Raw genomic sequence first — 144,179 nt, forward strand, 5'->3', positions numbered from 1 at the left:
ATATTGAGATGCCCAATGATGTACACATGACCATATTATTTTATAATAATAGACAATCATGGTCTTGATCTAAGGAAACTATATTTGATGCATTGTCTGTCTCCCCGGTCAGAAAAACATTCTTTTCTCTTCCTGACTTCTGGGTTTGTCTTTCTCTTATGACTGCGCAATAATATTACTCAATAAATTTGACAACATCACTTACTCACATCATCTTCATTTCCTATATCTAAAAAAAAGTGGGCCTACATTTTTCCAAGTGCATTGATGGAGAAATAATTTCCAGTTCTTATAAGCATTTTCATAAATAAGGACTGATGGCCAGTCTAAAAAAAGACTAGGCTCTCTTGTAAGTACAGTGAATGTGACCATTTACAGATTACAGATAAAACACAAAATACAGAGTGCAACTGGAGGACGTGTTATAATTCTCAGCAGTAGATAGATTGGCGTTAAGGACGAATGGTTCCCAGCGGGTTTGACAAATGTCCCTACAAGAAAACAGTCATGCCACAGTCAGACTGAAGCATTTTTGGTGAAAAAGTGGAGGAGGTGATTGTAAATGTGTTAATGACATTTTGTGACTGTGACGACTGCACGGCAATGGGCCTCTGCGGTACTGTGGTAATAGCTGCAGTTTAAGGTCATTTCGTGGGTAAATGACTAGGTCAGGTTTTTGCTGCAGTGTGTTGGGACAGTATCAGAATGATGACGTTGTAAATGGTGGTGAGAGAGAGAGAGAGAGAGAGAGAGAGAGAGAGAGAGAGAGAGAGAGAGAGAGAGAGAGAGGGAAAGTGAAGATAAACATAGATCATTGTCCTGCGTCACTAGTGATGTGGAGGACATGACAGCATTTACCCTGCTACTGGGACTGTTCAAGACCTCCCATCTCCAGTAATCTCAGTAGGGCATACAGTATACACACTCAGTGCATTGTATACAGCTGAACTAACTGCAAATAACACTTTTCTTTTACTTTTTCACTTTCACTTTTGTAAACAGTGTTGTAAAATGGACTCTAGCTTGAATGGATCATGTACAGGTCATTGGATAACTAATCTACAGAAACGGACAGTTGTTTCTGTAAAGTCTTTAAACCAGTGAAACAGTTTCACCCTACTAGCTAATTGCTTTCACTTATTTTAGACAAATACAGCTCAATGATGAACCGCATGGATGTTTTTGCAGTGAGTGTATTTTGAGAATTCTGCAACATAAAGTGGATTAAGAGGTTCAGTGGATATATTATATTATTGTAATATAAAACTCACTCAAAATTGGATTGGAAATGTTAGTGTAATCACTTGGTGCCCAGTCCCAGCCTGTGAATATATCAGGGAATGGAGTTAGAGGTGATGGCCAACACATTCATTTAGCCGGTTTGACATATATATGAGATATATCCTGGGTAACAAACAGCAGCCAGCATGGATGTGTGTGTGAGAAACCTCAGTCACTTCTCCTTGAATACTTCTATCATTTGTTTTTGTCACTTTTTGGTGCCAAAGGAAACTAGACCCAGTGAGCATTAGTGACAGATGGGGTTTTATGGGAATCCTGACAGGCCTGGGACCTGGGCCAGAGTAGACCACTGCCATAGGTGCCACTCATCTGTCCTTGTATGCACAAGCCAAGGGGCACTGTCAAAACAACCCATACCAAAAGAGAAGCAGAGGAAGGTCTAGAAAGGTTGTAGATAGATAACCAGCTTAAAACACAGGTATTACCTAAATTATTTACAAGGAACAAATAAAGCATCCTAATATGAGACACTCTCTTTAACACAGCCTCAATCTTACAGCTTCTAATATGAAGTGTATTCTTTCCTCTAACCAGATCTGTAGGAATGTGTCTAAACCTCTGGCCTATGTACTCTAGTTTCAGCCTGTCTGACTCAATTTGTCCCATGGAATAATCCTAGGGTTGCATAACCCTGACTCCAGAGCCCACCACCACCACCACAGTAGTAAATCCCAGAGATCAAGAGAGGGATGGGACAAAAGAAGGGCAGAATGAACAATGAAGAGACAGGATGAAATAGAAGGGGTCGTGGCCAGAAAGAATTATGTCAACACAAACTTCCAATGTACAGTACAGTCCGTTTGCTTTGTGCTGTCATTAATTATGCCAGCAGGAGCTGTACTGGTTTAAGATAATGAAGTGAGATAGATGAGAAGTCAGGCGATTTTCTAACCTAATCCGTATTTCCCACCTATTCTTGTCGATAGGTCTTCAGTCTTCACAAATAAGTTCTGCCAAAAAAAGAGCTGGGAACTGGGACAGGCCTCCCTGGGCAAAAGGTTAAGTATCTGAGAAAGTTAGAAAAGGAAAAAAGCAAAAGGAGCCACCCAGAAATCTTCTAAGTTCTTGCAAGATGGAGGGAGGGATGGTGGAAGTAACCTTCAGAGACAATGCTAAAAACAGCTCAGCCATTTAGTAGGAGAGAAAGAGAGGTAAATTACAGCCTGTGCCAGAGGATAAGAGGACACATTTGTTCTTAACGAGAACAGCTTAAATATAGGCCGGAAGGAAGGGGGAGTTGAGACAGAACCCTTAAGAGTTTGCAATCACTTCTCTCCATACATCTCTTGGAGCATTTTCCACCCTTGCTCCTGAGTAAGATACCTCATATCTAGTGTCAGTGAACTTACACATATAGCCTACCCTGGTGGAAACACTGTGAACCATACTGTGAATGCATGACATGATCCTTGTGGACTAAGATCCACTAGGACAGAAATCTTCAACAGGGGGTCCGTGAACCCTAGACGGTCCTCAGAGTTACTGCAGGGAGGGCGCCAAATTATTGTTTGATATTTATTTAAAGATTTCTTTTTCAAAAGTTAAAACATACATAGGACTCACTGTGCCTTCCATGTGTATGTTTAACATTACAACATGCTGTGTAAATAATACATTAATATTGATCCATCCATTTTCATCCATTCGGCCAAGTTTAATAATGTAACTGAATTTCATACAATATATGTAGTAGGGGGTCCCTGCTCTGTCTCTCTTTCAGTTGAGCAGCCCTTGGCCTAAAAAACATTGAAGACCTCTGCACTAAGATATATTGGATTTGTACAGATATTAACTAGAATTACTGCCTCACAGTTGTATGCCTCCGCCAACCAGTGATGTTGCAGTTTACAATCATGTCTGTCCAGACTCATATATTCAATATCAGTTTCAAGGTAGGCACCCAAGATTAGTGTCACCCATTCAGTATCCGACCAAATGTCTCCCCTTTGGAGTTATGGCCAGAACAGCGTTTTTGCAGAACATTATGATGTCACAGTGAAGTTAATCTTTGATCTTTTGGATATAAAATGTCATCAATTCATCACTTTATCCTATTAGACATTTGTGTGAAATGTCATAATTAGTGTAGGAATTCTTAAGTTATGGCCAAAAAGCATTTTGTGAGGTCAACTTGACCTTTGACTTCTAAAATCTCACTAGTTCATCTTTTGTTTGACGTTTGTGCCAAATGTGAAGAAATTCCCTCAAGGCGTTACTGAGATATGGTGTTCACGTGAATGGGACAGACATGAGGTCACATTGACCTTGACTTTTGACCTTTGCATAAAACAATCCAGTGGGCCACCTTATAGCAGTATGTGTTCACAGTATAAACGTGCCTGTATACTCTGACATTAGTGCTTTTCGAATGGTCGAACTACATCTAACCCAAGGCCGACAGCAGCTAGGGGCAGGGGTGAGCTCAGCCCAAGCAAAGGTTCAGAAAATGATTTCAGCCAATGAAAAAAGAGTTGTGGGCTCCGTGTCTGTCAGATGGTCTGAATGAGATACTACCATTTCAGCAGAGCAATAATAATGCTTAGCAGACTATTAGGGCAGGTGGTTTTTTTCTTGAAATATTACGACTTTATTTTGTATTACTTTTTTAGTTTTATGCCCACCGACAGGCTTGGACAACACGTCGTGCCCCGGCCTTCACGTTGGGGTATTTACACATACATGACTCCATCTCCTCTTTAAGTCAGTGTATCTTCCTCTTTCATTCTCTCCATGCCACGCCTTCCTCCCAATGAGCATGCTCAGACCCACAGAGAGTTCCTTCAAGTCTCTCTTGCATATGATGAAGGTGAAAAGGGAGATGTCAGATATCCTGTCACCAGCCAAAGCCAGCATTCAACTTCTCCTTACTTTAGAAGACAATAAAAACACAGTGTGTGTGTGTGTGTGTGTGTGTGTGTGTGTGTGTGTGTGTGTGTGCGTGTGCGTGTGCGTGTGCGTGTGCGTGTGCGTGTGTGTGTGTGTGTGTGTGTGTGCATGAACAGCTCTATCAGCCATTTATCTATCTCTCTTTGGCGAGCCGGTGTGTCAGCAGAGCTTAGCTGACCCAGCAAGCACCGCCACAAGGAAGCAAACATAGGAACAGAAACATAAGCACAAGCGAAGGGTCAGCGACACTGTTGACATGTGCCACACAGAGATCTTCTGCTTACATAAGATTCAGGAAAACCGATCTACGTCTGCACGATAGAGCTGCACAGCTCCAGCCAAACACACTAAGGGAAACCATCAACTCTTTACAGACTTGGCTTAAGTGAGAAGAATAAAAACAGAGCTGCTGCAGTGGCTGAGTTATATTTATTCTCTCGACTACAGTGGAGGGTGAGAGGTTCTTTGAATGGGATCAGGATGGTCAGAAAGGTTGTCTAATGCTGAAATGCTTGAAGATAATGATTATGAACTGGGCTAATAAACCTATTGTACTACACTGGCATGAACAGACAATAACTTTTTAGTCCATCACATTATACACCTGTGATATACTGGGTTTGAGTTCAGCTTGGGACCCCTGTCATATATCATCTCCATTCTCATTGTCCTCACTGTGAGCTCTCTAACAAAGGCAGGTGGGTTCAGAGACCTGTTCCACAGGAGTTTTTTTTTCTCCCTATTATGTAAAACTCATTTCTTCTGTGCCAGCATATTCTTCAAGGGACATAAGCATTATAATAGTGCTTCTAAGTAAGATATTCTAACCTAAAACATATAAAATGAAACAATTTTTTTTTTGTTGCAATGCATTTCCGAGTAGCTCCAAATGTGTTTATATGTTTATATCACAACTGGTCAAATGGACAAAGGCTTTTTAGACTGGCAGTAGTAGCTGTGGTGCTGCAGGTGTTACATGATAATGTGTGTCTCTGTAACAGGGCTCCTCAGGGCCTGAGTGCTTCACTTATTCAACCTAACCCCTTTCACCTTGTGTTCTGATACGCAGGGATGTGGTAATCTTACACTAGGCAAACTCTGATGTGTGATGGCTCAATGGATCCAGCAGGCCACTTAACACCACAGAGCACCCTGCACGATCAATATGCCTGTGTACTACTATGTGTGTGTGTGCGCCAGTGAGAGAAAGATGGAATAAGTTCACAGAGATAATATTACTGACCCAATGGACTCTTTTTGAGGCTCCCGAGAGAAACATAATAGATTTTTTATAGATTAAAATGATCTAATCTCACACCAACATGTTCCGACACGTGCAAAAAGACGAAAAGACCTCGAGGGTCTGACAATTATCCTGATAATTGGGGCATCACTGCTGTCAATTAGTGATCTTAGGAGAGGATACTTATTTCAAAAGAGATGGATCAACATCTAGTCCAGAGTCAAAATGTTAATAGAAGCAAATAGAGCCGGAATTTCACTGGCTAGAGTTTTGCCAGTTAAAAATAGGAGCATAAAATCTAACAATGTTTGCAGGGGGACTGAGATATTAACAAACTAATATAACAACTTATTAACTATTGCAGTCTAGTGCCTGTCGCTGTGTTTCATTGCAGACATTACTACTACTGCAGCAGTGCAGTCAAGTACATTATTCCAAACATAACTGAGCCAACTCTCTCCTTCTTTCCCTGGCTCAAGAAACTGTCTTATCTGTGGGCAGGGCAGATGAATACACAACATTAGGTCTACATAAACACACACAGGGAGGAGGATGATTGGTAGGCTTGCAAAGATCACCTGGTGTTTATAAAACCTCATATCTGCTGAGCTGACAGTCCAACCACACTTAATGTCACCTGACAAAGGCGATGCCAAACATGACTCCCTGCTGGCCACAGGTGTTTAACAGATGACACCCCTGTGAGTCTCATAGGGCTTTAGCTGGACCAGGTTCCCTATCATCAGAGGACTTAGAGGAATCATCAACCATGTATCTGTGTGCTGTCAGTTGATGTGCAGTACTGTGAGGGCTTGGAAAATAATTTAGCTGGAGTCAGTGCTGAGTAAGACTCTTTCTGTGACTGTCTCATGAAGATGTGCACATGCACAATTGGAACCTCATAACACTACCAACACCCTGTGCCCTCCTGATCTGAGCAACAGGAAACAAGAGAAACACGTCGTTCCAGGGCTCACAGCAACAGTTAATAGTGCGTTCCATTTACCTCGGAACTCGGAACTTTTCATTGTTTTCATTCGCTCTAACCAGGTTAGCCATTGTTAGCAATGCCAGTTTATAACAACGCATTATGCTGTGCATACAAACAGCGTAACAAAATTGTCCACAGATAGAATATGGACAGAGCTGCGTGTACGACTGATTTAGAGAGACACAAATAACACAGAAGTGTTTATAACTGTATGTTACTACAACTTTCACAACTGTTAATGCACGGAGCAGTCATGTTATATTTTGACCTCGGGGTACCCGGTGGTTGGTTACCCAAGTTCCGAGCTCGGAAATCCGACGTCAGGGGGCGTGTTTCCGACTTTGACCTTGGAAAAACTGAGTTCAGAGTACAAATGGAACGTGCTATAACCCCAAGACACATTGCACTAACCCCTCATGCCAGCACTCTTTGAAGGTTCATTCCCATGCTATAAATAGAGACTTTCCAATGAGCTGGTCAATGGGAATTCTTACCCTCATATAGAAGGCCTCGTACTGCAATCCCTTCTCAGTGAAGAGTCCACTTCAAATGTGACATGTGTCTCCCTGGATCGCATTACACTGCTGTACATCAACAACTGGAAAGAGAAGAGATGAGCTAAGATTAAAACAAAAATAAGACAAGAAACATTATTGCCATTATATTGCTGTGCAAGACAACAATACAACAAAACTGCGATGGCACACCCTGATATTAAAAACATAACATTAAAAAATATATAAAAGATATTTGTTTGTCAAAATAAAGCAGTACTCAATGTACAAGAGAGGAGATGATAGGAGAGACAACCCGTTAAATGCTTTCTACCAAAGGACATCTTTATGCACTCACATTTCCAAGTGCGCAACATTAGCTGACTAGACTTGCTGACAAACATACAAGAGAAGGCTTAGACCAAATGTCCTGGCATCTTCACATGGAAGAATAGGAGCTACTGCAAACAGAACGTGACTATAGCTTTCACTTCATTGTTTTTTGCTGAGAGGAAATATTTGAGCTAATCTGTAATTGCAATTCTGAATACAATGAACTTCCTGCTGGTCCACATCCATTACGTAGCTTGGAAATCTTGGGTATGTTTCCAAATGATACAGGTCAAACACTCAAATAATGGCAAGAACTGCACTCTACTAATAACTAGACTGAAATTAGTTCCTTCAAGGGAAATTCAAGGGAAAGCAAAATTAAAAGGGAAATTTATAAACCTGATGGGAAACAGAGTTCTGCATACAGACAACAGATTTTTATATTTACTTTTGTGGCTGTCTGGGATGAGTAGAATACAACAGACAATAATGGTTGGAAGAACCCCAAGATCTCCCATACCTTCCCCTGCCTTGTTATCTAACACATATGAGAAAGAAACAAGTATTTTAACAATGGACCAAATGTACCCACTGTTAAATTCCACAGACCTGAAGGACCTCATAATATTTTCCTGTGGTTTGTAAAATAAACCAAATTGCTTTTTTCGCCATCATGTAAGACAGGATTTGGGTCATAACTACACAGTAAGATATGGCAAACCACATAAATACATGCTTTTCCAAGATGAAGTGTGGATTAAAATCTGTGAAGAACATCTCTATAGATTTGAAGTCAGTTATGTTTGAAAAATAATGGGGGACACTTTCTTAAATGAGTCAGTAATAACACAGGAATATGTAGGGGAGCTGTTGAATGCAGAAAAGCAGGAGCTGATTATAAGCTGTCTGGGACAGGTGGGACTGGAACAGGTAGAGGCCTTATTGCTTTCTGACATCAAGGAATCAGACTGTTTTTGTGTATTTGGCACCAGGCCTGTAACTAATAAAGAGACCACAGTTTGCACTTTTGAAAGCAACAATATCTTGTGTGCCCGTCTCTCACTTTTTCCTCACTTCAGTTCATAAGTTCCTCTGGGGCACCAGTCATTCTGTTTCCTACCCAAGTTAAATGGCCAAATGACATCTTTAGGGCAGCACACTAAAGGCTACAGAAGCGCAATCTGAGGTTTGAAAAGAGGAAGTGCACTTGGGAGGGGACTGGATAAATACAGGAAGTGGGCCTCTTTTGAGTATCTGTACAGCGAAACAAAGGCGCTCATCCTGTTCTCTCTCTGCAGTGCTGACATACAAACTCAACATAATTGCTTAGTCTACAACATCTGAGTCTTCTTATCGTTGTATAAATCACATGACTGGACAAACAGGTGTCAAACAGGACTCATCAGGTGAAACAAGTTAGTCTTGCTCCACAACAGATACATTCCAGGATAGGAGAAAAAAAACATTTTGGGTTGTTTGCATTTTTTTTTAACCAACTGTAATCGTCACCAAAGAAAATGCCACATAAAATATTAAATTAACTGTTCACACAATACAGTAATGTGAGCTATTCAAATTAGCTGGATACATGGATTTGCTCTTACCAGTGTACCGCCACTTCATCCACAGCAATCCCCCCAAAACGTCCCGGATAGATAGTAAATGCCATAAACATATTCTTTGTAAATCTTTATAATGTTTCACCGAAAACACCGAGCAGGCCTGCCTTGTTGCACGATCCAAATGTTCTTCAAAACTTGTCATGTTCAGCATGTAGCTTGCTAGCTTGAAGTTTGTTGTTTCTCGAAGCGGAAGCGGAAGCGGAAGGCTCACACGCAGGCAATGTCAGGCAATTATCCTGGAAATGTACTTCTGTTTATCCAGACTAGAAACAAGTGAGCACATAAGGCCTTTTGCACAGCAGGTGCAATTGATAACATTATTTAACAATCGCCTGGATTAAATTTAGGTGTTCCAGTTGCAAGCGACAACTGCTTACTGGGACACTTACATAAATGGAGGTAAGCTGGAGCATCATTAATATGTTAATTGCACCTGTGCTTAACCTGCTATGACATGTCTGCTGTGAAAACGCCGTCTGAAGTTATTACTCCATTCACTACTCCCTGTATAATAAATACTCAGTTTACTCTATAGTGTGAAGTACATTTAGACTTATCAATCATTATCATCTTGTGTCATTACTGACAGGTATAGTATCGCAATTTTGGCAAATATAAAATGCGGTGCATTGCATTATGGGATTATTAGTGGGAATAAGTAGTGTGCACACAATGGAATCTACTTTTTTGTAGTTTTTGTAGTAAATAAATAGTGGAGTATTTCGGACACAGCCCCATCTCCATGTTGTTTAGACATACACTATGACAAAAAATCACAAAATCACACACGCACACACGCGCATGCACGTGCACGCACGCACATACGCACGCACACTCTCTTAAATCTCTGCCTGACCACGAAGACTCAAAATTATGTTAAACAGGTGAGGTGTATCTGAATCATGAATCCCACAGTGTCATTTGTCATTAAACTCACAAATGATTTTTAAAACAACATTACCACTAAATCCAAGTGATGCAGTTACCAAAGACCAGATCACATGACTTTATCCTTAATTGTCAATACAACAGTCAAATAATTATGGGTTACAGTACCACAAAACATGCATTTTGTTTTCAGGTTTTGCTGGGTTCTTAAAGAACATCATGGTTTGGGATAATTGCAAGACTTTCGCAATCACTGATTCATACTATGGTCACAGTCTGTTACATAATAAACCATATAGTTAAATCTGAGGAGTTAATACTTTGACGAATAGCAAAAATGTTTTGAACAATCTAGTCCTTCAACTTTTTTTGTACTCTTTTTCTGCTGAACGCCTGCATGTTAGCTAATTATTAACACTGAACTGGATATGCTAGTCAACATTTAATCTGAATAATACAAAGAACATTACACTTCTTTTTGCAGCATACTCCTTCAGAATCAGAATCAGAATACTTTATTGATCACCACAGGGAAATTATTTAGTCAGTTGCTCACATTCAAGGTAAAATAAGAGTAAGAAGAGAGCAAGTCAATAAGTGTATAAAGTAAATAAAGTAACATATCTACAATAAGAAGTAAATAAAAACGTTAAGTAAGTGAGATTAGGTTAAAAAGATTGTTTCAATGGATTGTACAAATTATATTGTAGTGCAGTGTACAGTACGGACATAAATAAGTACAGTGTGAATATAAGTTGCAGCAGTGAATAAATAATGTAATAATAATAATAATAATAATAATTATTATTTCTTTAATTTATTTAATTAATCCCGCAAGGGGAAATTACAATGTTTTCACTCTGTTGTTATTACACACATTACACACAGGCCTGAATTACACACACATGCTCAGTACCTATACATGCTGCAATGGAGAGATGTCAGAGTGAGGGAGCTGCCCATGGAAAGGCGCCCCGAGCAGTTGGGGGTTCGGTGCCTTGCTCAAGAGCACCTTGGCAGTGCCCAGGAGGTGAACTGGCACCTCTCCAGCTACCAGTCCCAACTCCTTACAAACTGAGCTACTGCCACCCCCCAATAAATAACACCTTTGTTCATGTAGCTGATAATTATTGCAGTAATTGTTGTACATAATTGTCCAAGAATATTGAGATGCGATGTGGAGATGCGTGCTGTGAGACCAGTTTTAACTCTAAGCGTGTGACACTCAGAGGGAGGAGTTATATAGTTTGATGACCACAGGCAGGAACAACCTCCTATGGCGCTCTGTGGTGCATCGTGGGTGTCTCAGTCTGTCGCTGAAGGTGCTCCTCAGTCTGACCAGTGTATTGTGGAGTGGGTGGGAGGAGTTGTCTAGGATGGAGTGTATTTTGGACAGCATCCTCCTCTCTGACACTGTCTTTAAGGAGTCCAGCTCCACACCAACAACATCACAGCCTTCAGTATTAGTTTGTTGAGTCTGCTGGTGTCTGCCACTCTTAGCCTGCTGCCCCAGCATGCAACAGCATACAGGAGAGCACTAGCCACCACAGACTCATAAAACATCCTCAGCATCTTCTGACAGATGTTGAAGGACCTTAGCCTCCTGTAAAGTAATCCAGAGTTCTAATCCATTCCAGTTTATTGTCTTTGTGTACTCCCAGGTATTTGTAGTCCGCCACTATTTCCACACTGACACCTTGGATGGAAACAGGGGTCACCGGTGCCTTCCACCTTCTCAATCCACTACCAGCTCCTTTGTTTTTGTCACATTGAGCTGCAAATAATTGTCCTCGCACCATGTGACAAAGTTCTCCACCACAGCCCTGTACTCAGCCTCCTCACCATCACTGATACATCCCACTACCGCAGAGTCATCAGAAAACTTCTGAAGATGGCAGAACTCTGACTGGTTTGACATATTTTCTGATACATAACAACTGTGTTGCATTACGAATTAGACATTTTTCATGGAAAAACAAGAAACAAGAAACAAAATCCTGTTTATGAAGGTTGCATAACTTTTCATCCTCTGAGAAACAAATCCTGTAGTGTTAAATATAAAACAATAGATGTAAACAATTTCTGCAAATCAAAGACAAGTTCAAACACAGCCTCTCCTTCTATCTGTTTTACAAACACAACGACACATACACAAAACTAACACGCCACGTTTCATGTTAGGAGTGCACCAGATTCATTCTTCCCTGCAAAAGGTTTGTATGAACAACTAAGGAGTGGCACCTTAACTGGGGGACTGTCACATGCAAAGAAACAGCTCTGGGAAGAATTAAAATACAGAAAGATAAGTGATGGTGAATGGACAGAGATAGATAACATTTACTGTGTTCAAAGTTCAAAATACACAGGCACATGCGGTAGATGGAGAGCAGGCCGTACAAGAGTGAGGAGGTCCTGGAATAGCATACTGAAACTAATGTTTAGATTGTGATTAAAGTTGTTTTGTGAAAGGTAGACAAATGATCTTAACGAGACCAAGATTTGACTACTTATAAAACCAGTCATGGTGTAAAAACACCTCCCTTGTTTAAGGAAGTAATGAGAGAGAGAGGGAGGAAGAGAGAGAGAGAGCGTAAAGGGTTAAATAGAGAGAGAGAGTTATTGCACAATGGAATGAATAATGTGAAATATGGAAATGATAGCAAGCTATATTATACAGTTTGGTCTTGGTTATTGTGCAGCTGTTTTGGAAATATGTTTGCCTTCATTTGGGCTTTGTACGTACACACACACACACACACACACACACACACACACACACACACACACACACACACACACACACACACACACACTGTCCAAAAAAACCTAACTTCAAACACGTGTTGCTAGGTTGCTACTTACAGTAACTATTTATTGAGAAGTAGTGAGTGGTGGAGAATTCCCAGCATTTACCATTTCAGTTAGTCACACTATGACGTCATACTCTTTGAGTATCTATAAAACTGTCGGGATGACGTTGCCTTTAAACCAACAAGACAATGGGGATAACTAAGCAAGGCGTGGGCATGTCACTACAGAGTAGAAGATAAAATACAAACCAGAGCGTCCAGTTTGAAGTCTTATTAAACACTGACACAGCACAGGGTTTTCTAGTCTTTAGAGGCGGGATTGTACAGCCCTGGAAAGTTATCACAGAAGAAATAATTGTTCACAAGGTAAATGGTAAATTAGCACCATGCCACATACAACAACATACATGCTACAAGATAATTCTACCTGTTGCAAGTGCAACAACTTGATTGGTCGAAGGAGTTGTTCCCCTTATACTGTACTTAATACACTTTACTGTAAATAATACTCCACTACATTTCCCGGATGGGGTTGAGGATGAGATTTACGTGACAACAACCCCCCATTCTCCCAGTGCATGGGTCTCAATCAATTAAATGAGGAACGTTGTGGATCTAAAAAAATGCCATCTCTCTCAGGTTGAATTCGAGCTGATGTCTGATGTCTGAGATAAAGCTATAGTAGTACTGATATTAACTTTATATCTGTCTTGTGTAAAGTAATTTGAATCGTCTTGTTGTTAAAAGGTGCTATACAAATAAACTTGCCAACAAACATTATAGGACAGTATGTAGCAGACAAGTGATTTATTTATTTAATGCCTATTTGTATAGGAACAATAGCATGAAGCAATTCCAAATACCACAGCATTTTTAGCTAATTTGCCTACAGGGCGGGCCTTTAAAATATAATAAAAACTCAAAAATAAAATTATACACACAGAACAGCACAATACACATGATGCCACAGTCCCCATCTTGACTTTCAATCATATGATGTTCAAAATGTGTTTTAAATTCAAAGTATACCAGTATTTAAAAATAGCTCCGGGAACTAAACTTACAAGGACAATTCCGGCGCAAAATGAACCTAGGGGTTAATAACATATGTGTACCGAGTCAAACGTTGTCTGGGATATGTTTTCATGCTAATCGAATGTGTCTCTAGCTTTAAACAAGCTACCGCAAACGGGTGGTTAGACGAACGCCGTGCAACCAGTAACCAGTGTCACTGCCCGATGTGAGTCGAGTGCAGATGTAAGTCGCGCATGCGTCACTTTGCGACAAGTAGCCTACAAGATGCTAACGGCTTTTTGAGGTAACGCACAGTCTATGAGCTAACGTTAGCAATCAAACAATCATAGATAGCTAAAACGTTTTTGAAATGACTGCTGCTGCTGGCTACAAGTTAGCAATCAAACACAATAAAGGCTGTCACTTAATGGCATTTTGAGCTAACGTTAGCAATCAGTCATAGATAGCTAAAACGTTTTTGAAATGACTGCTAGCTAAAAGTTAGCAATCAAACACAACAAAGGCTGTCACTTGAATGGCATTTTGAGCTAACGTTAGCAACCAAACAGTCATAGATAGCTACAACGTTTTTGAAATGATTACCATCTTCTGTTATTGTATGTAAAGAGAAACGTTTATTATTTTATAGATTTCACAAATTTCAGTATGACACGTTATGCCGTAAACAGTTTAAATCTGAGCATGCGCGACTCGCATCTGCACTCGACTCACATCGGGCAGTGACAACCAGTAACATAGCTCAAACACAGCTTTCGTGATTCGACTGCTCATGACTGTTTTCCAAGATGGCGCCCGCATGTAAACATGAACGCTACTGTCTTTATAAACTATCTTTTTAATAAACTGTCTGTACACTTACACAGTTCTCAATTCTTTGGTTTACATGTAGGGACCCTCATTATGTTACCATTGAAATGTGGTGCTATTTGGAGCCTTGTCAGTGGTATAAAATAGATAGATAGATTTACCATCTGCCCCGAAAGCTAGCGTTAGCAGCTAACCACCCGTTTGCGGTAGCTTGTTTAAAGCTATAGACACATTCAATTAGCATGAAAACATGTCCCAGAGAACGTTTGACTCGGTACAGGTTATTAACCCCTAGGTTCATTTTGCGCTGGAATTGTCCTTTAAACTATATTTCTTTAGCACATTTGTGCTTGTGTTACTACTCCACTATATCTCAAGAACAGACATGTTTTGTTCTGTACAGGTATCAATTTGTATATTGTGGACAAGGATATCCTGGAACAGTTAAAAGGCCTGAGATGAACTGCAGACTGTACTTGTTTTTAAACTTTAATGGAGCCCTCCAGTTTTATGATTTATTGAACAACACCACCTCCTGGTGTAAATTCATGTGAACTGTTTTTGTCCTCTTGTGAACTGTTTTCTTTTACTATAGCTGTTGTAGGGACATCTGTTGTAATGTTGGTGCCCTTATATTGTTTGTGTTGTACTTGTCTTTTGTTCTTTTAACCTTTTATCTTTTGTAAAGCACTTTGTAACCTAGGTTTTGAAAGGTGTTATAGAAATAAAACTATTTACTTAGCCTACTTACATCCCTTTATACAATCTATGGCACATCTATGTTCTGTAAATGGCTGTATTCTAACTGTATTTGTCAGGCCAACTATAATACACTGCCCACAAGAAACAGTGAGCAGTAAATTTGACAGAGGCAAGTAACAAGGTAAATTTGAATATTTAAGTAGGTCAGCATGAGGTAGTCTACATTTACCCTAACCCTCAATTACGTTTTAGATGGAAATGCTGTAAGCCTACTTTTCATTCCACTATTTCTGTTATAGTTTTGTTTGCTTAGTTTCTTCACAGATTCAAATTTTGCATGCAAAACATGTACAATGTGATGCAATTAAAAAAATCATAATATCACCTAACCAAAATTTAAAAACACCTTTGTTAACATTATCTTTAAATATTTTGTTTATGCAACACCATAGCAAGTGGCCTAGTATGCATGTTTTCTTTACACCCAGCGGATCAGTGGTTAGGGTGAGTGTTTTACTGTAACGTATTACTATCAGTTGTGTATTGCAATGGTGTTTGAAAAAAGAAAATACCGACACTTGCTGCCGAAACCCGGGATCGAACCAGGGACCTTTAGATCTTCAGTCTAACGCTCTCCCAACTGAGCTATTTCGGCACACTTACAGAACACGTTTCGATAAAATCATATATAAATACTTGAAAAGATAGCTGTATGCCGAAATTTCTATATATATGTTTTCTCCCAAGAGCTTTCTCGCCAACCTAGTCGGACCTAGCTAGCTAACGTTAGCTACAGAGCTGTGTAACGATCCTTTTGAACTGAGTGTGGACACCGTTCTCTCAATACATCCATGGTGGAAACCGAGAAAGGTTTCTTTTCCAACAGGACTGGCTTTCGAAGAAAAAGCGATACCACAAAGATAAAAAAAAAAAAAAACATATCTGCAACGAAGCAGCAACGCCAGTGGAGAATACCAGCTGAGAAATACAAACTCCTACATTTAGCAGTGTTCAGCTAGAGTATAGCTAAGTTTGGACACAAGATGGCGCCATTTGGTCACCATGTTACGCTGGTTGTGTTAAAATGGTTTGCCATACTGGTTGACAATGGCATATTATTCACTGTGGACCTCTGAAAATAACTAGTGCAGTTTACCGATTGCTTGGCCTCCTGTATTGCTTGCTTGCAGCTTTCTCTTGAACCATTTACCCCGAAATAACTTACAGAAAGCCCCCAAAGCACCCATTGAGGAAAACACTACTACATTTAGCCTACCTGACAGAGAAATGTTAAGTGGTTAATTACATTGCAGAATCAGATTTTACTTTATATCACAATTAAAATATGATGCATAATTATTCATTATACTATCCAGCATTATTAGAGTTGAAAGCTGCTTGAACAGGTATTTAGTCAATGTAATTCAATTGTGCTGATTATGCCTCTCTTCACTTTAAGTAATTTGAATGTCGGACTTGTACTTTACCAAAGGGTCTCGTGAATTTGTAGTTTTTTTGCACGCTGCAGAGACCAAGAGCTTGGGCATGCATCTACCATGTGTTTGTGTAATGTTATTTGCATGCACAGCAGCCTTAGATCTGGAGTTGCCAGTTGTTGGTCTTATACATCTAACGAAAAACTACTTCTGTAATTGTCATTACTGAGCTCAGGCTCAGTAGGCTACTGGTTGAATGTTTTGTCATAAATCACAAAAGAGGGGGGAGACTATTAATACTTACTTGTTGGCTATTCAGTGTGTTTTTTGGACGACACCCAAACGTGAAGACATTTTCACAGTACGTAGGGCAGGAGCAAAATTGCAAGACTCTTCTGGGCCAACAGTGGTAGAAAACAGTAGAGCTTGCTAATCTTATCATCCTGCACTGTTTTTCTCTTGTTTCTAATGGGACTCTGCAGTGATGCAGTGCTGTCCCTTTATTAGTCATATAGCTATGATGTCCTGATGCCAGCTTCTATGCCTTCCTTCTCATCTCTCCTTCCCCCCTAATCTCCCCTCAATACCTCTCTCTCTCTCTCTCTCTCTCTCTCTCTCTCTCTCTCTCCCTCTCTCTCTCTCTCTCTCTCTCTCTCTCTCTCTCTCTCTCATTTTTGTTCCTCTGTCATCCCCAAGGTGACTTTCCTTCCTTCACAGACACTGCAGCTGTTCCTCGCTTTGTTCTGAAAGGCCTGAGTGGGGATAAGAGATGACAGAGATGCAGGCCGGCAGAATAAAGAGAAGTAGAATCAAGGGAGGAAATGAGGGTGTGAAAGAGGAGGGGACTGATGATGAGATTATCAAGCAGAATGTAGGAATCTAAGGTGTTGTTGACTCACTGCATAAATCAGTAAGGCATCAAAGACACACACACACACACACACACACACACACACACACACACACACACACACGCACGCGCACACACAGATTTTTTTCTGGTGAAATAAAAAAGGATGTGTTGACATCAAGAGGTTAAACTGCCTTGACAGATGCTTACCTGACTAACAAGTTTCATCTTCATTAGGACTTGCGATTAGCACAGTTGACACAACACAGCAAGGGTTCACTACAGTCAGCCTTAAATACTGGATGTATCTGGGACAGAGTTCTAAATTTAGGGATCAGAGAGACGGGGAATGGAAACAGGAGATGAAGAAAGGGAAGGGTAGCTGGAAAAAGGAGTGACAGATTTGGAAGAGGGATGGTGGACTTCCCAAGTTACACTGAGCAGGATGAATTTAGGCATTTCCTGTTAAGACGGTAGAAATAAATCTGTGATGGAAGCCCATTGTCAAACTGTCAATTTATGTAAAAGGGTTCTTATAATGTAAGCATAACAAAATGGTCATATTTCATTCTTCCATTTACAGATTGGATTCATGTGAATTCTTCAATAGTCAAATGATCAGAGACGTCATATACAAAAAGGTGATTTTTTTGTTTTTTGTTATTTAGTCTGTAATTATTACATGTTGGAAAAAAGCCATTTCTTCAAAGTCTACATAATTTCTTCCTCTGTATTACTTTTGTTCTCTTTTTCATCTCCATTCTGTTAAGTGTCTAAAAGCTCATGAAAAAAAGAAGACATTTACAAATTTTTCTTTCTTTCTAGTATTTTAGCAGAGACAATGCATCCACGCAGACATAGTATAAAATACAATTTCCAGTGTAATTCAATTTCCTGACAAGTAAAATAGACAACAAACAATACATTGAACATAAATCTTGTATGAACTGACACTGAGATGGATCAATTCTTAGATAGATCATCTTTTTAATACAGATTCTTCTCTGTTCTATACAATAACACATAATATAAATCTTGTACAATACTATGTATTTCTCTATACACATGGTCATAAATGTACAGTACAGTGTACACACATACAGTATTAACACAAATACACTCATATGTATCTTCTCTTTACAGTTACTTTCCAACTCACAATGGCTGATTTTCTGTCCGGCAGATGATTGTGATCAAAAGAAACTAACTGACTAAAACACAAAACATACACTTCAATATTTACATCCCTGAAAAATGTACATGAATACACAAGTAATTGTCTTCTGTCTGGCTCACATATAGTGTAAAAGGGGTGAGGATGAAGGAGATAGCCCAAATCCCAAAGACACTCTCCAAGAGCCCATATAAAGTTTAAAGTGTACTCTATCTATTTACTGACATACATTTTTACCTACTGTAACACCCATAATACAACAGCTGATTGGGGGCTGGTTTATTGTTTTATATCCAGCATGTTGGGAAATGAGACATGAAGCCCTGAGGAGAAAGAGCGACGCAGATATAGTCTAACATGTCCAGGACTCAGTCCAGAAGCTGACAGAGGGCTTTCTGCCTCCGCAGTCATTCAAAGTGCTGTCCAAAAGCAGTGACACTGCCCTCCAGAGCAACAAACAGCTTTTTTTTGGCCACATGTTGGGATTTCTCCGGTAGAAGATGCTAGTTTACCTGCAGTGACTACAGACAGTTTTACTTAAGTTTCCACAAAATGTTGCCCTTTGACTTCCACTTTAAAACCGAAGTGATACAATTTCAGTAGTATTACAGTGGCCTGTGTAGTTACAATTGCTCCAAGTACTCTGCTTTTATATTACGCCCAGTGGCCTCTTGCTGTTATTTAGAAGATTAAATCCCCTTTCTTCTCTGTTTCCCCAGTAATGTAAACCATAAATAGAAAACCAACAATTCTTTGTTCACATTCTCTTTGTTGACATCCCAGGGGTCATTGCTTTTCTCATAATTTATTGCACATAATCACATACACGCTTGTCGTTTATTCATTTGCGCAACCGCACACGCACACAAACACACATGCATACATGCACACATGCAAACATATGAACACAATCACACATCCTCGCATACGTCATCATGACTGTTACTCTTAAAGTTTATTTAAAAAAAATTAAATAAAATCATGCCTTTTAGCTTTAACTTGAAAATTATATTAGAATCAGTTTTTTTGCAGTTTCCTGATAGTTTCACATGAGCCTGTAAACTTTAAATCTGAATGCTTGTATTTATTTGCCATTAGAGTAATTTGCTATACCATATAGAGTATGTGCAAACACTTTTGCTCTGATACATTGTCTGTAAACATACAGCAGGACATTCAGCACCACGAGAATACATTAATAACTCAATTAAGGCATGAACTAATGAGAGAAAGAGAAATTATTAATTAATATTTTTACTCACTGAGAATATCTGTGCAGGTAGATATTGGTGTGCTTTCACAGATAACGACTAAATATAGATCAGTGTGCATTTTACGGGGGTGTGTGAGTGTGTGTGTGTGTGTGTGTGTGTGTGTGTGTGTGTGTGTGTGTGTGTGTGTGTGTGTGCATATGTACATGCACATGCAAGTTGAAACTGCACACAGGAGCAGTAATGTATGGATGTCTGTTGTCTAACCCTTATCCTACAAGTGGGGTGCACAGTATTTCCAGTATCCATGGGATGTTGTCATAATGCTTGGCCAGTGTTGTCATGGAGACTCAGTGGCCACCTTGTCAGTCAGAAAGTGGACTAATGGGGGCCTGTGTAAGGAGAGCAGAAAGCAGGCTCTAATTAGAGCTCAGGACTCACCTGCCTCCACATTTGCATCGAACCAGTGGTCATGGGATTTGTCCTGACCTTTGTAGACTTACTGGTATTCTCACACCTGTGCACGAATATACACATGATCCACCTCTAGCAAGTTGGTAAGATACATACAATTCTTCAAATTCACACCCATACACTCACAGATGCAAACACACCAGACCAGCCTCATTCCCTCACTGCCTCTGTGAGGCATCGATCAGTGCCATCACTGGCCTCCACCCGTGGCTTGCGACTCTTCCTCTGGCCTCCTCCTTCCACCCAGGAGTTATGAATAACTGTCCCCCCGCTGGGAGCCGGGTCCACCTGCAGAAGGGTAACTACCCTTTTTTTGACACGTGTTTTGAGGGCACGCCGCAGCTTCTGCCTGGTGAAAGCGTAGAGCAGAGGATGAAAAATAGTGGTTCCATAAGCCATCGCCAAGAAGCAGAGGCGCAGCCTCACCAGGCTGTCGCTGGGACCCATACACAGGATCAGAACATTGACTGCAGACAGAGGGGCCCAGCAGCCCAGGAAGGTGGATATGATGAGTAGGGACATTTTTAGGACCCGACGTTGACGTTCTCGACGGTCCCTGTGCCTGCGCACTGCCCGCCTCAAGGCAATGATGGCAGAAACCGAGGCCTGTACACCCATGGTGGAGGCAGGCAGTGGTGAGGTGGCGTGGGTCTTGGTTGATGCTGAAGCTGGGGTTGGAGAAGCAGGGGTGGCCGGTGTGGTGGCTATGGGGGTGGTGGCAGCAGTGCTGACAGTAGTGACTGTTGCTCCACTGTCAGACATCACCTGGGACATGGAGGGGAGTGGTGGGGGCGATGTTGGTGTAGGGGTGGGGGAGGGGATGAGAGGAGGGTGGTTGAGGTTCTGGGTCTGGTTGGAGGACACTACCTCTGTGGGCAGGCTCAGGTCCTTCTTCCTCTTCCTTCTGCAGCGTATCCTGCAAGTGGAGTCCTTTGCACGTTTACCCCTCATCATGTGGGAGCCTATGCGAATGTTGAGGGCCTGCAGGATCCTGGAGTAGGTGAACAACATGACGGCCACAGCGATGAAGAAGCATGGCACTTGGAGTAACAAGTGGTAATACATAGCCAAGCCTGTGTAATACCCCTGCCCCCCAACGCACAACAGTGTCCTGTTCTGCCATACTGGAGTCAGGTGGTGTGAAGGCGAGGAAAGGTGAGTTGAGGGTAAAGAGGAAGGAGAGATAGATGAAAAAATAGGGGTCCGTCCAGTGGTGAGCTCAGAGACATTGTTATGCACTTCCAGCTCCTCATCCTCACTGTCCTCAACCCTCGAAGAGAAGAAATCCCCCTCAAGGAAGGGCAGGAAGAAGACAGCCAAAGACACGGCCCACACTGCGGCTAGGAGCAGTGCTGCACGCCTGGGGGTCAGTAGACGACTGGCCGGACGCACTGAAATGTCGTATCGGTCCAAACTGATCACCAGAACATTGACTGCTGTGGCCACACTGGTGAATGTGACACAGGCTTCATGAAAGCAGCACAGCGTGGCCAGGCTGCCAACTCCACTTTCATTAGCTGGTAGCAGGATCACAGCCACAGTCAGTGGCAGACACAGCAGACAGACCAGTATGTCCAGCACATGGAGGTTGACTGTGACCAGGTTGCTGACTGAATCCACCAGGTTGGACTGAGCACAGTAGAGCACAAGTACGGTCAGGTTGCTGCTGAAGCCCAAAACCAGTTCTAGCATCAGCACAGTGGTCAAAGACACCTGGAAGCCCAGGGGGTAGGGTGTGCTCCAGCCCTCCTCCACCCCCACCTCACCCCCTACATCCAGCAAGCCTACCCCCTGACCATCGCTGGTCTCCAGGAGGTCACGATAGCCTTCGGTCTCCATTGACGCCACAGCACTCCCTCACACATAGCAACAGCGGCCGCCACGCCAGACCATGCTCTGTCTTTCCTCTGGCTCAAACGAGACAGTGATGAGGATGATGGCCAGATCTGTTCCTTGATTCTGTGAAAACAAAATAGAAAAGAGACATAGAAAAGCGAAGAGGAGTAGAAAGACAGACAGAGGACAGATAAAGATCAAGCAGTTATCAGTCAGCTTGTCTCATCTTTACTCAAAAATAACAGTGTAAAGCAAGTACAAGTCAAACTTGTCGGATTTCACAAGTCAAGAGAAGCTATGAGTTGACACAACGAGGTAAAAGTGATCTTGTCAGGCGATTAGAGTCATGGGGTGCAGTTCAACCTGCTGCTGATGACCCATTATATATCGGGCAGTTAAACAACATGCTTTTCATAGACAATGGTAACAGTTCAGACAGGAATTGGAGCAGGAAGTCTCTTGGGGGAAATTTGCAAGTATGAGTGCTTTAAGCAGGGACTCAGTGGAGGATCCCCGAACAGTCTACACATTTTAACAAACCAATAGGGATTTATTTTCTGACGGTGCTTACAATTCATATACTGTGCTAGATTCTGTTACAAAGATATAAGCATGCTTCTCATGAGTGGGTGGATGTTTGGTTCATTATTATGCAACATACATTATATGGGTCAGAAACAAAGCTTGCAGAATAAGGTATGTGGAAACATATATAAACCAACTACACCTGTACTGTTAAGATGGCAGTGACTACATGTTGTCTATAGTAAGATACGGACCTGTTCCTCCATCGACAACCCACCTTGTGAAGATTAATTAATGCCTGTGCAAATCCAATAAATGCTAATTTAAAAAAAATAAATCCTTTTGTTAATTCTGTTTTGTTTCCACAAGCAGTCAGCCTCTACCTCCAAGAGAAGAGGTGGCAGGGACATTGGTGGGCTGGTAGAGAGACCGTGCAGTGCACGTCAACATAGCAGTCCCCCAACTGAGGGTGGTAGCAGTTAATAGCAGGGAGACGTAATAAAGATAAATGGATCAATGATCCACAGACAGTGGCACATAAACAATGCTATCAGAGAAAGACCAGCTCCCCTTGCATCTTCTCTCCACACCCCCTCAGTCTCATCTGCTCTACATCCCTCACATCCCTTCCTACACTGTTACCATTTCGTTTAACGGCTTTGACAGACTACTTTGCATGTAGATCATGTTATTCATGGCAGACTGGATGCTCTCCTGTGCTTGGGAAGGAATCATATAAAGTGTTGGTTGATTAGATATAAGATACCTGTTTGATATACCGTAAGAAAAAAATATTCCCCGCGTCTCTGAACGAGGAACTATGGTGTGTCCTGACTGGCATCGTTGGCCTCCTTTGCTGTCAACCTTTCCTCTGCCACACCTTTTGTTCTCACCCTCTCGTTTGCCCTTTTTCCTTTGTTTCATTTCACAGTTACGACCATTTGTCATGTGAAAAGGACCTGCAGGCAGAACAGGACTCTGTGTGGAACAGTGGTCTATCTTAATCCACTAATGGGTTTCATGGGGTTTGTGGTGTTGCTGGAACATTGATTTAAAGCATCATCGATCTGCCAATTTAACAAGCCTGGGGCAAGAGAGCACAGAACCACACTCCCTGTCTCCACCTCTCATTGGACCTGAGGTCTCATTTTGAGCACTGCATGAAATAGTTGTGAGCAAATTTGTTTTATTCTCTCTGTCCCTATTCATTCGTAACCCTTACCATTCCACCTGCAGTTAAAGAATTGTTTTATTAATTTACCTGAACACAGGTCACAGTATTTGTATGAACAAAGGTTATGTGTTTTAAATGTTGGATGTAACTTCCGTATTTGCAGCATTTCCCCTATCCCAAAACAGTCCAAAAAAGTATTGAACTGACAATATAAATTTGGCCTGCATAGTGAAATTACAGCATAATCACAGACATTGCCCTACAAGTCAAAAAATATACTAGGTATTTAGATGCACCCTCTGTTTGAGACTGTTCACACTGAGTGTCTACCACTTAATATTCAGTGTGCTATGACCTTATGATGTCATCAACATCAATTGTGTTTATAGTCTTTGTTCAATATGGTGGACACCAAGGTAATAAGGAGCAAACAAATGAACACTTTATGTTTGACAGTCAATCACTTAACACCAATCAAAGAGGCAACATACATCTCTTGGCATGTGTTTGAAGCACTACAGTAAATAAATGTCAGGAGAAGAACTCAATTGTGTGCTACCATAGAAGTTAAACCTAATAAATAATTTTGTAAATGTAAGCATACCATGATTGACAAAGAATGGGATGATACAATGATACAAAAAATCAACTGTTATCTGAATTTTAATATAGTCACAGATGGAAGGAATGGAGGAATTTGTTCTTTTTGACAAGAGTAAAATGGTATTCTGCAGTCACTGATGTGATCAGTCTCATCAAACATCAGCCCATTATCCGTTTCTCTCAACAGTCCTGCCAATAAATACAAGGGGATGATTGTGTACAGGTGAAATGAGCAGGCTGAATGGCTTTCAACAAGAGTCATTTATGTTACTCTATGACTAAGATAAACATTAAGCCATTATCAATCCTGTGATGCATGGGTTGTGTGATAATGAATATTCAGTACTGTGGGATGAACTGTTAAGAGATACAAAGAGCCACAAACAAAAGAGTAGAAAAAGAAGACTGTGTAAGCATGCGGTTTGGGGGAAAGACAAAATGTCATAAGCCCTGAATATGTCCAGCTGTGACTCTGACCCGCGGGCAGGTAGTCACACTATTCTAGAATTCACAGGGAGAGGGGGAAGAAGAAAATTAAGATGTGTAGGCAGGGTGGTGAACTTTCTAATGATCCCTAGTGTTGGTGTCTTTCAGTGGGAATTGTAAATACTTAGGTTCATTTGAGGCAGCACATCAGTCTTATACAATTTATGGTCCTAGTAACTGAAAAAACAAACTGCAGTGAACTCATTGCAGTTTGCTGTAATAATAATGATTTGGTTCTAAAAAGTGCATCCATCATTTACAATCATGTTTCATGTTTAAAATCATTTGTCTGGTTGGTTTAGTGCGGATTCTAATGACAATTGTCATCTACAGATTTTACTTTGGCTTTGCAGAATATGTAATCAAATTTGGTGTCTTAATTACTGTGTGATTCTGTGCTTTGCTCCAAAACAACAACAAAAAACTGACAGTGTCCTAGACTGCACACATTCCTGGAGCCTGCTGTCAGGGTTATTATAGGTGTTGGGTAGTAGGCTAGATGACAGGTTGTCAAGCCTCTTTCCACAATATCAGAGGGTAAATGCTCAAGCAGATCCTGTGAAAAGAGTGAAAAGTTCAGTTTCTCTCTCTTATTTTCACCAATGAATATATATATATATATATATATATATATATATATATATATATATGTGAAAATAACACACAACATAACTACATTGAGAGAATATATGTCAGAAGAAGAGGATGGACAACGTTCAACAGTGTGTATACTATAGGTCAGCTCCTGTTTTCCTAAAAAAAAAATCTAATTCATGTCCAGTCCTATTTTATTAACACACCTGCACAAAACTGCACATTCCACACACTACTCTAACAAACAACATGGACTCGTAAATATACTATAATGTCACTTGTGTAATCCTACCTCAATGGGTAGAGACACACTTCACGTAATTCACACAAGATTCACCTCAGATGACAACTGCACTTCCAGGCCAGCACACACACACACGTTTCCTGGGCCGTCTGAAATGAGGCAGAAAAGGTTTATGAAATCTGTCCCTTTGTGTCATGACTGCTGTCCGTTCTGTTGCTGTAGGCTGGGTGCACTCGCCTATTCTCACCTCAGTCCTCGGCAATCTTGATGCGACAATGGTGGCGGCTACACGTGAGAACTCAGTTTGCTAATTATTTAAGTAAGCACCACTCGTGCCCTCTATAAAACTTTATGTGGTCAGTTTGCATATTTCTGAGGCTGTAACAACTTTCCACAGAAGACATCTCTGTCTGTTATAAATTATTTGTGTGGTGATTTCTAAGTGTTAGTATAGTGTGTTAGGTAGTGTAGGTATAGCTAGTTAGTTGTTTTAAGACTCTGTGACCATTTTAGTATGGCTGTAGGCATTGGCGATTTTTGACCCTTTCCCTTAAATTTCATCTCAGCTCCCCTAAAAATTATAATAATAAAAACATAATATTATTATTATTATTATTATAAAATTATTTTTTTTAAATCAATTTTAGTGCTTTAAGTTAGAGTTTGCGAACTTGTCTGTTAGTGACATAGGACAAACAATTACAGGTTAAAAGAGCTTGAAACAGGTTTAATATCCTGTGTGTCTGTCGCCAATGCTATGCACCTGTAACCCAGTCAAGAAAAGGGTTAAGAGAAACCTAGTGTTGGCCAATCAGAGGTGGTTGTGCCAGACTCCCGCCTTTGGCTGAGTCTTGCTGAGTATCTAATCTTTCAGAGGGAGAGCGGGAGTGTGGTTGTGAAGTTTAACGTTGGTAGTCCCCAGAGAAGAAGTTGATAATTTTATGGCTCAGATTAGAACCCAAATTGAAATGTAAGCAACTAAAATTGCTGAATGTTAGAACATTGTGTCAAATTGGTTGTTATTACTGTGACTTATTAAGTGTCAGGTTTAGTTCCATCATAGTGTCATAAAATGTTAGCTGATGTTGTTGTTCAGTAGCTCAGAGATGATCGGCTAATGAAATTACTGATTTAGCAGGGGGGTTAACACTTTTGCAAGGCACTGTATCCGTGTCACATTCTTATTAGGGGCTGAGCCCCCCTAAAGGTCTGATCCTAGAATCGCCCCTGGCTGTAGGTAAGACAAAATAAGTATAATAGCTTGAAAAGGAAGCAGGACCGATTTAGAATGACAGATAAGCAGCTCAGAATTCCATAAGCTGATGTTTAAGGCCATCTAATGTTATCTGAAAAGTCTTTTTTAGTAGAGCACACTGGATTGCTTTGAGTCTAGTTATTCTGCCCTGTTGGCAGGAGTTCTTATTTTTACCATTTGCCATGCTGCTGTGGGTTATATTCAGCAGTTGGAAATATTCCAGCTCTTCCGTGAGGCTCTGCATCCACCTCAGGGACGGTGATTAGCAGTGCTGTTTACATCAGGACAACAATCAAAGTAGATATGTGTCACTTTTTTTCTCTCCAAAAATGAGATTGGAAAAATGCAGTGGTAGTAAGCAGTGCCTGGTTGTTCAGATAAGAAAAAAAGACGTTTACAAGAGGGCATTGTATCTGACTACAGATCCACAAAGCTGTAAGTGTATAGCTGCATTGTATTGTGGTTTGTTTAGACTAATAACTGTAGAATTCTTTTTATGTTTCTTCTTTGATGGATTTTTCCTTTAAAACAGGAAAATGTCAGTACAAAACGGTGAAACTAGAAAGGAGCATTTGCTCCTTGACATTTAGGGAAAAAAGAGAAATTTAGAGGAGAGAGACAGGAAAGATGAATGAAGGAGAAAAAGAGGGAAACGAGAGAAAGCAAACAGGATGATGGCGCATGCAGCCCGCTGACTCATGGCTGTCTTAGGTATTCCTAATGTCCGCAGTGAGACAATCGATCAAAGGCTTCATTGTCCCACTCAATTCATCCAGCAGGTCTAACAGCGAGCAACCTTCAGCTGGGCAGCAGCATCCCTAGCAGGCTCCCATCAAACCAGCCTGGACAGATAAACAACACAACCCGCTCAGTTAGAGCAACAACATCCCACCCTATCTGATATGTTTCTGATCAGGACAGTGTTAGGAACTTCAGGTGAAATGCTGTTTGAATGTGCAACAAACTCAATACTGTAAAATAAAAAAATGGGTTTTCATAATTCCTGCCAAGCTCGCTGAAGACACACAAGCACACCATGTATTCCACAATGTAACTGCCATCCTCCCACACAGCCACCCACTGCCAGCCCGCATCTCTGCACGCGCTCCCTGCTCGCATGCTTCCTACAGATACATTGGAAGATGGATTGCCATCTGAGGTGAATGACATCCTGTGTACTTAAGAAACTGCTGAATCCCATCCGCACTTATGCCTGAGACAAGTTAGGGAGAAAGGGACGGTCGTAACAGGAGGTAAGATGAAAACGGGAGGTATGTGCAGTGAGGTAGTGATGGATGGGAGGGAGGCTTAGGGGTGTGTAGATGGATGCTGATTTGTGTGCTCGCTTGAGGGGAATGTTTGTTCCCTGCTCACTACCTCTATCCATCTCTCTTTTGAAAAGTCCCAGTTGCGCTGCCTCAACTCCCCTCACCATCCATCTTACAACCAGCACATGGCTCTTTGCTTTTACACTGTGCAATATCTCTGTGTAGTCCCGCCAGATCATCTGGACAGACTATTCTGTGATTTTGAATATTAAAATGCAAGTATACCGCTTACAGATTGCTGTCACCACATCAGAGATAAAGACTCAAATGTTCAGTCACTATCATCCCACAATACTGACAGGCTGCTACCAGAACATCAATAAAAAAGCTATAGTAGGCAGGTTAATTATTGCAGCCTGTTCCATCTATAGGAACAGCTCTGTACAGAAAGAAGACCTTGGACTCTACAGCTCTGGACCACAGGGTGTGAGTCATCATTATTACCTGACAGCATGTCACTGGATTTCATTTGGCTCCACACATTCATTAAAGACACTCCTTGGTATCCTATATACTGTACGCTCCAAGCCTGTAATTTTGCTATTACAAGCACCACCTCAATAAGCACTAATCAAGGCTACTGTGCAATCAAAGTTCTTTGAAACAAGAATAAATCAAAATCAAGTGCAAAATCTGGCAAAATGAAGTAAAATTGAGTCAGAGCAAGTGGAGACTGTTACGTAAATCAGCACTTTGGAAGGCTGTTTACTGGCCCATCCAACAGAATAGCAATGATTAGTTATAATGATGGTAAGAAAATAAAAGGATAAATTGAAGAGACATAACAGTGTCCATCATGTTTCTATTGTATCAGTAATTACTCGTACATTCCTTATGTGTTCTGAAGTGATTGGATGTGATTAGCAATGTCTCCCTCCATCTCTCCATTTCAACAGCTCTTGTCATTAGGAGTTAATGGATTGTCTGAATGCAGTCAAGTAGCGAGTACGCTGATTTGTGTTGTAGTGTTGTGAATAAATCGTCAAGTCACAGTGGAAGGTCTGTGGTGGCTTTAATGCTGCTCTGGTGACAAGGCACCAAACCAACAGCTGAATATGTGATGAAAGGCCTGACTCTGATCTTCATGAGTTGACTCATAATGGTGGACGGTTCATTTTATTTTACAATTAAAGGTGCACTCCCAACAATCTAACGTGAAGATCAGTTTACGTTATAAGGAGTATTACTCAGTGTGTAAAATCACTTTTATTATGTCTACTGTCAGTGGCTCTGAAGAAAGCTTTACAACATTTGAGAAAAAAGCCCTAATGATGTAATCACATTTGCCTCAAATTGGGCTTTTTTTGTGAGATTATTTTTTGGGCTTTTCCGCCTTTAATTTTGACAGGACAGCTAGGTGAGAGAGAGAGAGAGAGAGAGAGAGAGAGAGAGAGAAGACATGCAGGAAATTGTCACAGGTCAGATTTGAACCCTGGACCTCTGTGTCGAGGCATAAACCTCTCAGTATACATGAGCCTGCTCTACCCACTGAGCCAACCCGGCCACCAGGCCACAGCGGCTTGAGACTTTTAACAGGAAGCCTTCGCTATAACCTTGGGGCGTGGAGTTTGAAAGACATGGGAAGGTGAACCCAATAAAGGCTATTGAGTTGCAATATGGGAAGTGTAGGATCCAGGTAGGTGTTATAACTATATGGAAAGACCATTTCCAGAATAACCACACACTAAACAAGTCTAAAAGCTGCAGAATGTAAAAAAGTCTAAATGAAAAGATATCAAAATGATTACAATTATATAAAATTATTATATTATTACATGCACTCAATTTATTGTCAAAGCCCTCAGTTTAAGATGCTCCGACAACAGGGGCAGAGCCAGATGTTGTAAACATTAGGGGCTGAGCCCAGACCTGGAGGGAGAGATTTTATTTCCATTAACAACAGTTATATGCACTGTTTTTCAAGATGTTTGATAAAAAGCTGTACAACATTTAGGAAAACATAATAGTTGCCAAGGAAAACAATCATCCTGTAGAGCCTACATCCTGCATTTGTTATCTAATTGTTCTCCAACCATCTCCATCGTTCTGAAACCACAACACAGCAAATGTTGAGGATGACTCATTTTCACTCCTGACACCTAAAAAGAGGCAGAAATTGTCTGATGTTACTATTTTTAAGTTAGGCTACATAACATAGGTATGGTAGGAATTTGGGGTAAACTACTACTAATCTTGAAACCTATTTGTGTTACACTATGCTGGAGTAGAGTTCACAGAATAAAAGGTGATATTTCCCCAGTAATAGAACTTTTTCTCCATTAATTTGCCGGTCCAGTCAGAGAGTTTAGAGGAAATGACACAATAGTTATTTTAAAACCCTAAAAGATTTGGAGAAAAATGTGCAGTTGCTTTGATATTTTCCTTCACCAGATGGAAAGATGAAAACATTTCATTCTTAAAAGGTGCCCTGTGGACTTTTCTTGTAACCAAATTAGTGAAATGCATTGTGTGTATGCTTGAGGCCTAACAAATGTGTAGAATTAATTTCCTTCCTCATAGAACATTTGCAAATTTAAAATCTGAGTTGTTAACATCCATGTTTACTTGCCAGCAGTCTTCTTCCCTGCCTTTGTTGTTGCATTGCTATGTTTCTTGGCACATTACATCCACTTGCAGATCAGCAGAATAGTGTGAGGCCATTGGCAGGACTGTGTATTGTGTTGTACCCCTACATATCCGTGTGCACAAAAGGAAACAAAACGGGGATCATCTCATAAAAACATTGCTCCATAGCGCTACTAGTGGTCAAAAACTCCAAAGCTTAACACAACACACCCTTATACCTAAACAGCATTATAGGTTGATATCCAAAGACTCCCAAAAAGACACATATGACCGTTCTATTTAATCATGTGACCGTCGTTCTATTTAAAGTAACGGCCTCAGTTTTTAAACTCCTAGTAAACGTGAAACGGAACTTGTTAAGTTTAGGCAATAAAAAAATACTTTAGGGTTAGTAAAACATCAGGGATTGGCTTCAAATGTTTCACGTAAAACCACTAAAATTATGTAACGTGACGTCACAGACGTTATTGCGTCAGAGACTAAGGTCCGTAAAACTTGGTTAATTTCAAAATGATAGTTGACTTTTAGTTTCACAAGGGACACAAACCCCTGTCTCCTGAGTGAAATCCTGTGCTTTTGATAATTACTACAGACACAAGAGTTCACCGCCTAATGAGAAACATAATTGTCGGACGTTATGAGCTGCTTGAACAATCAACCCATATGGTCGTTTTCTGGGTGAGGACGGGCTGCTTTAACAAGACAGTGAAACAGCGAATCAGGAATTTTGCATTCTTGTAGTGTTCACCTTCAGCTTGAATTCAATCAAACCTTTCTTCAGCAGATAAGTGCCTGCAGAGACAGGAATCTCTCTATGTACCATTTTTTTACAGGTATCTGAAACAGACTCATGCTCAGATCGGTCTTTAGAGAAGTGGAGAGCAGTTGAAGAGGTCAGAAAAATAGAAAAATGTATTTGAAGGAAATGGAAGAAGAGCAAAGGAGTAAGTAAAACTGATGGGGTAGTAGAAAAAAAGACTGAATTTGTCTGCAACAGGTTAATGTGATTAAGCTATTTCACTCCAGAAGGCAATAAGAGCTCAATTAATGCCATTTATCTCCTGCAGACAGGTAATCATTGGCCAATAGGGGAGAGCATCACTGCAGGCATCTGTGCTCTCACACCATAATGACAGACAGAGATCTAACCTGAGGGAGGGAAGAGTCAGGGATTTATTTTCTATTCCCGTTTGAAGAGGTTAAACCAGAAGGGCCAAAGTACATGAGACGCACACTCAATACGCACAGGTGTCAAATAAACCTAATTTACACATTCACCTAATGTCAGTCAGTTTCCAACTTATGTATGGAAATGTACATGTCATTATGTAAAACATACCAAAATATCCAATAAATATGCAAGAAAGCAGCTATATTCCTGTATCTATGGGTGGCAACACTGAGTCTGTAAGTCTTTGCGTGGGGATCTTCTCTTCCATGTTGCCTTTGTCTCCCACCTCTTGATAGTCTATTTTCACTCCACTCTGCTCTTATAATGATTTAATGTTGCCTCTCTTCTCTCTATTTGCTCTTCATGTGTCTCATTTTTTCCACCAACATCCTTCTGCCTTTTTCCTGTCTGGTGCTGAGATCTGCCCCCCTTCTATGTTTCCCTGCAGTCACACACTTCGAGGAACATTGTTATTTACTGTTATTAGGTTAGGGAATTAAGTGCAGTGTGCTTTTAATTTCACACGGTGAACATAAGCAGTATGTACCAGTATACAATTTGTGTAAGGCATCTTTATCGTGTTTTGACTTCAATTCTGTTGTTAGTTCAGAGACTGGGTTTGACAACTTGTTTCTATGGCTTGGGTCAACTAGGATTAAAAAGAGGATGTGGCCAATCCAGTCAAAATATTGTTCTTAATACGTAAAATGCAAATATAGTCCTTAAATACAGTTGTCCTTTAATACTGCTGCTATGAAAGCCTTTTGCTGGAGGATTTTACAGCAGTAAATGGGATTGTTTGTAGTAACTGCAGTGACATTTTGCACAAGCTCATTCAACATCTGCCATACTTACAGTCTATATATAGAAGATACAATAAAAATAAATCAACAGTTGAATTGTCAGTAAAGAAAATAAACTTTTGGGACTATCTGTTACAACATAACTGTTCTCATTTCTTCAAAAGGTGTGGAAATCAGCAATGTAGGTGTGTTTATATATAAACCTAAAGATTCCTTAAGCCATCAAAGGTTATTCAAAACAAATCCAACTGGGACAGAAGCTTTATTGGAGCCTTTTAATGACAATAGAGCAGCTCTTACATAAATCTTATGTGCTTTTCCCACACTGTTGTTGTCCCATAATAACCCCGGACCATCTCCTCTCCAGCTCTGTTATGTAAAAGGTAAAAAAAGACTCATCAGATAAGAGAATACAGTACTTCTATGTCATCACGCTGAAACAAAATATGACAGCTTCCCTCAACTACGCTGCGGCATCTAGCAAGAGAGTGACATGTGTGGTGAAATGTTTCCCAACCAGCAGCATCAAAGCTTCTCTATAAATACACGCACAGACGCAAACACGCAATGAACCACATGCAATGCAAGCACACGGGCTGCTACCATGAGAGTGAATGGAAATGGGAATATGTTAAATTATCCCTCTGGGATTCTACATGGAAAAGAGAGGGAAACACAAACACACACACACACACACACACACACACGCATCAAGAAAACATCACAGAGAAGGTGCAGGGCTTTAACTTACTATTTTTCATTTTTAATCTTTTTAATCTTCTGCATGTTTGCAGTCTCATCAAAAAAGTTCATTAATTACCTTAAGTTAAAAAGACTGATTGTTTGATAAGATTAAGAAGAGAATAAAATGGTCTTTTTTTGTGAAATATGGTTGTGTTATCGTGCAATGCCATCCTCCTTTCAAGGTGCATTGTCAACATTTAATTGAGTTTTAATTTGACCAACTAGGCTACATCCTGCAGATTATACCGGTAGTATTTTTTTATTTTGAGAAAGCATCCATAAGCATTAAGCAGGGAGAAACCCATCACCACTCAACCACCACCTTCAAATCAAACATGTTCCCATTTCACATCTCATCAACAAGAGAGCAGACGGCTCCATATTCAAACACATGGCAAGACAGGGCTGGATTACAAATAATTCAGTGGCCTAGAATTTGTAGATTTTAAAACCATACATTAGGCCTACTATGATTATATTGGAGGAAACAATGTGTAAAAAGAGAGTTTTACCAACACTTTGCTACTGTGTGACCAATTATATTTCAGATTTTAAATTCACATAAAAGCAGAAGTAAAAGTAAGTAAGATTTTTTTTTTTTCGATTTTTGACTGTTTTGCCTCTTTCTAATGAAGGTGGACAAATGCAGAGGCTAAAACAATCCTTTGAAATCATGGTCTCGTGGGGCTATGGCAGTTCAAGATCAACAAATAATGTGCACTATGGAATCATGTTATCTTATTTAAGCATTAAATGCAGTTGGTGAACTGAGCCATTGCTATTAAAAACGATCAAACGGGTCACCTTCATGTCAAGCGTGGCGCATTGTCACTGAAACAAATCAACAATCACTATGGGTCCATAGAAAATGGGACACATGGAGCAACACAATTACTATAAGCCCACTTGAATCAAATCAAATCACTACAGGTCTATTTTTCTAGCCAACATATTAGATGTTCTGTCCCTCTCTGTGACAAGTGTTGTCTGATTGTTGCAGCACAGAACAAAAAAAAAAAAGCCCAAATAGCCAGAAGGATTTTTTTTGTCCCACAGGTAATCACTTCATGTCCGAAAATGCAAAGAAGCGATTAAAACCAGCCTGTGACATGTCCCGAGGCAGTTTTCATATCCCTCATAAGTGCTGCTCTGATAATGAGGTGATTTGTTATTGTCGCCTCCGGTCCGGAATCAAAACAGGTTTGGACTGTCTTGTCCCTCCACTAGACAACCCACCATTTGTTTCATTTTTGAAGAAGACTGTCCCTTTGGATCCCTTATAAATCCAACTGTCTCATTTTAAATTAATTCTCACATACTGTATTTGTGAAGACATCAAAATCATGATTTCACTTATTAGGCCTAAAGATAAACATTTGAGTCTTACTAGAAGAAGCGCTGTAGTCGAGTGTTAAACTTACCAGTTTGGTGAGTGGGAAATCCCTTTACATCGTACTGCAGGTGTCGGTGCGCTGCGCAATCGCCAACACTGGACCCCGATTCACTCCCGAACTCTCCAGGACAGCCGGCTGTCAGCCAAAAACGTGACCAGAATAATTTGCCTCCGTTTTGTCATAAATATTACAGCGGGAGGGGGGGGGGCACCCTCCAAGGCTGCAGATGCAGCGCGCAGCAGTGGCTCACAAATCAGGTAATATAACAGTGTTTGGGCTTTTTATTTTTGTATTCCCTACTTAACACGACGCGCTACACCTGTCCACTTTCAAACTTGTACAGCATCCCACTCACGGACCGGCCAAACGCATGATTAAGCGCAGTTGCTCCATTCCAGCGACCAATACGGTGATCTGCAAGCGCAGGAGGGAGGGAGGGAGGGAGGGAGAGGGAGGGAGGGGGTGTTGGAAGGGGGAGGAGACAGGGATGCGTGAGGGAGGAGTGGGGGGCTGGTGTGTGTGTGTGTGTGTGTGTGTGTGTGTGTGTGTGTGAGATGGGTAGCCTTCTTCCACAAGGACGACCTGAGATTCCTCAAGGGTGAACGCTCCTCTGTAGTAATAGTCTTACTTGCTTCTCTCTCCCTATCTCTCGCTCTCTCTCAAAACATATTACACACACTTCACCTCTCTCTCAAAGGAAAATGACTGGATTCCAGTTTGACTCGATAATATTATCGTGTAAGCCCCCCCCATTCCCCCATGGAGAGGGCTTGTGAAGGCTTCTGTCTATGCTTTGCTGCACACTTGGGGCTGTACAGTGAGTGTCTGCCCTCATATCAAGCTCTAAATGTCCATGTGGCAACTTCATTGCCATATTTCACCTGAGATCATCATTTCATTGTATAGAGGCATCCTTCCATCTGCTGTACTGCCATCCCTCTGTGATCTCTCTGTCACTATGAGCTGTGTGCAGGGATCAAGGTCACGGACTGTTACATTTGTGACCTTGGGCACACGATAAATATGAGGTCCCCGTCACTGCAACTCTCATGCTGATTCACAGACGGTTGTTTTTAGTGAGCAGTGTAAATTACTGTGCTAGTGAACATGTGAGATAAACGCAGAGGGAGATTTAGATAAAAGGTGTGAACACCTGAGGTCTCTGAGGAGAGTCCTGGCAGCTGATGTTAGCTGCTCACTGTTCAGAAATTCCCATAGTTGGATGTGTGCTAACATTTAAAAAAAATAGATTATAGATCTACATTAGAACTTTTTTTTTTTTACGTTTTTTTTTCCCAAATGCATGTATAAAAAAAAAAACTCTGAATATTAAACTTATTTTGAATTGGTAAATGGTTCCTAAAACCTGTTACACCTGCATCTGAAATTTCATGTTTGACCCCTTTTATGCTAATAAACAGATGGTGGAAGAAATGCTGTTTATATAACCTTGAACATGAAACATAATACCTCTAAAACTAAATAAAAACAATGTAGGCCCTCATGCACCTGTACCCATCACCCACTGCATAGGTTTTGATATTCCATCCTTTTCTTGTTGGTATCAGTATCATCATCATCATTTATATATAGTTATATGTCCTTTAGTTTTTATCTATAGATTTTTTTTTATGTTCAAAGCAATAGTTTTAAAATTTGGGGAATACACTTTTCCGCTTTCTTGCAGTTAGTAAGATGAAAAGAAAGATACCACTCTCATATCTGTCCGGTAAATACACTACTACAGTCAGCCCCGTTAGCTTAGCTTAGCTTAGCTTAGCATAGAGACTGTAAACAGGGGGAAACAGCTAGCCTGGCTATGTCTGAAGGTCCCTACCAGCACCTCTAAAGCTCACTAATTATTTATACCTAGTTTTTTTGTTTTTTTTTATCCCTATGAAAACTGTAAAAACAACAAATTGCCATTTTACAGGGGGTTATGTGCCAGACTATTTCTTGGCTGGGAGCAGTAACTTCCTGAAGTATCCCGAGAGAGATAATTAGTGAACTTTAGAAGCGATAGGCAAATGTTGTTAACTTTGGACAGGCTAGCTGTTTCCCCATGCTTCCAGTCATTATGCTAAGCTAGGCTAACTGGCTGCCATTTGTAGCCGTATATATACACACACCATGCAGACATGAGAGGGGTATCTATCTTCTCATCTAACTCGAAAATGTCGAACTATTCCATTAAATACAGAATATCATAACTACTGTATAATTTAACTATGAATTGTATCATCTATACCCATGTTTGGTTCAGGGTGGACTGACTTACTGCTGTGCTTCGTGTTTGTGTGTGTGTGTGTGTGTGTGTGTGTGTGTGTGTGTGTGTGTGAAACAAAGAAATGTGTGTAAAGGGACGGCAAGTACTTAGTTTTTAGGAGGAAAAGACAGTGGAACATAATGACTTTGTGTGATACTTCACAGATTGTACTGAACACCTCGTGGTATCAGTACAAAGATTTTAGCAGTTTTTCTCCACATTTGTCACCCCCCCCCAACCCAATTCACACCCCACCACCTCAGTCACCATATTTTTTCTGTAGCCCACCTTGTCCCTTTCACTGCGCACCGTGACCACGCAGCCACCTATTTTATTACAACAAACATTATATCACAGCAAATTGCCCTTGCTACTGATCTGAATCTCTTGTGAAAACATTCACATGCAAATGTAAAACTAGCCAGTGATTAGAAGCATCTGCCAAACACCCACATGCCATATGCCCGCATCACTTAGCCAAGGATAAATACAGAAAAAAACATGACATGCACACGCAATACTAGAAAGCAAATAAAACCACGCATTATGACTCATGTACAGGAAACACATATAAACATGCAAAATATTCATACACATACACTAAACATTTATGTGCTGAGACTTCAGCCTATACAGCAAGATGACAAAACTGCAGGACCCACATTCAAACACTAGTCACAGCAAGGGTATTTGCAACATAATGGAAAAGAATCTTCATTTTAATGCATAATTTGTAATTTTTCAGTTTATTCCAGCAGTTATCTTATGTAGATCCTGTATAAACCTTCTCTTACCTCGTGTACTCCATCACCTCATCTATTTTACTGATTTACTATATTTCCCAAAATGCCTTTCAGCAACACTAAGACAAGGGGTATGAACTTGTGGCAGCAACAGCAGAGCACAAGTTTTTCCAGTCAATAAAGACAAAATGCAACATTCTGAATCAGAATCAGAAAGGGCTTTATTAACACTTACAATTAATTTGCCTTGGTGGTTAGTGCATACATAAACATGTTAAACATTAATATGAAATAAACAATAAATACAGAAATAAATATGTACAATATACTGCCCTACAAAGGCAAAACGCCGTAACATCATGTTTGGTCAAAAATGAGTTAATGTCATTTTTTGGTTATTTGAGACCTCCTTTATCATGTGAATAAATATCGTGAGTCAATTTGATTGTTTTAACGAGAAAATAAAGGTCTATGACAACCGTAACATCCAATACGATACGAGAAACCACAGCAGAACGCCGTAACAGCCGTTACGGCTCTTTGCCTTTGTTCCGGCACGCTGAAGTTGAGTTACGGTATTCTGACTTTGTTTAGCCAGGCATCAAGAGAGATGTTACTGTTCCGCCGTGATGTTACTGTACTCTGGCTTTGTCATACTGTCAAAGTTTGCCGCTTTTAATTGTCACCAAACCACGTAACATGCAAACGACACATCTTTGAAATAAAGTGGCGATGGTTCAGATCTGTCAACGTCAGTGACAGCCCGGAGCTAGCTAAATTTAATCTGTGTCACGTAGCGCTAACGGTGATGCTGACACACCTCCTCGCTTGGCATCATGTCATCTGCTGTATCCACAACAATCCATATGTGTTTGTATTTCCTTCTTGCAGGTGTTCATGTCAGATCGTACACAAATCCATAATAGCAGCTAGTTATCACTAACGTCCGTACAAAGTAGGCTAACCTAAATGGTCGGTCAACTCTGTCTATGTTATCTCAGAATTAAAAAGTAGTAATCCAAGTTGAGTTTGTTGACTGTGCATCGTGAGCAGTTTGGTGGCCCTTAACCCTTAACCAGGGGCGGTTCTAGGACCAGACCTTTAGGGGGGCTCAGCCCCTAATGAGAATATGACACGGATACAGTGCCTTGCAAAAGTGTTAAACATAATATATTTATCGTTAAACAATAAATATACCTTTGTATTCAATTATAATTAAATTATCTTTATTGAGAAAATATTTATTGTATTTATTCATATTGTATACTGTACTGCAAAGTAACTTATCTGTCATACTGTTTAACTGTTAGTGTTGCTGCACTATCCTGATCATTATAGCACTAAATAGGAACAACCAAAGGTCTTGTATATAATTTAAAACTAATACCATGATGACTAGACCTTGGTTAGGTGTTCTTATAATGGATGGAAGTATGGTGAACAGCAAGCAAATATTGATTATATGTCAGTTACTGCCTTTTGCCTTTGCACGACTCCTTGTTTTTGACACATGATACAAAGGCAGAGTACAGTAACTGCCAAACAAGGGTCAAAGGTCAATTTTGAGCTCAAGATTTTTTTGCATACAAACATTTCTTCATTATAGCAACTAGTTGTCAAATTTTGGGAGTCCTACCTATAATACTTTTGTCTGGACAAAACAGAAACTTTAAAGTCATTTTTCTCAGTTTCACACTCTAGCGAGTTAAGGTCTTTTGCCTTTGTAGGGCAGTATAGCTGTTTAACATTAGGAAAAAGAGGCTGTGTGGATAAGTGCAGGATGTGCAAAAATGTTGAGGGATGTACAAAAGTTCAGGATACATAGTATGTGCAATTGGCAGGTATAGTCCAGGATGTAGGATTAAGAGTCAATGTCGGTGGGGGTCCGGGGCCTTGTTACTTAAGCTGACTGCAGAGGGTGGCATTAGGTTTTGGTCCTGATGGGCCGCAGCCTCCTTCCAGATGGGAGGGGTTCAAAGAGTTTGTGTCCGGGGTGAGAGGGATCGGCTACAATTTTTCCTGCCCGCCTCAGTGTCCAGGAGGCGTACAGGTCCTGGAGAGATGGCAGATTGCAGCCAATCACCTTCTCAGCAGAGCGGATGATATGCTGCACTCTGCCCTTGTCCTTGGCAGTGGTAGCAGCATATCGGATGGTGATGGAGCAGGTGAGGATGGACTCAATGATGGTAGTGTGAAGTGCACTATCATAGTCTTTGGCAGGTTGAACTTCTTCAGCTGCCACAGGAGTGGTATGAAAATGTGACCTTTTCTCTGATGTGTTAGAGCAGTGACATTTTCTGTTAAGCCTCGTTGGAGCTGCACTGGAAACAACATGAAACAAAAAAAAAAAAAACATACCACCAAACCACTTGTTAGTTTTTGTCTTTTTAGTATGTAAAGTAGAGGATCCCTACTTCTAGTTCTAAGGATGTTTTTCCTGTAGCCAACAAGGTACAGTACTGTGTACCACCCTGTATCATCCCTGGAGAGAGATTTTCCCTACAGGTGTCAATAAAGCATCAAATCAGTATTCTCCCTGTGGCTTTATTAGTTAAATGTTTTACAAGGTAGTGAATGTAATCAGTCATGTTTCCAGATCAATGTGGAAATGAAATATTTATTGGAGCGATAATGTGTATTTACTGTAGCCTCTGTGGTGTGGGTAATTGAGTGCATCCCTGTGTCCTGTCTCAAAGCATGCCTGACAGTGAGGGCATCTGTGTCCCCGTCTGTCCAGGGTGGCATTAAAGACCCCGTCATAACCTCTGGTAAACATGGACACATGTCAAGACCTGGGACCTGGTCTGGCTTCAGCCCCACTGAAAAAGAGACAGAGGGCCCGGTCGCCACTAACAAACTCACATGCTCTCAATGATAATGCTAGCATGTTTAGCAGGTATATTATTTACCATCTTACTTTAGCTTGTTTGCATGCTAAAATTGGTTGTTTAGCATTAAACACAAAGTACAGTACAGCTGAGGTGATGGGACTGTCATTAGTTTAGAAGGTATTTGGTCATAAAGCAAAGTTTTGTGTGTTTACAATGTATAGTCTGGGGACCATGAATATACAAAATGTTATTGTAATCCACCTGATAGTTGCTGAGATAATTAAATAAAAAACAAAAATGTCAACCTCATAGAAAAGTCAGAGTCACCAAAAGGGTACAAAATGTGGTGCCAATCCACCCTGTATATGTCGGGTCATGTACACACGTCATTTAAATCCTACATAGCCTATTTATTTTCCCTAGTATTCCCAATATTATCACCATTCTAAACTTCTAGTAAAGACCGGGGAGCTGCCAATAAAGCTTACAGTCATCTATCCCAAGGTCTAACCTCTTAAAACAGTTATTATGTTAATATGTTGAGAGTATAATTGGTATACGTTTATATTCAGACACGGCGTGCCCTGAATGTGACAGAAACATGCTGTGGACACATACATATAGATGGCCTTATTAAAGTCATACTGTATAGACAGCAAGATGGCCAGCTGGAGTGCCCCCATAAGTAAGAATGATCAGATAGACCTGAGGGGAGTGGAAGCAATAAGACAAACATGAACAAGGAGTTTGCATTCACTGAATTACAATTGATACAGAAGAGCGGACTGAAGTGCTTTGGTGCTGACAAGTTAAAAAATAAGCAAAGGAAGCTGACACAAGAGAAGAGAAAATTAACCATTAAACTGTGTGACCTGATAACTGTATGCATGAGATGGTATGAAAAAGAAGAAGGCAATGAAAGGGAGACAAACCCATTGTAGCTTGACAAAATGACCTTGAGCCAAGGTTTGAGGGAGGCAAACGCTGAGCCAGGGCACGGGGCAGACAGAGAGGATTATGGGTGAGGTGGAGTAAGAAAGACTGCCAATAAAGAGAACTGAAGAGAGAGAGAGAGAGAGAGAGAGAGAGAGAGAGAGAGAGAGAGAGAGAGAATAGACAAAGCTAGTGAGGGAAAAAAAGAAAGAAAGACAAGAAGATCTGCAGTAGCTGTTTGATCAGACTCCAACCAATTACAATCGTGCATCATGAATAAGGAGAGACACATTTACCTTTTCCCAGCATAAAGAAGGGGAAGCAGGGCACGCAGTGGCCGGTTCACTAAATGCCACCTCTGAAGTGTATTTGTATAAGCTCATGGTGTCCATGCCTAAGGAGGGGGTTGACTGCCAGCTTGGTTTACCCTCTCATTAGTGTACCCAGGAAGTAGCCATGGACCTGCACAGTTAGTCTAATATCAACTGTGTCACCATAACTGTGTGACCCACCACAGCTGGCCAGTCACCTTTAGCTGGTATTTTGTGGTGACTGTAAACTATAATTTCTTTTTGGCCCCACTGTGAGTCTAACGGCTGCTGCTTTTCAAATAAGTGTAATGGGCTGTGAAATTAGTTTTATCTCTGCACACAATATGGCTACAGAACAATTCAGGACTATCGAGTTTCCCTAAGGGCCGGTTTGGAAAATGCATTTTCACTCTAAATGACATAGCTACATTTTAGCCATTATACAAAAGCACTCTTATCCTCAATTTACATATATGTGCTTTAGTTAAAAAATAACACATTTGAACAATGTGTATAGGTTTCAATAAGGGAGAAACATGTCTTTTCATTTGAGTGGATGATATTTTCGTCTGGTACAGACAAGTGGGCACAGGTGTCTGCATGACTACACATTCACCAGTGCTCTTGCAGTCAAATTCAGTCACATTTCTGATTTGATTGAACCACAAAGGGACTGTGTGATTGATGGAAGATGAGACGCGCACTGACCTGTCACTTCACCCCCCCCCCCCCCTTGGCCCCTTCCTTCCTGACCCCTGCCTGTGCAGTCTGCTCTCCCTGCCGGCATCTGACATCCTCAGCCCTGTTTTCAGCTCAGCCCTCCTGTTCCTCGTCCACACGTACAGCCTGTCACTTCTCTCCCATCCCCACTCAGCTACACTTCACTTCTCCAGAAACAGCAGGGGCCCACCTGCTTGCACAAACTTGATGATGGCTTGAGGTCATCATCTTCAAACATTTTAAACAAGCCACTACAAACTGGTATCTGTTTTCTTTAGGGTGCCATTTGATTCAGGGTGAATATATTACTTGAAGCCTGTCAGAGATAATATTTTAAATAAGAGAGACAGAGACCTTGAGCCCAGTTATCCAAACTGAGACATTCTCACAGACACCTTGTATACATCCATCTACAGAGACGAGGGAGAAATAATCTTCAGTCTCACCTCACCAGTCTTTCTGCCATCTCCACTGAGCTACAATTTCTCTGCATCAGCTTCCCTTTCTCTATGGGTTTTAAAGTTGAGTTGTTGCAACATATTTAGTCAAAGGGAGCCTTACTTTACCTTAATGTTAATGAATCAATAAGCAATTACTTAGGGAAGATGTAGTGGTCACATGAGGTCAGTTAGAGAGCAGAGACCAGAAAAGTCATTCAGGTAATGGCTGCTCCCATGGGTCCACAGCAACAGCACTATTTGAGTCATTAAGGGAATGAATAGTTAGATCCAAGATTATAAGATTTCAAAAAAATTAACCCTGAATGGATATAGAAGTGAAGTAAAAGCTGAGGACAAACTTTACTTATCCAAAATCAAAACTGAAATATGAGCTGGAAGCTGCAAAAGGATCTTACTGACAAGGACGTCTGGCAGCTCACTGTACTGGCTAAGTGGGGTCAGAGGTCTACACACTGCGCTGCTAACCATGTCTGAGGGAGTAGGGTGACATTGCTGGTAACACAAACAAAATGAGAGGCTAAGGTTTGTGGAAGTATGAGTATCGTAAATGTGTCACAGTAACAGAGTCTACAGCCATGCTAGCAGCTCTGGGGGTCTGTACTCATCCACTTTGAGCTAATGGCTAACAATGCTGAAGTTTAGCATGTAACACTCTTAATTTAACGGTTTACGAGAGTTATGCCCTGTTTAGCTCAAATGTAACAAATTCATATCAACATGTACTCTGTATGAGCACAACATCAGTTGTGAGTTATAGGGTGCTATGTTTTAACCGGACCGTGGAGAGCCAACTGTATAACTGAGCAGTTTATATTCTGTTCCTATCCAGACAATGAATGCAGCACAGAAATAGAACCAGGCTCCCTGGCGATGGTTCGTCCACCCGACACAACACAGAGGCAAAGGGTTGCTTCACTAGCCACTTTCAGTGGTGTCTGCTTGATCTCCGCTACATCACATTATATTAGCATGCTAACATTACACAGTACAGCTGAGGCTGTCATTAGTTCTGTAGTTATTTGGTCACAAACCAAAGTGTTAAACAGAGAGAAATTTTGACCTCATGATGGCGCTCGATCAAAATTCAGAGGATCACAGATGTCATTAGCCTCTGGGCAGTGAGGACATCTGTACCAAGTCGTGATGGCAATCCATCCAATAGTTGTTAAAAAATGTCAACCTGCTGGAGAGGAAACATCAGGGAATGAACATGATCAGTGGGATTTATCTTTTGGGAACTATGACTGTCTGTGCAAAATGTCATAGCAATGCATCCAACAGATGTTGAGATATTTCAGTGTGGACCAAAGCAGTGGACCGACTGCCGCTGCACTATCAGGTCTAGGTCATGCACCAGTTCAGACGAGCAGGAAGTGCCTTACAGGATCCTATCTTCCTATCTCCCCCTCTCTTCCAATACCCACCAATTTCCACCACTCTCTGCTTCCTAGTCAGCTGCAAAATTACAGATAACAGATTTGTTTACAGTCAAGAGAGGGAAGTGTGGGGGGGGGAGATGAGAGGGAGAAAGTAATGGATAGGGAGAGCTGAGAAAACAAAAAAATCTCAGGCCATCAGTAGTTTTTAGCATACATTGAAATAGAGAATGGGCTGCTGAATGACAGCAGGGAGAGATGAAAAATGGCATATGCTAATTTAGGCTTATGCGCCTGAAATATCCCATGAGAGGCTTTTAATAATGCTGAGGCATTGTGACATTCAGGTGGCCCGTGCTCATCACTGCCATAATTAAGAGAATATGCTAATAGCTGACTCATCTGCTGGAGGAAGAATTAAACAAACACCTTCACCGCTCTCTGTTAGTTTATGGAGGAGATGGACAGGAGAGCAGACAAAGTGCAAAAGACTCATAGAGAAAGAGAGACGAATGGGATGGAGGGAGGAGCTCCTGACTGACATTGGCGATAAGTTGTTCCATGCAAAATCTCACAAATAGACACAGTTAATGTACAGCTAATGCATCTGTGAGATTCATTTTGCATTTTTAAAGGTCTCTTTAGATCTTGAAATTATTTTTGAAACACATCATTAAGCACAACTCTGCCATGCAGACTCAAAGTTAGTGAAATATGAGGTAAGCAGAGGCAGACTGGTGTGTGATACCTGTTTCTAATTGAAAACGCTTTGTGTAAAAATGTGAATAAATGCTTAGACTGGCACAAATCTGAGTCCTCAAGTGACTTACAGGACAGAAGAAACTTCTGATGCCCTGTACACACTCACAAACTCCAGGAGATAGAAAAAGAGAAAACATGGGGGTCAAAGCATTGAGGGAATCTGCTGTGAACAGCACACACAGGCTTTACAGTAATCCTTCAGTTTTTTTTCTTCATATTTCTCCTGACACTCACACTCATGCATATAGATGAAGTGAAGTGTATATGCACCCTAAAAGGACCCACACACAAATGGTTCCTATGTTTTGCTTAATGAGCAATATGTGTAAGCAAGTGTAAAGATAGAAGTTATAGTTAGATACAGATCATATGCTAATCTGGCTGAGGGTAAACGTGAGATTGAGCACATATCTAGCATGTTTCATTTCTATAGCAACAGCCTTTGTACTTGCGGAGGGAAGTGGGTGGCAGAAAAAGGAGCAAGAGTGAGTGGAGTGATGAGAGAGAGAGAAAGAGAGAGAAAGAGAGAGAGAGACTTTGGCTTGCTCCTCTCTCTTGCCGAGGTTCTGCCAATCCAGCTCTCTGCCAACCCAAGACCCTGGGGCTTTAAACAGTCAAGGTCACTGAAAAGGGAAAAATGAACAACTCCTAAACGTGTTTCTGCATACTCCACATCCGAGGGAGGCGATGGAGGAGCAGTTCAGGCTCAGACCGACAGGGGGAGCCACCATTGTACTCCCGGCATGTGCATGATTGTCCTCCACAAGACCCTACATACCCACAGAAGGATCATGGTGGCTGTGAAATACCCTTGAAGGGTCACAGATAATAATCCTTATTGTATCTTTTTTGAATGCCTCTATCTTGTAACATGTTTAAATGTAATAAAGAAAAACCACATAATATCCAGTTTTCTGTATTTGAAAAAAAATCATATACAAGCAGTCCTGAATTTGCTTCCTGTTTTATATGCAAAAGCTCATCATCTCAATAATGTTCCATTCTAAATTCAACTTTCATGGCAGCAGTACCGCTGCTGTGGTGTTACATCAACACAAATACCGCTCAGCACATAAATGCAGTGAGGCGGGAACTTAGTTTGTATTAAATTATAATTTAGTTGTAGCCAACATTCATCCACACATTAGCATTAGTCTGTGAAGGACAACTTTAAATCCCAAAATCAGTGTGTGTGTGTGTGTGTGTGTGTGTGTGTGTGTGTGTGTACTTGTGTTTAGACAGAGAGACCTTAGGAGCCCCAGAAGTAGGAGAGTGAATATCAAATTAGTTAAAGTGCCCATATTATGAAAAAATCACTTTTTCTGGGATTTGGGGTGTTATGTTGTGTCTCTGGTGCTTCCACACACATAGAAACTTTGAAAAAAATCCACCCATGCTGTTTAGAGTGAGATACAGTTTCTGAATGTGTCCTGCCTTCAGTCTCTGGGTGAGCTGTTCAAAATCAGCACGGCTTGTGACGTCACAAGCCGAAACGAGCAGGCTAACCGCAACCATTAGCTCGTAGCGTTAGCATGCTAACGCTATGGCTAACGCTATGGCTAACACTAGCATGCTAACGCTAGCATGCTACCTCGTTCTCAATAGCAAAGCACTGCTACAACACACACAAGTTCACCATAATCTACAAAAGAACTACTTACATGTGCGCCCTCATTTAGAAGTCTCCCAGCTAATCCTGCCTTGTAACTGACTGAAGTTGTAGAAACAGCCTTTCTTTTACTGTCTATGGAGCTAGCTAGCTGACATGATCTACATCTGAGCTACTGGGCATGTGCAGTGCAATCAAAGATAGTACAGAAGAAGAAGAAGAAAAGAGGTCTCACTCTGTAGCTAAAACAGAGACCAGCTGAAAAGAGGATCTGCAGCAGTGAGAGAGAGCACTGCAGTACAACACAAATATGGTGTTTTTTGAAAATTAAACCATGTAAACCTATTCTGGTACAACCTTAAAATACAATTATGAACCTGAAAATGAGCATAATATGGCTGCTTTAAGGTTATTGAAGTTCCCCTTGTTTCATAGAGACCTAAATTCACATGTCCTTTGAAAGACTTGCAGTTTTAAAGGGTTTTGGTGTCTTGTGTAAAGCTGACTAGTTACGGTTGCTGAAATCACTGGCGGCTACTATTTTTAGGATATGTGAAATATATCTCCAACACACACACACACACACACACACACACACACACACACACAAATCGAGAAGATTGAAGGAAAAGCAGGCAGCAGAGAAGTGTGAGAAACAAATTCATACATGTATGTTCGGATAGATAGATCCGTGTTTGATTAACTCTATCCACTACTGTCAGTGTTGGTAATATTATGTTTACGAGCTGATAAAAACAGTTCATTACATAAGTCAGCCTCGCTGATGAAGCTGCAGTGCTTTAGGCTCAGCACAGGTAACTGTTACTGAGAGAAGGCAGATCTCACGCTGTGGCATCATAGGGTGCTGTTGCTTTGAAATTTCACAGTGTTTAAGCACATTTGAAAGATAAGAAAACTGGGGAGGTGCTACATCCAGTGGTTGAAAGTCAGTAAGTTTAATGTAGTACTGTATGGTAGGTGCAATATATCTTCCATCACTGGCTGCAGCATAAGGATAATGTATATTTTAGACAACATTGTGCTTCTAGCTTTGTCTTTGGGGAAGGCCCTTTCCTGTCACAGCATGACAACAAATCTAAAATAAATGTTTTTCTAATATTGGTGTGGAAGAACTTGACTGGCCTGCACAGAATGGAGAGCCTAAACCCCATCCAACACTGACCAGGCCATATGGCCCAGCATCAGTGCCACACTAGATCAAATCTCTGCAGTCAGGTTCCAAAATCTTGTGGAAAACCTTCCCAGTAGAGTGGTGGCTGTCATAGCAGCATGTTAATGCCCACAGCAGTGGCCTGTCTTTGTCCATCACCTGAGCAATTTGAAGCCTTTTCCATCCATTATCTTTACATTCACAATCACTACCAGTGTGTTATGATCTTGTCCTTGCCACACTGTGCATAATTTGGTAAAGATGTCCCACAGTCTCTGCCAACACATGCAAGCCCACAGTGTGATAACATGCTGACTGAAATAACTTTAAAAATGAAGTCAGGTAAAGGAAGAGGACAAGGTGACGACGAAGCTGCGTGAGGTCTGTTGGAGTGTGATGAAGTGGATATGGAGTCACTGTGTTTTCCCCCAGGGAAAATCAAGTGAGGGCAGAGCATGGAAAAACCAAGGGGGGAGGAGACGTGGCCAACAAGCAGAAAATCCTCTCATTAATAAAATCTGCTGATGAAATTAGAACATCTTGCTCAGTCACACGCACAGACACACCTACACACATTTTTCTTCTCTTCTAATCTTCTCAATTGACGAATTATGTGGTAAATTTCCATGATTGGAAATATTAAATTTACATTAAGGCCTTATCATTTAGTTTTGCTAATGAAGAAGGTGACAGGTTCAAAAGCTATGTGTATTCAAAGTGTTGCTAAAGTATGTAAAGCTAAAATAGATAAACTCAGAGAACACAACAACATCGTTTTTACTCAAACATTTGGTTTATTAGAAATGCCTTTTAAAATGTTCCATTATTCTAAAAAAACAGAATGGTTTACAGCACCACACAAAAACACACGCTTCCATCTTCAATACACAGTATAAAAATACCTTTAAAAATAGCACCTTTTCTCTGGCAGGTAAACATGCAGTCGTGATAAGAAACACAACTTCCCTCAAACAATAAAATACATTATATACAACAGATTGGCAGAATATTGTCCTTGATTCTTCATATTTAATACAAATGATAAAACTATATCCATAATAACCCAATATACTGTATATGTACTTGCATGTAGTGTAAAGTTATTTCACGCACCTTGGGTTCTGGAAGTAAAAGTCTTGTTCATGATCGGCAGATTGTATTAGGTGACTTGCCGTTAGAGTATGCTTTAAGGCTTTGATGGGGATGGAAATCTCCTGGTTAAATCATTCTTTTCAAACAAAAATCTGCGTCTTGGATAAAAAGTCAAGATCAAGTACATAAAAACTTTAGAAGTCAATTTAAAAAAAAACAACAATTAATCACAGAGCGTTGTTAAGGGCTGCTGAAGCTAGTTGTTTATTCATTAGAGTTTCTTTTCTACTTTTGGTCTAGATTTACATACTTTCTGTACTTTGCAATGCAATGTTATTGTTGATAAGGATAAAAAAGGTATGTAAAAATAAAGTTTATGCTTTGTAGAAACCTGTTAATTCATTTAGCAGTTAGTCTGGGTTCATTTTTCAGTGGCTTTTGTCTTCTGCATAGCAATGTCTGTGGAGGCTGCTACTAAATACTACAGTATTCATTGCATTTGCTAACCAAACTGACCCAAAAGACAAAGCTGAAATACTAATCCAAAAGTTACTTTATCCTGATGACTACTATTCTTCTATGTTTAGGAACATTACAGTAATGTTACCATTTGAAGAAAACCTTTGAATGCTTGTTTACAATGTGAAAAATATTTCCAGAAACCACAACACTGCCCACTTTGCTACTTTACTAAGTAGTATGGACAGTTAAACAGTCTGCACATATAAGGAGTGAGCAAAATAATTAAAAAAAACCTTAAAACACAGCATCCTTGCCAACGTGACATCATGACTTCACGTGAACATACACGCCACTTTCTAAAGCCAAGTGGCGTGTTATCTGTACACATTTTGAGCTATGTCTACGCCATATACAGCGGACGGGTTGGGTTTAAGAAAAGAAGAAAGGGACGGTTAGGTTTAGGAAAACAATAACGGGACGCGGGAGAACAACGACGCGGTTGGGTTTAGGAAAAGAAGAACGGGATGGTTGGGTTCAGGAAACGTGACACGGGGGACACGATCCCCGGTCTCCTCGGTGAAAGTCCTGTGTTGTTTGACCCATCCACCACCCCAAACAACCTCCCTCTGCGGATTTTCAGGCTTTCATACTACTCGGTACTGTAGTCGCTCTTAACGCTACGCCATCTTCTTATTGAGAATCGTGCTGTGATCACGAAACATGCGTCCCATTGAAATACATTAGTTTAAAAAACGTGCGAAATTTCACTGGAAAAAAATCAAACAGAAGTTCTTTTCTCAGGAGAACTTGGCGTAAACTGACACGCAATCGCAAGGTAATGTAAGTCAATGGAGGCCAAACGACGTTGATAAATACGCTAAAAAGCGATTATGCGTCTTAATAACATGCCAAAATGGCATACGAATTGGCGTGTCATACATACGCCACTTATTGAGATCAGTCTGTCCTTGCAGTATATACCAGTTCGGTGAAGTTCATAAAGGGTGTAGTTTGTGCTATCTGTTAAAACATCATGAACTTCGCCATATTGGTATTTACTTGAAGCAATAACCTCGAAGATTTTAATTTCAATAAATGTCTGTTAAGTCACTAAATATTGCCGAATGAGGTAACACAGTGGCGATTGAGCCTATGGCCCATCAATCTCAGAACCCATCGGCTATCGGTCTGACGACGATTTATAGCTTCTGGGGGCAACGGCAAATATTTCGGGGGTTCCGGTGTAGCCAGTGGATATCCAAGCCAAGACTTCCTCTTCCGTGCGGTGGGTCTGAATAGCCACTTGAGAAACGAGAACAGAGTTGGAGTTGAGAATTGTCATTTCTATACAGTAATCTGCATAAGAATGCAGATTTATTTTTTTAAAAACTAGCCAATAGCTGAAGGGTTATGAGATTGCATTTCGGCCAATGCTTTCCGCCTCTTTTGCTCTCCACATGGACCGTTTACCTGCATGCAACCAAAGCACGCTCAAACGTGATTGGTCAATACTACTCTGACTAGAACTTGAAATCAGATTGCTTCCGATACCCAAATCTTGTCCCGTTGCCTAGAGACTGCATTCATATGCAGATATCTATTTATAGAGATGAATGCCCACTGATGAAAGCTGTTGTATTTGCAGTATTACCAACTGGGTGTCTGGGGCAACATTCCAAGGAAAATCCCAAGCGGTGGTTGGTCTGCCAGAGAGGGTAGGCGGAGCCAACGCGTGTGAAGCATGTTTTTTTCCGGTCTCTGCTAGTGTTGCGAGTAAACGACACAGGTAACACGGTTTGGATGTTTGGGAAGTGAGACAAAAACAAACAGAGGTCTTTGAGATTGTAACTTCAAGAATTATTGCATTACACTGTAAGGTGAGTCAGGCAATTTGTCCACTCCCTTTCTGTATGCAGTCCTAAGTGTTATTATCTGTGTGCAACATGAAATGGATAAAGGTACTGAAGTACCTCAATATTGTGGTAAAGTTAAACTGAGAAAATCAGGGTGAATGCAAAGACACTTCTTTAGTGTGCAAATGTACTAGTGCAGTGGTTCCCAACCTTTTTTCCTTAGTGTCCCCCCTACTTATGTCTAAGAAAAGCTGAGCACCCCCTCCGAAACCGAAGTTGCCCTTACTTTCTTTTTTGATACAGAGGAGTTATCAGCACTTTTACGTTTCTCCGCCATGTTTCGTTCATAAAATCGTGATGACGTGGCGGCAGGAAAAACGAGGATGACAGCAGCTAGCAGCTGACTTGATGACAGCAAGGGTCACACAAAAATATATAGTTTTTATACAGACTTTTGTATACATTATATATTCTAGTGCAGGGGTGGCGAACCTGTGGCTCTTGAGCCGTATGCGGCTCTTTGCCTGCTCCTGTGAGGCTCTTACTGTGTGGCTGGGGGCTGTGTCATTGGTTGATTGTTGTTTTTAACTTTTCTGAAACATACAGTATTTCAGAAAAGTAAAAAAAAAAAAACACATTTGAATACATCTGCCAATACTGCCAATACATTTGCCAATTATTTTAAAATGGAGAATAATGCAGCAGAGTTTTGAGGACAGATTCTGCAACCTGAGGAAAAACAGCGGCCACAGATCACCTTCCTCGTTAACCCTTTCACTGCTGAATCTGATTGTTTGAAAGCCCCTTTAGTGACAAATGAGTGAGAGAGTTGCTTCGAGTGGCCACAACCGAGTTCAAGCAAGACCTGAAAAGGACTGTGGATAACAAAGACTGTCAGGTTTCCCACTGAGTCAATCTAAGTGAGAAAAAAAAACTATGAAAACTGCTATGTATTATGACTGTCATCAGATCTGGAAGACACTGTTGCTGTTGTAGTGTGGACGTGCATGTGTTGTGTGGCTTTTTGCTATGGTGCGTTTTTTTTTGTGGCTCTTTATACCTAACTGGTTGGCCACCCCTGTTCTAGTGTATTATCATAATTTGTTTAACATGTGCAAATATTTTTTTTTTACCTCAACCTCAAACCAGATTAAGACTTGCGCCCCCCCTGTGATCTTTGCCGCCCCCCTTAGGGGTCCCCGGACCCCAGGTTGGGAACCACTGTACTAGTGCACCAAAAGAAAAGTATTTTTTAACCTAAAAAAACTATACTATAATTAACTATTTTGTTTTGCATGGTTTGGAGAACATAAAGCAATGAGGCACTCTTGTATCCCCTCTCAACCTGGGCTAAAGTTTGGTTGGGTTTAAAGAAACAATAAATAAACAAAAACAAATCTTGATCATTGACATTTGACAAAAAAAATGATCTATAAAATCTATATAAAGGCTAACATTCCAGTGGCTGAGGAGGATTTGGCCTCAATCATCGCGCTGTCTTCAAGGGACGAGGACCTGCACAACAGATGAGTCATTAGTCCGCATACATTCAATACCTGACATACCCTTGTGTGTGTGTGTGTGTGTGTGTGTGTATATATATATATATATATATATCTCAATCAGTGTACCTTCGGCCTCCCCAAGGCAGAGGTCCTCACACTCCTCCAGGTGGAGGAAGCGATTGTCGTTTCCTTCACAGCCGCTGTAGATAAAGGGCCTGCAGGCCTGAACCTGACTGTTAAAGTACCAGCGCATAGTGTATCGTCCACAGCTCCCCTCCTCCATGGGCAGCAAGCACAAGTCTGCTGGAGCTGCACAACACACACACACACACACACACACACACACACACACAACACACACAACACACACGTTAAGCGTGTGCATGCAGAGACACAAATAGGCGCACACAATGAGAAAAAGGGCAGACCAGGCAGAAAGGAGCAGAGGCAGAGCAGCAAGGGGACCCAAAACCAGCATTCATGACCACTGAATGACTCAAGCAACCTGTTTATTCCAATACATACAGATATATTATTCTTTGTTTTTGTATTTTATTGTACTGGATTCATTTATGGCTTTAATAATAATAAAAAATAAAAATGTATACTTTTATTAATCCCCAGTGGGGAAATTAGAATGTGTAAGTCAACAGTCAAACAGCCAATGCAGCCTGAGACATGCAGAGAGGGCCAGACACCAGGCAGGCAGGATGACGGAATTAACGCTTAATACTGTAAATCCCAAAAACAGAACAGCACACGAGCTGGTTTACCTTCCCCTTTGACTCTCCTCTTGGACCTGACTGATCTGGGCTTGACTGCTTTCAGAAGTGTAACTTTAGCTGTTGTCTTAACGTCAGCAGTGGATGATTTGTTTGGATCAACTTTGACTGTTTTGTCAGTTTCATCCTTGACAACCTCACCTGTCAACACACACACACACACACACACACACACACACACACACACACACACACAGTATAAATAGAAAAAGAAAGAGAAAGAAATACATTAATGTGAAAGTTCACAGACTCAGGATAGTGTGTGCTTGCAGCAGGCTTGTGTGAGAAAATATACAAGGCCAATGCGGTCTCGTAACGTCATGAAATTAGCACAAAGCGAAATGCACAAACATATAATGAGGAACGCTCCTCCAGCACAAATTTGTTTATGTGCTGATTGAATAAAGTGAATTATGGGAGATGAACACAAATTTTTCACGCCATCACAAATTTAGCACGCCATCTTCTGTTTATCACATGAAACATAAGTTTGAAGTATGTGAACGTATTTAGTTAATGTTGGGGTCATTATAATTTAGTTAAAGGGGATTCCCAGTATTTGACAAACTGGTTCTTGTATATTTGTCTATTGGGATCATAATACATTCTAATCGGTTGGGAGTTGAACAACGGTTGCTTAAGGTCAGATGTACAGTACATACCCTTCTGCCTCTCAAAACTACAAAACCCAAACTTCCACTGTGTTGTTAATGTTTGATTAAAAAGGTACCTTGTTGAGTTTTTGACCAGTGTTCTATTGATGGAGCAGTTATTTAATGTCTGTGTCTCCTGTACGTTTGCAGGGACACACATGCATGTAAGTTACTAGGGCCCTATGATTTCCGTGATGCGGAAAACACGGACGGAATCACAATTCTCTTATACATGCAGAATCGCACGGAATTTGCATATATTTTGTTGACATATTAAATAAACAATTTTTGTTTACTTCCTTCTCATTTTTCAGTTTAAAACAACAAGCGTAGAAAGGTCTCTACCTAAACCATGGCCAAATGGCATTGTTAAACATGTTGCCTAGTAACCATACGTCCTCACGTTCACACTGAGTTTGTTGCGTGGGGAAAAAAAATGTCGAAGCTCAATGTCAAAGTCAACGGTGGCGAAAAAATTAAGAAACTCTCAACTGACTGCTAAATACCGGGCTGAACAATACCCCAGCGACTACTATGAATCTGGACAACAACTGTTTTGTAAGTTTTGTCAAAATACTGGACCCGCAAAGACACATGTAACGACCATTTGAAATAAAAAGTTCATCTCAAGAACAAAGCTAAATCCACAGCGGGCAAATTCCTCCAGGTTACCAATGAGGCAACGACAAAATCAATAGATGCAAGATGTGAGTTTGTGGAAGATTTTGTTGCAATGTGTGCTGAAGCTGACATACCACTTGAGAAAATGAAGAGGATATGTCCGTTTCTTGTTGAACATTGCAAGCAGGGAGGCGCACTCCCAGAAAACACCAGCAGCCTCAGGCAGACCCACCTGCCGCGGGTCTTTGACCAGCACATGCAAAAAGTGCTGCAAGAGATCCGTGGAAAGAAAATCTTTGTTGTTGTCGACGAAACCTCTGACAACCGAGATCGCAGTGGGCTCAACATTGTTATAGGTGAGCATCCAATTACCTTTTATTTAGGTAATTTTTAATGTGCTTTGCTGAATATATTAACAGTTTAAATAAAAAAGCTGAATTGTGAGTTTGTGTCACTGAGTTTTTAAAGGTCAGTACTGCTTAGAAGTGAAAAGAAAACAAGCAAATCCGAAAAATCCGAAAGGGCTAAAAATGAATCAGAAAAAACGGAATTTGAAAAAAAATAAAACGGATTTCATAGGGCCCTATGTAAGCGTGCACACGGGCAACAAGCAAGCAAACATATAAACAATGTTGATTTCAAATCGAAGAATCAGCTTTAAAAAAATTTATTAAGAAGGAAAAACATTTAACCCCTTTGTTAGGCCATTAGATGCCAGTATGCTTCTTTAGAACTGCTTGTCAGAAAAACATCACAAGGTACCTAATGTCTTTTATTTTGGGAAAACTTTTTTAACTTTCAAGCATACACATGCAGGTTTTTCAGACAATGTGCTCATTTCACAAATTACACGCGAGACCAGGTTGGTTTGGGTGATGCTCAGTGTGTCGGAAACTCCTATTTCACTACATGATAGAATTGGAAACAGTATGAAACACAGTACCATCGCTCTGGTTGGCAGAGGGAGTGAAGTAGAGCAGCTCATCCAAGGGGTCGTCGTAGGTCTCGATGGAGTACACATGCTCGTAGTCCGGGTCGTTGGTGTTCACCACCACACGCAGCTCACGGCCTGAGAGAAATGCAACGTCACACAGGTCAGAGATCCTTCACCTCCGCCTGACAACCTCCACGTTTCAGATAGAGGGAAGGCTGTCAACCATATTAACTCAACTCAAGAAGCCTCTAAATACAGGTACAGAAATAGAGCATATACACTAATATTTGTATTTGTCTGGATATGCTATGCGAGATATAGAATACATTATGTGGAACTTAAACATAAATGGAGTCCTCGGTTTTCTTGATGAGAAAACCACTCAGTGTTCAGAGGTCTCCAGACGCAGATCCACCAAGTAAAACCTTTTTTTTTGTTAGGGACGGACACGCAGACAGACACACAGATCAAGGCCGACAGTCAGAGCGTTGGACTGACACACTCACCCTCCTCCCCCTTCAGGACCAGTTGTTGATCTGGTGAAGGCCGAGCCCTGACCGGGGGCTGGGACCGATTAATTGGGCCTGAACCTGAGAGAGCCAGATAGGACAGGGAGGAGCGATCAGGGACACACCGAGGAGGCAGAGACAGGATTCAGGGAGCGAGAGGGACCGGGTAAGTGTTACAGGAGGGAGAAAAGGAGGGCCAGAAAGGTAACATGATGAAAAAAAAAGGAAGGGCCGAACATTCTGGTAGTAAAACCTTCAGACACATGAGCCAACAACAACCCCAAAGCACCACAAAAATCATTCCACCGTTCAGCATACACACCAGCTAAAAGGATTTACATAGTTTTTGCAAGACTGGTCGAACATGAGGCAATCTTCCAAAGACTGGCTGTAATCCTTTAAGGACTCAAGTCGCTGCTTGTGTCGCACTCTAGTCAAACATTTTTTGACTTGAGTCAAAGTCAAAGTGCGGATTCAACTCAACACTGCAGACTCGAACCATTACTGATTTGTTCATTATGAAACACATACCTATTTCTTAGGTAATAATAAATACATTAAGCAGGAGTGAAATGTTTGTTTTGGACTCAATCTATTTCTCAGTAACACTGCATATTTTTTAAGGGGTCATTTCAGTATGTTTCAACCTGGACCCTATTTCCCATACATTTGTGTATAAATGACTAATTTGAACAAAATATCTTTGAAATTGGCCCAGTATTAAGCGCGAACGCTGTAACTGGCAGCGGCAAACCAGGCTGCAATGTAACCCTATAGGGAAAATGCGCACCGTCAATGTACGTCCACTAAAAGTGTGTGTTTTTGCCACTGACAGGCTCAGATTGTTATTGTAAGTGTCTGACTACATTACTAAAAGATAGTCAAGTCTCGTTCTGAAATCTTGCGAGGTGACTTGCCGGTGAGTTGGGAGAGAGGAGTTCAATATAGGGTCTACGTTGAAAAATACCAAAATGACCCTTTAACTGCTGCCTCACAACAAACCCATTAGTTCAAACTTTGGGAAAGTTAATCATTTGATTTTGAATTTAGATTTAAATATTTAATGCTATCTCTTCTCACTGATTGGAGAAAGTATGTTTGTTAAGTCTAGCATGTTTATATAATTACAACATAATCAAAGACCATTGCCTTGGTCAGAGCATTTTGTCTACTCAAAGGCGTTTAACATAAAGATGAATTTAATTTAAAAACTATGTATAAAGGCACTTCAGACTAAAAGAAAAGTGAATTAGGAATGTCAAAAAAGATAGTGTATTTTACACCACCTTGTTACTTTCTTCCAACAAATGCAACCAAACAGGTAATAAAACTGTATCCTGTTTGAGGTGAAATGATTATTTAAACCACACACAAATGCTTTATGTGGGCAAATGCCCTAAAGCATTATAATAAATATACAATATATGTGACTGACTGCTTTCACTAAAGATTGCAGCAGTATATGTGGTATAATATACTGCTGTGACTCATGCTAAATCACAGCCCTTCTGTCCACCCTCTTCTGCTGCAGTCGAATGGTTCACTCACCTCCACACGCTGAGGATCAGACAGATGGACAGGAAGGAAGCAGAAAGACAGAGGATAAAAAAGGTCAGCTTAAAGAGTCATGGCACGGTTGTAGTTCTCCGCAGCTTCTTTTCTATCATACTTTCATAGAGTTTAGCTGAGCTGTGACGCATATGCTGTGATTACCATCTGAAGTTCAACTGTTATAAAGCAATGCAGGCTGCATGAAAGACTCACCACAGTGCTGACTCATCTCTGAGCGAACATACTCTCTGACCTCATACTCCTGAATTCAAAATAAAGAGGGGGAACAGAGCAAAAAACAACAACTTACAAACACAACCCTAATATCAACTCTTTGTAAGTGTGTGTGTGTGTGTGTGTGTGTGTGTGTGTGTGTGTGTGTGTGTGTGTGTGTGTGTGTGTGTGTGTGTGTGTGTGTGTGTGTGTATGTGTGTGTATGTGTGTGCTGTTTTGTGTCAGCGTCTTCAGATTGAGCCCCGCGGTAAGGCTCAAGCACTGACCGTCATGCCTGGCTCTCCTCTGTCTCCCTTTGCTCCATCTGGGCCCAACTCTCCCTGCAACATGGACAAGTATGAGGACACACACGACCCACAGAGAGGCTTGCAGCACATTAATTCATTAGGCTGAGAGCAGGTGCAGCAAACAAATGCAAAGTCAAGGGAGAGGTTAAAATAAGCAATTGTGACTTATACAGATGTATAAAGAAATATAGTATATTTTGTTTCTCAGTCATGACGTCCTGTGTACGCGATCCTTTTGAGGAACCAAAATTAAGTAAAGCTGGGAAAAGCTTTAATAATATGTGGTTGTCATGTTCAAATAACCAGTTTTTGGTCCATACAAATTTAACTGTCAAAGTGATGAAGTCTGGCGCTGAGGAGCTCACTTGAACAAGGGAATTCAGTCGCCCTGAAACATTTTATGCATCTGGCACACCGTGGCATGTGTAATACTGAAGTTCAACAGGTGATTCAGTGCTGTGTGATGGTGATGTTTTTGATAAGGGTCTCAAGGATTTCCTGACCTAGTCAAACAGTTTGGCAAGAAAATAACACAGAGACAAGTATGACACTAACCGCTTCTCCTCGTTCCCCCGGGATCCCTGGAATACCGCGTGGACCAACCATGGTGGGACCGATTGGGCCTCTCTCTCCCTGACACACAAGCAAAACAACATTACAACATGCCTGCAGTAGTCAGATGTAGTATTAATCATTATAAAAAAAATCTTTTTAAATGTCCCACTGCCTCTATATACATAATCTCTGGACAGATGTGAATTGGCTGCATAGTTTCAGTAAAAACAAAGAAAGTGTTTATGTTGCACTGGCATCTTTTCTCCAAATAAGTTGCTACTGTATTTACTGTACTTATGCTGTTTCAACACACACACACACACACACACACACACACACACACACACACACACACACACACACACACACACACACACCGAGAAGATTGAAGGAAAGGCAGGCAGCAGAGAAGTGTGAGAAACAAATTCATACATGTATGTTCGGCACAAGCAGGGTTGTATTTCCATTTTATGTTAGATCCGTGTTTGATTAAATGTATCCACTACTATCAGTGTTGGTCATATTATGTTTACGAGCTGATAAAAACAGTTCATTACATAAGTCAGCATCGCTGATGAAGCTGCAGTGCTTTAGGCTCAGCACAGGTAACTGTTACTGAGAGAAGGCAGATCTCACGCTGTGGCATCGTAGGGTGTTTCTTTGAAATTTCACAGTGTTTAAGCACATTTGAAAGATAAGAAAACTGGGGAGGCGCTACTTCCAGTGGTTGAAAGTCAGTAAATTTAATGTAGTACTGTGTGGTAGGTGCAATATATCTTCCACCACTGGCTGCAGCATAAGGTTAATGTATATTTTAGACAACATTGTGCTTCTAGCTTTGTCTTTGGGGAAGTGCTTATGTTGCGCTAGCATCTTTCCTCTAAATAAGTTGCTACTGTATTTACTGTACTTATGCTGCTTCAATCTACACACACACACACACACACACACACACACACACACACACACACAGTATCTAAAAGTGATTTAACAATTATGCGGACATCACAGCTACAGAGAATACAACTGTAATACAAAAATATGTCATACTGTCATAACGCAGTTCTGTATCGGTATATCGTGTTATTATAAGTTTTACAGTGTTGATTGCTTTTCCATCCTATTAGCAGATCAGAGGCTGAGCTGTCCTTCAAAGTAAAAATACTGGTTTTGGGGGCGCCTGGTTAGCTCACCTGGTTGAGTGTGCGCCCCATGTACGGAGGCTCTGTCCTTGTCTTAGCGGCCGCAGGTTCACTTCTGACCTGCGGCCCTTTGCTGCATGTCATTCCCAATCTCTCTCCCACTTTCCTGTCTTAATCTGTCGTATCAATAAAGGCAATACAAGCCAAAAAAATAATAAATGAAAAAGAAAATTTAAAAAAATACTGGTTTTGGTAAACTCTAGGGAGTGTCAGTTTGAAACAAAAGGTGCACCCATCAAAGAGAATCCATATGGCCCTGCTCTCCTGTCACCAGCTTACTTTATTTACTAGATGATGCAGCAGACGAGCCAGTCAAACGCAGGGCCCATCAAACTGTCAATCATCATGAAGCAATACACAGCAATCACACGAAACTAGCAGTCAGGTGAAGAAGAAAGACAAGAACAAACTACGCAGAAATACAAAAATACTTTTCTTTTTATAGAAGTCTTGCATGATATTCTTGTCTAAAACAAAAGATGTATCTTTGTTGCCACTCACCTCTGACTGCTGCTATTTGTGCACTCACATAGTTACAGGCTAATTACCGTTTTCCTGCTATTTGTGCACTCACATAGTTACAGGCTAACTACCGGTTTCCCATGTTTTTGTGTCTGAAGTGATGGGAACAACTATCTTTGACATTGGTCCAGTATTAAGCAAGATCGCTGCAGTCGGCAGCAGTGAAACAAGCTACAATGTAAGTTAATAGGGCAATTGTCCAGCTTGTATTTAACTTCACAAAAGTGCTCGTTTTGTCACTGACAGACTCAGATTAATATTCTGAGTGTCTGACAACATGATGAAAAGGATCCCTTCGGAGATAGACCTTTAAAACCTCTTTGAGACCTTTCTGTTTAACCAGAAACAGATCTGAAGTCGCGCTCTGCGCTAAACCCACAAGACTCTGTCATTTAAAAAAACAATACAATACAATACAATACAATACTTCATATTCTAGTTCATATCTTTTAAAAGATCTCTGCCCCCATACATGTGACAAAAGTGTAGAATGAGCTACTATCAAGCCAAAGTAAGGATAGACACCTTTTGTCCTTGGAGGCCCTCCGGGCCTTTCGCACCAGCTGGTCCCTGAGGGCCAGTCAGGCCCTGGACCCCATCCGCTCCTCTGGGACCAGGAGGACCAGGTACGCCAGGCGTACCCTACATGAAGCACAGGGACAGTTAGTTACTGTCTTCTGAGTACATACATAAAATGGTGATTAAGTACAGCATGTATGCACACACTGTACTGCCGAAGTTAGAAACTCACCCTTTCACCTTTCTCTCCCTGAGCTCCTTTGGGTCCTGCAAGCCCGTCAAAACCACGGTCACCCTGCACAGACCAAAACAAGTGGTTACACTTCATATTTGAACACATTTAGAGTTAGTTAAGAACAAGTTCTACAGTGCATACCTTGGGACCGACTAGTCCCTCTTTCCCGGGGGTCCCTGGGGCCCCAGAAGGTCCGATTTCCCCCTGGAAACGCACACAGAGCATGCATGTAGACGCCCATTCTTAAGCACACAGAGGCATAAAATACACCACATAGAGCCCATTTTTCTTCCTCAGATATTACTCATACCTGTTCGCCTTTTCTTCCTGGTAGGCCTGATCGTCCATGAATACCAGCATCTCCCTGAAAGCAAACACTCATTCAATTACTTAAAGTACTTAAGTACTCAAGTTCTTACCACACGGTACATGACTCATACATGTCTGACTCATTTAATGTATTTAAGTTTAAAGTATTATCAGAACAAAAAGATATACAGTATCTAGCTTCACACACAACCAGCTATTTTGCCGTTTCTGTGGTTTCCGTTTCTCTGTTTTCCGTTTCTTTGTTCATTATTTGGACAGAATAAAAACCCACAGTGTCAAAATCCCATTGGGGTGTAAATTATCACTGTACAATTTCTTCATTCATGCTCATTTCTTCTCCTCTTCCTCCTACCAAATCACATTTTCTCTGTCTGCCTCAATCCCACCTTCTCTCCTTTAGGTCCATCGCCTCCACAAGCCCCCTTGGGTCCTCGGTCACCCTGGAAACACATAAGTTCATCACTGACAGAGGCACATGAAGAGGCTGGTGAAAGAGACACATGCTCTGAACCAGTGGGACAGAGAGCCCATCCATAGACACAGACAGTACTCCAGCACTTACACACACAGTAACCATGACCCAGTTTGTCTTGCAAGTTGCAAACAGCGACGGATATGATGCAGAATTGGGTGCTATCGTCTCCTGATAATGGGTGTTGAGACCTTTATACAGTGTATGGTTAAGAGACATGTTATTACAGCTGCAGAGGCCTCAGAGTGGCCGATGTTGTCTGGTCCAACTTGCTAAACCTACATGTGCATTTGATAGCACACTGGTATCATCTCTTTAAATGCACACAGTGAACCTGGATAGACGGACAGAAAGTTTTTAACCCAGTTTTTCTTTGTAGACTAAATTACAGAGTGACTGAGCATTGTACACGCATATCATTTAGAAACTAAAGATACAAAATGGTCAAACAACATATCGTACCATCGTACCTAACTATGGAGATGGCCTGTACTTCCATGCTGCACATTCTACTTTATTGTACCATTCATTTTACTATATGAATACGTAGGCTGGTCCTCACTGTACACTCTATCATTCTTGTTTATAAATGTATCCTACTAAAGCTGCATCACTACTGTATGTCACACCTCTTCTTAAATGTAAGTGTTCACAAAACCGGACAGCTAATGATATTGGAAAGACTGCCTTCCAGAACTTTCCACCACGGAAACAGAACAAACTTGGAAGGAAAATTTTGACATTTCAGAAAAGAGAGTTAGTTTAGAAGATCAATGGACCTTTTTCACAGCAGACATTTTGACTTGTCATAGTAGGACAAGCACAGCTGAAATTGATAACCTTAACGATGGCTCAATTCCATCAAGTGTCCCAGTAAACTATTTTCAGTGAGTCAGCATGCACAATACCAGGGCCTCTCCTAAGTGGAATGCAGCCATACTATGAGATGTCAACATATCTGCCGTGAAAAAGGTCTATATCACTCTCATGTCTGTGCAGTCAATATAAAGCTACTGCCAGCAGTCAGTTAGCTTAGCATTCAGACTGGAAACAGCTCGCCTGGCTCTGCCTAAAAGGTAACAAAAGTTATCTGCTGGACTATTTCTTTGCCTGGACTTTCTTTCACCAGGAAGTTCGTAATCCAGGCCAATACATATTCTGGCACATAACATGACACAATTTGTATTCATCCTCTGCAATCATATCAATGTTATGCTATTATCAAGTTGTGACTGTGATCAGCGACTCCTGAATGATGCTTCAAGGTCACACACACACACACACACACACACACACACACACACACACACACACACACACACACACACACACACACACACACACACACACACACACACACACACACACACACCTTTATTCCTCTCAGTCCGACGATGCCAAGTTCTCCCTTTTCCCCCCTCGGCCCCAGCAGCCCGTCTTTACCTGGTAAACCCTGGAAGTGAAAACAGAAACCATGCCTCATTATCTCCACCAAAGAGAGAAAACTACACATAGGAAATGTTAAATCTGTATTTGGATGGAATTAAAATCACAGACCGATTCACCAGGTACTCCAGGTTGGCCGGCTTCTCCCTGCAGAGAGACGACAGAATTACAGTAATCAGCACAGTCAAAGTATTACGTGTACTGACTGTGTCTGGCTTTGCTATTAATTATGACACTGATTTACGTTATCACATGATCATCCATGCTCATCTCACCTTCTGTCCACCAGGGCCACGGGCACCCGGGAACCCAGTGGATCCTCTTTCTCCGGGCTCTCCCCTCAGACCCTGATGTCAAATACACACATACACAGATATATGCATATTGATCCTTTGTAATACCAATACAGTGACAACTTCTCCTGGGTTTTGGTTACTGCAATATAGGAATATTGTTTAAATGTCATCTTTTCCTGGTTGCGTTACAGTTAAGTGATTCATATCTAATGTGTGAGTAAAGTGATTCAAGACACCTTGGATTTTTGGAAAACCAGGAGGGCATTTTTCACTATTTTCTGAAATTTCCTTCAAAAAGTATTTTAGTCAATTCCTCAGAAAAAAAAACAATTAAATAAATAAATAAAAATGATCATCAGTGGCAGTCATAAAACTATCACATTATGTTCTGTCAAGAAACTAACATACCTGCTCCCCTACAGGGCCCTCTTGACCCTTCACCCCCTTTTCTCCCTGCACACCTTTGGGTCCCCTGTCACCCTAAAATGAAACAATAGTGACATCCACAACAAGCAAAACCAAATATAAACTGTAAGAACACATTTTACTATAATCAACATTTGGACCCATTCAGGGGTTTTCACTGACTGTTTCTCCTTTGTTGCCCTTTTCTCCAGCAGGTCCTCCCACCAGCACAGTGTCCCCCTGTGAGGGACAGTACAGCTGTAAACATCTGGCTTCTCCCCAAAGCCAAAACATCCTGTTACCTTTTCTTAAGCGGTGTCACTTATAGTATTACAGCTCATTTACATTGTGTGTATTCAGATATTCTTCCTGCTCTTTCACGAAAAAAAGAGCTCCTTCAAAACCGACACAATGTGTCTTCTTCCTCTTACAAAAATAAACAAATACACAAGCGAGAGAGAAAGAAAAAGAGAGCGAGCAGTGGTGGAGCTTATTAGTTATTAAAATGCACACACCTTCTCTCCTTTGTCACCTTGCAACCCCACGTCTCCCTGGAAAAAAAAAAAAAGATTGAGAGCAAAACATTTCATTCATGCGTGTCAATTTTATTCACCGCTTGACATGAGTAGAACGCTCGGGGGACACAGCTAGCATGATGACACGAAAATGGGAAAAGGACTAGTGGTATTCACCTTTTCTCCCCGACTACCACGAATCCCTGGGGTACCCTGATGAACACACAAACATACAAACACACACTCCCATTATATACGGCTCGACACAGAAAAACCACCATGCATGTTTTCTAACTGTAGGCAATGTTTTCCTTGGTCAAACATTAAAACTGAAATCACAATGATGTCATGGCTCCTCAGGGTGTACAGTTTAATTAAATGGTCAGCACAGGTTGATCTTGCTTTAAAATAATGTGCACTGCAACACTACAGACCCTTTGCACGTGACGTCACGCTCCATTCGCACGAATTATGAACGCCATGACGGACGACGGAAGAGCTATGCTGTAGACGGACGGCAAGCTAAACGCGTACGTTTTCATTTGTGTTTGTGTTCTCACATTCACAATCTGCAGAGTAATCCTCACCAACACAAGCATGTGTATGTATTGCCTTTCTGTTTTAAATGAGTGATAAATAAAATTATCCTCAACCAGCTAGCTGCCGTGCTAACCAGCTGTTCCGGCTAACAGGACCAACCCAATGATGACCCACATAACTAGCTAACATCGGTTATTCACTGACCTAGCTACATATCCAAAAAAGAAAGCCGTTCCCTTGATCATTTAACTTAACACACATACAAAAAATACTGGTTAAATTAAAGATGACATGGCACGGAAACTAGCTTCAAAAAGGCCAAAAAAAACGAGTTAATTGTGGGTCTGCGGAGCTCCTACCCCGGCTAGCTGACGAGCTAGCTGCAGCTAGCTGCTGCCCATCGCGTCGTAATACCACCGGTCAATAGAATAGAAAATAGAATATAATTACAGATAAGAAGATGGCTAGATGTTACAATTATGTGTGGTTACTACTGATCATATACACTCCGTGATTTACTGCATGGATTAACGTATGATAGATAATTAAAGGAGAATTCCGGTCGATTTCAACACGTAGCTCTATTGTTTGGAAATTTGGAGTGCTGTCCGTAGCAAGAAAAACTAAAACAATCGGTGCTGCCTACACCGAGTTATCCCCCTGCTAGCGTTAGCACCCACAGCAAGCAAATTTTACTGGAATATTGGATTGTATGAGTTCGACAATCGACTAGTGTGGACTTGACCGGAAAACAGGAAATAAACAGAGGTATGTGCACTGGCTGGATTAACACAACTTTTATGCCTTTCTGTCACATCTACTGCAGTCAGATTCGCTGTGTTCCCTCGGAAGGAATCATTGCACATGGGTAGGCACTTGTAATGACATTTCAAGCATGTTTAGAGGCTTAAAACACGTTTAAAACTTGCCCTATTTAAGCCTGTTGGGTGCTAACGCTAGCAGGAGGATAACATGGTGTAGGCAGCACCGATTGTTTTCGTTTTTTTTTGCTACTTCCAGCACTCCAAATTTCCAAACAACAGAGCTACGTGTTGAAATTGACCGGAATTCTCCTTTAATGACTGCACTTCCCAGAGTTGGGATGTGTTCAGGCATCCATTAGGAAATTGCATTGGCACACCCAGTGAACGACGGTATGTGGGTAGCCACGACCGACCATGTCCTCTAAAAAAAAATAAATAAATAAATAAATCTTTACTTAAGTAAAGAATAGATGTTAATACAAAATAAACCCTAGATTGATGTCTTATCTTTGCCATTATGAGGTACCGCCCCCCGCCGTTAGCGTAGCATCGCGTACCTGTAACCCAGCCAGAAGAACTGGTAAGTATCCAGACTTTTAAAAGCTTTGAGATCAGCACCAGTATATGGGGATACCCAGTTTACCATATAGTGGTACAGATTGTGTGGACTGAAGTCGGGCAGACTCGGTGATTTAATGAGGTCCATGAAAACGGAGGGAGAAAGAATTAAGGGTCGGTATCCAATCCTGCTATCTCCAACTTCTCCAAATACTGCTCTTTGTGAGCACCTACCAGATGCCCTACCTCGACCGATAACGGCACGACAACTTGTTGTTCAATAGAAGAAGCCATAAATACAGTGTAATTGGTGTTATGTATTTCAAACTGATTGAAACTATGAAACTTTCCGCTCGTCTACTACTGTTTAGCCTGTGCTTCCGCCGTCCGTCATGGCGCCGTCACGTGGTCATGTGTTTGCAAAGGGTCTATAGGGAAGGACAAGGCCTATTGAAAAATGATACAATATAACTTTACAATATAATACATTGTGTCCTATGAAGAACAGCTCTTCCATTATAAAAATAAAGGTTTATTCATGTGTTTTTCCCTTTATGCTTGCATACAGACAGCCTCCTGGCGAATTAGGCATTTTGGAAAATACAACACTTGGCACAAAGGAACAAATCCCGTACTCTGCTCTTGCTATAGCATCACCGTTTATTTACAAACAACTAACGTTTCCGTCCATCCGGACCTTCATCAAGAGTATTATTACTCTCAAAATACTCTTAAGGAGGAACCGAAACGTTAGTTGTTTGTAAAAAACGGTGATGCTATAGCAAGAGCAGAGTGCGGGTTTTGTTCCTTTGTGCCAAGTTGATGGTTTTTTCCAATGCACCTGCACAGAAGAATTTTTGGATGTGCAGAGTTGTTTCTTCAGAAAAATACAACACTGAAATAGACTTCAGTGGCTTTGTTGGTGTACGTTATGTTCCTGAGTGATGGATAAAAAAGGAAACACTTTTACCGTTGCCCCTCTCTCCCCATCCAAGCCAGCACGGCCCTCCTCTCCCTAAGACATGACAGACAGAAAAAGGCACTCAAATACCCTAGTTTCCATGATGCAGAGACAGATTCATATTAGATCACATCTTCAATGATACTCTGGTGTAACAATGTCTTACTCTCGGCCCTGAATCTCCTCTCTCTCCTCTGGGACCGGGGACTCCGACGCCAACTTCCCCCTGGCAACAGAAGTAATATGTACACCCTTCAAAAGAAATCCATTAACATCTAAGCAAGTAGACAGAAATATGTGTTGGCTTGGATAATCACCTTGTCCCCTTTGGCACCATTAGTACCAGGAGAGCCCTAGAAAACAAAGCATTGATCATATAAATCATCACTCATCTGTTTTTGTCCGTTTCACTTTCTCTGTCAGACCTTTTCTTTTTTTAAACTTGATTTTTCACAACTTAGGACACCATCCATAAGAAATCACCCAAAAACAACCCAGAAGTCCAGCAGGGTCAAAATTAAGCCTAAATATGGCATACTTTTAGATGAAGCTAGCTAATAAATCACAGTGTAATAAAAACAGGATCTAAACTCACTGGCTGTCCAGGAGGTCCAGAAGGACCAGGGGGTCCGACATTTCCTGCACGGCCAGCAAAGCCTTGGAGACCCTGAAAATGAGACGTCAATAGTTAAAAATCAACCACATATAATCAACACAGAAAGCATACAGTATTGTGTAATCAGCGGCTCCACCAACCCTCTCCCCAGGTGGTCCAGGAGGTCCTAGTTGTCCAGTTTCTCCTCTCAGGCCAGATTGCCCAGCATCACCCGACTTCCCCTGCAGCCCCGGGGGACCAGCTGGACCAGGAAGGCCTGGATCTCCCTGAAATGAAGTCAAGAGTTAGGTTTTGACCTGTGGCAGATCTGATAAATCACACTAACTGATCAGAGAGGTAAAAACATAGATCATCCTATGCTTCACCACATGCTGTTACTCACCTTTAAACCTTGAGGCCCAACCCGACCAGGAGGACCTGCCAGTCCTATGCCCTTCTCTCCCTGCAACACACGTTTTGTCATAACTGTCACATGTACTGGGTTTGATTTTTAAGGCAAATTTAAAAATAAAACAAACATAGCATACCTTATCTCCTTTTGGCCCAGCAGATCCCTGTGCCCCCTGTGTGAAAAACAAATATGGGGTGTGAAAATAAGAATAACTAATGGAGATTTTTTTAATATCCATACCAATAATACATAATTGGAAAGAAAACAGAAACATTTATTATAAACTTTTTTTTAGTTTGTTTAAATTGTGTTATAAAAGTCTGCCCCCCAAATATCTGTTTGACATTCAGTATTATGCAGGTGAAGACACGTTCCATCAGTATTGGTGAGTACGGCTTGGCTGTCATTACACTAAATATGTCGTGTTAACCTCAAGGACGACAAATAATCAAACCCTTGAGCATCAGAGGAGATTGATCTGAGGTTAAAATTAAATAATTGGACTGACTTTAAAAGAGAAAAAGAGTTCAGAAAAAGAATACTAGTTTAAAATGTGTGTCACGCCACTAAAAAACAACTAGGATGAGTAATAAGCGGATTAGTGCACAGGCCCTCCAAGCAGAATGCTTGCTAGAATGCTAAATATCAATATGCTGCACTTGATGATTTAAATATAAAATTCGGCGCTGGATGTTGTTGAGCAGTTACTCACGTCAATACAGTAAAAACAAGCAACCCCTTTTTTATGGCTCTAACAGCATATTGAGCTTACAAAATATTTATCAAGGATGTTCAATTAAAACTGTTAAAAAGAAATATCCCCCTGGCTATTACCTTAACCCTTAGCTATAATAACTACCTGAGGTGTGACGTCAATAAGTATGTGGAGCAGCTTTGTACTCTCATTATTATCTAATCTGATTATCTTTTGTACAGGACCTGTTGTGTTCTTGTCTGTGTATGTAAATGTTTTTGTAAAACCATTTCTGTAACATTTTATAAAAATTGTGGGCAATATGTTTGCCTTCTAAAATACCACTAAATAAATAAAAATGTGTCAAGAGTACAGCACTTTATTTAGTGTTTCATTGAGATCATGAAAAAGTAAATAAAACCAGGTCCTTGAATAAAAGAACACATTGGCTCAATAACTGATTAATTATAGTTCTCCTGAATACTTCAATTCAAAATAGATATAATCGAGAAGCTAACTCTTTACACACAGTTAAAAGTTATAGTACAAATATAAGCCATCTGTTGATTAGTAGACAGCTTGTCACATTCTGATTAAATTAAATTACACAGTATTAATGGTAGTGTAATGTTGGCATTAAACCTTCACTGACGATAGTGTTAGATGATAGTGTTAGACCTTTGGGAACAATGTGAAGATACACAAGGTACACAAAAAAACAAAACACATTCAGTAATATAACACCTGAGAGTCTGTTTTAAAAAAATACTCCAGAAAACAAACAGTGGCAGTGGAAGCTGATTACTTACATCCTCTCCAGGCTCCCCTGGTTCACCATCCACTCCCTAGTATGACGACAGATAACAGGATGTGAATATGTTGTGTTAACTTGAAGAATGTGTTGCTCTGCAGCATGATGGTACTCACTCGCTCTCCTTTGTTGCCAACAGCACCTTTGTCTCCCCTGTTACCCTGAAAGACATCAGTTATACGATACGTGTTAATGTGTCTCGTGGCACTGGCTAACTAGCCTTCAGTGCTAATGCTTTGTCAGACTCACCTTTTCTCCAGGTAGACCTCTCTCTCCAGCCATGCCTGGCAGCGTTTGACCATTAAGACCCTACATCAATCATAACCAGAAAAGTGATGTAAGCTGCATTCAGCTACTCTGTTCTGCATCCTCAAATATATTTTTTAGTCTTCCATTTCTGGACTAAGCTGCATTTATTGAATATGTAACCCACTTACATTCAATGGGGAAAAGTTATGCAAGTCAATGTAGCTATAATGCCTTTCAAAGTGACTTACCCTCTCTCCTTTCGGTCCAGGGGGTCCAGCCACAGCCTGTAAGAGTGCAGAATAATGGAGAAAATAATAGTAATTACCTGTGCAGCATAGTATGGGTTGTTCATGAAAAGACGTAAATGTATACTTAAAAGCCTTGGTATTCAAGTATCATATTAGCCCAACCATTAGCCTTTCCAGCTCTGGAGGATTAAGAGCCTTAATGTCTTTGGCAATGACTAAAAACTTGCTAGAGTCTTGACAAATCAAGGAAAGATATGCTGATATTGTCGCTGTGGAGCTGGAATATGCAATGTGTGTGTGTGTGTGTGTGTGTGTGTGTGTGTGTGTGTGTGTGTGTGTTTGTGTGTGTGTGTGTGTGTGTGTGTGTGTGTGTGTGTACAGAGCTGCTGAGCAGATGGGTTAAGTGTTGCCTGGTTATTCATCAAACGAGTGAACTCCCTGACAGTGTTACAATGGCTCTGTCCAAGGTGCTGAACCTGAAGCAGTCAGCAGTGAGGGAGCTGTTCGAGACACTCATTCATGTCAAGAGTAGAAGCAGCAGGAATGGCAGTGAATACAGAGTACCTGACAAGCAAGCTCCATCTTTGTGTCTTTTCCTCCGGGCACTGTTCTGCATGTAAACAGTGTCTGGAGCAAAAGACAACACTAGTGATCAGTCCCTGGCAATGAGGACTTTAAACTGTTGCCTAGTGGTTGAGACACATACAATATGTTGTGATCGCAACATCCCTGGTTCAATTCCAGCTGGGGAACCTTGTTACATGTCATACCCCTCTCTCTGATGAAAGTTACAATATGATAGAACTTCAGACAAAAGACTAATATAATATAAATGCTTTTAAAGCCACTCTAGCTACTCTAGCATGTAGCATGTGTGCTTAAGAACAGCTGCCTGGCTGCTGCCATACATTTGATACAGCCCATAGAGGCATCATGCAAAGGAACATGACAAGTAAACTTGTCATGTTTAAGTAAACTGTTTAAGTAAACTAAGTTTTACAAGTAAACATTGTGTGGAAGTAAAGAGCAACAAACACTACTGGAATCAATAAAGAAGTGTGAGAACCTCTTTTCAGACGACCACAAAGTAAAGCTGACAACATAGAAAATAGGTCTTTATAATAGTTAAAATAGTTTTTGTTGTTGTGGATGATCAGCCCCTTTCCGTGGTTGAATAAACATGTGTTTTGGATGCTTAACTGAACAGCTAAACACCCGTTCCACATCTGTACAAGCAAACCACTGAATTCCTATCAAAATGCTTAGAAAACATTGCAGTTTTCAGTTAACTAGCTAGTAAATGTGGTCATTATGAAATCTGGCAGCAAACCTGATAGACTCATGTTTTGCATTTCAAAAAGCTGCGCTCCAGGCTAAAAAGTTTGATTGCTCCTGGCTCAGACAAGGGGGAATGTGCACCACAGCAACAGCAAATTAAAGTACAGTGCATATCGTTTTACAGGATAAGGGTAGGTGCACTCATAGGTTATTAATAGTTTGCATTAAATGTGTTTGATTGGTGTTATATCTGCAGTGTAATGATATTGATATTGTAAATTTAAAAAAAAAAACTATATTAAGCCATGTCTAATCAAAAGAACAGAGATGATTTTGACTGTATGTGATGTGATGAGCCCTGCAGAATGAAAGTTATGAATGTATGTGACCTTCTCTGTCATTTTCAGTCACTGAGCTGAAATTTGGCTTAATTGAGATCCTCATCAGCAGAATTGGCACATACTTTGTCATGCTGAGCCAATCCCTATTAACAGATGTCTGCAGTCATTCAAATACAGACAACTGGCAGGCAATAATATTTCAGTGTCAATGGTAAGGCAGTTTCCATGTGAAGGCCAAGTGGCGCTGACGAATCACGGTTGAGCAGAGGCGAGATTTACTGTAATGTAGAAGTTCAGGTCACCTACTACAAGATACATACAATATGAACTGATACAAGTCAATCCCAGACCAGCTTGTGCCACCTGCAGACAGATGTTGACGTGAAAACTCATATTACTAGATGAGCAAATGCCAGAAGATTTGCTCTTTGAATGTCAATCAATAAAGTCGTATAACAGAGAAATCCTACCAAGACAGCTTGCACAGGAGGATGGAGCTCTTGTAGTACTGCCTAATCCCAGCTCAAAATACCCACCAAATGGCAAAGAATGTTTACACTAGTTATTTAATACACTTTGTAAAAGTTATGCGTGTCTCCTGATTCTGGCTAGCATATACAGTATATTGAGAGAAATGAATGAACATCAGATCTGTTCTCACTTTCAACAGCCCAAATAGCAGCTGGAGTGCTTTGGACATGTTTTCACTAGGACAGACTAAATGCATACACCACACCTAAACATTTCCTAGGTTAAAGGGTATATAGCCAACCCTATTGATTGCATATGTAGAGGCAAAAAAAAGAAACAGAAATAAGAGCACAGGCCCTATTACAGAAATTTGCAAACCTGTAAAACGCCATCCTCCTTATTTCAGTTTAGTATGACATTTTGGATTTTTGGAATTACAGAAACATGTTTCCTAACTGCATTTAGGGGGGAAAAAATCCCATTTTATCTTAGGATAACAATTAATAGAACCGTCCTAACTTAAAGGATTTCCTAAGTAAGGATGACATAGACCCTTTCCTAAATTAAAAATAACCACCAAAAATGGCAGCAGTAGCCTACTTTTGTTAGGTCTGTATGGCAATGACAATGAAGATGGGGAACAACATGAACACTGAAATACAGTATAATGATTAAAAGGCTACTCAAACCGCATGATGACGCTTTATATTTCGGACCATCTGGTGTAACTCCATCATAGCACGATGTCAGTGTGTTTGACGTTACTATGCAGAACAAACTTTTTGGATTCAATGACCCTTAAACACAGAGCATTTCTGCCTTGCCCATTGTACTGACTTTACTGGATTTAACTACAGGTTACTGATGGATTCCCTCATCAACAATAAATGACTATATTCTGATGTTTTCTGTTTGTGAGCTGTTTGGAGAGTTGGTCATGTTCCTCTCCCTTCAGCCTCCTGGGTCACACTGTTTCAGCCTACTCAGAATATCAGAGTTACAATATCAGTTCATAGAGACAGCGAACAGCAGCATATAACCAACTAACAGTGGGACTCCTGGACAACATTAAGAAGTGTACACATTGCAGGGGAATGTCTCTGGAGCACCATTTGGGTTACAGACAGCCTTCGGTGGACAAACAGCAGCCCAACCAAGGCCCTGAAGGAAGAAAACTCTCACAGTAGGAAGCTAATAATAGCTCTACAGAAATGATTTTTTGTATCACTTTTATCACTCACTTCAGGGAGCAAATCATTCTGTAGCTGGGATCATATCCAAAAAATCAACCACAAAACCAATTTCATTGACTGTCCTCTTAGCCAGAGGCTTCTCCCTAGACACAGCATGTTCTCACCTTCCCTGGGGGGCCGCTGTCTCCCTGCTCCCCCTTTAAGCCGGCCTGGCCTGGAGGTCCAGCAATGCCCTAAGGAACAAATTACAAATAACAACAACGAGGGGGACCTGATAAAACAGCACAGTGCACGCTAAACACTACATACACAGTCAACACAAACAATCAATACATGAAAACAAACACTGACACACACACACACACAAACACTGACACACACACACACACACACACACACACACACAATACACACCTGCTTTCCTGATAATCCAGGTATTCCATCTTTGCCAGGCACACCATCTCTTCCAGGGACCCCTGGTTTACCTGCTTCACCCTGAGGAGCAGAATATTCAACGTTTAATACGTGTGTAACCACAAGCATGTGCAGTCACGTTTACAAATCATCTAAAAAGATCTGTTTTCAATCCAGTGTCCAATTCACCTTGAACCCCACAAATGATCAATTGATATGGACCACTTTTACACTTATTTACACTATATTTTAATATATTTATTTTATAGTAGTCAGATATTATTGCACAAACAGCCAACTGTTTTCAACGACAATGAAACCAAGAAAATGGTTGTAAAAGAGTTGGTCACACAGTCAGTGAACATGACATGCTGAGAGGTTTGCTGGTTTTTCAGCTGAAGGTACAATAAAATGTTCTGAAGCTGCCATTTGTCAACAAAAGCTTGGTACACATTTAATTACCTTCCCATTTCAGTTATAATTGAAATTAATTCATTCATTCTTCAATTGTACACTTCCTCACTGTGCTCCACAGTGCAGCAACAGTAGCAGTCAGATCAGGATTGCATACTCACCACCTGGCCTGATAGTCCTGGAGGGCCCTGTGGACCCTGCAGGGAGAAATAAATACAGTGGTAAGAAGGAACACAATATGACACACACCATGAGATTTTAGATGAATTTCATGAGAAAACATGAAAGCAGCTTTTTTTCCTGAAGAGAAGTGGTGAAGGACACTTACTACAGCTCCGGGGGGACCTGGTGGTCCTGGCAGACCTGTGCTCCCTTGGGCACCCGGAGGACCCTGCAGACAGGAGAAATTAACTCACACTGCAGATTTAATTCTACAACTTCACTGTCTAGATTGTAAAGTGATAAGGCACTAGGGCAATTGAACCTATTGTCTAAAAGATGTAAAATACCAGTGGAGTGGTTTTACCTGGACGCCAACACCTGGCTCTCCTTGATTACCCTGTGACAGACACAAACCTTTTAGGACTTTGGCCAGAAAGCAACAAACAAAAGAATTTCAGAATACATGTCGTAACGGTAGCACACCGATATGTAGTTAACTCACTTTCACACCTGGTGGACCTGGAAGCCCGTTGGGACCCATGGGACCCTAATTGAAAACACACAACATGTAAACTGCTGTTGCTATGAGTCTGTGAATGTGGACGCATGCTTCGTCAAGTGTGTGATACTTACAGTTGGTCCCCTCATGCCAGTCTCTCCTGGGTTTCCCTAGAAGCAAAATATAAGTCACATACAGTATATTAATCATAAAATACCCCCCCACACACACACAAAACAAACAAACCAGATTGAACGTGTTGATTAGTAGGCTCTAGAGGTGCTGGTAGGCAAATTCTGTGTTACCTTTGGACAGAGCCAGGCTAACTGCTTCCAGTCTTTATGCTAAGCTAAGCTAACTGGCTGCTGGCTTCATACCTAACCAACAGATGTGAGAGTGGTATTGACCTTCTCATCTAACTCTCGGAAAGAAAAGCGAATAACTGTATTTTCAAAAATGTCGAACTATTCCTTTAAGCAACATATCCATGCATAAATAGGTTTATAAAAATGTAGCTCTTAAAAATAAATATATTACTTTATGTACTCATAATTGGACAACATGGATTTGCATAAATAATACACAGACTTGTCACTGATTGACAAATACAAAATACAAAAACATCTGGCTGACTAGTGACAACAGGTAGGACAATACAAACACAGAGGATCAGCAAAGAGACACATGGTAAGCTCTGAAAAATCAGTGCTGGGAGAGGGATAAGCACACAACAGACTGCAGGCACAGCTGCATGCACGATAAGCACACTCAAGCGAATAGACAACACAGTACTTTTTGGAGTACCAAATACCCAATTTCGTTCCCCTCTGCTATTGTACACTGCATCCTGGCGAGAGCTTCAGCTCAGTCAGCTGACTTCCTTTCATCTCCTCCAACAAATCAGCAGCGTTTAACATGTTTAAAAGCCAACTTCAAAAGTCAACTTGTGAGTTTGATGCGGATGCTTTTGGGTGGTCTTGATTCATATTTTATGAGGAGCCGATCAAGGTTTGACTCTTATCCCAGGCCCCAGCTTCCAGAAGGATGTTTCAAATGCGTTCAGATTATATGGTGACATTTGCCTGGGAGGTACATGACGATGTGTGGATCCTGATCATAGGTTGTTCTAGTCTCCTGTTTTTAAATGCGGAAACATCTTTCAAGCTATTTCCTGTCTAAACTAAAGCCCACTGGTAGCTCTAAAGCTTTGGTCCAATCCCCACTTGGATCCGATACCACAGGGACAGGTTCTCCCAGCCCTCCCTCCTCCAGAGCTCAAGCATGCCAGCCAGCAGCAGAGAACCTACCGGTCTGCCTAGAACTCCTGGGAACCCAGGCAAGCCCTGGAGAGGATGAAAGACAGAGGAAGGTGGATGACAGTAGGGTGGGGGGGGGGGGGACAAACAACACAGAAAAGGAAATGGACAGAGATAAGACAAATATGAGGAGAGAGGAAGTAAGAGAGTGAGGTGTTAGCCGCACAGCTGCAAAAGGTTACGGTCTAAAGATCTATGAAGCCTCAGCCCAAGAGGGGAAAAAGAGAGCTCCATCAGCCAACCAACAGTGGTTTGCTCTGAAGATCAAGACTAAGAGGAGGCCCCTTTGCCTGGTTACTGCTTACTCACTGGTTGACCTGGAGGACCAGCGGGCCCTGTTGGGCCCTGCTCCGACATGGAGGGAAGGAAAACACAAAATGTGAGGATGTGCTTAATATACCCCTCCTTTCCTTGCTTAAAATGTATTCCTGCATCCGACCACACAATCATGACATACAGCACATAATTTGTGTCTGGGCTTTTAGTGATCACTGTAAATACTACGGTAAGGAGAAAGATGAAACCTTAATGTGTCCTCTGATGTTAACTGGAATCTTGCTGGTTTAATTTCAAAAAAGCTGAGCAGGTGCATTTCGTCTTTTATATGTATTAATACTCCTATATTTACATATCACAATACTGTAAATTAGTAAAAACAAATATGCAATAAGCAAGAATATAATTAATTCATTATTAACTATATATGGTTGACTATATATAGTTATTCTCATAAGAAAAAAAACACACTTACCAAGTCTGTTGAAAGACATATACACTAAATAATTACTTATAAAGTGTCTCTAAACCAAGAAAGTAATTACTATATCATGCTCTATTAAAAAAACATATTGTCACCTTCACATTGAATAAATTCACATTCAGGCGTATAACTTCCAGTTACCAGTACTTCACACTTACCGGTTTCCCATCCTGACCAGGTTTTCCTGGTTCTCCTGGTGTTCCCTGAAATGACAAAACACAGATTGCTTCTTAGCATTTTTTTTTTTTTAAATAGTTTTTCAACATGTCTTGAGTATAGTAACATTCAGATCAAAATCAGATTCCCATCACTTTAGGAGTCTGTGATTATCACAATGTGCTAATCTAGATAACACCTGAGAGCCAGCTCACCTGCGAGCCGTCACGTCCTTTTTCTCCAGACTGTCCTCGGTCTCCTTTATCACCACGAGATCCTGCAAAACCCTGTAAGACACATCAAAAGTAGCTCATTTGCATATAGAAACATGTTACAGTGAATGGCATTAAAATATGACATTGTATTATTTGTATTATGTTCAAATCTTACCCGTTCTCCTTGAGGTCCCGGTGATCCTGCAGCACCAGGCTCTCCCTTCTGTCCCACAACTCCTGGAGGGCCTCTGACCCCAGGCGGACCAATCTGTACTGAGTCAGCAGATGCTCCCTACAGTACACACACACACACACACACACACACACACACACACACACACACAAAGCTAATGAATTCCATTCTATGTTCCGCGTATCTTATATTGACAAAATTTGGCTTAATAGCGAGGATAAGAAGGAGTTTACCTTTTGCCCTGGTGGGCCGGCTGCGCCCGTTTGCCCCATTGTACCCTGAAAAACAGAAGAAATTCAAAGTTCAGCGTGGAAGTGTTTACATAAAACATGAATTTCTTCTCACTACCTTGATGCGAAGGACCAAAACAAACAATGTCAATGTGACATAAACACTTACAGCTTCTCCTTTGTCACCTTTCATTCCTCTATCCCCCTGAAATACAGACACATCATATTAGCAATCATGTTCAGTCCATGAAAAATCTTCATTTGTTTACCCAACTCTCCTCAACTCACCTTATCTCCAGGTCTTCCAGCCTCCCCCAGTTCCCCAGCTCGCCCAGGAACTCCTGGTATTCCTGGTTTGCCTGACTCTCCAGGTTGCCCTGGGGGTCCCTCTGGCCCTCGCTCTACAATGGCTCTACCTGGAGGACCAGTTGCTCCCACGGGTCCTCGATCCCCTTGATCTCCTTTTGCTCCTCTCTCTCCTTGAAAACCACGGGCACCCTGGTGCACAACAGGAAACGGAAAGAGATAAACAAATCCAATTTTTAAACTGAATTATGTTGATTAGACATTTTAATAAACATCAAAGTGTAGTGCACCATCTGGACTTGCTATGATCTTCCGGCTGGCCTTCATCAAGTTTTTTTTTAATCTTTCCTGTAAGCTTCCAAGATGCCCTTAGTCATACTTACATCTGCACCAGATGGTCCTCTCGGTCCAGGTTCGCCCACGTCTCCTTTTTCACCTTTCGCCTTTGGCACTGTAGGAGTCAGTGGTATGTCCTTCCTGTCCACAAGCACCTTCAGATCAGACACCTGTGTGGAGGGAGGACAAGGGGAAATGGTTGACAAGAGCTTCATAACTTTTGGCCACAGGTGCCTTTCTGTGAAATATTTTAGAGACCAAAATCAATTAGATTGTATCTCATTAGCTGGATAATTGCTTGTGATTACAAGCAATTCTCCAGTTTCTATTTCCACATGCTCCACATGAGTCCAAAAATGGTCTAATGGTCATTTTACAATTTGCACAAACCCTCTGAAATAGCTGGTTGTACTTTGAGGGATAAAGATAGATCTGCTAAGGAATACTAAATGAGGTTAGCAAACTGTCCACACTGTCAGGGTGACGTTATTCTAAGAATATATCTAAGAATTCTCGTCTGTCATTGGTCACGTCTATGAAATCAAGCCCCACATGCTGCTGTGTGTTTTAACTACTTGCAGTCCTATTTTTATAATGCCCAATAAACCAAGATCCAATCCTATATTTGACCATTAAAATTCCGTTTCTCGACTTTTACTGACTGAAAAAAATGATTGTCAAACTAAGTGACAAGGTACATACATGTACATACACATACATCTGGAGGCTGTAAATGGCATGATGACACTTGCAAGAACAAATGGACAAATAAAAACACTTTGCACGTTCCAGGGCATTATGGTAAAATATTCATCCAAATATCCATAATAGATACAGAAATGATGTGAATGAAAATGGTCTTACTGTTCTTATGGTAATCTACAGTTTCCAAATGTATTTTCAATTAACTCCACAACACAAATTAATTTTGATATTTAAAATATGACTAATACACATATCTGACTACTAACCTGGACCATTCAGGTATAGGGTTAGAGTGGGAAAGTAGTTATACGCACATTACAAGGTGCAAGGCTTTTGGAAATAAGCAATGATGAAGAGAGTAACAATCAAAAGTTACTCTTCATCAACACAGACAGACATTTCGATCTCAGAAGGAACGTCAAGCTAAAACCTGCTCATGTTTAAATCCAACGTGAAGGTGTATCTTTTGCATATATATATATATATATATATATATATATATATATATATCCCCTTTATTGACATAAAATACTGAAGACTACACCTACACCTTTAAAGGCTCAACAAACAAAAATCATTACATTTCTAATCTTAATTGTGTGGCAGTCCACATACCAGAATGCCAAAGTTGGCCAGAGCCTTCTGTACATCCTGGTAAGAGAAACACACAAACACCAGTCAACAGAGATGAACAATATTGACAATAAATGATTCCACAAGTCCCAGTTGAATCATGACAGGTGATGTGCTGACGTCTTACCACTGCTGTCCCAGGTTTGCCCTGTGCCCCGTCCTCTCCCGGGTCTCCCTGCCAACAACAGGAAATCAAGGTGTCAACACAAAACAAGTGAAACCTCACTCACGTCACCCTTGCAATACAAGAGGGAAGGAAGATTAACTTACAGCATCACCTTTGAGGCCAGATGGACCTCTTTCCCCCTGGAACAAAACAAGTTCGAAGGTCAAAGAAACAGCTAAGTAGTTACTAATCTAAAGCAGACTGAGATATATACAGACATCTACGACTTACTCTAGCTCCCACAGCTCCAGGGATCCCAGGTACGCCCTGAAGGACAGAGCAAGGACAATGATAAAAACATCAACAGATAAGACTCTGTGTGTGTGTGTGTGTGTGTGTGTGTGTGTGTGTGTGTGTGTGTGTGTGTGTGTGTGTGTGTGTGTGTGTGTGTGTGTGTGTGTGTGTGTGTGTGGTGGGGGGACAGACACAAGGACAGATATAGATAAAACAGTTTGCTACTACATGTGGGAGAGCGATGCTGCTGGGCACAACATGATCACACAAGAGCTAAATATCAGCTCGAGCTTTCTAGCTGATGTTTCTGTAAAATGACCTTTTCTATGATAGTATGCAAAAAGAAACACAATCATATGAAAACATAATTACATGCAGAGGATTTTATTTATGTTTATAATGATTCTTATCTTCCATTAATGCACATTAGCCTGTGGAAGTCCATGTCATTCATAGCACAATACAATACGCTTCAGGAGAAGTAGTGACTGTAATATGCATCTAATTAATGTAATTAAAAACAATGCTGCAAAGTCATGCATGCTCACAGGGGTTCCTGGAGGCCCCGGCGGGCCTGGGATCGGTGCCGCTCCATCTCCTTTAAAATACACCACCTGAGAAACAGGGACAGCGTATTGATTAGTAAAGATGACAAACTATCATTCCCAGTCATTATATATTTCAAATGTGTCGACATCATTTGCACCTGTCCGGGAGGACCAATGCTGCCAGGTACTCCAGGAGGCCCCACAGGGCCAGAAGGTCCGACAGACCCAGCAAGGCCCCTTTCTCCTTTCTGCCCGTCCCGGCCCTGGAAAACACATGCGATTGCACAACTGAGACTCTCTACACAGGGTGACTTCACTTGCACTATAGTAGAGGCTGAACTATGAAATCAAAGCAGGTGGCCGCTGCCACCCCTTCACTGATGTTCTAGAGATAATTAATGTGAATTTGCACATGAAAACAGCACGCTGACATTTGGTGCCTCCCTGGATTCCTCTCAGAAGTGGCTCCCTCTTAAAGGCTTGATCATTAGAGGCTAGTGAATTTATACAGCTGCTTCTGAGAAGCCTATTGATTCTGCAGTGAGTGAGAGTGTGATGGTAATGTCAATGGCAGAGCAAACTACAGTTGATAAATACACACTTGAGTGGGAAAGTGATGATCAGACAAGAAGGGAGGACAGCAGATGTGTAATAAAATAAAGTCAAGGATCGATACAGGAAGCAGGGGGGGTTGGGACAGGACAGGGCACAGCGTAGAAACAAACTGACAACAAAACACAAAAGAGATAATGATATAAAGGAGATTTGGAAAAACTGACATCTCTTCCAGCTGCTCCTGGTTCTCCTTTATCACCCTGCAGATTAAAGACAGCAGAGTCAGATTGACAATGAAAAACAGACATAATAAGCACAATCTTCATAAACAATTTTCTAAAAAGACCCTCGTCCTATCTAGCTAAAGTTTTGTTTGATTTCATTTTTAGTCAGTTTTGTTTGGTGTTTTTACATGAGGTGTGTCCAGTAGTATTCAAAGCACTGCAGACACTTCAAAATAGGGCTGTGCAATTATACCAATATTATATCGATATCGTGATAAGAGACTAGATATCGTCTTAGATTTTGGATATCTTAACATGGTAATATGGCATAAGGTGTTGTCTTTATTACAGGAACGTGATGTCCTTACCTGAATGTTCTAGCTGTTCTATTATTTGCCTTTAACCTCATAGACATTATTGATGATTATTTATCACACATGTTTTTGTGTGAATATTTTGTTAAAGCACCAAATGTCAACCCTACAATATCGCCGCAATATCGATAGAGGTATTGGGACAAAAATATCGTCATATTTGATTGTGAGTGCCAGATAACCGTATAAACTGACAAACAGCTACAAACCTTTCTCCCATCTTCACCTGGCACACCATCCTCACCCTGTAAGTCAAAACAAAATGTGTTACAGCCTCAAACAAACAACAAACCGAATAATGGCCGGTCTGCTGCAGGAGCACTAAGATAATTCAGTGCCACTGCTTTAGAGACTCACTTAAGACCAAGACAGCCATTATGCAGCAGAGCCTGAAATAAATGTCCTCACTGCTTTATTGTCGATGCCATTACCATATTAGAGAATGATGGAGAGACATGCTGCATTAAACAAGATTCATATTCTGACTGTCAGTGTTCACAATAAATATCAAAATTGTCAGTCAAGTCACTAATAAAATGTGCAACGTGTCATATTGCAGTATGTCAGGGAGAGTGGGTATTACAGTACATTCAAGATGCTGAAGTTACCATTTTGCCAGGAGAACCAGGTTTGCCATCTTCACCTGCTTTACCCTGAAATGTAACAAGGATTTACTCAACTGAGTAAATGTGGTCGAAAAGAGACTGAGATGTAAAGATACAAAATAATGGATGAGACTGGTGGAGAGACACGTAAATACAAAAATAAAAGTGTGTGTGTGTGTGTGTGTGTGTGTGTGTGTATGTGTGTGTATGTGTACTCACAGGTGTCCCTGCAGTGCCTGGAGGCCCAACAGGTCCTGGGGGGCCCTGTTCCCCTCTAAGTCCTGCTAAACCCTGGTAAATCAAATCAACACACAACACAGTGAATGGTTTAATCTCACTTTTATTCAGCATAAATGCCTGCTAAAATAAAACAGATTTGATTTGCACTCACATTTTGCACTGTATTGTGGGGATGTAAGGGCAGTTAAAAAGAGAGTTTGAAATGTATAATTTAGTAGATTGAAAGTGTAACACTTGGCAGACATGATAGAAATGGCAACTGCAATTTCTTTGGATGTACAGCAGCAGGAATACAGCTGTCATGTGTCTGGCACGTGAAATAGGAATAGGAAAAATAGGAAAAAACTCCTTTTCTTAAACTGTAGGTTGAGCAGTTGATGACTTTCAGAATCAATATTATGGTCAGTATTACATAATAGTCTCCTGTACCCTGGAGATGTCTCTTCCTACAGTCGGCTTATGCAACTGGCGACAGGAGAGAAGACTGAATTTTAACACCTCCACAGTGCCCTCTGCAGCACGTACATATAACGTGCACATAAGTGATTGCAATTCAGGGGCAGACTTCTTTACAGAAAATGGGTTTGATACAGAATAAGGTATATATATCATATTGATAATAATCATAGATAGATAATACAACTAACTACAAATCTCACTAAGGAAGTGAACATAACACAAAAACATCAGCATTTATTTCTATTTATATGATTACTTATAACTAATAAAAATCAGGGCATGGCATTTTTAAAACAACCACACAGGAACAAATTGTACTCACATCTCTCCCAGGATCCCCCTGTTTCCCAGGATCCCCCTGTAACACAAAGAAGAAACAAATACATTGTATCAGCTACACATTTTTCACCAAGTAAGGCTCTACATACAACATGTTTTAAAGTTCAGGGAGAAGATGGCATGAACTGAAGTACCCTCTGACCCGGTGGTCCAGCAGCACCTGGTTTACCATCCAGACCAGGACGTCCATCTAACCCGGACGTTCCCCTTTCTCCCTGATCACACAGATGTTTAGGGTTAGAAAACCACATGTACATTAAAACCTAGAGTAAAAGAACAGTTTAAGTGACTCAGTTTAACTTTTGGCCGTAAAGCCTTCCGCCAGCCCCTCTACACTACACTACATCCTACTGGGAATCTACTGCGTGGGAATGCGGCGGAATGAAGGACCAGTTTATTTATTTTCCAATATTGATAAAATGAGAAGGGTCAGTTGAGTAGGTGACACTGTGAGGACCAGCCACACTGTTTGATTTCAAACCTTCTCTCCAGGCGCTCCTCTTTCCCCTGTGTCACCCTGGAAACATTAGAAGTGAAAATTATGTAAATGTGTACGAAAGAAAATGATTCAGGTGCAGTATTTACATATATCTAGTTATGAGAATTGAAGAAGCAGTGACAGAAAGCAAACTCACTCTTGTGCCTGCAGGTCCCCGTTGTCCCTCAGGACCCTTTTAAAGACAGCAGGGAAAGAACAAGTCACAAAGGATCAGTCTTGCATACTAAACAACAGGGAAAGGGGTCAGCGTGCATAAAGATGCATATACTCTACGGTGGCTATCAGATGCTCGCAGAAGCATTTACAAATTGCAAGAATGAGGCTAACTCACTCGTAGGCCTGGGGCTCCGGGAGTCCCCGCTTCTCCTTTCAGACCTTTGCTACCGTGTTCTCCTGGGTCGCCAGCGTCACCCTGGAAATCACAATGAAGTAAGTTCTTTGTTTACCACAGTGTGTCTGTAATAACTGCCAATAAGACTGGATTTTGGGGGATACTTATTTCAACTCAGAAGTTCTTTACAGGTACAGTACATACCTTCTCTCCTCTCTCTCCTCTCAGCTGGCCCTGGACGTCCGCCTGTTAAAGGGAACAAACATGTATCAGAATTGGGTTGTAAGACGTTCTTTCAATGGTAAGAAGATGCTTCAGACTGTAGTTCCGAACTCTAGTTTGCCTATTAATTATCATTATGTTTCATTTTACAGTACAGTGTGACACACTCACCACTTTTCCTGGTGGTCCTGGAGGCCCCTGGGGTCCCTTGAAGATAAGAGTGAAATATGTGAACCCACTAACAATAGATATAAAGTTATATAAGCACTGTGTAAAAAATAAGGCAGACAACAAACCAGTTCTCCTTTCTCCCCTCTTAGTCCCGCGGGTCCAGGGCTGCCCTATGATCGAACACAGATCAATAAATATGCTAAGCAGCTGACCTTCCTCGATGTTTCTTCTCTCAGGGTTTCAGTGGAAAATAACAAGAGCCTATTAAAAATGCTATCTGTATGATGATACATAAATGTGCGCCTCACATTTCGTCCGGGCTCTCCTGGGTCTCCTATGTCTCCTTTCTCTCCTGCTCGTCCTGGCTGACCAGCCAGTCCCTAATGGGGGTCAATAAAAAAGCCCGTTAAAACCTTCCACTGATGTACCATGATAGTTTCAAAGTTTTAGATTAAAAACTTGACCGTAAAATGTGTCAAAGACACGCGCCCTACCCTCAGTCCTCTTTCTCCGGACTTCCCTGGGAGTCCAGACTCCCCCTAATGAAAAGCAAGTTTAAAACAAAAGAGACATTTGTGATCACATTAGTGACATGTACACACTAATCTTTATAAATAAACTATATAAATAATCTGTATATATATATATATATATATATACACACAACACACACAGTACACGGTCACACCAAATATTGATTTGATATAGATTTCTCTTCTGTGGACGTAGAGAGTGGACGTTGCGATGTTAGCATCAATAAGAGGAAGCGATCATACTTACAGGTGTGCCTTCGTCACCCTTCTCTCCTCTCTCCCCCTGTAAAACACAAGTATAAATAATTCCCTCATTTTAAATGGGAGGCAATCTTAATGGGGTTACATTTTCTAAATCTACAACATCGACTGAGTAGAGGGTTAGAAACATTATACGTAATCATTTGTGAGAATATTTCATGCAATGCACAGTGTTGTTTTTACCTCTAAATGGCATCATTACAAAGAGATGCATGTTGGAAGGAGCAGAAGAAAGCTTAAGAGGCGCACTGATTTAGGATTACGGCATTGAGAGCAACATGCAACAACAATAACTGCTTGACTAGGTTTTTACAATAGTACAATGTAGTGTCTTACTTCACTGGGTAAAGAAAGACGTGACAAAATGATTAGATCACTCGGGCTGCAACTAACAATAACGATTAGTCAACTATCATAAATAGCTGCCATTTAATTATCACTCAGCCATACTTCCTACTGTATATAGAGAATGCTAACAACAAGATATTGAAAAAAGGTGTGGGGAGTAGTTATTGTTGAAGAGGGAATTGTGTTACTTTTTACAGATTGCATACATCACTCTCACCTCTTTCCCAGGAGGACCAGGCTTTCCTGGGGTTCCTGGCCGCCCATTCTCCCCCCCCTCTCCTGGTTCACCAGGATCTCCCTAAAGAACAGTTAAAAGAGTTTAACAATAAAATAAACAGAAATAAAGAGAAAGGCTAAAAACATACCAAATAAAACACACAGCAGGCCTCTCACCTTGGCACCCGGCCTTCCATTGACACCAGCAAGTCCCTGAGGGAAAAGCACATGTTTTATGGATTTTCAGTTTCAGCAGTTATGGGGCATGACTTACACTGACAGGTGGCACAAGGAAATGTTTCATGAATAAGTGATGCTATTGTCTGGAATATACTGTATCACAGCAGCTGTAACATTATGAGCCATTGTGCCATTTGTTGTTCTGATAAAAATGTGTTACGATGACTCCAGTGTGAACTTACTCTCTCTCCTGGCTCTCCTTTAGGTCCAACAGCTGACCCTCCCGACCCTGAAGACCCCTTGCAAAAATGATAAAGAAGAAAACGTCATTTAGACAGATGTCAGACTGTAAGCACTGCACACACAAACAATTCCATATTTTCTAGGACATCATCATCCCCTGGTTGCTCACTTTCTCTCCTTTCTGTCCCGTCTCTCCTTTGTCTCCCTTCCCCCCCTCGGGACCAGCCAGGCCTCGGTCCCCCTGTGGGAGAACAGCAAAGGAGAGGAAACCCATCGGAGTGAAGGAAAAGTGAGCTCTGTTAAAATGTTAAAATGAAACGTTTCACAAGAACAGAATTTGATAGCGTACCTGGTCCCCTTTCTTCCCGGGCAAACCAGGAGCCTGGATGATTTGAATAATAAAGTAAGGACTCGTCATCACAGACAAAGACTGACACAAACATTAAGTCCAAAATGAAAGGACAGATAAATTATTATATGTCAGGATGATAACTCACACTTCTGCCGGGCTCCCCGCGTGCACCTTCGTTTCCCTGGGAACAGACAGGTGCAATTGTTGTTTCATCTTTGCTCGGAAATTCATTGGATCCGATTATGAAATGTTCTGTGTTGGAATCACGTTCCTATTGACCTGCTGCTTCTCTTATGATTGCAGTTAATTGAATCAGTCTCACCTTTTCCCCTGACGCTCCACTGGGCCCTGGTAAACCCTGATGACAAATCAAGACTCATTCATGACACTCTCTATGCATTTATAAACAGACCATGCAGCAAATATGAAACAATAAGACACACTGATGTCATTAGCCAACACTGCATGGCAGTCTTTCACTCACTCTCAATCCTGGTGTTCCTGCGAGACCCGGCTTCCCTGGGTCCCCCTGCGAGACAACATTATTCAGACATCAGCACACAATCCCACTGAAAGGATGTCAACAGTTGAATTCATTTAAATTAAAAACTAAACCAACATTGCTCTACTCACTCTCTCCCCAGTTTCACCAGCTGGTCCTCGCTCCCCCTGCAAAGAGACACATGTGGCTGTTGTAACTGGAGTCTGTCCACAGGTCTTGTTCTAGATTCTAAGATTCTCTTCTTTGATTGTCTGACTTACTATGCAAAATGACATTGGATTTATTTATTTTACTCATTATGTTTAAACCTGTGGTGTCGGCCGTGGATGCTTGTTTGCTTAAGTAGTTTGTGTCTTTGTGATGTTTTTCCAGTGTCTTTTCTTGCACTGATCAGGAGTAGCGTTCCTAATTTCATTGTATTCTGTATTCAAGCTTTCTATTCCATTCTATCTTACAGGATTGGGTGACTGATCTTAGTGTATACAGTACAGTATGTAACTTATAAAATGATCATGTGTGTCACTGTAAATGTGCTATAGTTACTTGGAATGGTTTGTTGCTGGCGATTGTTAGAGCTTCTCAACTTGCATGTGGTCTTCTCCAAATAACTACTATGCCGGGAAAATCGAGGGATTCCTTTTATATACCAGCCATTACCACTCATTGTGCACAGCTATGAACATAATCTTGTACATACAGACATCCATCTCATCCAAAAAAAACATTACAGCTGCTTTTCAGTTCAGGTAAAACAAGTTCTCTGCAGTATATTCTTTATTGGATTAAAGTAAAGTAAAGTAAAGCAACAGCCTGCTGTGTCTCCACCCACATTTATTTACTTAAACTTTTCAGACCTATGTGAGCTTGAAGAGATGCAAACCTGGCTCAGCAAGATTATTATCATCGCATTTTGACCATTTCATTTTGTTGAAATTTCATGTGCTCTTCCCTGTGGTAAAATGTACTACTTAACCTGGTGCCACACCTGTAAATATGGACCATAGTCATTTAGACCACACACACACACACACACACACACACACACACACACACACGATGTACTTTCATCATGTGACTCACCCTGTCTCCCTGTGATCCAGGCTCACCTGGCTGTCCTCGGTCACCCTATCAGAATAGAGAATGACAGAGGTCATTCCTCTATAAACAACTTACAAAAGAAGTGATTTTTTTTTTTATCTTTATCTTACCTTTCCACCAATTTCTCCTGGAGGCCCACGGGGACCCTGAAAGACATGAGCAAAATGCTTGATCATAAATGTATTACTTCCATCAAGGTTATGTTTTAGTCCTGTTTATTTTAGTGTTTCTGTGTTAGTAAGCAGGACATCTCAAAAATGACATTCAGTGACAAGACAGGTTTCAGTGCAAGTTGGTGGATAGTTGGGCCATGGCCTACAAAAGAACTTAAAGGCATACTATGTAACTTTTCTCTCTTCGGTCCCCCTACAGGTTGTCTCATTGGAACTATAGCCACGCAAGCTGTAGTTACAATGAGACAACCTGTAGGGGGACCGAAGAGAGAAAAGTTACATAGTATGCCTTTAATGTTTTTTCTTGTGAAAGCACCACCATGTGGGCATTTAAAAAGCACTTTATACCTTTGCTCACAACTCCTTAATTGTGAGGAAAATAAGCATAATTCTTTTTTCCTTGGTCTAACATGTATCTATCCAAATAGGCCACAGATCCTATAACATGCATTCTGCCACTTTATCCATATTTAACAAATGCAATACATATCATACAGAATGTGCATAACCCTGAAAAAGTTATTAATGTGTTTTTTTTATTCCACAGCACTTTCCTGTAAATGTTTGACAAATGGTTATATAGCCTATTTGACATAAAGCAACTTTGTGAGATCCTGCAAAATGATGGCATTCTGCCTATAGGTGGCGCTACAGCATCATGATGAATTCAAAAGACCACAACATAATTGCCATTGGTCTCACTTGAAATTGGGAGAATAATCATTCTCTACAAATTCTAGAAGAGGATTTAGGTATTCTTCAAAGATTTGTGTGATTGTCTGTTAGTACACGATACAGATCTGGATCCAGACTTACATCAAAAGTTCTGAAATTGCGATGGGTGCAACGAGGATTGTGCAGGCGTCGCAGACTTTGAGATTGTGCAAAAAATTGTTTCATTATCGTGACATAATCTAAAATTGCTGTGTGTTCGACCTACCCTGTCCCCAGGCTCTCCCTGCCTGCCTGGGGGTCCCGGCGCCCCATCACCACTATCGCCCTGAAAAACAACCACAAGTGATTACAGTACTCTGGGATAAACACCCCACATGCTCAAACACTCAATAAACTAGATCAATCTGCAGCTACCTTGTCTCCTTTGATGCCCTGTGGTCCTGGTAGCCCTCTAGGACTCTGAGCCCCTGGAGTACCCTGATAATAAAAATGCAATTAGTAAATGTAAAATTCCCCCCCACACACACACACACACACACACACACACACATGAACACTGAGTTCATCTGCAAACTAAACATGTCAGCACAATGGCAGTGATTGACAGTGCTTACTGGGGAGCCCTTCTCGCCCTTCACGGGCACCCCGCTGCCGACTCCTGGAGGTCCCTGTCGGCAAAGAGAGATAAGAGCTGAGAATCATTATGCTTGCATGCTTCTTGGGATATTTCTGCAGTGAAAGGACAAGCTGGTGATGGTGTGACTAACCCGTTCTCCTGGGCTGCCCTTGTCTCCCTGAAGAAAGAGAGAGACAGAGAGAGAAGATGCTGAACACTGTTGTTGAGAAAGGTCTCTCTATGATAACCCAAGACGTTGACGTGCTTACTCACAGGTTGATACACAAACAAGCAACCTCGCCTCTCGGCTACTCCATATAGTATCTCAACATCAAGGCAAATTAATAAAAAGGAAAGCCAATGAGAACACAGTACCAGGAGTAAAACTAAATTATTCTTAGTTAGACCTAAGTAATTGGTCATTATTTTTAATCCACATAAACCATTGCTTTCATTACTGAGGAATTAAAAAACAGCTGTAATGCTTGTTTGCTGGGAATGACAATCAATACTCAGAATAATTGTGATTCATTCAAGTTTCCAGATAATCTGTCTTCACAGATATGTACTAGAAATACCATCAGTATCCATCTCAACTATTAAATATCAAAATTGTTTATTTTTGGATGCAGTGGAAACTATAGAAAGAGATAAGTCTGTATGCAGTCCTCTTTCTCAAATGACAGGAAAATATGCCTTTTGAAATTTTAATTATACACTAAAAATGATATTGTGTAACAAAAACTACCCCTAAAGTCTCAGCTTTTCTGGCACATATAGCAAATGATTGAGCCTCCACTGAAGGAATAACAAAGTGGCTCAATGCTACCACCATGTGCATTAGTCTAACAATTACAGTTTCCTCTTAAGACTCCATTGAGAATTAAAGTCTCTTTCATTAAAGTCTCTAAAAGACTTCAAGAAAACTGAGGACAAGTTTTAAATGAGATGCAACTGTATCAAAGATTTCAAAACTGTATTTGTTACTACAATAATCTGATTAGAGTGCAGTGGATGCCTAGTGGACATCACACCATTAACATAACAAAAAGACAAAATATGTTTTTAAAACAACAGAATTGTCTATTTATTTGAGACTGTAAAATGGGTTCTTGTAAATCTAATGTCTGGAAAAACTTTAGCATAAAACCTGAATATTTAGGGTGCCAAAGCAAGTTTTCATGTATTTAGCCCCAAATGGCAGTGAATAATTTAAAATTCAGTTTCCATTATGTATCATTAGATTAGTAAACTGAACACAGCATACTCGTGTTTACCTACTCAGCTGGTCCATATGTCACTCTAAAAGGCCAAAGGGATGACAGCAGCAACTGATCTAACATCGGTAAATCCAGCTTTATCAGGACAGAAAGATGCTCACGGCAGTTTCAAAGACAGCTTGTGTTTTGATTGTGAGTTTTGATTCATCACTTGCACAACATCAGAACAGGTCTAGTAGAGTGAATTTGATCTCAGTTAAGGAGTGATGGAACGCTCTCTGTTACCGGCCCACTTTTTGGCTTTGAGACAGGTGTATTTTCAAAAGAAACTCTTTAAATGCTGATAGTACTGTATACTAAATTTACTTTCTAAATCAAGTGGAATGGGGAGAAGCAGGCGAGGAGGCTAACCTTGGTGGAGATTCCTGGTGTTCCTGGTAAACCTGGGCGACCATCCTGACCAGGTGTCCCTGAATCTCCAACAGCACCTTTCATCCCATCGCTGCCTGGCCGGCCAGGAGTACCCTTAGTACACAAAACAAACACTGGTTAGTGTGCAGGGTTTGTGCGAGTAAGGCCCACTGTGGGATTTAGGATAAACATGGCCATATACAGCAAATTTAGGATTGGGGTCAAAGTCACTCCAGTTTGTTTCTTACCGGTATTCCCGGGATGCCTGCCTCTCCTTTCCTCCCTGGAAGACCCCCTCCTGAAATTGTTGAGCCTGGTTCACCCTGAAGCATCAGCAAAACACCATGAACACACAAATCCACTTCCCATATCATTTTGTTCTCTGTCTCTGAGGTGGGTTAGGAAAAAGCTTAGAAATGATCGCTTAGCTCACCCTTTCACCTTTACTGCCCTTTGACCCTTGTAGCCCTGTCACACCTGGTTCACCCTAGAAAAATAGAAAAACACTTAGGAAGCATTGTACTTCATATTCAAATATCCACCAAACAACTCTGCAGGTCAGAGTTACTTACTGGATCTCCTCTGATACCAGGTAGGCCCTGTGAACCCTGCAGACACAAAAACATAAATTTTGTTGGCTCTCTGCTAGTCTCACATTGCCAGAGCTATCTCCACAGTGCTGTGAAGTAAGGTCTGGATACAGAACACATACATTCTGGGATAGGAGAAAAAAAACATTCTGGGTTGTTTGCATTTCGTTAAACAAATCACAATTGTTTTGGGCTGCACTAAGCTCCGGACACAGTGGCGGTGGCTCTCAACACCGGGGGATTCTGGTCCCTCTACTCACCGGGACTCCTGCATTTCCAGGGGAACCTGGTCGTCCCGGCAATCCTGGATTTCCATCAATGCCAGGAAAACCCTAAACACGAAACAAACTTAATTCAGTCCTGATTGGGGAAGTTTGTATAGTTTTGGTATGGGCTTAGCTGTACTCACTCTCTCCCCCTTTTCTCCTTTCACCCTGAATGGGGGGTCAGTAGTGATAGTTTGGCCTGGTGGACCTGGGCGTCCTTCAGGTCCTCTGGGGCCTTCCCTCCCAGGCACACCATCACGACCCTACCACCCACACACACCCACACACACACCCACAACATTAGTACTGTATGTGCAATCAATAGTATTTGGAAAAATCAGTACATTGCTTTTAATAGGTCATTGTTAATGAAGGACTCACAGGATCTCCCTTTTGTCCATCTACACCATCTCTGCCTCTCTCACCCTGTGGAGTCAAACAAAAACAAATGGCACCTTAAAAGCTGAAAATACATGCTACAAGGAAAGTGGTAAAACATTTAGCAACTTCCTGCACTGTACCTTCTCTCCACGATCTCCCTTCTCACTCTAAAAGAAATTGGAAAGATTAAACTTAGAAATCATACAGTAGGGAGGAGGAGGAGCCAAGATAATATCAGTCATCAAATCTATAGTACGTTCATCAAAGCCAGTCTGTCCAATAAACTATTATTAACACAGGTTCAAAGGTTTCACAACAGTATGAAAATATAGTTAGAGAACTCACCTCAGGGCAATGAATGATACACTGCTCTGGACCTGGACCCTAACGAAACAAGGACAGAAACATTAGGCTGAGATGAGAGAGTTTTTTGTATTATATATGTCTTTATTAAAGTAATTACATGCCATTTCCATAAAAAAGTCACAAAATACCATGAAAAACATTTGTTGGAACCTGTGTTCATATGTTACATTTGTTTGTCAATTTGCTGAATTAAGATAGGAAAAATGTGTTGTTTTGGTCTTGGTCATTACTATTTTAATTGTATACAGAATGTCATGCCTAGCTTGAAAAAACGTTTTATTGATTATAAAACAAAACATGCTTTTTTCAGGTTTCTTCTTACCTCTGGTATTCTGGCAATGCCACAGAGCAAGTCTGCCAGATCAGTATATACGGTGTCCAACTGTGATGCATCACGAGTGTACAGGATGTTTTGGGTATTGCCGTCTGTCACTGCCCGGCGCAGCTCCTCGGTATTTGCCTGGTCTATACCCACCGCTAACACTGTCACACCTAGCAGACACACACGCGCACACACACACACCAAAAAAAAAAATGTCTCACAGAACAGAGGTGGATTTTTGGATTTGTATGTGTAGTATACGAAGAAGACTGTCAGTGTAAAGAATGTATTATGAAGTTTTGCAGCTTGTTTTAGTTCCAGATGGGGACATCTGTCACAAGGCCAGTGAGTTAAGACAATTTATAGGAAAGTATTTTTTCTATCAATTTACAAATACTTGTGTGGCTGAAATCTTGAAACTAAATTGTCCAGATGAAGCCAACTATATTGATCTGGTGGGTGCAGGTAGTTATATCCAACCATGTTAAAGCAAACCCTAAAGTTCATTCACAGATGACTGCATCATGACTGCTTGTTGGGCTTCTCCAGCACACCTGTAGCCCTGAGACTGCTTGCTGCGAGAGTCAGGTTGTCAGCTGATTTTTTGTCAGCGATGATGACGACAGCCCCAGGGACCCTCGGTCTCCGTCCAGCTGAGGGGGTCAGAAGGTACTGCCTGGTGTATGTCACTGCCTCACCTGCAGAGGGAGGCAGACAATATCACAACTCCGAACACACACACATACCGAGCAGTAAGTACAGACATCTGTCAGAGAGAAAACACTGACCAATGTTATTCCCGGGACTTTCATCAAACGGTGTGGACCGGATCTCTTGAAGAAGTGTATCAGATCTGCCATGGCGATTAAGCAGGAACCATATTTTGGGTCTGTAACTGTATACAACAACTCCCACCTGAAACAGGCAGAAAATAATCAAAACTTTGGCAGAAACTGGCCGTGCCAGAATGAGCTAACAGCCTTGTACCTCTCCACGCCCTGTTTTGAGACTTATTCTTCAAGAGCAGTACCTGAGAGTCGCGGGCTCCGATAGTATTGAGCGACCCTGCTGCACTTGTGAGGAGTTGGCGCAGTGGTCTTGCGAGGCTAATCCGATCGGTAGATGCCGGCACCAGAAACACCACATCCAGACGCCCGCCCACACAGACTGCGGACAGAGAAGTTTGTGGGGGCAAGTACGGTTTTAAAAAGGTGTTTATACTGTAGGTATGGTAAATATATTAAAAAGAGGATGTGTTACCAGTGCGTTCCTCTACAGAGATCTCAGTTCCCAATCCACTTTCAAAGGTGGGCTGCACAGTAAAGCGATAACGAAGGCCCAAACGCAGCCCAGTCACCTGGTAAGAGCTGGACGCAGCAGGGAGCGTGACAGATGAGCCTCGGCCAATATCTGAGAGATATGAACAGTTAAAATGATAGGACTGTAAAGCAGTCTTAAAGAAATAAATTGTAACACATACAGTATAATAACATGTTTCACCTGTTCCACCCATCTCCTGTCTCCAGTGTAGAATATATCCTGTGGCACCTGGTACCGGAGTCCAGCCAAGCCGCATAGAATTCCGGGTAACCTCCGCCACTCGTAAAGTTGTCGTAGGTACTGAGGGAGTGGGGGAACCAGCTGCATACATAGATACAGAGAAACAGCATTGACATTCGATTTGATATTTCATCCAATATATTTGTTGAAATAAGGTTGTGTATATAGTGCAATACCAAACTATTGTGCACAAGAAGGACATTATTGCCATGCTTACTTAGAAACAATATGCAATATGCAGCATTGCATTTACTATATTCAGCATTTGTGAACATTTTATTTTAAATCATCAAATACTGTTAAATCCATCCATTCTTTTAAGAATACTTTTTAAGCCTCACATCCGTTGTTTATTTTCTCCACGGTTATTAAAACTTGATTATTAATACTTAAATAATGTCAGAATATAGGAAGACGGCACTCACGTGTGGTGACTCTGACAGACACAGGGGTTCCCTCTCTGTTTTGAACTAAAGCCATGACCTGCACCTCGTACTGGGCTCCGGGGTCCAATTGGTCTAAATCCACTGCTGTCACATCTCCCCCCACCAGCTGACTTCTCTCTTCACCACCTACAGCAGCACATAGTCACAACAGTGAGTAGAGGAACACAGTCTAGCTGCTATAAAACATCCATCACAGAAAAAAAAAACATATTTCTCCTTTAAGTGCAAATTAAAATTGAAAGAAACTTTGATCATTGCACTGAGATGTGAGATCTATATGAGAGGATTTTATCACAAAAGGGAAATGGACCAGCAATAGATCTACCGTCCGTTCTCCTCCAAGACACACGATAAGCCGTTGCTCCCTGCACACCAACCCAAGTGACACGGACAACCTCTCCACGTGCCTCCTGCACTTGCAGTGACGTCACAGTCCCAACCACAGGCTGATCTGACTCTGAAGGTCGAGACAGAAAACAAATCAGTCCGTTAATCTATTTTGTATAACCCTACTCATAGCCAAGGTTCTCCCAAAAGACAACAGCAATAATGTATATTTGACAGATTCAGTGTGGTACCTGTTCTGATACTCAGGGTGGAAGGACTTCCCTCTCGAGATCCAGTAAGGGAAGAAACTAATATGCTGTAGGCTGTATCCGACTGTAGTCCATCAATGGTGAAGGAAGAGACGTCGGCGGGCAAGTCACGAGTTGTTTCAACTCCTGCACCAGCAAAACATTGCAGAGAGATGGAAATATAGAAATTTGTATCTTCCTCCAACCAGATACCCGAGGATAGAAGAGGCCAGATCACTACCCAAATCTAAACGATAAACTAAACTAATTCTTTATATTGCTCTGATATCATGTATTTAGATTAATCCTGTGTCTGTTAAATACTTAGTATTAATGCTAATCATTGCTTACCATCATCACGGCGCCAGGTGACCTTATAGCCAGTTGCCCTAGTAGACTGTGACCATGCAATGCGTATCCTCTGAGATGTGACTTCGACGATGCGAAGGCCAGACACCGATCCACCGTGGGGGTTAGTCCGAGTAGACAGTGTGACCACCTCTCCCACACGTTGATCAACCACAGATGCAACACCAATAACCAGCGCCTCATCTGGTTGCAGGCCGTCTATAGTGAAGGCTGTGACCTCTGCCCCAACAATACGGAACTGCTCTGCACCTGCAAGGTAGAACGTAAGGGAATACGAAATAATGCACATGATAAACTGACTAAAGATATAAAACAAAATTAGCTTCAAAGTCTGCTGCTGTCGTTTTTTTAAAGGATCATGAAGATCTAAACATCCACCTTCAATTTGATGTAAAAGATGAATACAATAATACAGGATTTAAAAGGATAAACTCACAAACACATTACAACATATAACACTTACTGTTGCCTTGTCTCCAAGTAACTCTGTAACCCGTTGCCCCAGTAGCACCTGTCCAGGCAATTCGAAGTCTCCGACTGTTTGTGTTTGTCACTCTGAGGTTAGTCACTCTGCCAGCACCTTGTTCTGAAATGAAGAGCATACAGAGCTTCATGTGGCAAAATTCAATGTATACATTTTTTTTTTCAAGAAGTATGAGCCAGTTTAAAAAGCAGTACAGAAATATGGTTTTCACAATATATAGGGAGGAGGAAGGGTTTTGACTATCACAGATTTATTTATTTGTTTACTTACATTATTTATTTTTTATGGTCAATATATACATAGGTAAAATTTCTTTTCTTTGTGGTGTGATCATATGTAGGAAATTGTAAAGAACGTGTTAAATGTGATATAAATACTTGACTTATGATGTAAACGTGTAGCTACTCATGATGATTAGTATATAGTAGTGGAAAAGGGGGTAGGATTAAATAGGCTTTTTCTTCTTTTTATTCCTTTTCGGACATATTAAATTAATATTTTTTTTGTTTCTTTGTTTTGTTCTTTTAGTTTTTATTATATGTTCGAAATAAAGCATTCATTCAAGAAAGCAAGTCTGAGTATTTCACTTCTAGGGAAACAACAGACAGACAGACAGACAGACAGACAGACAGACAGACAGACAGGATGAAGCTCACAGCATCACAGTCTCAATGCTCAACTCACCTGGTTTGATGTAGACAGTAACTGGGTCTCCTTCATTTTCTCCCACCAGCGCTGTGACACTGACACCATAAGACACTCCCACTGTCAGGTCTCTGAGGTCAAGGGTTGTCTGGTTTCCAGGGATAATCCGGATTTCCTCCGATCCCGCTGACATGACATGAAACAAACAGAGACACTATTTCCACAAGCATGTTTTCATTCATAATTGGGCACTAAAACATCTCAATGGATAATAAAAAAAATAAAAATAAAAATCAGTCAGTGTACCTTCTGTGTTCAGGATAATGATGCGGTACTGTGTGGCACCGGCTACACCCGTCCAGCCGAGTCTCGCAGTACTGCCCAGAGACTCCACAACTCTCAGGTTGGACACCCTCCCCACTGGCTGTTCCTCTGCAACACCAGAGGATTAGGACACTCATGAAAAATGGATAAAAGCAAAAAACTTTTAAACATATCTACAGGAAAAAATATTCAGAACTAGTTGGAATTTAACCCCAACACATTTATGACCCATTAATCAACCGAGTTTCATGGCCCCAGGCTGAGTTACGGACCTCTGGATGTGGTGGAGACAGGTGTGGCCTCCTCCCGACCTTCGAACAGAGTGTACAGGGTGATGATATATTCTGTGTTGGGCTGAAGGCCTGTTAGCTCATGGCTGGTAGTGGTTCTAGGAAAGGTCAGGCTCTGGACACGGCCTCCTGGACACAGAGCAACAATCATTGGATTTATGTTCAATATAATCACAGTATCAGTATATACTTCCTACTACCTGTAACGTAGAAGTGGGGATTGCATTTAATACATTATTTGACTATATGTCAGTCAAATCATGTAATAATAAAACAATAAATGAGTAATTCGGATACAGTACACATAACTGTTGTCTATATTAACACAAATAAGGTGAATTAAAATCCGTCACAAAATGAGATTTGAAATTAAATCTTTAAATAATTTCCTGTGATCATAATAATAACTTGTCCATGTTGCAAAGCCCATCTTAGAACTACAGAATGCTACATGTAATGTACAAAAAGAGTACAAAAGAGACAAGAGAATGTGTGAGCGTGCACGTGACATGGACATCTGACCTTCCCCCTCTCTCCATTCTAGGCGGTACCCTCGAGATGACTGAATGATTCTCCAGGTGAGGCGAATAGTGGAGGGGCTGGTGGTAGCTGCTCTGAGCAACTGCTGCTCCTGACGCTCTGAGGGAAAGACATTATTAATCATATGTACAGTATGCAAATATGTAATATGTCATAAGTAACACTCTATTATCCCCATAGACCCATCAATGAAAAATGTTAAAGATTAGATAGATTAAATATATTCACATTGTTTCAAGTCTGTAAACAATACTGAAAGGCCTATAGATACACTAAAAGATTGATTGGTTGTTGTAATCATTCCTTCTGTCTGTGCTGGCCACAAAGAGATTTCTTCCTTAAGTGGTTTCAATGTAAGTGATAGGAGACCGAATCCACATTCACTGCAAAAATTCAGTCTAAAGTTTAGCTGAGGAAAATATGAGGCTTTCGCAGTCTATTATTTAGACTAAATCAACTGGGTATTGTGAGGACTGGCCAAGTGGTGGAAGGAAAACACACAGAGGCCAGAGTGATCTTCACCTGATGTAGTTTATGTAACACCAACAAGCAGGCTGGTTTTGGTGAAGTTGTGAAAACTACATACAAAAGAAATAACATTTCAAAAGCACATAAGGAAATCCAACAACAACAAAAGGTTAGGCTAGGCCCATGGCTATTGGGCAGCTAGCAGCAAGCTTCCCGCAGGTCTGCACCTGACCTGAACCCATAAGACGCTCTCAGTTGCTGTTTGGCAGTTTGCATCCATGTTGACCAGCAGGTAATGTGGATGGGAGCTCATTAACAAACATGGTTAATTGAAATAAAATATAACCAATAAATGAATTTGAATGTAATGTACTAATACATTGTGTAGCAAGGTTTTTCATTAACAATGCGAATGATGATAGTATGCATACAGAAATGACCAAAAACTACTTATGTTAGCAGGTTAGCGTGCTATACCCACATGTTCTTAGTATGCTAACCAGGGCTGGGTATAATTAAAAAAATTTAGATACAGGTACCAATACCAATACCGTGACTTCGATACCGGTTCTTAAATAATACTTTCTTTGATACCAATTTTATAAAACAAAAATAAATTACAACATTCCACATTACGGCACAAATCTTTTAATTTAGTTTTCAGCTCCTACTAAGTGAGCCCCGTATCTGTGTCACGTAATTTCTCCTGCCTGCCTCTAGGACGTGTAACGCTAGACAGCCAATCACAAACATTATTAGATCTTGGTGGAAGCATGTTGCATGCTTATTGGCTCACTGACACTGATGAGATTTACGGTATAGGATTTAAAAGGCAGGATTACCTTGCTGAGCCATAGTAACACAAAGCGGGAACTTGGTATTAAAAAGACAACAACTACAACAACTACCGAGGACTGTGCATTTTGTCCCCAATCACTTCATAACAACACAACACATTCATTTTGCTTTCAAAAGGCATATTTTGTGGCCAGTATGGACAGGAGGAATGACAGAAACGACCAGTAAAAGAATAACTTTTAACGTACATACAGTATAGGCAATAATAAGAGTTTTGTGTTAAGATGGACTTGAGAAAATGTAAAACTAAAAACTAAGGCTGAAATGTGAGTATGTACTCTCAAATCAAACTGAAAAATATGCATGTATATCATATCATTTAATTGTAGAAAGAAATTGATTCACTGTAAACAACCTGTGCAATGCGGAATAAAGACATTTTGTTTTACCGGCTTCTTTAGGCTCATCCAACATAAGCAAACACATAACTTCACAACATCACCACACACGTCACAGGAGCAGTTACTTAACAATTTTAGATTTCATTGATGCTTACAAAATGCTACACTACTCTCCGCTCAAATTTCTACTAAAGAGACTAAGAAATCACATCCTCATATACCCATCCTTCTGTAATTCGTAAAGATGTCACCCCCAGACACATCCAACTTAGTATGTTATCATGTCTTACGCTGAAGGTAGACAATTACAAGACTGATGGGAAAATAACTGCGCAACAGTCACTTGCCAATATGTAAAGAAATGTGGAGATTCATCTTGAGAATTGGAGTTCAAGCACCTGAGCTTTTCTGTTTGAGTATCTTACTGGCCTCAGTACAAACCAACAGAAAACAACTAAACCAAGTAAGTCGTCATGAATATAAATGCCACTTTGAAACCCTTCCAAACCCACATTTTATTTGTATAACAGCCAGATGCAGTATTTTAACATATATACAAGCTGCACATTTTCATGCCAGAACTTCTTTGGGATCTTTGGGAACCAGGAATCTGTTACAAAATGATACAAAAACCACTGTTTTGAGGAGGTGCCCATATTATATCACTGACAGCTAAATTAATTACAGTTTCTGAGATTTTATTTCACACCTATGCCCTCGGGCTACAGGTGTAATGGACTTAGTTCAAAGAAATGCTCCCTGTGACAAAGACCAAAAAATTATCACACAGGTCAGTCCCGCAAACACTTTCTCTCTGATACTTTTCTTGTTTGTGTGATGAACATGTCAACAAATCAACAAGAAAGTGCCAGGTGTCAGTTGGGAGCAGACGGGTCAAAGAACAAGGTCTACAGACCAGTGGCTGAGCAACAAGCACCCAATGATGTCCCCTTTTAAGCCTGAGAGTCAGTCTATACGCTAACAAATTCAACATTTTACTCCATACCATATTTGCTTGATTGAATGCCACACAAAGCCATTGAAGTGGTTTGAAATGTGGAAGAAGACAAACATAACTAGAACTCAATCAAATTTTATTGTTTTTAACTTGAACTTTAAATGCCATGCAATCTTTTATATATTGTTTAGAACTTAATGTTAGGCATCCTACATGTAGAAAACGCAATAGTATTGCTGAATATAATAATGATATATTTTCAAATAAACATGTAGGCTTCATTCAATGTGGTCCTCACTAAAACAAAATAAGTCAAAAAATGTTCCTAATGAGAAGGAACAGACAACTCATCACAAACCCCAGACATCACAAATTGTTGTTACTCTACTAGTTTACACAGGAACAAACAGGAGAGGAAAAGCTGAGCTATGGTTTTACTGTGGTGTAAAGTATGTAGAGCAGTGTATATATCTCACACAACTAGGCCACACGAAGGTTTTCAATCCTCCTTTTCTGCCAGCTCTCTGCTCAGTGACTCAGCCTTCATTCAAATAACACTGGCTAACTGAAATGACACCATATGGCCTTACTCACGAGAGACAGATGGTGTGTGTGTATGTGTGTGTGTGTGTGTGTGTGTGTGTGTGTGTGTGTGTGTGTGTGTGTGTGTGTGTGTGTGTGTGTGTGTGTGTAGGTGCGCTCGAAATGTTCCTTAAACAGAGCCTAAACAGTTACATGTGTAGGTTTTCAGAAGAGAGACAAACAGCAGAGAAGATTGTTGGCCATCTTCTCCATCTCTGCCTCCTGTCCCTGTACTTTGCAGGACACAATAGTGCAAGTACCTATTCAACAAGAATGTTACTACAATTACTAATTTAAGAAGCACAAGCACAAACATAGAATGTAATTTAGTGTATTGTAGCAATTAGCTGTTTTTGTTGTGTGTGTAACTGTGAGTTTTGAGAGGGAAAAGGGTACAATAAACACAGAGAGATGTTTGATGGCGTGATGAACTACTCAAACCACACCTACCGATCTTGAACCTGGCCGTTGCTACAGGGCCCTCAGTGTTGCCCTCATACAGCGGGATGATGGTGACAATGTACTCAGTGTCAAACTGCAGTTTGGACAAAGTGTGAAACTCTCTGTCACCAGCAACCTCCACCGTCTCAACATTTCGACCTTTGTGAACAGAAAAACAAAAATATAATGGTATGTGTACGTAAAAAAAATAGACATCAGAAATGTAAGATGTTGATTGATGTCTGCTTTGTCCTGACCTGTAAATGGCCCCCAGACCAGTCGGTAGGCCCGTGCACCACTGACGCCTCTCCACCCCACACGAACACTGCGCTCTGACTCCGTCTCCACTGATAACTGCTGCACTGCCTCAAGGCGCACTTACACATGCAAAAACATGAACAGACACTTTGAAATAACATTGGCTAACTATACTGAAACCCATTCCAACCACGAGAAGACAGTATTACTATATTTGCACTGTGTTACATACATATACTGTATCTAAGACTTGTTTTAATATTGCTTCATTTTGTAACTTTATTACAAAATGTACAACTGTATTATATAGTGTCTACTGTTTATGTTCAAACTACAGGCATTTAACATCATCATATCACAGCACCAATAATGGGCCACAGGGTGGACTCACATGTGCGGGCATTGAGGATCGACGGGGATGCAGAGTTTCGAGGGAACAGGGGGAAGAGGCTGACGACGTACTCTGTGTCAGGCTGAAGTGACTCCAATGTGACAGATGTGGAGTCTGCAGACAGAGACTGCTCCGACAGCTGAGCTGCTGGCTGACCTGCTCTTCCAACCACACAACAGGCAACAGGGCAAGTAGGCATGGAGGGCAAGCAGATGATTAGTGCTCTAACAGCAATCACAAATTATACTATACAGTATGTCATTAGACAAATTAGCTGACAACAAACTAAAAAAAATATAGGATGTGTCCTCACTTCATTAACTTGACCTCGGAGCACAGAGTATGGCAGCCAGCCAGCCGTAGAGAAGTGCATGTGTCTGTGTTGTGTACATTATGTGCAGCAAGAGTTATCTGTATTTTTTGTTTGAATTATCAGTGTAAGTACCGGCAGACACGGGAACAGGTAGAAACATCACACCCCTCATTACAGGATACATACTGGCCAATTTAAATACTCTCACACATGTGCCAGCCCAGAAGAGGAGCTCCATGTGAGACGGCACTCCTGCCACATGTTCAGAGGAAGAAACTGTTTATATCAGCCCTCAGGGGCCACTTTTCTCTCCTTAATCATGGCATAAGCACCCAAACATCTTGACATTGTTATGATATATGCCACACCACACCCTATCTCTAGAAATGTAAGGACAAAATGACTGACAATCTGTGACATAAGTGAAGGTTTTCACTGTCTATTTTTATTTCAAGTCTGGTGATGATAAAATGTATTTAATATTTTAGATAATGATTGGGCAATAAAAACCCTTACTGACAGCCAGTGCCTGAGGGAGGTGAGGTGTTAGAGAAGCTCATCTTCTCCATACTCAGCCTTGACTGCTGTACATTCTGTTTCCAACTTGCCACCAAAGGTTAACTGTAATTGACAGCTGCAGCTTATTTTCCTCCCACATCATTCATTCATTCTGCCAAAATTTATTTTTGTGACAAGATAAATCTGCCACTTTTTTTCAAGTTGCTAATATGCTGCAAGTGTTACTAAAACATAAATGCACACGTCGGATGAGAGGTAGACAGAAAGAGAAAGCCAGGTAGACAGGAAATAGAAACAGAGGTATGTGTGTGTGCCTGACCTCGTGGTCCATAGGTGAGTCTGTAGCCCTGCACAGGAGACGAAGGCTGATCCCAGCCCACAGAGAGAGAGAAGAAGCCTGCCTGGACCAGGCGTAGACTGGTGACCCCTGGCAAAGACCCTATATGAGGAGGGAAAAAAGACATTGTAGGTGACTGTGAGAAGTTCAACATTAAGGGTTCTGTCCTGTGTGAGAGAGGTTGAGTTAGCTTTTTGGCAGATGTTTCACTGCTGACATTTGCATCCTTCACTTTTTACTCACTGGTTCGTTGCTTGGCAGAAGCAGACTCTCCCACACTGTTGGGGTATTGAGCGATAATAGTTACCAGGTAGTCGGTTCCTGACCTCAGCTCTTGTGCGGTAAAGGTCCTCTGAGTGGCAGGGACAGTCTCCTGCAGGGGAGAGGTTATTTTTGTAAACAGTCAAGCCTAAGACAGGTTTTTGCAAGTGACTGAAATAGATGGGTGAGCCATGACATTCTTCTATCTTCATCATGTCTGCCACGGGAAAGGGAATTTCACTTTTCTCTGCCAAATTTGAATCTCTACAACATCTACACTGAGAAGATCCACCCATTTGACATGTTTCTACGTGGCCTGAAGGCATGTTTCTCTCGCAAAGCAGGATTGACTTTGGCTCCTAAAACTGCAATTAGCTACTTCAATCTAGGTCATCTCCATGTGTCATGAATATGAACACTTGGACTCACCTGACGCAGTTCTGCTGTGATTGGCTGACCCAGGCCGGAAAGTGGCACATACTGGACCACATAGCCAATCAAAGGACCCCCTGCTGCACTCCAGCGAAACCTGAGAGTATCAGACGTCTGGCCTGTGAACTGAATGTTGGACGGACCAGAAAATGCCTCTGAAAGGAGAGAATAGGAATGGAAGCAAGAGGAGACATAAATACAATTAAATGCAGGTTTACAGTCTGACAACAACGTCTGAGATAATATCAGACACATATTTGTTACTGTGTGTATTTTAATATACTGATGTTGTGTTATTTAAGGTAACCCACATACCATCACTAGCATAGACTCCTCCTGCTCTGGAACACACTTGAGGGCTCACAAGAGGAAGAAGTGTGTTCAGCAGTTTGAAGTCCCCAACGAAGGAGGTGAAATCACTGCTGGGCTGGGAGGAGATCTGAGCCAATTCATTCCTGTCTGCACTCTTTATACCTAACAAACCACAGATAATTGGCAAAGCAAAAAAGAAACCACAGGGTCTCATAAGGAAGTAGGGAAAAAAATCCCAAATACTGTGAGTAAGAGAGGAGAGATACATACCGACCGCAAAAACATGCACTCCTTGACTGCGCAGCTTCTGTGCTGGTTCCTGCACGCTGTCTTGTGACTTTCCATCTGTGATCAGGATAGTAATCTGAAAGTAGGTAGAATTAGAAACACATGAAGTTGTTGTTAAGATGTTAAATACACAGTTTTATAATTATGAAACGCCAAAGAATGGCTGCTCCTCAGACCTTTGGGACATTTCGACTGGACGAAGGGTTGAAGAAGTTATCAGCGACAAACTTGAGACCAGCACCAGTGCGTGTGTTTCCCCCCTTATAGTTCAGATTCTCTATAGCGTTGACCAGCTCAGTGCCAACCACGTAGGTAGTAAATGTAAATTCAACTCTGGAGGAAGAGAAATGTGCATTAAATACATAATTCTGTACTTGCAGCAAGATCCTTTGCCACCGCTTGTACAGGAAGGTAATGAGGTAAAAACTAATCCTGTCAGTCACCTGGAGGTGTCGCTGTACTGTATGGCCCCAAACCGTATCCCTGAACTGCTGACAGAGCTGGCAAATGGCTTGACGATTCCAGCCATAAAGCCCTTCACCTGCAGAAAGTTAGCTCGGCCAATACTGGAAGACCCATCAACCAGGAAAACAATATCTGCCGCTTGCACATTATCACATCTGCCTGCAAATACAAAGCGATGGAGAATACATGTGAACACATAAAGACACACTTTCTGTATTTGAACCAACACACAAACACATGAGGAGAACACGTGGGGCTGGTGTGGTAGTCCAAATGAGAATTAAAGTTATTTATACCCTGAGCATCAGCCCGTTTCATGGAGGACAGCAGGACAGTCACAGTGAAAAACAAGCTCCACATCTTCACAACCTGGGCACACAGAGAGCAGATAAATGTTTTTATTATGTCCAAAACTATTTCAACTCACTACAAAACAGTCTGAACACAAAATTGTGATATTATACAGCATTGGTAGTTTACATTTTCAGTATTCATGGTTGCAGACTGTGAAAGGCTTTGTTTTTGTCTTGACTACTACTCCTCCTTTTCTTGTGTCTTCAGGTCATATAAGTCGGTGTTGTAACCATCCCGTTACATGAAACGCTGCCATCCCTCAGCTACTTACTATTTATCCCCATCGATTTATCTGTTTCTGCTAGTCTTGTCACTTTTCTGTTCAGCTGCATCCCATTAGTCATTTGTTTAATATGTTGAGGGTAGTTCAGCCTTGCTATTTGTCAGATTCTCTGTTTCCTTAGAGTTATAGCTATTGTTCCTGCCTGTACCTGTTCTGAACCACCTAGCGTCTATATAAACCAGTCAAGCTTCACAGGCATGCTTGTAGTAGTAGAAGTGTGTAGGATTTGGGCAGTATACCCGTGTTGACTTTCGGTGACTACATTCTAGCATCAACCACCTACAGTGGCTTTCAGGTTAATGTAAAGAACGAGACAAGCCCTCTCTAGAGCCAGTGTTTGGTTTGTCCGTTCTGGGCTACTGCAGAAACATGGCGTAGCAACATAGAGGACTCCATGGTAGAGGACCAAGCCCCCAGGAACAGCGCTGCATGTGGGATACATACCAGAAATCCTGGTTTCCGCATATGCGTAGATTGTTGAGGTTATGCATTGACCCTGATTGGTTAGGGTCAGGATAACCCATTGGTCAGGGGATACGACATAAACGGATCTACGTATCGAGTAGTGACACTGGGCTTTGAAGCCAGTTTGACATAGTGGCCAAACCATGTAATTACAGAGACACTTTGATGAGATCTGTCCAGAAATGCTCAAGGCTCTGGGTGTGGAGGGGCTGTCTTGGTTGACACGCCTCTTCAACATTGTGTGGAAGTCTGGGACAGTGCCAAAGGAGTGGCAGACCGGGGTGGTGGTTCCCCTTTTCAAAAAGGGGGACCAGAGGGTGTGTGCCAATTACAGGGGTATCACACTTCTCAGCCTCCCTGGTAAAGTCTACTCCAAGGTGCTGGAAAGGAGGGTTCAGCCGATAGTCTAACCTCAGATTGAAGAGGAACAATGTGGATTACGTCCTGGTCGTGGAACAATGGACCAGATCTTCACTCTCGCAAGGACCCTGGAGGGAGCCTGGGAGTATGCCCATCCGGTCTATGTGTGTTTTGTGGATTTGGAGAAGGCGTATGACCGGGTCCCCCAGGAGATACTGTGGGAGGTGCTGCGGGTGTATGGGATGAGTGGGTCTCTTCTCAGGGCCATCCAATCTCTGTACGACCAAAGTGAGAGCTGTGTCCGGGTTCTCAGCAGTAAGTCGGACTCGTTTCAGGTGAGGGTTGGCCTCCGCCAGGGCTGCACTTTGTCACCAATCCTGTTTGTAATATTTATGGACAGGATATCAAGGCGTAGTCGGGGTGGGGAGGGGTTGCAGTTCGGTGGGATGGGGATCTCATCACTGCTCTTGGCAGATGATGTGGTTTTGATGGCATCATCGGCCTGTGACCTTCAGCACTCACTGGATCGGTTCGCAGCCGAGTGTGAAGCGGCTGGGATGAGGATCAGCACCTCTAAATCTGAAGCCATGGTTCTCAGCAGGAAACCGATGGAGTGCCTTCTCCAGGTAGGGAATGAGTCCTTACCCCAAGTGAAGGAGTTCAAGTACCTTGGGGTCTTGTTCGCGAGTGAGGGGACAATGGAGCGGGAGATTGGTCGGAGAATCGACGCAGCAGGTGCGGTATTACATTCAATTTATCGCACCGTTGTGACGAAAAGAGAGCTGGGCCAGAAGGCAAACCTCTCGATCTACCGGTCAGTTTTCGTTCCTACCCTCACCTATGGTCATGAAGGCTGGGTCATGACCGAAAGAACGAGATCCAGGGAACAAGCGGCCAAAATGGATTTCCTCAGGAGAGTGGCTGGCACCCTATCGGGTGAGAAGCTCAGTCATCCGTGAGGAGCTCAGAGTAGAGCCGCTGCTCCTTCAAGCATGCTCCTTCAAGCATCTGGTAAGGATGCCCCCTGGGCGCTTCCCTAGGGAGGTGTTCCAGGCACGTCCAGCTGGGAGGAGGCCTCGGGGAAGACCCAGGACTAGGTGGAGGGATTATATCTCCAACCTGGCCTGGCACTGGATAAGCAGACGAAGATGGATGGATGGATGGATAGACTTTATCTCTACACCCACAGGTGTAGAGATAAGATCAGAGATAAGATTTTATAACAGGAAGTCAAACTTTTTTTGCTTCATGGGCAACTGAGCAACTTTCATAGAAATGACTGTGGCCCCGCCTCTAATGCTGTATCCAGTTCTCTTTGTACATCCATGAAGAGGACCTGCTTCCTATGTAGATACAGTCTAACCAACCAAAATACCTTTCTTAGTTTCAGGTGATTGTACACTAATGAAAATGTTATGAAGTGATGAATATTATATTAATATATCATCTGTTTGTTTTACTATTCATTACTTGTATTTATTGTGCAACCTTTCTTTCTTTGTATTGTCCGTGTAATGTTGATGATTTTGATTGCACTGCCTCCTAAAAACAAAATCCTAAATTTGTACTAACTCAAGAATTATGCACAAAGCATTTCTGAACTTTTGTTTTGTTTTGAACATCTCTTCTCACATGCCCAACCTGTTTTGACTAGAATTAAGTGGAATTATAAAACAAAAGAGTCAATCAAAATCCTGCCTCTTTGTGGCTTATACTTAAGACATAGTATAGTGTTTTGACTTTACATTCATTCTCTGTGACAAAACAATAAAAAGGCATTAAATTAACTAAAACAAGGTGAACGCATTAATGGGGTAAGAAAAATAGCCGATGTGTTTCAGTGACCTCGCATGTTAATCTGACAAAACTGAAATTACAAGATACTGTAAACTGCTAAAAATAGCAGACTCATGTATGTTGAAGATAAACTTCTCAAATGCTGGTCCTAACCTGCATTAAACTTATGTTGAAAGCATGCAAACATTAACTACCACTGATGTGATATTTACATTATAACAGGGCTGCACTCTCCACAGCATGACCCATAACACCCTCAAACTTTACTACTGTATGTCTGGAATGCAGATGCCAGAACTTTATGGACAATATGTAGCTTACCATTTTGAAAAAAATGCAGCAGATCTTTGCTCATCATAGAGAATGCAGGACTTTCTCATTGTAGATTTTATCTTTGGCTTGTGTCTTTGGATTGTGTCACCTTTACACATCATCAATGTCACCCAACAGCTGCTCACAAGTTATGAACAAAACTATTACTCTCAGCCAATTTCAGAGACAGCCATCATCTGATGAAAGAAATCCAATATGGATGTGGAGCACTTTTTTTCGTGACAACCTCTATTCACGTTCACCTTTTTACAGAGGTAATGCACGACACAGCGGCTACTGCAAATAGCTGACAGATGTTGAGCCAATGAACAAAACCTCTGATCTACTCTGTAGAGCTATAGTAGCTCGAGTAAACATTGCCGGGATCAAAGCCATAAAACAAACCACTTAAGTTGATGAAACCAAATGCATAAGTGAGAGCAGCAGGACAACAGCAGACTGAAGTGATTGTCTGAGCCTGTATAGGAATGCAAAGAACATCATCTGGAATTTGGTCGTTTTTATTGCTTGGCTTTTGGTTGGACTCAGAAGACTGACCTGAACCAGACTGACTGACAGTGTTTCCGCCAGAACTAGCCCACATTACAGACAGCTGTAGTTGAAACATGCAGACAGGCTTGATAACATTCCCTGCAGGCAGAAAACTACAGTTAAGGGCTCCCACTCTGCTGTAGTATTACAACTAGTATGGCTATTACAATAGATATTACAGATACATTTATTTGCTTTCTTGCTACGAGTTAGATGAGAAGATTAAAGTGGCCATATTATGCTCATTTTCAGGTTCATAACTGTAATTTGAAATTGGATCAGAATAGGTTTACATGGTTTCATTTTCAAAAAACACCATATTTTTGTTGTACTGCCCATTGCTGCAGCTCCTCTTTTCACCCTGTGTCAGGTCTCTGTTTTAGCTACAGAGTGTCTGAAGGCAAGACACATTCAGAAACCCGTATCTCACTCAAAACAGCATGGTAAATATAAGGCTACAGCCAGCCACCTGTTAGCTTGGTTTAGCATAACGACTTGAAACAGGTTTTAATTAGGGCTTTGCTCGAAACATCAATACGGCAATATGTTGTAACATACTTCTTGCTGATGAGCGTATCGATGCAGACGCTACTGTATCAATAAAGCAGCAAATGCTGTGTCAGCAGTTTTGAAAAAGAAACATCACCTGTCTGCAGTGCACAATAAAGCCGATGGCAGCCAAGGCCAATCCACATTACACAAACAGTGCATGTCTCAATTCAAACAAGCATGATAAGTTAACAAGTTTAAGAATAATGTATGTACTGTACTCAAAATACAAAAAATAAAGTGGTCTTGAATTGCATCCACGCGGCTCTAACAGACCATTCCCCAACTCGTCATATGCCGACGGTTTGTCACGGGCCTCAGCACTCACATACACTAATATGCACCTGCGGCCGGAGTGGCTATCAAAACAAAGAACGGAGAAGAAGGGAGTGTGATTCCATTCTTTGCTCAGGACGCCATTATTTCACCATATCTTCACATAGCAAATAGTTGTTTCTTCTATAGTAATGTGTTAAATATCAAGTACAGCACTTTTAATAACTCTGGAATTAGAAACAGAATATTTAAATTTACTTTTAGGATCTCTGTGGGCCAAGATTTTAAGTGTTTTAAGTTGTGCGATTGCTGTTATACAGAATAATAAAGAACTGCTGTTGTAGTAATTCTGCGAAGGACATGGTCATTATTTTTAAAGCAACATGTATTGCGATACATATCCTATCGTGGACTCTGTATCGTGAGGTTGTGGGCAACATCCAGCCTTAGTTTTAATCCCTGCACCCTTCCATGAAATAGTTTGGGCTTACCCCTCACCAAACCACAACTTGTCATTTTCACACTTCAGTTTTTGTATGGATTAAACAAACAAGATATAACATGTTGGTAGAGCTGGGCAATATATCAATATTATATTGATATCATGATATGAGACTAGATATCGTCTTAGATTTTAGAAATCGTCATATTGTAAATGGCCTAATTGTTGTCTTTTCCTGGTTTTAAAGGCTGCATTACAGTAAAGTGATGTCATTTTCTGTGTTACCAGACTACTCTAGCTGTTCTATAATTTTTTACCCAGACATTATATCTACATTACTGAAGATTACTTATCTTAAATCTCATTGTGAAGATATTTTGTTAAAGCACCAATTGTCAACCTTATAATATCGCCACAATATCGACATCAAGGTATTAGGACAAGAATATCGCGATATCTGATTTTCTCCATATCGCCCAGCCCTACATGTTGGTGCTGGCAAGTGGATTTTGTTAGGCTACCTTAGGACAGAACCAAGCTAGCTGTTGCCCCTATCTCCAGTCTATATGCTAAGCTAAGCTAAATGTCTAGCTATACATTTACCTATAGACATGAGAATGGTACCAATCTTCCAATCTAACTCTCTGTAAGAAAGGGAATGAGCAAATTTCCCAAAATGTTGAACTATTCCTTTAAGAATATTGGTGCTAAAGTTTTAGGAGAACTGGATCTTTCTTTAACAATACTTAAGTACTTTCATACATTGGTATATATACCGAGTATATAGTACACACGATGCAGCCATACTCTAAAAACTTGCATAACTGAAAATAGACACTGAAATCTGTTGGCCATTTCCCCTTTTAATTTGTTCAAGAATGAAAACTAAAGCCAGAAGCTCATAATTAGCCATAAATGTGTGTTCCCTCTGTATGATGCAGAGCCCACAGACCCAACCGTTTCAGAGTTTTTGTCCTAAACACGCAGCACACACATTAAGCTTAATATGTTCCAAATGTAATTCCCCTTTCCCTTTTCAAGATTCAAAGTATGAATTGTAACACCTATAAAAAATTAAATGATGTACAATTAGCTCCAGACCTGACACAGCTTGCTAGCCTTTGATGTTTTTTTCTTTTTCCTGTACGGAATCAAATGAAACGATGTTTATTTCTGGTTTCTGGTTTCTGGCTAACTTAACAGATCATAATTGAAAGGCATTAATGATTTGAGGGCAATTAAAAACACCAGCTGACAGAACTGAAAGAAGGGGCTGTAAACGTTGAAAGCATCACAAAGAACAGATTTCTTCTTCTTCCTGCCACTCCCACAACACAACCCGACTCTATTTTCAGGCCCTATTCTAATCTGATTACATACAATCCTGCTGGTATATATTTTCAAATAATTGTGGATATTATGCACTGGGTTAGATCACATGCCAATTTTGGGAGTAACACACTTCCTCCAATAAACTCCTTTTTATTACAGCATACTGTATATAAAGATATTCATCAAGTACATTCCTGTGTGTCCTCCACACCTGGAATTTTAAGGATGAAGTAACTGGCTTATGGGTATGGCCGCACCCACTAAAGGCCACCTGGGAATCAAAACCAAACATGCGTTAAAAGGTCAATGTCTTAGTAGCAAAGTGCTGCTAAGAGCCATCCTCAACAGGAACAAAGTGTGGACTTAATGTGAGAAGCAACAACCTGTAAGCAACGGCATTGACAAGACAAGAAAAGGACTTTTAAGGAACAGGAAGAAAAAGAGATTAGGACTCATCCCAGAGCTTCTGGTGGGAGCTGTACAGAGGCTGGGCTGTGCTTTTTGAAAGCTCAACTCAGGCAGGATTTAGTTGTGGTTTAGTAGAGATGCCATTCTCCCAGGGGGGCAGCAGGCCACTGCAATGTGACAGAGTGCAGGATTGTGTAAGAGCCAGGCTCCCTCAGCATAACATCAGTCATCAGGGACAGACAGTGACACAAGTGGACAAGGGGATGGAGGGGTCAAAGGAGGGTGGGGTGTCACAGAAAATTACCAAAGTCTCCTGCAAATTTGCTCAGACACCATGATTTTATGTACTTAGATGCCAAAAGCTGCTGGTGCCAAGAATAGAAGAGCCTTACTCTGAGGCTGTCTGGGAGTCAAAAACAGGCAAGACTGATCTTGTCACCTTGGACCTCTACCCTCAGGTCAAGTACAGAATCTCGCACGTCCGACAATAATGGATTGTTTCTTAATCTAAAATAAACAAAAGTATTTTGAAAATCTTCTGGGACCCCTTGTTGAAACAAGTTTCAGAAGAAGCACTGATCTTATCCAACTTTTAAAGTATTTCACAAGCTTTGTATTACTAATAACAAAAGCCAGATGGAATAACTCTGGGAATTAACTGCATTCATCAATGGGTTATCTCATTCTCATTCAAAGATATGAATGAATGGAAACCAAAAATCCCCTAGCCTGTAGCTAATTTAATCCAACATAGTTAAGAGTCATTTAAGCACCAACAATCAAAACACACACTCAAAATAGTTCTGGCTGCAGAGATGTTCCTCAAAAGGCCCATTGTTGTTGATAAAATGATTTAAAGTATCGCTTTTAAAAAACAATCTGAAAGTTATGTTCTCTTGAGAACAACAGAAAATGTTCCCTTATAAACACACAACCAGCAGCAGTCCCCCATAGATGACACACTTGGGATCAGTCCAGAGCCATCTGCTACCAGTCGCACGCCAGAACTTAACCAAGTATGGCTGCAGCAATGCAGTGGATAAAAGGATGAGTGAGAACGTAGGAGGGTAAGGGTGAGGCAGAGAGGAAGAGTCTAATCAGTCCTGCTAAAAGGTTTTTATAGACATTAAAAATGCCATGTCAATAGGGGATTTCTTTCAGTTGCGTGAGCCAAACCACAGCAAAGACATGGATGTGCTTAGGAACAGACAATTGAAACCAATCTAGAGACAAAGGCAGAGGAGGAAGCGGAGGAGTGAGAGTCCCTTCCTCTGCAGCAGGAGTAATGCCCTATAACTAAATGAGTTCAGCTGAGGTCAACGTGGCTGTATACTCCCCCGTTGTCCTGTGCAATTGTAATGAAGACTAATGCAGACACAGACAGAGTGTTTGCAAGGGCAAAAGAGTATAATTACAGGTTTGTCAGGGTTTCATTTATAAATGCATTGCCAAGTTTTTTTTGGTCTAGGAATCATCTGATACATTCAATTTCAGAAAGGGTGAAAATGAGGTGATGTAGGTTCTGCTCGGTCTTGTTCAAAATCAAGGCTTGTGCTGCAGGGAAGTGGTGTATTGGCTAGAATTCAGATAAGTGCTCTCCATACAATAGTTATCGCTTACCCACATGTAGGCTACATGCAGAGTAAATTAATGTATACATACTCCAGTGGTTTGTGTGTGTGTGTGTGTGTGTGTGTGTGTGTGTGTGTGTGTGTGTGTGTGTGTGTGTGTGTGTGTGTGTGTGTGTGTGTGTGTGTGTGTGTGTGTGTGTGTGTGCTATCGCAGACATATATCATTAAGCTATGTCTCGATCCTGTAGAATTAATGCAGAAATTAAGCTTACAAGTTGTGCACAACTCCAACTCAGAGTACCACCGGTATTCCCATACATGTATCTTTATTAGGCCAATGCACTCCAGACACAAGGGCCGCCACAGAGCCCAGTGCAGGACCTCATCTTTCCGCCTCTGCCTCATCTTACCTGAGGATCTCTGCACCGTGCACCGGGGCCACAGCCTGCCGCTCCTCACCTTTCCACCTGTGGCATATCCAGCCCTAGCTCTGCGTGCAGACAGTAGTATTCCCAGTCACCGATGTCCAGTGTCACAGCTTCAAAAAGAACACTCCACGATTATTCACTGTACAGTATAGTTAGCTTAATAACTGAACTCCTGACGCTGCATCCCTGTAGGAGACAGTAACGCTGTTTCTGATTCCCGAGGCTGCCAGTTGAACACAAGCAGCAGCAGAACAGTCCAGACTTGTTCAGATGCCTGAAGGGGAGGGAGTCCTAAGCTCTCCCTTTCTGCCTGTTTTCCCCACCTCATTCTCTTTGCCTCTTGTCCCTCCCTGTTTCTCCCTGAAACAACCAATTTAACCATGTGGTACGAAACATAATAATTCCGCTACTTTTTTTCAGGTAAGACGCTCGGGGTCACATGGTTTTACGCAGATTGCCCAGAGCCATAGAGATATTTCTCTATCACTCTGAGTTTGCCTTTATTTACGGTCAGCACATGTGGTTTAGTAGCAGGAACTTGGAGGTTGAAAATTAAAATACTCAGATGTTACAATGGAAATACTACTCCTTTCTTAACACCTAATTTGTTCATGTGGTGCTTCACTAATGATGTATAAAACATACCTGCTAAACATTAAAATACTAAAGCTGCTAGCATGGCTGTAGAATTCTTCTTTATAAAAAAAAAAAATCAGTTTTCTGGTTATGAAAAACTATTCTTCATGATATAGATACTGCTGTTTGTGATACGAATCAGTCTGACAGAGTTAGTCAACATACACTCCTTGATTCTATTATCTTCTTTCCAAAAAACTGTCCAGCCTCTCTAAGGCTCAACCTCTATAATTAAATAAACACAAAATAGACTCCTCGCCATTCTTTACAGACCACTTCCTACTGTTACCTCTAATTAGTTTGCTATTCAATGTTACCATAGTAATATCTGCACAGCCCTGTTCAACTCTCAATGGTGGTACTATTTTAGTATTGTATGATTCTTATTTTATGCATTTTATTCAGGTTAACAGTGTCAAACTGCTATACGCCAGACTGTGCCTGAATGTGATTGTTAGTCTGCAGTGTGTTATTGTGTATCGCTGTCTTGCGATTTTGCACTCTTTGTGGGTTTTGCTGTGTGTCTGTCCGTTGTGCTATGAGGTTGTGTTGGTCGTTAATATGCCTGCATCAATGACACACATTTCTGTGCATTTATTATAGTAGATAAATGAAAATATGATTTAGATTGAGCTCTGTCTTAGATTTTGATACAGACTGTTTTCTGAGCTCCTTCAGGCCTCTCTAGAGATTATTAGAGATTAGATTACTGTAGCATTTAGTTTTCTTATGAAAATATTCATTTTGGCGAAGAACTTCTGTAAGTGAAGTCACAGGAATAACATACACCTTCCCACCTTTCATTAGTATTTCTTCATGTTCTCCATGTGGCTATGTCCTGCTTGTCAGAGGTGGAACTGAAAATATTCCTGATATAATATAAGTGTGATACATTTTGTCAATCATGCATGTTTCATCCCCTCAATTTTAGGATAAAAACTGCCTTGACAACACACTTGCTATTCAGATGGGTGGTGTATTTTTTTGTGCATCCATTGTTTCTAAGCCACTGAATTAAAGTTTGTACTTTTAGAGAGAGAGAGTAGACAGTAGGGGTGGGAATCACCAGAGGCCTCACGATACGATATCATCACGATACTTATGTCACGATACAATATTATTGCAATTTTAAACATATTGCAATATTCTGCAATATACTGCAATTTATTACCTTTTTTACAACTTCAAATTTTTCCCCATTTCAAATCATGTCCCCAAAGGAAAAAATTGTCAACATCTGTTTTATCTAAAAAGTTTGTTTGTTTGTTCATCTCAATTCAATTATATTGCTGCAAAATGGGATTGTCAAGCAGACAAACTGACCAACACATATTCAATATTAGATAGATACTTGGCGTCTGTGTATCGATACAGTATTGCCACGGAAAATATCGAGGGCAGGCGGGCAGGCAAAGCTCTAAAGAAATCTGTGCAAGGCAGATGTGTCTCTCGATCGCTCTCGATCTTTTGAACCAACAAAACTGAAACCATCAGCATGCTGCACTAATAAAAAAACATTCCAGACTAGAATGTGTCTTCTCCTGACTCTGCTTTTTTATGCCTGTGTGGTTAGGGACAATAGAGACAAGATGACTTGTGGTTTAAACTGCTTCAATTTTCACTTTGCACACAATTTACCACATTCAAATCTTGTCATGACACATATGTCATGACATCCCTCTGTCCAAATCATAGCCAAGCTATAACAGCAAACATCCTGAAGGTTAGGAAGGCTAGTGTGTGCTGCATTTTAGCTTTAACACAGTTATCCCCAACTGTTTTGATGGATTTGTTCAGTAGCCAGCTGTAGACTGTGGTTATAGGGACCATGGCTTTATCACTAAGACCGAGATTTAATTATGTGAATGTAGGGTTTTGCTCAAAACAAGGACAACTGGCATGCTCAGCAAACCCACCTGAAAAAAAGTGGAAGAAAAATAAATTATATGTCTAGGGTATCATATCTCAGTATTATTTCATAGATGTGTAGCCAGGAGAAGATGTCAGGAAAAAGATATAACATCTCCAACAAACTCTTTGGCCAACAGTGAGCAATTTCTGTCATTGTCTGCTAGCACTATCACTTTTCATGAGAGGGTTCAGTGTGGAGAGGCAGGAAGTAGGACCCAGCAAACCAGAAATAATGAAAAAAGATAGAGTAGGCATGGCGTGAAGCTTGGTGTAATATGTGAAAATAACCCCCTACCAGCAAGCTGCTGTCAATCAACATTCAACAGGTGTGAGCATTTTTTTAGTGAGGGAATGGGTTGGAGTTGGATATTTAAAAAAAAGAAATCATCATTTCACTATACTTCTCAGACTCCGTAATGCATTGCAGATGTCTCAATATCCCACAGACATTTGTAATTGTCATCTCTTTGACAATATCTGTGATTTCAAAATAAAATTCCTTCAGTCCTTCAAAACAAAAACGTTGTTTTAATATGCAGTCTTTATTATTATTATTATTTAGAAAAGTGAGTGAATTTATTTGCTGTTTTCTTCAAATGTATTTGTTATTCAGAAAAGATATGAATTGATTTATCACATTTTCTCGCTGTTTCAGAGTTCTGTTTTTTTTTTTTTTTCAAGCTGGAGAGAGGAATGCAAAGAGACTGAATGATGACATGTGATGTCTGTCTTCCGTGCTTTCTTTTGGGATTGACACTGATCTTCCCATTGTCTCTCTTCTCCATCACTCGTTGTCCAATGTATAGCTGATTTAACTGGATTTGAAGAAGTGTGACAACGTGGGGAAAAGGAGAGATTACAGAAGAGTGTAGTGTTTATTCTTTTAGGGAGTCATTTTCCCTTTCAGCTTTATAAATATACTATTGTGTGGGTGGATTTGGTGTTTTTTCTGTGATTCTGTATACATGTTTGAGTGCAGACCGGTGACAAGAGACAAATCAGCTTACGTCCATGTCGTCTGAGACAGAACCAAAGCTTGGTGTGTGTTCGCTTAGAGTTATCTTTAAGAACAATGTGTTTCTGGCTATGTTTCTGCCGCAGGGACATGACGAGGGATGGTTTATCTCATCACAAGGCAGGAATTCACAGGCTCTCACCTCAGTCTTTCAGGCAGAGTTGGAGAAGAGAGAATGAACAGCTACGCTCTCTTGTTTTTATCCTGCAAAAAAACGTTTTTGCCTGCAGCTTTCTCTCCAAATACCACCTGTCCAGGTGACAAATAACACAGTGACCTGCTCTCATGCCTTCATTACAGAGGTGATAGGGGAAAGGGGAGAAAAAAAGTAACTGAAATTATCCAAGCACATAAAATGGTATGCTTGGACAAGAAGAATGTATTGAAAATGTTCTATCAATTTAACAGATTTACCAATAAAACAGTATATGAGTGGTTTGGTGGTGATATCCTTTTGTATGGATCTTCAATGTGTGCAGCAAAATATTGAGCTTTTACAACCACGGGGTTAGGGGATTTAATTTATCATTGCAAAATTGAAAGGTTGGCACAATGGTGGTGTATAAGGCAAGTTTATGGGAGTCTAAAACTGAAACTTTGGCTCGGTGGTGGAGCTAAAAGAGAGGTCATGACATGACCTCAATTGTTTCTTGCACTTTGTAGCATGAATGCGCACAAACTGTCCATCACACTTTATTCAGGTAGTCCAAGTAAGTGCTATACTGTTCAAAGTCACAATAATGTGCCACACAAAAATCGCCTGAGTTCCCATTCATAATTATTTGAAAGGTGGTCTGTAGATGTTCAGTGTCTGGGCCAGGATTAATGTCTGAAATACAGTCCAGTAGACTCAAGCTTTAGGTCAATACGTAAGTACATAAGTTTAGTACATAATCCCCCATAAAATGGTGGATTGTTGTTTTTACACTTTGTTTTTTTTAAGGGATTAAACCAGTGGTGTAGTCTACGTGATACACAGGTATATGCAGTATAGCCACTAAGAAATCTTCAGGATTTCCATATACCCACTTAAAAATGTGTTATGATACGCAACAACATAGTTTTGTGACAGAACTTTTACTTCAGATATTTGTATTCACAAATACGGGGTCGAGTAATGTGACAGCAAACTAAACTAACACTGCAGAACATGCAGAGAGACTTAGGTCCCTGATGTGAAAGGCCCCTTACTGCTTTATATTCCATTATATATTTGATATATTTTGAATGTCATCTGTGTTTTCCTTCTCATAGGATAAATAAAAGTATTCCCACCATAGATTGGTGCATAAAAGTGTATCAGAATGCAGGATATTAGCCTTTGACGCTCAAAATAACCTTGGGGGAGGACACCCAGACCCCACACCACCCAGACCCCACACTTTGATATGTACCCCCCACAAAGGCCCATTCTGAGCCAGGAAAAAAAATATTATTTATTTATATATATATATATATATATATATATATAACACCACTGGATTAAACAAACGAGATACAACTTGTTAATCAGTTAGCTTTAGAGGTGCTAGGTGCTAGTTGGTCGATGTTGTTACTTTTGGACAGAGCCAGGCTAGCTGGTTCCCTGTTTTCAGTCTTTATGCTAAGCTAAGTTAGCCGGCTTCCAGTAGTAGCTTCGTACTTAGCGGACAAACACTTAATTGGTTCAATCTTCTCATCTAATTCTTGGCAAGAAAGCAAAATGTGGAGTTGTTCCTTTAAGGTCAAGGTTATTATTAGGCTGCCAAATCTGTACAGATGCATGTATAATAAGTGCACCTACTTTTTGTAGAATGCAGAATGATTTGTTTGTTAATAATAAAGAAAATATTGATTCTTTTAAAGATAAGGCCTTCTTACAACTATCTCAAATTTGATAGGATACAGAAGACACCAGAGTGACATCATATTTTAGAAATAAAACCAGAAACACCAGAGAGGGAGCACTTAAAGGTTGTTCTCTGCTCTGTAGCGTTGGTAAGCATATGATGTTAGCATGACTACATACAGTGCGTGCACACACCCAGCACACATGGACATAAGGACGCTACACCTGCTGCACAGAATCAAAACAAAAAAGAGAAGTATATCATAAATCAGATATATCTTTTATAACAGTGAAGCAAAATAATTATTGGTGGGGGCCATATTCAAAGCATTCAAATGTTATTGATAAGCCCTTGGAAGTGAACTAAATGAACAGCTTTGACTGAAACCTGCATTTATCAGACAAAGGAAACATATTAGGACATTTAGCTGTAATTGTGGGAACATATTAGGAAAATATTACAAAACCTAAAAGAATTTTCAAAAAGAAATAGGGAAGAGAAATATATGTTATTTAAATGAATTATATTTAATATATTTGAAACACCAGCCTTTGTAAATCATAACAAAGAATATAGATGTAGAAATCGTACAGGAGATGTTGATGTTTATCCTTGTTTATGATTCTAAACTACATTATTACGATATTTTATGTTGTCTTCTTTTGGAAATGGAAATGTTACTCTCCTGGCATAAGGCCTGTGTACATACAGGTTCAAACCAAATCACCTTATGTTATGTTACTAACCTGCTCTTCCATGTCCAACCTCTCAGCCCCACACACACCATATTGCATTTGAATAATTGCATAAAAATTGCCAGTAAGAAATTGTTGACATGCCAGCTTGAGACTACAAATAGATAGAATGCAAATACAGCATACATGTACTAGTTATTAGGATTTAAAAATAACATTTGCAAACATTTCAGATGAAATAAAATCTCTCTGCGTTTTGCAACAGAACTATGAATTGATAATAGATCTCTTTTTGTGTTTTAATAAATAATTTGTTTACAAAACACCACATTGTGATTTGAAGCTAGATATCTAAGAGATCAATATATTTTTCACTGGCCATAGCTCATTTACTGTAACAACTTGACTTTCCCAACTCCTCATATATCATATATCATATATGTCCTCATTGACCTTTGAGGGGCAGACAGAAAGCTGCAGCTGATGTTAATACTGAGTTTCTAATAACAGAGTAACATGTCTGAACAAACTGATGCAGACAATGGCACCGTCTTTGATGATTCACCAGTTTAGCATTGTTGCTCTTGGCTGGAAGTTCTGACACATTTTACAGTAAAAGATTTAAAGGCCAAACCTCAGGATTAGACAAATCCACACATCCTTACTGTAACATAAGTAAGTAAGTAAGTAAGTAAGAAGTTAAATAACCAACCTTCCCTTTCCTCTTTAATCTCTTTATAACTGAGCCACCAAATGTTTTTTCACATTTTGGCGAAGACGTTTACAACATTAATAACAGATAAACGTGCGTAATTTAATTCTGTTCTTTCGGGAATCACATACCTTCACACTTTGGGTGTGGTCCTGCTTTTACTCTACTTTAGCTTTTTTAAACAATACCACTTTACCTTTCAAGCCGTTCCATAACTCTCTATAACAACAGGGTTCAGAGGCTTTAAAGTCAGTGTTGACTTGCAAATACCACAATGATGAGCTGTGTTGCTTTGCTTACATGAGTTGTGTGTGTGTGTGTGTGTGTGTGTGTGTGTGTGTGTGTGTGTGTGTGTGTGTGTGTGTATGCAGATGCCTCTTCTAGAGTTTCTCAGATGAAAGATGAACTTATTATCTATACTTACAGTAGACTGTTCACCATACACTTGTTCGTCCTTTAATTTTACAATTTCACATATTTACTTTCTTGCTGAGAGTTAGATGAAAAGATCGATGATACTCTCATGTCTGTACGGTTAATATAAAGCTACAGTCAAAGACTGGAAACAGGGGGAAACAGCTAGCCTGGCTCTATTGAAAGGTAACAAAATCCACCTTTCAGCACATCTATAACTCACTGATTAACACATATCTCATTTGTTTGATCCAACCAAAAAGTGTAAAAACAACATTTGTCCTTTACAGGTGGTTATTTGTCTGACAGTTGCCAGCTAACCAGCTGAGACCCCCGGAAGTTATAAGGTTCAAATCTAGCTGTGACCCTAGCTGCAGGTTATTCCCCTTTTCCACTCTGTATATTTGTTGTTGTGCTATACTGACACACTATTTAATAATGTAACAATGTGTCGTCCTGCAATTTTCGTGCGCAGAAACTCGAGTGAAGATAATTACCTCTTCTGAAGAGCCCATCATGTTTTTTTAATCCTTCGTGTCCTCCTTGGCAACAAGTAACTTTGGAGGAGAGGTGGGGGCACCTGCGTGGTCACGGAAGGCTTGTGTCATGTGGATGCAACAACATAAAAAACTCTCTCACCACTGAGGCATCTAGTACATACTTAAATGCAATGATCACCCCCCCACCTTCTATATTGCATTACATCCTGGTCTCAGGCATGTAAAACAGTCATAAAACCCTTAGAATCTTTGTATAAAACTGCCTCAAGATCCATGACAAAAAACATGTCATTATCATCACTGTCATATACTTGCCAAAAATGATCTACTTAGTTTTGATAATTTAATAATACACTAAATGTGTCTTTACTACATAAAATCATATACAGTGCTACTGCTCCCCCTCTGAAAAACTTTGTAACTCTCTGCTCCCAAATAACAGCGCAAACTACTCGAAATGTTACAAGGGAGGAGTGTAGCATCCCACAACGTAAAACCCAATTTGGGAGTTCCTCTTTCTTATGTGTGGCCATGAGGCAGTGGAATGCCCTTCCCACGGAATATATCTTATGTACAAATTCCCACACGTTCTCATGCCTAACAAAGAGTTGGTTGTTGAGTAAGCAAGTTTGCACACATATATAAGATACTGTATATGTGAGAGAGTGTGTGTGTGTGTGTGTGTGTGTGTGTGTGTGTGTGTGTGTGTGTGTGTGTGTGTGTGTCTGTGTGTGTGTGTGTGTGTCCGTGTATGTATTGAGTGTCTAGAGTTGGATTATACTCAAACGTGCCTAAGCTGCTGCTGGCGCTCCTGTTTTTTTTGCTAGACTGCTTGTTTTTAATTACTATGGTCACCACGTCATCTATAGTCCTGTTAAATTTCTTTTTAAAATTGTTATTTTTATAATTGTCATACCTGCCCAGGGACTACAGGTGGAAATTAGCAATTGTTGCTATAACCTGGCCCAAGACATATTCTCTTGTATTACAAGTTTAATGTTTATTTGTGCATTTCCATTTCCTTTCCATTTCCGTTCCATTCCAACAGTGGTGTTGTCATTACTTAGAATTCCTCGTGGGGGCAACAGAAACTACGCACTATAGCTTTAAATTAAAATGTTGACTGTAGATGTGGTAAACAATACAACAAAAGTAAAAATTTAGCCAATATTTAGTGAATGAACATGGTAGATTTGGGCAACTTGAAGCAAAATAGCTTATACTGAGTCAGAAACATGAAAGGAAATCAACGTTCATAGTCACAGGTGGGAAATGTTGAGGTTAAGCTTAGGGGTGTGTGCAGTGAATGTATAATTCCTTCTTTGATTTTCAGACAGATGACTAAGAAAATCCTCATACTGTGTCCCAAACAAACATTTCGGGAGAAACCCATCTGTCTCATTTCAATGTAACTGGGTTAGAGCCAATGGATAAACACAACAACTCTCTGAGATCCTCTAGTGTTTCAGGGTAGAAGTACAAATTATTTGACATCAGCAATTCCTGGAGAAACCGCCTGGAGTGTTGGTTAATATCAACTTACCTCTCCTGTGTCCCCTTTTGAGGAAGTCACTGTGTCTGATGTATGGATTGCAATGATTTGACTTGCATGTGCATTTTAATTGTATATATTACTTATATATTTTTTTTTCCTATTTGTATATATTACTCATCTTTTATATTATACTTGTTATACGTGTCCTTATTGCACCGTGGGTCGGAGAGAAACATATTTTCAATTGCTCTGTATGTCTGGCACACATTGCAGAATTGACAGTAAAGTTGACTTGACTTGACTTGACTTGATGTACACAAATAATGATAAAGTAAATGAAGGGTACAATAGAAGGCAGAGCATGTAGTCACATGGTCATATTAGTGTATTAGTGTGTGTAAGTGTATGATGAGTTTGAGTAGTAAGAAATCAGCACAGCCTCTATGAAGGCAGGTAACACATCAATGTATAGCTGTAAAACAGAAGGTAGGTAATACTGTTCTTATTGCTTATTAGAGTGTACATGCATGGATATTGGTGTGAGTATCTTACATTATCTGAAGGCCTCTTGTTTGATGATACAAAATGTCCATTATCTATAGACGACGCAACATACGGTAGCATCATAACAAGTTAATACAGACCATCCTGTTTTCAAAGCTGACCGTTACAGTGTTACAACAGAACATAAAAACGTTCATTTCCAGGACAAAAAAACCCCTCTAAATAATGGTATAAACTTTAGAGCAATATAATTAAGACTATGTAATAAAAAGCTGACAGAAACTGTTTACTATGAGGTCAGTGGTTTTAAAATGTTCTTACTGTAATGTCACATTTGTGACTCCATGTGTGTGTAGCCTGAGAAATATACCGCACTACCAGTAGAGGGAACCACAGGACAACAACAGTTTGTTTCACTTCCAGTCATGCAGTATAACCAAAAACAGTGTAGTTTAGGACTTTAGGAAAGTGAAGTATTTCTTTTGTTTTTATGATATGAATGTCATCACAACTGTGGAATGGAAATCCACTTTGGCTTTAACTAGACGATTGTCCTGTTTGTGTATACAGCCAACTAATGTGGCTGCAGACATAGACACAGAGGTTGTCTGTAGTATTACTCTTTAATAAAACTGGCTAGAGGAATATTATGAAGGCTTGATATCAAACTGAGAAGACTGAACTGAACATACATGAAAGGCGGGCAATGTAGCATGCTCACTTTTAACAACATGTCATTAAACTACATCATCCCCAGAGAGCAGCACAGGTTCAGCCAGAGACTTTAGAAGTATTTGAGATCAACTCATAATTTTGTTCACAAAGCCTTGTGTTGATGAAATCTTTGTAGTTACTAATAAAGAATATCCACATATCATATAACATGAGGAAAACAACAAGCTGAGTATCCAGATGAAAAGTCCCACTGTAAATGTCAAAGTTCAGTTTACTCAGAGGATTTAGATACTTAAAGCAGAATAACAAGCTTTTGTTCTACAACAAGGCAACAGTAAAGCCAAGTCTTCATGACCTTTTATTTAGAACCAGCAGAAACAGTAATCTCTGGGACCAGCTGAGGTTGAGTGTGTTGTTGTCTCACCATTTGGCCAACAGCACATTTCATCACAGAATCTAAAGTGATTTAAATGAAGCGGTTATAATCATTTTGAATATACAATAAGCTGCCACATCTTATGAGTGATGTGGTCTATTGTTGAACCACACACTAATGGCTTTTAATGTCATTAGTTTTCCACCCTTGGCTTTCGCCTAGAGTTGCTGCTCATGTTCAGACCTGTCAGTTCGTGACACTGCAAAAAGTGGAGCAATAATGGGCAAGTCGTGGATTACAGCGTCCCTGTGCTTGCCCATCCTAATGTTTTTGTGAAATTCAGTCTAGGTTTTAAGGAGTTATTGATGCATCATTATGTTTCAGTTGTCAAACATACACAGCTGGTAACTAAGCCACAGCGGCACTTTCATACATTTTGTGAAAGCAGATGAATAGATATCCATTTTTCTTACACGGATTAATAATACACACCCATCAAGATTTGCTCCTTTCATTCCTCTAATAAATGAGTTCTGCAGTAAATAGCACACAATGACGCATGTAGAAGAAAATAAAAGAAGGCTTTGGGGATTCCTTGTAATGAGAGTGAGAGGTCTTTTCTATCCTCAAGAGCCTTTTGAATAGACCCCAGCCTGGTCTTTTTTGTACATAATCACATAGACTTCCCCATGCAATCCTTTCAGCCCTTTGGACGCACGCACGCACGCACGCACGCACGCACGCACGCACGCACACACACACACACACACACACACACACACACACACACATATACACACACACACACACACACACACACACACACACACAGTTACACATAGGGGACTTACAGCTGTGATGAGATTTATGTCTATAGCTTTGATACCTGCTCAGGTTTATGCTTTATGGATGTGTTGGGGAGTTTTGAGGGTTATACTAGTATCCTGTTACCACTGATGCACACTGAATGAGTAGTCTTTGAGCTCATACCTGCGTCTCTTCAGCTCTCACAGCATGAATGAAATACTCATTGTTAAAATGTATATGTGTTTCAATATTTAGCTGACATGATTTTTGGCTCCTTGTTGCACCTTGCTTACTGTAAAATTTGCAAAGCTAAATTATAACTTTGCATTTTACTGATTGTCATTTAAGAAAATTCTTTTCCAAACATTTTTGTCTGATGTACACCCTCTCTCACTATCAATATTCAGTTTACACACTACTACACGTGACACTGCAAAATTTGGAGCAATAAAGGGCAAGTCGTGGATTACAGCATCGCTGTGTCTGCCCATCCTAATGTTTTTGTGAAATTCAGTCTGGGTTTTAAGGCGTTATTTTACAGTATATATGAAGAGTCTAAGGCTGCTTCCTTGTGTTTATTTCTGACTGCAGTTCACTGCCATGTGATGACAGAGGACTGGCAGCCTCTTTCTGTCTTGAGGCCCTCCCTCTGGAGGCAGTCTGGCTCACCTGTCTGTGTGTGTCTGATAGACTTATAAAAACACTGGCTCTTGGCTGACCACCACATACACCCATAAATCACTATGTGTTCCTAATTGTGCATTTTAGCTTGTGTTTGTTGTGTCTGTATTCATATGTGTTTGTGTTAAGCTTCATGAATTTGTCCTGAGGCGTGAAGCAAAGCCAGTAATTACACAACCATAAATACGTGACGGTCCCAGATGTGCATGCGTAGATCACCCTCACTTCCACATACAAAGTGGAGAATTCCAGGAAGAGTCATTTAGTGTGTCACAGTTTCAGTGTGTGTGTCTGTGCTTGTCTGAGGTGAATTAACAGATTCTGTCATGTTCACTATATCCCTACCTTCCCTTCCTTGTCTGTCCTCCCAAATGCTCAGAGTCTTTGTTTGTGTTGGTTGTGTGTTTTAGGCTACTCTTCCTGGGCAAACATGCTCTGTTTTTGTGAGTGAGGTTTTGTCACTTTGTCAGAGCTCCTGGCTTGACCCTAACACACACTCTACCACATGTCCAAACACACACCTCAAACAAGCTCAAACACACTGTTTGTCCAGACAAAAAGAGGCTATAATCAATATTCTTATAACAACTCATGACTACTTGTATGTGAAGTTACTTGTAGTGATGGACCCATAGAGAATTATCACCTCTATTGAGCTGTTTTAGCATCTTTCAGCTCATTGTGTCACTGTGAGGCACTTCTGTTTCAGTTCACTTTAACCGCTTTCATCACTGTTGTGTTAAGCCGCAGCAGGCAGCTGTTTTCAGTGAATTAGCTCTAAAAACCTCACTGTACACTACTTGCTCAGCAACAAACAGCAGACAGACAAAGTCAGCAGCTAGCCTGTGAACATAGAACATCTATTGTTGTTCAAAAACTACTGAAGACACATCAGAGTCACACCACTACACTGGGGACATGTTCCTTCATCAGAATGAACGTGGGCACTGTAGTTGTTTTTGGAGCAATCCCATTTCACCATCCTGTTGCTGTAAATACTCACTAGTTGCACCAAATGTGTATTAATCTGCTTAAAATAGTATCAAACAAACGTACTACTTCCTGTTTTTAAAGATTAACGTCTTCAGTAGAGTAAAATGGGCTGTCACAATCATAAAAGTATGAAAGTCGTAAAGACTCAAGAGAAGGACTAACACATAGGTTGGTTTTGTTTTTTTATGGTATTTGTTGGCAGTAAGGAAAATATAGAATAAATAGAGAATAACATCAGCCTTATCCTATAACTGTCATATTATAATTCCGCAATTCCTAGTATTTATGTAAAGTAGCACACCTAGCTGTATTGAGCCCTCCAGGCAGAGGTCTGCCCATCAGCGATACGACAAAGTTCGACAAAGAGAGACAGAGAAAGCTCTGCCTCTGAAAAGCGACATTTTGTAAACTTTAGGGCTCTGAGCCTGTATATGGAAGCCTGTGAAACTGTCCTGATGTGTGTACCGGCTGCCTGGCCTGTTACTGACATTGGTGGACTCTCATGGTGTGTTGTCTTTATGTCGGGGTCCTGGGCCTGGCACCCATCATACACAGGAAACAGGCCCTGGCCCTGAGCTCCACATTAAACACACAGGAAATACACACAGGAAACCGTGTCTCAACCTCTTGTGCACGGCTCGCACACTCCTCCGTTCCTGCACCCCTCTCCTCCAGATCCCAGAGGAGGGCTGGCCGCCAAAGCCCTGCTTGCACACTCAGCTGACAACCTGTCTAATTTCTTTGCAGTGTGTACAGTCTCCTGTTCACCCTCCTACCCCCTCACCCCACATCCTCCACATCCCACACTCCAGACTCAGACCTGCTATGAGCCCTGAAGCAGTATCTGGTTTTTTGAAGGCAGGAGTCTGGGCAGAGTTCAGCCCTCTCTCTGTAAAATGCATCAGGAATTCACTATCTTTGAATTAATATTGTTGCAATCTACATATGAAACAAAGTGCCCTGTCTGACACTTTGATACAATTCTGCAAATTCTATGCACTGAAATCTCTGTCTCTACAGCTTGAAATTACTTGAAATCTTTCCTCTGTTTCTTACTTTTGTGGCTCCAGTTCTCTCATGACTTTTGTTTCACCTGAACTTTCCACACTTCTGGGAACATCACATTCGTATTTCCACTGTGGGATACATGCAGGACCATTTGATTTAAAATATGTAAAAGGGGATGTGTTAGAAGAGGAGTCATAATGCTGTGCAACTGTCCCAACATGCAAAAGCAAAGGTTGACATTATATGTGTGTTAGAATTGTGCATGATGATAAATTCATCCTCTAGTCGGTACCAGTATAGCTCTGTATAATTGTTACAAATACCCTGACAATGAGTCTTTCTTTCCTGTCTGCCCTCCTCCTCTGCAAAGCTCCTACCATCATCAAGTCCTTAGGGACTAAATACTGAACACCCTATCTATTTACTGTTGATTAATCAATGCCATGTTTTGCTCTCCTGTTTAGAAATATCTGTTTCACTTTGGTGCCAAAAGCCCAAGGCACTTATAATGACTCTTCATCAAACTGGGATAAAAAATATTGTCTTTTGTTTTCTTCTACAATCAATGCAGCCTTTTCACATTTCAAGGTCTTGACTTATTATCTTCAAGAAAACAACACGATACACATTTCTATACTGTATTTTTTTCTGTCAGTCGTTACTCATCAGCAATGGGGTCCAAACTCTTTTTCAAACTTTCTGGGTCAGTAAGTCCTGTGTTTACCTTGTGTATATCCACACTATAAAAACCTATAATAGTGCAAAACTACATTGGTACAAGGGGTTGACTGAAGTTGACTCTGAAGTGACGCTGGTTAGTCCTGAGCCCAATGAGTGACTTCTGAGTTGGAACAAAGCCACAGCATGTACGTCAGAGCAGTTCTCCACTAAAGAGATTCTTAACCAGTGGTAGAAAGTAACTACTAAGTACATTTACTGAAGTAGGCTACTGTACTCAAGTACAATTTTGAGGTCCTTGAGGTCCATTTTACACTACTTTATCCCACTACATTTCAGAGGCAAACATTGTACTTTTCACTGCATTTATCTGACAACTTTAGTTATTAGTCACTATACAGATTCAGAATGATAATACACAATATGATTAACTGATACATCATTAGATATTATTATAGGTTAAGATAAAACCTTATCCCCAGGAAGAAATTTACAAGCTACCCAAAATGAGCCCTACCTTACCAAGTGACATTATATTAATTATTGGATGCATTAATAAACATTAATGCATCCAATAATTATAGTACAATAAACATTATTCTGAAATGAGACATTCTGACACTGCTTTTACTCTTGGTACTTTACGTACATTTCAATGCTAATACTTCTGTGCTTACACTGTGGTATTACTTCTTTGTGGTCAGAGATGAGGAGAAACAAGGGTGTGATTAGGTGTGATAGATAGGGGAACGGGAGAGAGTCACGGTAATGTTTGATAAAGATATGAGCTATCTTTGATTCCTTTGAGCTTTTAATGGAAAGATGGATTAGGAGTTTCATCTTTTGGAGAGCCAGTGGGCTGTTCATATATCCTTGCAACACTGAGCTGTGGCTTAATTGAAAACCGACTCCTGAAGTTTCAGCCCATGCTGCCCCCCATCAGCCCCCTGAGGTAGAGTGACCTCTTTCTCCAACCTCTGGTGACCTTATGTCGGGACCAGAGTGCCTGATGGATACTCACCTGGTTTTCATTACTTAACAATCAAAACATTTCTCACATCAGCAGCCATCCTTATATTGTATGCAAAAGTTAGACTGAGAGGTCTAATGTTAGGTGGGTTGTATTCTTCTAATTTCAAACATAAATAGGAAATGTTAAGAAGCTCTACATGTAACTTAATACATGTGGCAGCCTGTTTATTACTCTTCAAGCACCATCAGGAAACCTGTGTGTGTATAACCCCACTGTTTCAGTCCCTTGACCTGGTATGGAGAATCAGATAAATGACAGGTTAGCTCTATGTAAAAGCTCATCATCTGTGCCTGTATTCTGTTACTCGGCCCTGACTTACCTGACATGTGTTCAGAGAGCAGGATCCAGATGGATGCACGACACATATGAATAGGAATGGTCTCTGGGATCTCTATTACATGTACATACAAGCAACCACACACACACACACACACACACACACACACACACACACACACACACACACACACACACACACACACACACACACACACACACACACACACACACACACAAACACACACATGCACATCCATCTCAGCTGCATTGGAAAAAGCAGCAAGTGAAGAGGTCCCAGTGAAACTTATTTTTCCATTTAGGAAAGTGTTTCTGAAATGTGCAGCATGTTTTAAGGGAATAAGGGGGCATGTGATATGAGCCGGATGTAAATTAGGCCCTACACTGACTGATAGAGCATGTCCAGAGGCACACTCTCACCGGCTACTCTACGTAAAGTTATTCTGCACAGCAGCTCAGCACAAAGTGATTGCTCCCTCTCTTGAGGTCTAACCTGGCTGATGTCCATGAGCTTAATGATCCAAAAAGTAAAGCAACAGTCCTCACAGGACCATTACACTCTAACAACACTCTCAGTTTACACCAAGGCAATGTGACCTGTCTTAAAATCACTCATCCCATGCAAATTTAACATAATCCTCATCCCCCTCATTTTTTCTAAAGTCACCATCCTAATTAAATGTATCCTAACAGTACAGTGTAAACATCTCTGGAGCCAGCACAAGACTGAGGACAACAGAACAGAGAGAAATTATGGTGGTGGGGCGGTGGGGTTCAAGTCTCACTGCACGGCTGATGTCATATATGTAAACATTTGTTATGGTTGTTGACACCACAGTGAAACAGAGGTGTGTGCTCCGTATGTGCATTCATCTGTAGACAGAGCCACACCATTAAGAAAAACATGCTTGTGTTCACTGTCTGTATCTGATCCTGTGCCCAGACTCTCTGGGTCATTTAATGCTCACATAGTGTCAAAGAGAATTTGACAGCTTGTGTTCTCTCATTAGTAACGTGAAATGAGGTAGCTGAGGTAGAATTATATATTGTTATCTATAAACCATAGACTAAATTAATACTTGTCTTGGATGTCACTGTAAATAATGATGCAGGGTTCGACACTAAAAGGTTGTTTTCACATTCATGCTGCAGTGGAAAAGTTTCTCTGTGCTCACCTGAAATATGTATGCACGAGCATGATTTTGTGACATTACAACCTGAAGCCAATTAAAATGTAATATGCACTTACATGTGTGCAACATGTGCGATGTAGAAACTACAAGCCTCAAGTGCACATACGCTGAGACATCTTCTGTCCAAGAGTATTTAATGAGTACATGTTACCTAAAGCAAGCAAGTAAAGTTTATTTAAATAGCACCTTTCACGGACACCAGTCACAAAGTGCTTCACAGTCAAATACAATAGACAAAAAAGAATCCAATATAGTCAAGCAACAAAGGAAAGAGAAAACACCAGACAAAAACAAAGAAAATTTACAAAACAAAGAAAACACCAGGTAAAGAATTTAACAGGATAAATGAACTTTTTTTGTGGGTAAACCATTACCAATTATTATTAAAAGCAGAGTATTTTATATATCTTAAAACACGTCTGGAGGGAAATCTTTAAGTCACTTCTAAGAGTCTGTTGAGACATAGTTTCAATGACAGAGAAGAGCGACAATTACAAGCGATCTGTGCGAACAGTGACAAAAGACTCTGAACTTATATGTGGCTGGATGGAGCCAGGTCAAGTTGGCCCTCGGGGGAGCCTGACCTCGGGGGTTAACTACTCAGTAAAGTGCTGTAAGTCATAAAGCTAAACATGAGCGAAAAGGATCATTAATGATGAGCGCTCATTGTTAAGGCAGGACTGATCTCAGGCGAAGACCCTCCTTCCCTGTTGCATTGTCTAATATCTGGAACAGGATGGGGCCTCAGTAGATCCAGCTGTTATACAGAACAATGACTGCGACCACTGTCCAGCTGTGGCCTGATGTAATCTATCTCGTCATGTGCTTGAAGGAAATCGGTTTAATCAGCTCAGAACAAGCAACTTTCAGATATTGAATTGGACTGATTTGATTTGATTTGATTGGGATCTCCATTAGCTGGGGCCGTAGCCACAGCTATTCTTCCTGGAGTCCACTCACAACTTGTGCAGCTATACATTGCCATGCATCATTACATTAAAAACAACCACCAAAAAACAATATTCAATACATCACTGAAAGAAAAACAACGAAAAAAATAACAAGACATAACAACATTCAACACAACACACTACAACACACTACAACACAGGACAACACAGGACCTAGTTTAAATTATTCATACACCGTAGAGATGAGATTATAACATTGTTCACTAATAATATAACCAAGCAAATGCACACAGAGAACCCTCAATGATACTGACAGCATTCATTAAATACCATCCAATACAGAGTTCTGCTCAGCTAGGAGATGTCCTTTAAGTAATACTTTGAATTGAGGTTTTCTATTTTCTTGAATGACATGACTAGGCATTGCATTCCAATTAATCATAGCTCTATATATTACGGTGTTTTTTCCTTTATTTGTTCTTACTTTAGGTTATGTGAATTTGCCCTCCGTAGCATGCCTAGTACTGTAATCATGTTTATCAGAACTAAGACTAAGTTGCTGATACAACACCCTCAGCTGTTTAGTCACTAAAATATTTCTGGTAAAGTTGAGCAATGAGGCAGTTCATCTGTTCCTTACACTTAACCAGGATAAGCAGCCATGCATTGCATCAATGCTTGATCTGAGTGGGCACCTTAGTAAACAGCGTGCAGCCTTATTCTGAGCAATTTGCAATGTCTTTATAGTTGATATGGCAGCACCTGACCAAACCCCTGAACAATAGTCCAAATGAGATAGGACAATCGTTTTAATGACGTTTCCCATTACATTTTTATTGAGAAAATTTGAACATCTCCTTATAACTGAGAGACCTCTACCCATTTTTTTCACCACCCCATCAATGTGTTGGGACCAGGATAATTTACTTTCTACTATAATCCCAAGAAGCTTGGTCCTTTGTACCTGTTCAATTGCCTTACCTTCAACACATAAATTTAATTTAGGTTCACTAAACAACTGATTTTTTGTTCTAAATACAATGCTTGTGGTTTTAGATACATTAAGAACTAGTTGATTATTTGTTACCCATTCCAATGCTGACTGCAATTCCTTATTCAAAACACTAGTAAGGCATTCATCTGTAGATGCCGCCATGTATATTGTTGAGTCATCAGCATACATCGCCATTTTTGAATCTATTAAGGTTAAAGGAAATGCATTGGTAAATATAGAATAAAGTAATGGCCCCAAACAGTTTCCTTGTGGAATTCCACAGCTTACTGATTTTACCTCTGAAAAACTCCCATTAAAGTACATTTTTTAATAACAAATTGTGATCAATGATATCAAAAGCCGCAGTGAAATCCAACAGCACAGCCCCTACTAATCTCTCATTTTCTATCTCTCTGTGCCAGTCGTCTGACATTTGAGTAAGGGCTGTACCTGTTGAATGTCCAACTCTGTAGGCATGTTGATAATCTGTATATAAATCATTTACTGAAATTTCTAGTAAATCTTGAAGCAGGTAAGAGTCAAAGCACTCTCTGCAAAAGCATAGAAGTTGCTACTTGCAGTAGCTTATGAGATTTATTTATCTGTAAAAACAGGCAAGTCATCCGACCTTGACGTCTGAAGGCAAATAGCAAAGCAGGTTTGAGTGTCTGCACAAGTATAAGTTACTATTGGAGCTGCTGATGTAAATAGCAGGAAACCCCTCTTTGATTCCTGTCACATCCTCTGGGCTGAGCCAGGAGTCTTGAAGCCTGTTGTGGTATGTGGTAGGTGCGATGAAGGCATGTCCCCTGGGAAATATTATGTTACGCTGCTGTTTTTTAGATCGGAAATGGGATTCAGGATACTCTGATGCAAGGATCTTTTGGATCAGTGGTTAAGGCCGCAATATTAAGAGGAGTATTGATGTCACATTTGGATGATAATCCTTGTCATCATGTGCTGAAACAGAGAAGTCAAAAGACTGTACTCCTCCATACATTTCCTTCCTTTAAGTGGGCCTGTGTTTGTAGTTAATATTTCCTTTATGTGATCAGTTTATTTTTTATTTTTGACATAACACATGATAGCACACAGTCAGACATTTGAATACATAAGCCATCTGGGCAGTTTAGAAAAGTAGAAGAAAAACAGCCAGTATATTTCCAATGGCGTATAATAAAAGTGTAGGGCCCAGAGAATTTAGAGAAGGAAAAATAAACATACAAAATAATGATCAACTTTACTTGGCCACCAGAAATTGTGGCTTTAGCAGCATTTTGGCTACAGCATTTTGACGCTAAAACACACTTACTTTTACCAAAATGTGAATGTTTGGATTTGAATACATAAAGAACACCACTGGAAAGCTACAGAATGATATAACATTAAACAGAAAAAAACACAATGGACTTAAGTACTTTACAGAGCTGAAAATTTGAAATCTGTCTGATTTATTTTAGCTTAAAGTGATACTTGAGAGGCTATCAAAGATTTGTAGGGAAGTTCCTTCATACCCTTTTGCAATAGCGTCTGTATAGAGTGAGGAATGTTTTAATTTATGTTATTTAATTCATCTTTACATGTGATCAGAAATCCAAAAAGTAACATATTTCACTAAGACTCCACATTTTCCCAAAACAGGATTAAAAGCACAATTTTCAATTACCCATCTATTTTCAAGTGGTACTGCAGGCTCCAGTGCAGAAAGGGAGAGAGAGGAGAGCAGTAGCTCCACAGTGACTCCTGACAGGCTTTGCTTTGTGTGGACTGCCATTTCCTGCATTCACAGGAAACGCTCCTATTGGAAACAGATTTTCTCTGACAGCCAAAGCCCGGCTGAAACCACTCCCAGCTGCTCCAGCCTGCACGCAGAAAAAGGAGGAAGGGGTATTGGGAGGGGTGCAGCTTTGAAACTCATCTCCCTCATCTTACAGTGTGTGTGGTATTTCTTTCATTATTTTTTTTGTTTTACGACCACACATTTCTCTCTCTCTCTCTCTCTCTCTCTCTCTCTCTCTCTCTCTCTCTCTCTCTCTCCCTCTCTCTCTCTCTCTCTCTCTCTCTCTCTCTCTCTTTCTTTCACTCTCCTCACCAAGCTGCTGCCTTTTCCTACTCGTGCAGGGCTCATGTTTCACTGCTGAGTGCTGTTTGGTTTTTCAAATGTCAACACACAGGAGTCTGCCTGGGCGGAGGAGTTATCCCAGCCTCAGCGGCACAGTGAGGGTCCATGCAGAGCCCTGGTCAGATGGAACATCTCGGGCCCAAAAGTAAATACAGCATGCGACACACCATCACAGCACGCTTTTAAACCCTCAAACAGAGGAAGTTAACATCTGAGCGTCGCAGTGCAAGCAGCCTGTCATCTATTGGGTACATAAAACTGTCAGGAGAAACCAACTGACCCTGGACTCAACCCAAACAGTCTCTCTGCTGTAGCCTATGCTGCATGTGGAGACACACATGTTGGGATTGTGCACATGCAGGAACATGGGTGCAATTTTATATTACACTGACAGACCATTAAAGTAAATGTTTACATTGTGTTGTATGGATCTAAAAGCAATGAGAACATATTATTCTTAACCATTATTCTTTGTTTCTTGTATACATTCATTGTCTGGTTTTGATGTTAAGACGAGTGATGATGACCAACACCCTAATGTGAGAATGACAGATATGGTTATGTCTATATTGATGCAGAAAATGACTCCTCAGTGACCACCACACCAGAACAGCTGCTTAGGTCTGTCCAGGTATCACCCAGTAGCCATTCCTCATGGGAGCTGTAGCCGGGATTACCATGGGGATAACCTGAGGTCAAGGGAAGTGTGCCAGAGGCGGGACCCCCCATGCTGCACGCAGGGACCCCAGGGAACACACTGTTACCTCTCAAGAGACTATTGTTTACCTCATGTCATTTTAAAGTGGCCAAATGGACCAAACAGAATACAAACTTAAACGAGAAATCTGCACTAATTTCTCCTGTCACAAGCTTGTTGGGGAGGAAGTTATTGGAAAACCTTTGTCCGGAGGATCATGCTTACAGTGCAGCTATTATTGGCTAAACACTAATGGAAAAATATTATCCAATTGCCGTACTTCAATGTTTTACAGTGTGGGAGGTTTTTAAAATATTTCCGTTTACTGTGATTATGTTTTAATCTCTGTATACGATTTGTGTGCTATTTTGGCCTCTGCATTTTCTTTTTCTTTTTTTAAAGATTATTTTTTTTGGGCTTTTCTGCCTTTAATGGACAGGACAGGTGAGAAAGGGGAGAGAGAGGGGGAAGACATGCAAGAAATCGTCACAGGTTGGAGTCGAACCCTGGACCTCTGCGTCGAAGCATAAACCTCTAAATATATGTGCACCTGCTCTACCCACTGAACCAACCCGACCACAGGCCACTGCATTTTCAAACTACTAAGACTGGAAAAAAAATTGACAAGCATTGAAATTCAATAAATATTTGTCTACATCTACAGGTAATTGCTATTATTGTAATGGACTATCTGCTACTCCCTATCCCCCTCAGTTATTGTTGCTTGCTACGCCTGCCAAGCATTCCATTCTCTCTACAGTTGTGGACAAAATACATCTTATTATCTCTGTCGCTGACAGATGAGCTAGCTTCATGGCTGAAAATGCTGTCTCTGGATGATCCATGTAGAATACATGTCAAATAAAGAAACAGCATTGTTTTTTGTGGTAGTGCAGAGAGGGTTTAGTGAATGGTCAGTCAGGCTTTGTAATGTTGCCGCTGTGGTCTATACTTGAGGATTTCCCACATTTTCCTCTTGGTGTTGTATTTCTCTATCACTAATCCTCATCTCAGTTAGGATCCTTCAGCCCTCATCTCTCCTGCTGTGTGCTGGTTTGGCCGACTTCATAGCTTTTGTTCTGCCGTGCTGGTGGGCCAGGCCTCATCTTACCTTCCAGGTGTTCTCAATGAGCCGTAAGTATCCTAGCAACCTGGCAGTGAGCTGCATCTTGGGGAGCTGAGGCAGATGTGGGTGCACAGTACACCCTCTACCACCAACACTTAAATCATTCAAAACAACTTTCCTGTTGGATCCTGTGTTTTTTCCACCATGCCATAACTGCATCCATGCTGTAATTATGGCACAATCCTGACAATCAACCCCATCACACACATGCACAATAACCAACTGGGGACAGGAATAAACCGCAGGAGAGAGGGTGCATCTGCTGTAGGCTATGGAAAGGAAAGGCTTCTCTAGCTCTCTTTGTGTTCGCAAAGCCCTAAACATGTAGTCAGGGAGCTCTAATCAGGGGTTAGTGGGAGAGAGGTTTGCCTCCCATCATATTTTATTCACAGGAGTGCCACGCTGCCAAACAACATGTTGGTTTTTGGACGAGGCTTTAGGGTGTGTGCTGTAACCTTCGGCTGGGAAAGAATGTGCTCTCTGTGTCATTTTGTGCCTCTGCTCTTGTCTATATTTGAACATGAGAATCTCCACTGTGGTAAACCAGATGCTTTGCTCTGGGTTCAGGTTGGGAGGTTTTCCTTGGCGTGGCCTGGTGATTAAGTACTGGGAGAGAGGAGAGCAGCTGAGCAGATTGGATCTCTCACCACGAGCCAGTATCCCCAAACGGCACAAACTGCCTTGTGGTCACAGCGTAGATGAGAGCTATTGTCTTACAGACTGCTGTATGCAAAGTATTTTTTGTTTCACATTTCATGCTGAATTTGTTTTGATGTGATTAAGAATAATACAACTTTTAATTGTCCTTTATCTAGTACGATATGGTGAACACATGCATTTGTATAAGATAAGGGGGCCTCTGTGAATAACATACATCTGTTTAAAATAGCAATGCAAATGTAAGCAAAACATTTCAGTTCAGCAAAGTGATTTTAAGCAAAAGCAACTGAGGTACAGGAGCAGTTCTCTCCCACTATGTTTATACTGCACTTCCTATTTTCATTCCACATATTTTCTATCCTGTATTCCTATCTTGCTATCACCCGTATCTTGTCGAGCCAGTCATCCCTGTGCGAACCTGAAAGTGCATATGGTTGTGATTTTGTGGGCCTGGTTCCAGGGAGACTGGCACAGTCCCCCACTGCATTCAAAAGCTTTTCACACCTGGGTGTCAGGGGAGGGGCAACTGCTGCACAGGCCAGTGCAGCACTCCTATTAACAGCTATAACGAACTGTTCACCAGCTGGATTTAGACCAACACTGGACCTGAAAGCATACAACATCTCTACTATATCTTATATCTTATCAGAAGCTAACATTTATTACTGAATTGTTAGACTTTTTGTGAAATATCTGCTTTATTGCCGAGAGTTGCATGAGAAAATCTATACCACTGTTACACGCACTTTCCACCAACTGCGGAAGGGCTGCGGATCCGGCGGCGGAGTGAATAGGTTTCCATTAAAGTCAATGTGTGTATTTTCACTGACTGCGGAACGACTGCGTTCCGACTCCGTCCCAGCTCCGGCGATCCGCAGCCCTCCGGAGCAGATACTTTTTTAGATACAGATATTTTTGCCGGATGCCGGAGAGCGCCGCAGCAATTCACCACAGGGCAGATTATGCGGGACAGGAAGTCGAGCACAGAAACAAAATAAAACATCCGGTTAATTTTCAAAATAAAATACACCATGCTCACAACGGATCATATTTCCCTGCACTACACCTTGAAAACGTCATAATGGGCGGAGAATAAACTGTTGTTGGTTTTGTGATTCTGTTTATAGAAACTACATCCTATTATATAACGTGATCATACGTGAATTCGCGAGATCTCGTGGGTCCTCGTGACTTCAGCTGTCAGTCATGGCCGCAGCCGTTCCGCAACCAATCCGGACCAGGTTGGTATTGAAGGACAGCGGAGCACGGAGCCGACACGCAGTGGAGCCGATCCACAGCCATTCCGCAGTTGGTGGAAATTGCGGGTTATGTCTGTACACTAATGCTAAAGTCAGCAGCCGGATAGCTTAGCTTAGCATAAAGACTGAAAGCAGGGGGAATCAGCTAGCCTGAATCTGACCAAAGGTAAAGTAAAGAAAAGAAATAAAACACTTACCAACACATGGAATGCTCACCAATGCACATGTTATATCTCAATTGCTTAATTTGCACAAAAATGTAAATGCAAAATGACAATATGAGGTTTTTATAGGGAATAACATGCTGGAACCATTTCTTGGCACAACCACTCTTTCGTGCCGCAATAAGGTTGAGGTTTTTATGGAGTGGTATTGATCTTCTCATCTAACGCTCAGTAAGAAGCAAATAAACATATTTCCAAAAATAATTAAAGGAAGTAGTTGCATTGGTTGTTTTCTTCCTCCGAACCAATTTCTACAGTGTTTGATACCAAAGGATTTGCACTGCATGTTGATGAACTGGGAATTTGGTGGAACACAAGCACGTCGCAGCATGAGCTGATATTGGATGTTTAATGTTTTTGAGGTCACTTTTCAAGCCATATTTGTATGCTGCTGACATTTAGAAATTGCCTTTATGAGCTGTGAAGCAAAACTAATATTGCATCGGTAGCTTCATCGAGGCAGTTTAAGGTCATTTTTTTGGCCTTGTCCAACTTATAAAAGCTCACAGCAGATGTCAACCACACTTTGTAGAAACATAGATTAACAGAGCTACATAAATAACAGTGATATAGTTCAATTTCTCAAATCTTCATGGGGGTAGCGCAGTATTGATTTAATCGATGCCAGTACATTCTCTTTATCTGGATTATCCACTAATAAACACATATGAGAGCAAAGAAGCAAAGAACCAACCCTTGCTTTGTAGTCTGCAGTCTGGTGCCAATTATCCTGATTGGACAGGGCCTGCTGTGTGAAGGTGATTACATCCCAGCACCGAAGCCACACATTATCAGGTGTGGGACCACATGAAAAACCTGAAATAAGAGATGGGTAGTGGGGGGGGGGGCATGGAGTTTGGCAATGGTGTAGTCCAGCTGTGATTCACTCAACAAAATTAGAGTTTAGTGTTCTTCACAGCCAGACTAATTGAAATCGGATCCCTTCACAAAATGGTGCACCATTTTCAAAAGTGGTAAAGCAGAGTACTCTCATTTCCCTGATGCTTGCACCAAACTAGGTTTTACAAGGAGGGTTTGCAGTAAAAACAAATGGGATGTGTTACTTCCTTGGAAGGGCAACTCATTCATCTTGAAGAATAGCAGTGGACACGCAGAAGATTAAGTTGAGGCCAGATTTAATTTTGGGTCTGCACAAGCATACAAGTGTTTCCAGAGGCAGCTAACCACTCAATACTATCTGGGAACAGGAAGTGTTTCGTCCTGCAGCCCAAGGCCAAATTTTTTAGTAAACAGCTGATTCATTTAAAGCTGTTATAAACAACAGTTTTAGAAAAGGTGCTCATTTTTGTACTTTTCAAATTATATTGAAAGTGTTTGTTTTAAAACTCCCAAGACGTGCTTATGGTGCTCAGGTACACTTCATCATAGCACGATATGCTGTCACTTTCATCCAAATATGGTATTGGATACATAAAGTGAAACCTTTCCCTCCATATCTGCCTCACTTGCTATTGTTTAGACAAGTTGCTGTAAACGTCTGGCCATAGGGAGGACTAGCAGAAGTTAACCAAAGCATTTAAACTCAGCAGCTTTTAGTGCTTCTTTAGTCCTCTCCTTATATAGACCTAGATCACCAGTTTGTTTGGCTGCAGCATCACAATTCCTCCAGAGCAGCGGACAGCGAGCCCCTCTGAAAGGGCAGCTCTAAGGGTCTAGGAGGTCACTTGCTGCAGGCACCTTTTAGCTCTAGTGGACCCTTTTGTCTTTGTGAGAGTCCCTCTGTTCTTGTACTCTTAATATTGCCACACTTCCTTCTCATACTGTTAGCAGCTAAAGTCCCAGTTGTCTGTAGAAGCCTGTGTTGTAAAATGCCTGGACACACTGAGGGCCAGTCTGTCACCACTGATCCTATTGATCTTCTCCAACTACTGTGACATCTGCTCAGCACTAATTGAGAGAAGTTTCATGTGTACAACTGTCAGCCACTATAGTGCCAGACTGTTGTAAAACTAATTGTCTCAATGGCGTTAGCAAGGCTGTGTTGTTAGGTACCAGGCAGTAAAAAAGAAATCAAGATAAAAGTCCAAATAAGTGTTTGTATTATTCTTTTCCATATGAAAATTCAAAGATAGATATGCTGCCTGGAGCTAGAGCTAACAATCATTTAGCCTAGCTTAGCATAAACACTGGAGGAAACTGTTTTGTAATTGATATGCAAAGAAAACATTTGTCATGACAGATTTGTTGTATATCCTCAGTCAAGAACCAACTAAGAATCCATATTCTAACTTTTGCTGTACGGCCTGTCGTCTGCACTGTATAGCATTTAGGCCTCAGATATCCCAGCACAGAGAGCAGACTGAAGGGCACATATCACCTCAGGGTTCAGGGGTCAAGAGGAGCCACACTTCCTGTAGCCTGCACCGTCGAACCCCTGCTGACTGCTTTACTGGCTCATTGTTCAGATTTATCATCCCTGCCATTGATGTGGCCTCTCGCAGAGGCCATTAAAGACCAAAGAGCATCACCCTAAACCAGATGTTTCACCTGACAAAGTCCTCAGTGCAGTCTGTCACTGAAACATACAAAGTGTATGAAAGAATAATGGACTTGTGGATAAGGTTTAGATGTCACCGGACAACATAAAGCACTCAAATGAAAGGATCTGTCCAGGTATAACACATTCCTGTGATGGTTTTAATTTGAACAACCACATCCCCCATTAAAAGAATAACGTATACAGTATGTTATAAACTGATAGATGAGGTGTTAAGACATCGATGCTTTGTGCAAGTGTTCATCATTCTTCAAAATGAATAAGTTACCTAAACTTATTAATTTTATTTCAC

General features: G+C 40.9%; 2 protein-coding genes and 1 non-coding gene across 7 annotated transcripts; all 3 read right to left on the reverse strand.

The window, feature by feature from the left end:
- Nucleotides 1-15,695: 15,695 nt before the first annotated feature.
- On the reverse strand, nt 15,696-15,768 carry trnaf-gaa. Its single transcript has one exon. It is a non-coding gene; the product is annotated as a tRNA-Phe (tRNA).
- A 2,594-nt stretch (nt 15,769-18,362) lies between these two features.
- On the reverse strand, nt 18,363-35,431 carry LOC116041718 (G-protein coupled receptor 22). Its single transcript, XM_031287758.2, has 2 exons — nt 35,029-35,431; nt 18,363-22,217 (listed from the first exon to the last, which is right to left on the reverse strand). Exon 2 carries the CDS (start codon nt 22,095-22,097, stop codon nt 20,409-20,411), a length of 1,689 nt encoding a protein of 562 aa, XP_031143618.1. The 5' UTR covers nt 22,098-22,217; nt 35,029-35,431; the 3' UTR covers nt 18,363-20,408.
- A 17,394-nt stretch (nt 35,432-52,825) lies between these two features.
- On the reverse strand, nt 52,826-116,311 carry col7a1 (collagen, type VII, alpha 1). Of its 5 annotated transcripts, none has more exons than XM_036002283.1 (119): nt 115,956-116,311; nt 107,092-107,164; nt 106,774-106,954; nt 106,507-106,663; nt 106,313-106,406; nt 106,046-106,204; nt 105,728-105,885; nt 105,281-105,410; nt 105,020-105,139; nt 103,869-104,024; nt 103,477-103,596; nt 103,229-103,378; nt 99,554-99,670; nt 99,014-99,160; nt 98,724-98,849; nt 98,457-98,603; nt 97,752-97,874; nt 97,271-97,537; nt 96,923-97,066; nt 96,670-96,801; nt 96,324-96,470; nt 95,839-95,979; nt 95,599-95,748; nt 95,369-95,505; nt 95,127-95,253; nt 94,893-95,036; nt 94,339-94,508; nt 93,996-94,034; nt 93,791-93,817; nt 93,651-93,695; nt 93,413-93,532; nt 93,264-93,335; nt 92,986-93,021; nt 92,847-92,900; nt 92,662-92,736; nt 92,414-92,527; nt 90,934-90,960; nt 90,781-90,834; nt 90,581-90,643; nt 90,432-90,491; nt 89,429-89,464; nt 89,301-89,345; nt 88,352-88,387; nt 88,203-88,247; nt 88,041-88,076; nt 87,864-87,899; nt 87,716-87,748; nt 87,536-87,607; nt 87,366-87,422; nt 87,121-87,156; nt 86,945-87,025; nt 86,366-86,401; nt 86,080-86,124; nt 85,894-85,965; nt 85,711-85,755; nt 85,586-85,621; nt 85,397-85,438; nt 85,193-85,273; nt 84,998-85,033; nt 84,844-84,879; nt 84,497-84,577; nt 84,346-84,381; nt 83,544-83,615; nt 83,328-83,372; nt 82,929-82,964; nt 82,346-82,381; nt 81,725-81,829; nt 81,567-81,632; nt 81,016-81,051; nt 80,889-80,924; nt 80,746-80,793; nt 80,601-80,636; nt 79,328-79,450; nt 78,927-79,136; nt 78,808-78,843; nt 78,642-78,686; nt 78,391-78,507; nt 78,216-78,287; nt 78,003-78,047; nt 77,076-77,111; nt 75,903-75,938; nt 75,772-75,816; nt 75,634-75,666; nt 75,436-75,498; nt 75,269-75,304; nt 74,694-74,774; nt 74,444-74,512; nt 70,997-71,032; nt 70,749-70,808; nt 70,616-70,660; nt 70,498-70,533; nt 69,131-69,166; nt 68,986-69,045; nt 68,744-68,869; nt 68,583-68,654; nt 68,305-68,340; nt 68,154-68,213; nt 67,997-68,041; nt 65,342-65,377; nt 65,165-65,200; nt 64,833-64,889; nt 64,653-64,724; nt 64,224-64,295; nt 64,060-64,095; nt 63,875-63,955; nt 62,417-62,470; nt 62,011-62,064; nt 61,842-61,904; nt 61,698-61,760; nt 61,472-61,588; nt 59,223-59,300; nt 58,647-58,700; nt 58,360-58,408; nt 58,144-58,152; nt 56,593-56,676; nt 56,096-56,221; nt 53,870-54,019; nt 53,223-53,405; nt 52,826-53,106 (listed from the first exon to the last, which is right to left on the reverse strand). In XM_036002283.1, exons 2-119 carry the CDS (start codon nt 107,153-107,155, stop codon nt 53,078-53,080), a joined length of 9,231 nt encoding a protein of 3,076 aa, XP_035858176.1. In that variant the 5' UTR covers nt 107,156-107,164; nt 115,956-116,311; the 3' UTR covers nt 52,826-53,077. The 5 variants fall into 5 exon arrangements, with proteins under 5 accessions (XP_035858176.1, XP_035858175.1, XP_035858177.1 ...); XM_036002282.1 differs by having other exon boundaries at nt 115,907-116,311; XM_036002284.1 differs by lacking the exon at nt 77,076-77,111 and adding an exon at nt 77,394-77,429 and having other exon boundaries at nt 115,907-116,311.
- Nucleotides 116,312-144,179: the final 27,868 nt, after the last annotated feature.

The sequence above is a fragment of the Sander lucioperca genome, chromosome 6, assembly GCF_008315115.2.
Source record: "Sander lucioperca isolate FBNREF2018 chromosome 6, SLUC_FBN_1.2, whole genome shotgun sequence".
Lineage (NCBI taxonomy): Eukaryota > Metazoa > Chordata > Actinopteri > Perciformes > Percidae > Sander > Sander lucioperca.

Bases quoted from the DNA above. Each gene is read 5' to 3' on its own strand.
- LOC116041718 (XM_031287758.2), bottom strand. From the start codon at position 22,097: ATGGAGACCGAAGGCTATCGTGACCTCCTGGAGACCAGCGATGGTCAG.
- col7a1 (XM_036002283.1), bottom strand. From the start codon at position 107,155: ATGTGGAGCTTGTTTTTCACTGTGACTGTCCTGCTGTCCTCCATGAAA. The intron at 87,026-87,120 runs GTGAGAGGCCTG...ACTGTTCTTTAG, and splicing joins ATGGAAGGCCGGGTGCCAAG to GGAGATCCTGGTGAACCAGG. The intron at 78,048-78,215 runs GTGAGCTGGCTC...TTGTCATTTCAG, and splicing joins AAGGACGTGACGGCTCGCAG to GGAACACCAGGAGAACCAGG.